This window comes from Taudactylus pleione, unplaced genomic scaffold, assembly GCF_031769625.1.
Source record: "Taudactylus pleione unplaced genomic scaffold, aTauple2 ptg000061l, whole genome shotgun sequence".
Lineage (NCBI taxonomy): Eukaryota > Metazoa > Chordata > Amphibia > Anura > Myobatrachidae > Taudactylus > Taudactylus pleione.
This window is the reverse complement of record NW_028284463.1, coordinates 13,305,355-13,449,533: the sequence shown is the minus strand read 5'-3', so window position 1 is coordinate 13,449,533 and position 144,179 is coordinate 13,305,355. Positions and strand designations below refer to the sequence as shown.

Here is a 144,179-nt window from a genome sequence, read left to right as displayed (position 1 = left end):
GAGAACAAAAGTGACTAACCTCAATGTCATAGAAAGATGTGGTTCGATTGCATAGCAGACAAATCATACTGGGAGATAAAGATTAAACAAGTGAATGAAAAATATTAAGGATCACTCACGTTAAAAAAAAACTAAATATATACAAAAACAAAACAAATGTAATCTACACAATTCAGAGTTATCCAGAGACTTCACTACAGCTCCGTTACAGACAGCCCCAGCCACTCACATACTTAGGGTAGTGTCCTAATGAAATGTTATGCAGGCCAAAAAGCAAAAACTGCAGTCAATTAAGCTGCTGTGACATCACTGGTTTTGCCTCCGTGCATATATACACTAACATTCAGCAAGGCAAAAAAAACTCTGCAGGATAAACTAGATGGGACCCTCCCCTCTAACAGGGCAACATTACTAATGAGGGGCAAAAGATCTGTGCTGGTCATATTTAGTGAAGAATAAACACTTCTGTTATTTCAGGCGTATTACTGATGCCCAATATAAACATTTGCTAGATGAGTTACATCTAGCGACTTTGCATGCCCTTTAGTTATATTGGCATAATGCGGAAAACAAAATGGACAATATACTCACTGCACCATAGGAGCAATGTATCGTTCTAGGTAACAGCTGTGAAACTTCACCAGATTTACCAGCACCAGCAGGAAATCCGGACACAGGCCAACCTCCATCCACTGTAGGACAAACGCCGCTAAAATAATAGGAACACATATTGGCAACTGAACACCAAAAACCAACAGTGCAGATCTCGCATCAGAGCAAGAGAAGAATCTCATCCCTTCTATCACTTGACACCCACATTATACCATTACTTTCATCCATCCCCCTCCTCACATCATGTCACTGCTCCTGCCACATGCAGCCCTGTCCTTGCTGAGACATCACTCCTCTCCTGATATACTCTGTGCTGCTGGGGGACCCTGCTCCTCCCACTATATAACTCCCAGCCTGTGGCTTCCTGCGGCCTCCATTCCCCTCCTCATATCAAGTCACTGCCCCTGTCATCACTGGCACATCACTCCACTCCTGATATACTCTGTGCTGCTGGGGAACCTACCCAACTCCTCCTCAAGGTAAGTGATGTCACGGCCATTATCAGTAAGGGATTTGAAAACCTCCAGTCTCTCCACGAGGTCCTCGTTACTGGGATAATCCTTTATAACGCGGAAAAAATGCGCACGGAGAAAGCCGAGGCGTTCACCCTACAGAAAACACAAAGACATTTCTTTATTAACAAGAATCCATAAAACATTCCTCGAGCTACCCACGCACAGGCGGACCTGGCCACGCCGTTAGTCAACGGAGATCGGATTTGTGCCTAATTTGGCCACACACAGGAATACAAAACGGAGAGATCGGTAGCTCCGGCCAAGTACCAGATCCGCACCCCCCGTCTATACTTTATTATATATGCTAGAAGCACCAGAGCAGAGAGTGACACCCCAGGCAGGAAAGTTGTGACAGGGGCAGGGTGCTACAATGACCACCATTATAGCATACAGCCCATAGATTACACACAGCAGGCCCACTGAATACCACATGGCACTCTGGGTGAGGTATTACCTGCCCTAAGATCAGGTTCTTCAATAGATTCAGCACATTAAGTCTGCCCTCTGCTGGCTGATCGAGCTCTAGAAGGTCGGCGACAGACATCCATACCGCTTCCATCGCATGCTGTATTTATAAAGACCGGAAAACAGCACAAGAAACCAACATGTGAGCAACAGTACCCTTAGCAGGACAATGAGCAGAAATGCGAGATAAAAAGGACCCAAGTGTATGACTAGACATTAATCATGTTTGTACCATCTCTTCTGAAAGTCACCATTGTGTAGTCAGGCTGCAATGTAGTAACATTTCGGGATGGGTGCAGAAAGCCCCAGTAAACTTGCTGGTTAGGTTATGGGGTTTTGCCTCTGGTGTTGAACAGAGCTTCCGCAGCCAATAGGAGTCACTCATCAACTTGTACACCAGTCCTCAATACAAACAGTTTCCAAGGCTATGCAACTCCTATAGAGGCTGGTCAGCTCTACGGAAAGAAAGACTTACAGACGCACAGAAAACAACCAACATCAAATTACACTTACATCCTCAAATTTCTTGGTTTTCGCCAGCTCGCAGATCTGATTCATAGCTTTTATACGCACGCTCAGCGCGCTTTCAGGGCCCAGCTCCTGGTAATAAAACAGAAGCATAATGCATATCAAAGAAAAGGGATTTGCACCTTAAACAAGCATTAATCCTAAAGGTGCCTACACACTTGGCGATGTGCTCACGATCCGACATGGTGTTCGATTTTCCAATGAACTCTCCCCAGCAGCTCCCCGGCAGTCGTGGGCACGATTTGGTTTTAAAAATTGTCCAATGTGACAAACGATCTATCGTGCCTCCCAACTATTCCAGTGCATCGTGACTGAGATTGTCAGATCTGCCCTACAGCACGGCAGATCTGAAGATGCGATGTACGACCTGTGGGGACACGCATCAGCATCGTGAGTTGGCATATATTACACGATTTGTCGTCACGATGCGGGCAAATCGTGTAAAATATCGCTAAGTGTGTAGACACCTTTAATCAATGAGTTTACAAATTCACATACGCCAATTGCTAAGTAAAACCTACCATGGCCTCTGGCAACTATAAAGCTTTCATCTGCTCTCAGAACCCATTTTTTTTTAATCAAGACCTACTATGAATCCCACTGATAAAAAAAAAAAGAAGCTTTAAAAATAATGGCTTCAACAAGCACATCATTAAAGCCAGCCTAGTGCTGGGTACACACTTAACGAGATATCACTCTACGAGCAATATCACAAGTGCATCGGTGGATGTGTACATAAGGTAGGCCTAAACAACGTAGTTCCCACACTAAATGGGTTCGGCACTGCAGCACAGTAGATCCCAATCTGCATGTGTGTACTGGCGACCCACCGACAGCCCGTATATTGGCTGCAGGTACCGGCGTCACTGACATCTCAACTGGGCAGGAAAATTTAAATGCCTGCCTAGCTGTGATGTCTAGCCAGACATATTGAACGACCGATTGGCAAGTGTGTATAGCTTAACAATCGGCCGCTCTGGCGGCAGATCGTTGTGCTGACCGATCAGTTGTCTGAGTGTGTAAACTCTGCTGATAAAAGGAACCTTGACTGAAGAGATCAGGATCTTAGAGGCGGGTGCCTGGCTGGGCCCTCTGACGTGCTCAGAATATCTGCGTACCGAACCCATCTGGGCCTTTAGCTTTTTGAGACTCGTGGAAGCATTACTACCTGAGGAAATCTGTAGATCTGGTGGAAGCTACATGGAACAGAAAGCACATAAATCTGGAGCATAAGAGCACCACCTTGCGGTTCCACTGAGATGCTATTGTATAAACATCTGATTGCCCACCACAAGATGTTGAATGCCCACCAGACTGAGGGACCATCTTCCAAGGGTGAAGAAATGGTCTGCTGAGAATCCAGTGTGATGGACAAACATTTTGCACCACCCAGCGCACGCTCCTTCTCGTCTCAGTCATTACTGGGGAACTCTTGTTGTTGTGGTGATTATGTATACCAAGGTGCTGTCACACTATCTTGATGTTCCTTCCTCACAAAGAGTAGGTATGCCCCCCCCCGACCAGAACGTTGGAAACCACTCTGTGCTTCGCAGCACATTTATTAGAAGTTTTGACTCCATCAGAGGCCAAAGACGCTGCAACCGAGACCGAAGAGACACGGCCTACCAATCTCGCAGGCTGGCGTCTGCCAGGACCGTCCAGTCTCACATGGAGTCCAGGCAACACCTGGCAATTCGCCTTTCAGCCACCACCAGAGTGAGGAGCACACCCCTGGGGACAGTCTGAAGAGCTGACTGGCCAAGCACTGGCGAGACTTGTTCCAATTCTAAATCAATTCAATCTGGAAACCAGCAAATGAAACTGTACACCATCTCCCGCAGGGCATTTATTGAAAAGGTGAACAGAAATCGGTCTGCAAGTAAGATAATCGGTAAACTGGTGTCTAGCAGAAGGCCTAGGACAATCATCCATTGAGAAGGAGTCAAGTAGGATTCCTTAAACTTGAGAATCCAACTGTGCACCTCCCTAGTCCGAGAATCTAAGTATGCATCAGATGTCTATGTACACCTTGAACTTGTCTTGTACCATGGTGATGGTGACAGTCCACAAGGACTATGGCCCGTGTTCAGTTAGAACCGAAAAGCAGAGATCCGCAAAAAAGTATCGCCAATTGCGACTTTTCGCCTGTCGGAAACTTATCTCCGTATTTAATTCCATCCACTTTTCGCATACGCGAAAATTCATTGCAATAGGTGAAAAAGATTCGCCTCTGAATAGCAGGAGAAAAGAGCAAAATTTTTATTTTGTTGTGCAAAGGTGGGGAAACCACTCAGATCCCTTGGGACAGCCCCCCAAAAGGATAACCGTCAAAAAATCCCTTAAAAAAAAAAAATGAGGTAAACCCCAAAACAGTACTTTGAATATGGGGGCAAAAAAGCACAAAGTGGGGGGACAACTTCGCAATCTAGTGAAATAAGGTTCTGGGGGTGCTCTAAGAAGGGGTCAAGTGTTTTTGGGATTGCAGTCTCTTTTAATGAGGGTGTAATTTCACTTTTATTAATACTTCACTTGAGACATTAAAATATGCTAGCACCTATTTTCAGGAACTCCAAATTTGCCAGGACTACTTATGTTCTCCAAAAAATATTGCTTTATGCCATTCTTCACCACTTGTGCAAAGACGCTAATTAGAGGCAATTGTACCAACTTAAGTACCCCAAACAGTTTTAATAGGGCTAATCAGGCACTACCACATTGATCCCCAATGTTTCTGCATCTTTTTGGGGGGGTTCAGGCTGAATTCCCCGATCTGACACCACTTTCCGCCTGTTCTGACTTTGCGTGTCTCCGTTCTCGCATCTTTTGGAATTGAATTGGGCAAATAGTGGGTACGCGCACGATAAGTTTCTGCTGCTATAATACGCGATGTAGGCGAAAGGTCCGGCACACAAAACTTTATCGCAGGTGCGAAACTAATTGAATACCGCCCTATCTTGGAAATGTAAACCCATTACAGAATCTTGGGGGATTCAGGTTCAGAAAGTTTTTTAGTCCAGAACTAGACTCCCCTTTCCAACTAAAGTAAAAACAAATATTTCTGCTACTCTTATGGAAAGCAGGGATGGAAAAGCTTCTCAGGAAAAATATATAATGTATTTTCGCCTTATCTTACGGAGTGCTCTGAGATGGAATCTCAGGAAGTCCAGGAAGAGCAGTAAGTGGGCTGTAAATGGGTCCCGGGAAGAGCAGTAAATGGGCCCTGATGAGAGGAGGGTACTGGGAGTGTGCCCAGCTGTCATGCCGAAGGCTAGTCAGAGGGGCTTGGGAGCTGGCCACCTTGCTGCTTAAGCCTGTGCTGCAGATCTCCACTGGTAGTAGAGGAACACTTGGGTCTGGGGCACGGATGACAGAAAGGATCTTTTTCCATCAGTGGTCTTGAAAACTTAGGTTATCCAGTTGAGGACTGAATCGGACACCCACAGAGAATGCGACTCCATAGCCTTTTTTGGCTCTGCATCAATCACTGGTGCATGACACATAAAAATTGCTCCAGGTCCCATAACAATGGCGGCTTCTGCCAGATACTCTGGGGGCTCACCGATCGGCTCAACCAGCATTAGCAAAACCCATTTTGTTTGGTCAGAATCCAGACCCTCAGGCCAATTGTTTAAACAACCTTTCCACAGCCCTAATGACCCAAGCTGAAGCTAAAATAGGTCCAAGGTAGGCTCTGCCATGGTGGAAACAGTCTTAAGTATGGCCTCATTTTCTTATCCATCCTATTACTAAGCAGAGTTCGGAATTGGAACAGTGGTAGCCTTAGAGAGGCATGGTACTGGAGCATCCACCCTAGGCATGGCTTACCATATTGCAGTCTCCAAGCTGCAGTGAGGATAGAGTTCCTGCAAACCCAACACTGCAGCAAACAGGTCTCCAACGGAGGTGAAGATTGGAAAAAGTAACTTCCGTTCCCATCAAACAGCGAAGTGCCCTGAATCTTCAATTCCACACAGACCCCAAGGGTGAGTTTTATCAAATCTTCGAGAGATAAAGTAGAGAAGTCGCTCATAGCAACCAATCAGTTTCTGTCATTTTTCTAGCACAGCCTGTAAAATAACCAATGCGGATTTCGTTTGCGACTTTATATATCTCTCCACTTTATTTCTCTCCAAGATTTTAATACTCTCCCCCTAATTTCTAGGGTGTGAACTGACAGCAGGCAGTATAGCATCCACCCCCAGCTTCATAGTCTATTCAAAGCCTTCCGCTGCCAAACCTGCCTCGGGGGAGACAAGCAAAATTCTGACTCCTCCCGACTCTTCGGAAGCACCGACAAGCTGCCGCTTCCAAGGTCTAGAAGTGGTGGTGGTAGTCATGAGCCTCTAAGGAAGAAAACAGCTGCAGGAGACCCTACAACACCAGTGCCATGCTCTGAGACAGAGCTGGGTTGTCAGGTGCCATCGAAGTGGAGGCAAAAGGCAGTTGGTGGGAGTCAGCGTAGGGAGCAATTGCGCTTCCCATGGCTCCATGACCGTACACTACCTGCAATGGCTCGGCCAACGGCAACACCATGGCAGCAGATGGGAGCTGGATTACAGAGAATAAAACTATAAAAAGAAGAAGGCTGCTGTCAGCATCCATAAATTAAGTCCAGTTCTGGAAAGGCACATCACAAAACTAAAGTTCCCAGACAGCCAATGGGGTATAGAGGGGGAGGAGCTTCATCTTTTTATCTGCAAATGAAAAACGTGCCCAATCTGACTCTATAACCCCAAAGTACTCCTGTGTCCTGCAATGGATGAAATAAGATAGTCATAGTTTTATATAACTTGGAAATTCAGGGATCAGAATATAGCAGCACAGACTGTTTAATCAACCATCAAAAAAAATATGTCCGGCAGGAAACAGGAGCTAAAATATGCTTGTATGAGTGTTCATCATACAACCTATATTCTCTCTGCCTGCCAAAGAAGCAACCATATAACCCCCCCCACCACCACCCCCTACTCATCCGGGCCATCTGTGTGCATCAGCAGAAAGCAACCAGGGAAATAAACCATGTGATGGTGACTATTTCTAGCAGAGAAGGTAAAATCAGGACATTAGAACCCTATACGTGTGTGAAAATGAAATGGGATAGTTTATCCTTGTGCGTTTAGTTCCCATGCGACAGTCTGATAAGGAGACCAGGTTTATGCCTGTAAAATGCTGTACACCCCCGGCCGCAGACTTACTTTCAATAATTCTGCAGTGATGATGTACTCTGGCTGTCTACACTCCGAAGGTTTCGATTTGCCACGTGCAGGTCCAAACCCCAGGAGCATTTTCACCTTTTCTTTCAGGCCAGAGTCTCGGCCCACTGGCCTGGCCATCGCTGCAGTGATGTGGGGGACGGGGTCTGTGTGGGCACAAAAGCAACCTGGCTGTTAAAGGTGTCATGTTCTACCTCAGTACCAACAACACGTGGAGAGTAAACATGTACCCATGGCACAATCTTCACTGACTAGAACACGATCATCATATTGGCTATAACCCAACAAAGGGTGGAATTCAATGAGCATCGCGGGAATGTAGCTCCCGGAGGTACTCAATTGCTCATGCTGTAAGCCCACGACTAGCAAATTTCTGTTGGCGCTGTCCTGAGGTGCAAGCAAAGACCAGTGCTGACTAATGCCTTGGGGCTAGTCACGCCTTACTGTATGTGTTAAAAGTAGGGGTGAGCGGATTCGGTTCTACTCTGTTCCGTTCGGTTTTAAAAACGGAATCTTATTGGATATCCAAAACTCGTGACAGCCGATACCCAATAAGATTCGGTTTTTAAATCCGAACGGAACCGAGTAGAACCGAATCCGCTCACCCCTAGTTAAAAGCATGGCGCCAACACTTAAACCATGAGAGAGACAGTTTTTCCATGACTAAGCAGCGGGCATTAGTGGCAGTATAAAGTGCACCTCACGAGATAAGTGCCAGGTGCGATGCCATCAATTGAATAGGTCCTGGCACTTAACATGGGATATACAACCCTGTGATGGCAAATGAATTTCCCCCCCAAAGAGTACAGAGCACAAGCTTACCATCTATAGTAAAATAGGTGTCCGATACAGGGAGTAAAATGTCACAAAATGGGGAGGTGGCAGGAATTTAATCGCCATGTGCCGTGCCAGAACATCGCATCTGCCATCAACACAAGTTTTCTCTCACGGCCATAAAGGTGCAGGGGAAAACATGCGACACTACCGTAATTAACGAACTTTATGCAGCAAGCCATCGGGGCACATGCCAAATTTTACTCCACCCATAACGCATAATTGGGTAGTTTTATCAAACCTTATATAATGGAAAAGAATGCACTAGACAAATGATAATGCTGTGGGCAAAACCTCCACTTCTCCCTTTTAGGTTTGAGAAAACCTTCCCCAATGTTCCATCCAGAGAGTAAAATGAAAATTTCTCAGCTGACCTCAATGTTAGGCTGGGGCCCATTGGGTCGTTTAACAAAAACAGAAGCAGTTAGTGATGTGATTCAAAGTGTTTCAACACTGGAGTGCCAAAAATCATGGGGTTACAGTAATGGTAGGTGGAGTCACTGTACTGTGACGTCTTGGAAATACCCAGACTTGCATCAGTTGTAATCAGACTTCTCGTGAGTCTAGGCTGCTCATGGCAACGCTGGGTGAATTATCGAAGTTCGAACGGAGCATGATGCCAGAAGGATAGGACACTCCATTTCCGAAGTTGCGGAAATTCAATATTCCTTGATCGACTGTCGAGTGTGTACCGGGAGTACCTCATGAAAGGCATTACCACCCGTGGACAGCGCACTGGATGACCACAGGTGCTTAATAATTGTGACCAGTGACTTCTGGCCAGAATTGTCCATGATAATAGACAAGCGACACTGGCTAAAATCACATCCACATTCAATGCAGGAGGTGTCAGACGTATATCCAGCAGGTCAGTGAGGCGTTCTTTAGCTTCCATGGGATATGGAAGCAGAAGACCAACCAGTACGCCCCCATTAACACTACAACGCCGGACACAGCGCCTCACCTGTGCTTGTGACATTGCTAATTGGACCCTGGAGGACTGGCAACATGTGCCATGGTCCGATGATTCACGATACCAGTTGTTTCGGGTGTGGCGCAGACCCCATAAGGCCATGGACCCCAGTTGTCAAGGCAGCTTGCGGTGGTTCTATAATGGTGTGGGGTGTGTTCACGTGGTATGGGTTGGGTCTGCTGGTCCGCCTGAACACGTCATGGACCAGTAACCGCTACGTTGCATTGCTTGATGACCATTTGAAGGCCTTCAGGGACTTCATGTTACCCTCATAACGATGGAATATTCCAGCAGGATAATGCACCATGCCATCAGTCCCAAGTTGTCCAGAATTGGTTCGAGTAGAATTCTAGAGAGTTCTGACGAATGGTGTGGCCACCACGTTCCCCCGACATGAACCCAATTGAGTATTTATGGGATGTGGTGTAGAGGTCCATATGCTCCCAAGATCCTGCATCTACTGCTATCAGGGAACTGTGGGAAGCTATCCAGACGGCACCATCTCTCCGGGGGTCTTCTGTCCACTTGTGGTATCTATGCCACGTCAAGTTGCTGCTCTTTGCCAGGCTAGATGGGATCCTACATGATACTAGGCACCTATCCTATGACTTTTGGCACTTCAGTGTATATTACTACAATAACGTGCATATAAATCAGTGTTTGGATATTAATATAAGAACCCTTGATAAGATTACTATGCTAGTTAAACCCTTCGCTCAGAGCTACTCCTCATATCCAGCTGATTGTCACCATCACTGATCGTTGTATATTCATTTATGATTATCCAGAGAACTGAAACCAGCACAATATAGACTAAAATTTAAAAAAAAAAAAAAAACCTCTAGAAAAGCAATGAGCAAACATGTTTTCCTTCATAAAATAGTCTCCCTGTACCTTTCATCTCGCATCAGTTATAACGTGATTGAAGACTGACTTTTTATTTTATTTTTTTCAAATGAATGCGTTTATGACAGAGGTCCCCAAACTCCACCACTACAGCCCAGGTTTTAAGAATATCCATGCAAAACCGGCCACTTAATACCTCAGCTAATTTGATTTAACCATATGGACTTAAGCATGGATTTCCTTAAAACCTGGTCTGTAATGATAGAGCTTGGGAAACTGGTTTATGCAATTATGTATGACTTATGCGTCAACACCGAACAGCCAGCACGCTGTCTGCGGCACAGTTATCTTGGTGACAATCGTCTTGTGAAATCTGTAGAATCCTTTGCTCGGCTATAAACAGCTGTTTTACGCCATATGTTTTACTATATACAGTACAGTGCTGTAGTTGTATAGATCTATACCACTCAAACTGTACTGCATACCTAGTGGGAGAGGCTGCCCCACCCTGCACCATTAGCTAGCACCCCCATACAGCACAAAGCTAATTATTGGTAGTCCCTCCAAAGTCACCCTCTTATTGCCACAGGACTATGCTATGCAAGAGCCGAGGAAGTAACTCCACTAGAGAACTTCGTAGGGTAGGTTATTAAAGTTTGGTCTTAACACAGAAGTTGACGGCAGACAAAAGCCATTTGGCCCATCTAGTCTGCACATTAATTACGGTTAGGAGCTTGGTTAGGGTCAGGGGTTAAAGAAGGTTGATAGGGTATTAAGAGTTAGGGGTTTGTTAGAGTTGGGGGTTAAGGTTGTTTGTGTATCAGTGTTAGGGTATTAAAGTTAGGGATTTGTTGAAGTTAGGGGGTTAAGGTTGTTCGCATATTAGTACTTAAAATATTAATTTCTAGTTTTTGTTTTTTTCTGCGTTTCCCCAGAATATAAAATATACAGGGCATCTGCCCAGACATGTAAAGCAATGCTCAGTGCAGTAAAGATTCTAATTAAAGTATGGGGGCTCAGATAAGGGACCCCACTGAAGTGACCTATTGTGAGCAGTCCAGGAGTACCACCTCCATTAAGAAACTACCCTTATTCTTCCAACAGCATTGCTCTTCTCCAGCCTACTTACATTGATCAAACCTATCATATTAAGAAACAAATAATAGCTTTATAGGGCAAAACCAAGTCAATAAGATAATACATTTCATTTAGTGTCACAAATCATTCCAATATCACAAACCACACTGATCCCAAAGAGCCTGGCACGATATCCACAGTGATTGAATAATTGGAGACACCTTGGTATAAACTATAAAGTCATAAAACATTCCAACAGACAGACAAGTAATTAGCTTCAGGCCAGTTAAAGAGCACAATAAATCCAACATACATACCACCATGCAACCAGTGGGCCTCTCAGAGGCTAATCTGGGGCTTCCTCTAATGCCAGGTCCACACCACTGATGCCAAGGGACCCAGTCACATGACCAGCAGCACTTTCCTGCCCCTTAGATGGGGGATCACAGCAACCAGGAAGCTTGCACTCTAATTCTATGCCATTACTATTTCTGAATGAACCCACAAGAAAGCATTACTATTACAAGGGACCTCTGCACCCAAAGCTTACAATGCATTCTCCCACTAAAATATATATATATTACACACAATTATGGTATTATTAACATGCAATTGATCTTCAAGGTAAAATGCAAGATATACTTATTGCACAGCAGCAGGCTCTAAGAAGCCCCAGGCCACTTCCTAACCATTGCACACAACTATACTGCGCAGAAGGTAAACAGCAGCCATTGACGTGGGGACAGTATTGTGCGATGCACAGTGGCGGACACACATCCAGGGACACGCACACTAACACCAGCCGCCGCCTACAGACACAAGCACGGGCTGTACAGACCTGACGCTGCTATCCCACCCTCCTCCTCTGTCTGTCACCTGCTGCAGCCAGCAGCTCTCTCACTACTTAAGCCCTCGGCTTCAGGGCCTATAGGCACCGCCCCCCGGCACGCCCATCGTCGCGGCTACAAGCGCCAACCCGGAAGCGCGGCGCGCAGGGGCTGCCGGGAGTTGTAGTTCTCCTGGGGGTTTTATTGTCTCTCTGTCCCGACTCCCTGTATGGAAGAGGCTGGAGTGCAGCAATGAGCGCTGGCAGGGTGACCAGGAGCAGGAGACGGGTGCTGGGGGGTGTGATACAGGAGCTGGGCGCAAAGAGGCATTGTGGGAGCCAGAAGAGGCATGCAGGTTAGATTTACAGGGGCATCTTATATTATATGGAAGTATATTACTTCACTTTCTAGGTGCTTTCCATTCAAAATGCAGATATGGATGCCTGGTGTGGAGGCTGCATGCCCTACCAGCCCAAGCATGAGTTGTGTCCTTATCTATAGATACCTAGTACTGTCTAATTGATCATTAATGTGAAGAAGTAAAATCCATAGATAATTAGCATATATTCCTTTGTTATAAACTGCTCCTATTTGTAAACTCTTTACTATGTACAGGTGCTGAGAACCTGCTGGTTATAAATTAATTGTACCCAGTTCCTCCCACTTTTATGTAGTGTGTGTGTGTATATATATATATATATAATATATATATATATATATATATATTGCAGCAACTCGACATGGCGTCAATTCCACAAGGGGACAGTATATCTCTGGAGAGATGTTGATCCATGCCACCTGGATAGCTTCCGACAGCTCTTTCATATTTGTAGGATTCAGGATCTTGGGTGCGAATGGTCCTCACCACCAAATCCCATAAATGCTCGATTCTGTTCATGTCAGGTGAATGTGGTGGCCACACCATTTTTAAGAACCCTCCAGAATGCTCCTCGATACTAATTCTGGACAACTTGGGTCCGATGACGCGGTGCATTATCCTGCTGAAATATTCCATCGTTGTGGGGCTTCATGAAGTCCATGAGGAGCTGCAAATGGTCATCAGGCAATGCAACGTAACGGTTACCCGTCGCTGAGGTGTTCAGGCAGATGCGGACCCAACCCATGCCACGTGAACACACCCCACACCGTTATGGAACCACCACCAGGCTGTATGGTGCCTTATTGACAACTGGGTTCCATGGCATAGGGTCTGCTCCACACCTGAATCCTACCATCAGCCTGAAACAACTGGAACCGTGACTCAACGGACCATGCCACATGTTGCCAGTCCTCTAGCATCCAATTATTGATGTCACAAGCCCAATGAGGTGCTGTGTCCCATGTCGTAGTGTTAACAAAGGCACTGTGGTGGGTCTTCTGCTCCCATGGAAGCAAAAGAACGCTACACTGACCTACTGTATCTGTGTCTGGCACCTCCTGCATTGAATGTGGATGTGATTTGAGCCAGTGTTTGTCTGTTACCACTGACAATTTTGTTGCTTCAGCTGAGTGTGCTAGAAGCACCAGAACACAGAGTGACACCCCAGGCACGATAGAGGAACTGCACTGGTTGTAACAGGTGCAGGGTGCTAGAATGTAGACTAGTTGACCCCAGTGCAGAGTAATGATGTGAGCAGTGTGTTGGGGGGTCAGATGCACATATAGAAAGATTCCTGCACAGGCAGGCAAAGGAGACTATCTTGTGGGGCACTCTTAAATAATATATAATGAAAATTAAATAGATATGCTAAATTAATTAAAACATAAATTTTTAATAATACTCTTTAAAATAATAGTGCACAAGGCACGAAAAAGATCATAAATATAATTCAAAATTAATTCAACAAATAAATATATAATATAAATAAAGTTCAACACAGTCCTGCTTAAGAAGAAAATTATTCTTTCTATGGCAGAAAAAATCTGTCCCATATATGAGGGAAAGAGAAAAATTATATGTATCAGCAAACACAGGCAGACATTAGTCAATATTGCAAAGTGTATTGAATCAGAGATACCAGAGATGATTCAATACACTTTGCAATATTGACTAATGTCTGCCTGTGTTTGCTGATAAATATAATTTTTCTCTTTCCCTCATATATGGGACAGAAGAATTGCTCTATAAATATCTTCGCCCCATTTTTTTCTGCCATAGAAAGAATAATTTTCTTCTTAAGCAGGACTTAGTATTGAACTTTATTTATATTAAATATATATATATTTTTTTTATTGAATTAATTTTGAATTATAATTATTATGATCTTTTTGGTGCCTTGTGCACTATTATTTTAAAGAGTTTTATTACAAATTGATGTTTTAATTAATTTATCATATCTATATAATGAAAATTAAATAGATTATTTAAGAGTGCCCCACAAATAGTCTCCTTGGCCTGCCAGTGCAGGAATCTTTTTCTATATTTGTAAGTTTTGACTATTGGGCACACCACCAACAATGTCTAATTTGCAAAGGGAATATCTATTCCTAACTACAGTTATTATGGTTGTTGGTTTTTTGTTTGTTTTTTTCATATTTATATCCACATATTTATTAATATATTGTTCCCCTGTGCAGAATCTTTTCACACCCTCTCCTTTCCCTGTTTTTTCGGGGGGGGGGGGGGGGGGGGGGTCAGATGCATCTCTGTAGGAAATAAAGGTAATATGTCAAATTTGATTTCAGGTAAACCTAAGAAAACTCCTTCAGGACGGACACGAGTGCAGGTGGAGTACGAGTCCGTTGAAGACCCAGAGAAGAAGCAGAGGTGGGAGCCGAAGAATTGGAGGGCACAGCTGGAGAACATCAGGCAGATGAGGAGTGCCCGGGATGCCCCAGTGGATCAGATGGGGGCTGAGAAGTGTTTTGACCAGAGTGCTCCTCCAGAGGTACAGTTTAGCCCCGCACAAGTATCTCACCAACTTGTCACAAATCATACTTGTCTGCATTCTACAAAGGTCTCAAGAGACTTGCAAATGTGTTCAAAGTAGAATTTTACCTACAATCAAGAATGCTAGTTTTGGGTGGAGTTCAGAGACCACATGAAATACAAAGTTCTATTTCCCTCTGGTCCAGCGTTCACCCATAACTGCTTTCCTTGTGAATACTCCAGCAAACATTTGCCTGATTCCAATGATGTTTGCAACCTTGAAAGTCAGCACCACTGTTGTAGTGTGAAAAAGGCCCACCTCGGTAGTGCACTGCATCATATTGCTAGACCCCCAGCTTTCTGAGGGATCTGCCGATTCCTGGTAACGCTAGACTGATGGAAACGCTGGGCTGACGGAGAGCAGAGCCTTGTATTACCATATCTAAGGGAACTCCTCACAAATTTAGTGAAATTATGCTTTACGTTCTATAAGAAAGGGACCATGTTTTGTTTAAGTACTTGACAATAAATATACCAGCGGTTCTATTCCTGCTTACCAGTGCTTTGTTCCTCAAGGTCCTGAGTGACTCACTGTAACTGGTGCTATGTAGCCATTCTCATCCTCAGGATGAGAGAGGTCGTTGACGTCTGAGCGCTGATCTTTACATAGCTGTTTACCGGACAGAAACCATCTTGCTTTGCAGGTGATGCGCTACCAGGTCTTGCTGTCCTTGATGCTCTCCAGCCAGACAAAGGACCAGGTCACCTCAGCGGCCATGACCAGGTTACGAGAACATGGTCTGACCATCAGCCAGATACTGGAGATGGATGAGGAGACTCTGGGGAAGCTTATTTATCCCGTGGGATTTTGGAAGGTGAGATGGGCAACGATGGATATGTGCTCATTGTTATTTATTTATTTTCATGACGTCGTCTTGTCGTCTCCACAGAGAAGAGGCAGCCATTTTGTGTGCTCCACCAATATTAAGCCTTGAATGCCTCAGTGATGTGACTAGTTCTTTCTTGGCTCTCTGCGTTCTCTTGACAAAGTGACTGACTCTTCCCTGCGCAGGTTATGTTTTTATATGGTGAACCATATTCACAAAACTGAAAAAAAAATATCGATCTTAAAGTTACAAGGGCAATTTCCACTCTGGCATCTAACCTTTTGTAAACTTACTCTGATAGTGTAAATTGGGGACAAGAATCATTTTGTTTTCTTACTGCAGAGCAAAGTTAAGTACATCAAGCAAACAACAAGGATCCTACAGGAGAAGTACAATGGTGACATACCTGATAATGTAGCAGATCTGGTGAAGCTTCCTGGGGTGGGACCCAAAATGGCTCATCTGATTATGGACATCGCTTGGCACAAGGTGTCTGGGATTGGTAGGTCTTAGCAATGTGCCCATGTTGCTACTCTGCACGCTGGCTTTGGTACCCTGCTGGACATGGAGCAATGTGAGCAACGGTCGTGTAACCCGTAACAACCAATCATGTTTGTGTTTTTTATCTAACCCGTCCTAGTAAATTTGCAGAATGTGTTTGGTTGCTATTGGTTACAGTACTGCTTTCCTCATTGTACCATGTTATTGTAACCCCATGTCATTGTGTAGGTGGCATTAAGTGCATATGTTGTCCGCCCCCTCTTCACTATGCCCTGGCTAGCTCAGTGGTGTGGGTGATAAAGTGACTAAGGGGTCCCCGCACATACACGTTTTTTATTAAAAATAAATTCTCGGCGGGCATGGACATAGGTGATGTCATGTGGCGACGGCACAGAAAAAAAGCAATAAGTTGGGCGCCAGACCATCTCTTACAAAATATGTTCTCTTCATTAAATGACTGCTCCAGCGCGTGACTTGGTTGCAAAAATATAAATGATAAAGAAAAAATAACTGCATCTCCTTCTCCCCTCCTGCACAGTACTTGGGTCATAACAGTGAGGAGGAAAATCTATACATTTACTCAGCTCATCTGCATTTATTACATTCCACAAAGTGTTACTCTGAGCTGCCTCTCGCTCTCATTGTGCAGCTCCTGGGGCTCGCCATTCATCACAGCACAGGGACAGCAATGTACTCTCCCATTCATAAGTCTGCAAAATGGCCTTTCCCCCTGGTCTCTCCTCCATGCCACGTCATAACTTACAGGGTCTCACTCAGCCTTCCCAGCTTGCAGCACTTCCCCTAAGATGTTGGGGCTCCTCTACTGCCTCAGCTCTCCTTCAATTACAGCTTCACTCCCTCTTTTCCTGCCTCAGCAGGGAACCCTTTTCCCCACCTGGCTGCTGGTGGCATTTTTATAGGGTCTCCCTCTTTCTGCTAATAGGGGGCTCTTACCCTTTGTCTTATGGGGTGACACATCCTTCTCTTCACTTACTTGCAGCCATGCTGCACAGCGTTCTCTACTCACAACATAATGGGGTTACTCCTCCTGTGCGGCCACCACACGCCAGCTCCCCAAAACCCCAAGAGAACCCAGGATCCCCTCCATTTCCTGACTGTGATGTCCTCCTCTCCTCTGTCCTCACTGATGTATCACACAGCTATATCACTCCACCATTCTCCGCACTGACAGATCACACAGAGCACTGTATCACTCCGCTCCTCACTGACAGATCACACAGAGCACTGTAACACTGCGCTTCTCACTGACAGATCACACAGAGCACTGTATCACTCTGCTTCTCTCCTCACTGACAGATCACACAGAGCACTGTAAAACTGCACTCCTCACTGACAGATCACACAGAGCACTGTAACACTGCACTCCTCACTGACCGATCACACAGAGCACTGTATCACTGCGCTTCTCACTGACAGATCACACAGAGCACTGTATCACTCCGCTTCTCACTGACAGATCACACAGACACTGTATCACTGCGCTCCTTACTGACCGATCACACAGAGCACTGTATCACTGCGCTCCTCACTGACAGATCACACAGAGCACCGTATCACTCCGATTCTCACTGACAGATCACACAGCACCGTATCACTACGCTCCTCACTGACAGATCACACAGCACCGTATCACTACGCTCCTCACTGACAGATCACACAGCACTGTATCACTGCGCTCCTCACTGACTGTATCGCTCTGCCTCTCTCCTCTCTAACACATCACACAGTGTAGCTTGTGTAACTAGGCCTTAATAGCCTGCGCTCTCTCCCCAGGTGTGGACACTCACGTGCACCGTATCTCTAACCGACTGAAGTGGGCGAAAAAGGAAACAAAGACCCCTGAGGACACTCGAGTAGCCCTGGAAGACTGGATGCCCAGGTGAGGCTCTTCTTCTGTTTCTTAAGGGTCAAGTCATTGTGTTCTCTGCAACCAATAAAGTATATCATCTAGAAGTGTGATCTTTTTGCCATAGTGTACATACCAATGAAACCATTTTGTAAGGCGGCAAAGTGCCTCCATCTTGTTTCACCACAGACCGGAGTTGAGTGGGATGATGGATTACAAGCCGCATAATCAGGGATCTAGATAGTAAAATGTAAAGGGGGACAACCTTACCTAATATTTGTAGAAAACGAGTGTCACCCATGTAGACGGGCCCCAGTGAGCACATGCACGCCGTCATGCAGTAATGGCTGGAGAATGGAAACGTAGCGAGGACGCAGTTCGGTAATGGTTCACCGACAGTAATGCAGACAAAGGCAATAAAAGGACCAGTTGCAAACCTGCGTCTTCCAGCTCGTTGCAGACTTTTTTTTATAGAATGCGGCAGTTTTACTCTTTGCCTCTGTTTTTATCCACAGGGATCTTTGGAGCGAGATTAACTGGCTTTTTGTGGGGTTTGGGCAGCAGGTCTGCCTCCCCGTGGCCCCTCAATGCTCTGAGTGCCTAAACAGGGACATCTGTCCTGGAGCAAAGAAGACTCGGTGCACCCCCGCACCCTGAGAAAGGGGAACTGGAGGGGAACAGACTTTTCAGCCATTAAAGACTGAACCTGATCCAATTATGAGTTAGACTACTGTAAAAATTAGGTCACGTTTCTACTAACCTTCGAAAGATGCAATTTCTTTACTTTTAGAATGTATATATTTCTATGCTTTCAATAAATGTCACATTGTTTCGCTTTTTTACATGGTGTGCTTTTGTACGTTTATGGTAGTGATTGGATCTTTTGGCCGAGCTGCTCGGGGGAGGGGGGGGACCAGAACTTGGGAGGGGTGCCCTCCCTGCCAGTCATATCTGGATTCTGACCGCCGGAATCCAGAGTGCCTGCATCCCGTACCCATCCCGTGTGCATGTGTATTTTGGGAACTATTATTGGGTTGTCATGGTCACTATTATTGGGTTGTCATGGTCACTCCCCTTAGGCGATGATGGCAACGCCTCCTGTCAATTGAGAAGAAACACTAGGTGCAGTGTATAATTTATTTTTCTACTTCAGGGTCCATAGGGTATCCACAGGATACCTTGGGTATAGGTGATGACGTCTGGCATCGGGCACCATAGAGTTAAAGTTTTCAGCCTCCCAGGATGCACTAGGGTCCCCCTCCTATACCCCGATCCCGAGCCAAGGCATCTCAGTTTAGTTTGGTGCCCGGCCGGAGTCTGATGCACCTGTTAGAGGGGGGCCATGAAGAGCCCCTGAAGTTTTCCTCAATGCAGCTGTTGCTGCACTTCTGGAAGTACAGCATGGACAGTCAGTCCTGACGTCCATGCTGTCTTCCTTACACCCCCGCCGGTACCAGAACGCCGGTACCGATCCGGGGATGCTGGTAGGCATCTGGGGTCACAGCTAGCGGTGATCCCAGATGTTTAGGACCATGGCCGGATTTAAGATGGACAGCAGGTAAGCAGCGGGGTCCCGCGGTGGGTCCCCGCTGATACATGGTCCAGAGTCCCCAGGCAGGGGGCTCCCTGGGGACTGGCTGCAGCGTGGAGCCAGGTACTAACCTGCGCTTCCACTACCCCCCTGGGACAGCAGGACCGCGGCAGAGCGGTAGCGCTGCGGCGTCCCAGGGGTTAAATGCATGCCAGGGGAGCGCGCCTTCCCTGTCTCACAGCCGGCGCCTCCCCCGCTGCACACAGCCCTCTCTGCACACGCCGACTGGCCCTGTGGCAGCGCTCCTCCCCCAGGCCAGCCTCCTCTATGCTCCTCGGTGGTCATCTTCAGCGTTCACGCATGGTGAACGCTGCTGGAAGTCTGAACGGAGGCATCGTAGTCTGGGTCCCCCCGCATACCTCTCCTCCGCTGTGGTCAGGTCTGTGTATGTAGCGCTGTGTCCTACCAGACTTTGTGTCTGTGTAGTTGATTCATCAGCGCTGTTAGTGCAGGAATTGATTTTCTTTGCATTGTATGTGACTGTGCTAGCGCTGCTGCCTGTACTTTTACTTTCTAACTGTCAGCCTTATTACTGTGCCTGCTCTTTCTGCTAAAGCCCTTGCGGTGCGGTGCTGCAGGGTGGTCTCTCACTATACTAAAAGCATTGGTGAAGAGGGGTCACATACTTTCCACCATCATGTCTGAAAGTTACTTTCCTGTCCGGCTTCAGTGTACTACGTGTAAAGTACCTATAGCGGAGGGAGAGGGTAGCGCGGAGGGTCTATGCCGGCAGTGTTTTTTATTGGCGCAGCCAATTCCGGTCACAGCACCGGTACAGGAGCCGCCCTGGGCTTGTTTCGCTCAGGCTCTTACAACCTTGGTGGGCCAGTTAGCTCTGCAGCCCGCGTTCTCACAGATGGGATTGTCCCAGCAATCAGTGGTGTCGTCACCTATGCAGGGTTTCCCGAGGCAATTGATGGTACCCCGCAGTCTCCCTATTTCCCCTCTCCCGGTCTCTCTGGAGCCGGCGTGGGTTAACTCCCTGACTAGTTCTGTACAGCACTTGTCGGATGTGTTACAAGGTGAGTCTGTGTTGCGGCCACATAAGCGGCCGGTGGCGTCTGTCTGCTCCTTATGAGGATGACGAAGTGACGTCTGATGATGGGGAGATTCTGGATCTTTCCGACCAGGAACCTCTCCGTACTAAGGAGGCGGACGCTAGGTCCAAGGTATATATTCCTGGACTTATTCGGGCAGTCCGCACAGCTTTGGTGATTGAGGACGAAGTTCCTCCGGCGTCTAAATCCAAATATGCCTTTTCTACTTCAGGGTCCATAGGGGGTCCACAGGGTTGACCTTGGGGTATAGGTTGGGAACCAAATCCGGGCACCACGCAGTTAAAGCTTTTAGCTCCCAGGATGCACTTGGGTCCACTCTCCCTATAACCCCGCCCCCCAGCCAGAGGCACCTCAGTTTAAGTTGGTGCCCGGCCGGAGTCGGGTCACCGTTACTGCAGGGGGGCTGCTTAGCAGCCTCTAAGCTTAAAAGAGTTTTGTTTTATTATTTTTTTACTACTCTTCAGAGCGGCAGCATCAGACTGTCCAATGGACGTCTGAGCTGCCGCTCCTGCACCCCGCCGGCGCTGCGACGCCAGTACAGATCTGGGGATCGCAGCGGGACCCCAGAGTCTGTACTAGCCGGGCTCTGGAGGAATCCCTGGGCTGCTGCCGGATCGACGGGGACAGGTAAGTCGCGTGGTCACCGCTTGCGGTGACCCGCGTGTACATGCAGCCTTATGCCTCCGGTCTCTGGGGACAGACCGGAGGCGCTAGCGGTGGCGGCGGGCTCCCCCTCCATGGAGGCATACCCCGCGTGTCCACAGCCCACCAGGGATTATAGCGGCAGCGGGAGCCGGCATCCCGGGGGGTTAATTGCTAGCCAGGGGAGGAAGCCTTCCCTGTCTAGCGGCTCCTCCCCTCAGCTCAGCGCGCCTTTCAATAATACAGTCTGGCGTCGCTGAGCTGCTTCCTCCGCGGGCCACGCTTCTTCTGAGGTCTCCAGCGGCCATTTTCTCTCTGTGGTGCTGCAGAACTCTTAGGATGTCAGTGAGCCCAGTCCCCCTGCGTACCTGGCCATTTTGGGTGAGTGTACACAGCGCTATAGCCTTCCCAGACACTGAATCTGGGCAGTTGAATGTAGCGACATTGTGCAGTATATTATATGTCATGCTTATGTATGTATATATATTTTTCTGCATTGTATGTGACTTATGCTAGTGCTGACTGTCTGCTTTTTCTCTCACCTGTCAGTGTATATCTATCCCTTTTCTTTATCTGCCCTAATACAGGTGTACCTGGGGTGGTTCTGAGACCTCACATATATATATTTGTTAATATCTGTGAGGTTTGTCACATACTGTTGCGTGCTGCACGTTGCCATATTTTAGATGGAACTGTGAGTTGCGTACGCTGATAATGGGTTCCTGCAGCTAATCTTAGCGTCAGTCAGGACCGGTATGGCGCTGCTTAATATTTCCGTCAAGATAGTCAGATATATCTGACCAGGAGATTGCACACGATACTGCACCCATTATTGCTATCCTGCAAGTCATAGCCTGCAGGAATTAGTGCGGAGGATTTTAACTCAGAAAGGTTTACGTATGCGGCACCATCTGGTGCCGGGCCCCTTGCACGACCCCCTTAAAGGGCGTTGTTTCTCAGGATCCTCTCCTTTGAGGATCGCCGGGCGGGCCCCATTGTCGTCACTCGCTTGGAGTTACTTCACCATACTGCCCTTTTGAACTCGGGGTATCTCGCAATTTCTTGCAATTTACCCCTGTGTCACAGACTATCGCTCCCTGCCGGGGTTTTTCACAGTACATGAATTACCTCCGATACCACATCGGTCTGTCATTCCCCTTGCAGGGATTACCACAACGGCCACCCTGGTGGATGTCGTTTTATACGAAATACTAATTGGCGTGATATACGCCCTGTGGTTACTGACCAGTGGCTCTGCCGTGAACTGGATGGTATATTCGGCTCTTTCCCTCTCACATGGGGGGGAGCCGATCTCAAGTATTATTATCCCTGCTTTGGGGCTGGTAGCCAGGCTCATTCTGGATATAGAGAATGTCGATCCTGCACCTGTATCATACATCTCCCGTTTTCTGCCCAGCGGGTGGATCTCATAGCGGGAGTCTGGCTGTCCCCAGATACGAGGAGTCACAAAGGCCTCCTGTTTCCCATTCCCTGAGGGTCCTCACAAGTAATGGAAATCCCCTTCTGGGATGGATTTGTATGTTAATCATCGGGTTACAGGCATTAATACGCCTCCCATCCCGGCCTGGACGGATTTTACGGATCCGTAGGTGGTAACTTTGCCTGAAATCAATGTACTCGTTTTCAGGGCCTGTTGCCCGTCCTACCATGGCCATCGCATGGTGATGCTTTTGTGACGTTTTTCCCCTCCAACACGTCTGAGGTTCAAATATCTTTTTGCCGCTCACAAAATATGCAGTGGTCATATGTGGGATTACCTCATGGGATGCCGGTCTTCTAACTTTCAGGGTTTCGGCGGCATCTGTATCCGCCGCAGTACCCTATGGCTGCGTTATGGGAAAGCAGAGGTGCACACTCCTTCCAGGGGGAAGTTCTTGTTTGGTCCCGACCTTGACAAGATCGTTGCATCATTGGCAGTATCACTAATGGGGAGATACCGTCTTTAGCTACTCCCACTACATTCGGACTAACTCTGTTAAGTCTTTTTGTCCTCAGGGTCAGCCTAAAGGCCTGTTTTTTCCTAGGCTGTCGGCCTCCACGGGGGCCACCATATCCAGTACCGAGCAGTCCTGGACTTCCGGACGACCCTGTTTCTACACCTGAGGATATACCCTCAGCCTGACGGGACAGGTCTACATCTGGGGAATTTCCAGAGTGAGGTACTGATTCTCAACGGCCTCTCATTGCTCATGCAGCCTCCTCACAGGCATTGGTACACGGGCCCTTCTTCAGAACTGATCAGGGCCTTACAATCCCAGAAAGCTATACAGTCTTTGTGGTAAGCAGAGCTATTTCGGCCAACCTCACTATCTCAGTGAGGGACTGGTTGTTCTACTTTCTTTTTGGGGCGGTGACCGACTGGTCCTCCTTTGCCTATACTCTGTCTCAAATCCCTGAATCAGATTCCAACGGTGCCTTGACTCAGGTGGAATCGTCCATGCTCCATCATCCGATGTTTGGAACCTGGGGATTTTATGGTATATCCGAGTATTCAGGATACGTACCTACGGGTACATACAGAGCCCTCTCATCAGCATGGGTTCAGGTTTGCTGTGCCACAGCAACACTTGTAAGTTTCGGGCTCTGCCTTTTGGGGCTGTCCTCAACTCCACCGGGGTTTACCAGCTTTATGGATTTTCTGACAGTTCACCTGGTCAGTGTATCCGAATGCTCCTTTCTCTGGACGGTCTCCTACTTTTAGCAGGATCACCAAGGTACTTTACCGCCAGGTCAGGATAACCGGGGCTTCTTCTCGTCACAGAAAAGTCCTCCCTGCATCCCTCACAGGGTTTTCTTCATCTGGGAGCACTGCTGGATTCTCAGAATCTGAGAATTTTTCTGGCGTAAGACAAGATCTCCACTCTTCAACTTCGAGGGTGCGGATATCTACGCAGTCGACATATGTCATTACTCTTTGTGATGCGCGGTCTACCAGAGTGTCTACCTTTTGGTAGGGTGGAATGTGCTCAGTTCCATTCCAGGCCTTGCCATAATTGACTCCCCTCCAGATGGATCGAGTTTTTTCCATCGGATCACTGTTCGAACGATGATACTTTCTACGGAGGCGAGTTGGTCTCTGTCCGGGTGGCTATGGCCATCTCGTCCAGGGTGTTCTTTGCTAAAGACAGTGTCTGGTCCGCATTCATTTCGGGGCAGTTGGACGTCTGTCGCTTCTGCCCTGCCACTTACCTTGTTGATACTTTAAGCTGTCTTGGACTTTCACTCTGGCCTAACCCATTTGTCACGGTTAACCTGAATAGGTTCAGTCCGACAGTGTCACAACAGTGGCTTCCATCTAGGCAACACTGGTAGTTGGGTGGCAATGTTAGGAATGTCACCCATTCTGACATAGTCCAAGGGTCTTCTCCTGGCCAACTCTGCGGTGTTTATTCCCGGAGCTCTCCATTGGGAAGCGGGCTTCCTCAGCCGTCACGGCGTGCATCCCGGGGACTAGTCTCTTCTCCAAGAGAGGTTTCAACTCCTGGTGAGCAGAGGGGGCCTCCCTGAGGGGATTGATCCCCATGGCCTTCTGACTCGATCACACATTACCGGTGTTACAGTCCAGCTCTAGGAGTACTGAAGCTACCTTCAGTGACTCTTTGTCAGTGAAGTGGTCCTTCCACTTTGTGTACCTGTGTCCTCCGGTCTCCCTTCTTCCTCGAGGTCTTCGGAAGTTTAATTCGAGACGGAGGGGCTTTCCTTCTGGGGGCTCCAGGTCGTCCCAGACATCACTGGTACTAAGATTTTCGGAGTCTCCTCCTCGATGCTCCGTTCCTACTGCTTCACTATCTGGACCTGTTGTCTCAGGGTCCTTGTTTTTCCCTGGATCTGGATCGCTTGTCTTTAACTGCGCCCCTACTGTGGTCCTCGGGCTTCCCTGGCTCTGTCTTCATTGAGATGTTTAGAGCAGATAGGCCAGACTTTGCTGGGATCTGCCACGGACTGTGGCATACATAATTCTTATGGTATCGTACCTGTCGATACGATCCTCCGGTGTCCAGGATTTCCAGATATTCTGGCATTCCTTCCAGCTGGCTTGGGTTTCACCCTTGGCCTGGCCTTCCTGACAGTGCGGATCTCTACACTGTCGGTATGGTTAAGATATGGAATTGCTCCGCTCTGGTATCCAGTTCATCCTTTGGAGTGTTTTCTGGATTATGTCTCCACTTATCCTCCCTAGGGACTCCTGGGGAGTTAGTAGTGGTTCTTTGTTCCCTCCGGGGACAGTCCATGGAACCGCTGGTTGTGATAGCCATTACATGGTCTATTGTTTAAGCTCTCTCTCTCTCTCTCTCTCAGGGTGTTTAAATCAACCAGGAGAGTGTCTGAATGGGGAGCGTTCTCATGTGGCTCCCTCTTCTGGAGGGCATCATGTCAGGGTGTGAGTTGCTCTCGCCCTGTGTTTCTTCTTAAAGTGGTTTTTAGGTTCCATATTATTCTGGAACTTATGGTATGGCCATTCAGTTCCCAGTCCTCTCGGCTGTTGTGGCCTCATGGACTGTGGTCCGGCCTCTTTGGCTTTATGTGATCCGTTCAAGTTCCTTATGGTAAGCGGACTCCTTATTGGTGGTCTGCGGTTTCTGGTTTTAACAGGAAACGATGGCCGGCCTATAATGAAATGTTGACTGGATGGCCTCGTATGTCTTCCTCAGGGGCCTACCCATGGGTGGGCATTTCTGTCGTTGAGGCTTGTTTTTTTCTCGGGCCGTGTAACCCTCGTGGGCGGCTCGTCGTGGCGCCTCGGCTGTTTTGCCTTACTAGGTGTCCACGTGGTCTTCTGTCCATACCTTTTTAAGGTTCTAGGCATTGGTTTCCTTTGCCTCTCAGGATGCTTCCTTTTTGGCGACGGATTCTCCTCTCAGCACAGGAGCGTCCCCACCCTTGGTTGAACTGCTTTGGGACATCCCCAAGGTCAACCCTGTGGACCCCCTATGGACCCTGAAGTAGAAAACAAGAGATATGGTAAGAACTTACCTTTGTTATCTCTGTTTCTACGAAGTCCATAGGGTCCACAGGGCGCCCGCCCTGACGCACCTGGCTTCATATGGGCTGTGTTACTGGTCACCGGCTTCCCGTCTCCTTTTCTGTGAGTATGGTTCTAGAGTGTTCCAGTTTTCTCTCTCTTTTTCTCTCCTCCTCCGGCCTTTGGCTACTTACAATCTGAGGTGCCTCTGGCTGGGGGGCGGGGTTATAGGGAGAGTGGACCCAAGTGCATCCTGGGAGCTAAAAGCTTTAACTGCGTGGTGCCCGGATTTGGTTCCCAACCTATACCCCAAGGTCAACCCTGTGGACCCTATGGACTTCGTAGAAACAGAGATAACAAAGGTAAGTTCTTACCATATCTCTTGTTTTTTAAGGATGTTAAGGGTGACGCCACAGTCTCCTCTTTCGGGTCAGTTGGTGGACCATTTAGAGGAGGCGTGGAAACAGCCTGGCAAACGATACCAGCCGCAGAGGCGTTTGGCGGTGGCTTATCCGTTCGCGGATAATTATTTTTCTAAGTGGGAATCCCCTCCACAGGTGGATTCTCATGTGACACGCCTCGTCCGGAGTGCCACTTTACCCATGCCATCCATGTCCTCCCTTAAGGATGCTACGGACCGCAAGGTGGAGATCTGCCTAAAGTCCGTTTATTCCCTTGCGGGGGGGGCAGCGCGGCCAGCTATGGCCATTTGCTGGGTTGCCAGAGCTATGGCGCGCTGGGCGGATACGTTGGAGGCGTCCTTTAACTCCGACTGTTCGGCTGAACAGACGGAGTTGATCGGCAATCTTCGGGATTCGGCCACTTATATCAACGAAGCGGCCTTGGATATTAGTAACCTGGCGTCTCGAATTTCTTCGGCAGCTGTTGTAGCTGCTTGTCGCACATTGTGGTTGCGATCTTGGAAGGCGGACGCTGATTCCAAAAAGGGTTTGGAAGCGTTGCCTTTTAACGGAGAAGTTCTCTTTGGTCCGGACCTGGACAAAATTGTAGCCACGCTGGCGGCAGCCAAATCGGCAAGTCTCCCATCTGCTGCAGTTCCTTCCGGTTCAGGTACGTCGTCCTTTCGGCCTTATAGGGCCCAGGTAGGCCTAAAGCACAGTCCTTTCCCCGACAGGCTGGCCCCAAAAAATCGGCCAAGCCCCGAATGCAGGCCTGGAGTACCAGACGTCCGGCCCCTAAGCCAGATGACAAGCCTGTGGCCTGACGGTCCGGGCCTCCCTTTGGGGGATCCCAAGGTGGGAGGCCGCCTGCTGCAGTTCGCCCGGTGTCGGCCGGTCACCACGACAGACACTTGGGTTCTCGAGGTGATCTCACACTGGTATGCCCTCTCCTTCCGGCACAGACCCCCGTCTCGATTCTTCACCACGGGTCTGCCATCAGATCGGAACAAAGCCGCGGAGCTGCGGAAGGTCTTGCACACTATGCTCCAGGCTGGAGTTATAGTGCCTGTTCCATTCTCCCAGAAGGGCCAGGGTTTCTATTACAATCTCTTTTTGGTGCAGACACCCAATGGGTCGTTTCGTCCGATACTCAACCTCAAAGCTCTCAACAAGTCTTTGCGGGTGCCGAAGTTTCGGATGGAGACCCTACGGTCCATCATTCTGGCACTGGTGTCATTGGACATACAGGACGCTTACCTGCATGTCCCTATTCTTTCGCGCCATCAGCAGTTCCTCAGGTTTGCAATCCGCAGCAACCACTTTTGGCCTGGCGACAGCACCACGTGTTTTCACCAAGGTGATGGCAGTCAAGGCGGCTTCCCTGCGGCTGCAGGGAGTCCGCATGTTGCCGTACTTGGACGACCTTCTCTTAGTGGCAGGATCTCCGGAGCTCCTTCTACGCCACTTGGACCTGACCATTGCGGTACTGCAACGGCACGGCTGGTTAATAAACTGGCAGAAGTCCACCCTGATCCCGTCTCAGCGGATTCTGCACCTCGGAGCCTTATTGGACTCCGGACAGCAAAGGATCTTTGTGACGGGGGAAAAGATCTCTGCCTTGCAGTTGCGGGTGCGCAGTTGTCTGCAGAGCCACCGGGTGTCTCTACACTCGGCGATGAGGTTACTGGGTTCCATGGTGTCGGTTTTCGACATGGTGGAATATGCCCAGTTTCACTCCAGACCTCTGCAGCACCTGATCCTGTCCAAATGGAATGGACTGCCTTAGAGTCTAAAGTCCCAGACGATGGTGCTCACTCCGGAGGTTCGCTAGTCTCTTGCCTGGTGGTTGCAGACGACCCATCTCAACAAGGGTCGCCCGTTCTGGGTGGCGAATTGGGTCCTGTTAACAACGGACGCCAGTCTTCGGGGCTGGGGAGCAGTCTCGGGTCCACACTTGTTCCAGGACAGGTGGACTCCGGCAGAAACAGAGCTTCCAATAAACATCTTGGAGCTCCGAGCAGTTTGCAATGCTCTCCAGCAGGCGCACCGGGTTCTCCAAGGTCACCCAGTGCAGGTCCAGTCAGACAACGCTACCACCGTGGCCTACATAAATCGGCAAGGAGGAACCCGAAGTCGGGCGGCTCTCGTAGAGTCTTCATCCCGGGAGTGTTAAACTGGGAGGCGGACTTTCTCAGTCGCTAGGACGTTCATCCGGGGGAATGGTCTCTGCACCCGGACGTGTTTCAACTACTGGTGGACAGGTGGGGTCTTCCAGAGATCGACCTCATGGCGTCCCGGCACAACAACAAGTTGCCGGTGTACGGGTCTCACACAAGAGACGAAAAGGCGTCTCTGGTGGATGCTCTGTCCGTCCGGTGGACGTTCCGGTTCGCTTATCTGTTTCCTCCGGTTTCCCTTCCGCGAGTGATCCGGAAATTCAAACAGGAAGGAGGGATGCTCCTGTTGATAGCTCCCGCATGGCCCAGACGGCACTGGTTCTCAGACCTGCAGGGTCTGTCCTTGGACAGTCCTCTGCGGTTACCGCTACAACCGGACCTTCTGTCACAGGGTCCTTGTCTTCACCCGGACCTGACTCGGCTGTCTTTGACGGCGTGGCTGTTGAGACGGCCATGTTGAGATCCAGGGGGTTTTCTACTCTGTAGTGCGAACCATGTTAAGAGCTCGGAAACTGTCTTCCGCGAGAATACGAGAATATACCATCACGTGTGGCATACGTTCTTCCAGTGGTGTCGACCGAGAGGTTATGCACCGCGGGAGTTTCGTCTGTCTAGAGTGCTAGCCTTCCTACAAGCGGGACTAGACCATGGGCTTCGCCTTGCTTCTTTGAAGGTGCAGGTTTCTGCCCTGACGGTCTGGTTTCATCGTAGGATTTCTACAATCCCTGATGTGCGCACCTTTATGCAAGGATTTCTGCGAATTCAGCCGCCTTTTGTTCCACTTGTGGCGCCTTGGGACTTGGCTGTGGTCCTGAGGGCTCTCCAGGGACCGCCGTTTGAACCACTGGGCTCAGTGGATCTTAAATGGCTAACAGCTAAGACTGTTTTCCTTCTGGCCATAGCTTCAGCCAGACGTGTTTCTGATTTAGGGGCTCTCTCTTGTAGACCCCCCTTTCTTGATTTTTCATGGGAACAGGGCAGTGCTACGCACTCATCCTGGATTTCTTCCCAAAGTTGTTTCCCAGTTCATGTTAACGAGGAAATAGTTGTACCGGCTTTTAACTCACCTGTACTTTAAGTGGGTGAGGCCACTTTGGATGTTGTGCGGGCCTCAAGGACTTATGTTGACCGCACTTCTTCGTTTAGTAAGTCGGACGCCTTGTTTGTCCTCTATGGCTTCCGTAAAAAGGGTTGGCCTGCTTCAAAGCAAACTTTGGCAGCCTGGATCCGTATGGCGATTTCAGAAGCTTATCTTCATGAAGGCCTGCCGGTTCCTCCTTCTGTGAAGGCTCATTCCACTAGGTCTGTGGGTCCTTCGTGGGCAGCTCGATGTGGTGCCTCTGCAGTCCAGATCTGCAAGGCGGCCACGTGGTCCTCTGTCCATACCTTTGTGTGGTATTACGCGTTTGACACCTTTGCCTCTCAGGATGCTTCCTTCGGGCGGCGGATTCTCCTTTCAGCACAGGAGCGTCCCCACCCTTAAAGGATACTGCTTTGGGACATCCCCAAGGTATCCTGTGGATACCCTATGGAGTATGGGGAAGAAGAAGAAAACTCTCTTGTTGGGGGCACTCGAATGTAAAGGTTATAATAAGAATAATATATAAAAAATAACTTTTATTAGATATATTTTAAAATACCAAAAACAAGTCTGAGCCTGTTACTTATTGGCATTACTGTTGGAATAACAGCTATAAATTATCACAAGCAGAACACGAACATACATAGAACATAAGACAACATATAATACAATACTTATCACAATTGTGTGAAGCTAAGTGAAATATTACAAATAGGTCTATAATTCTCTGTCTCATACAATATTGAGACCTATATAAAACATATACTAGTTCAATGACCTCATAATGTCGTCATAGCACAATGGCTAATCAGAATTACGGCAGAAGCATACAAGGAAATCTTCTAGAAAAGAATGTGATAATAACCATACAATATTCAATATAGGTTACGTGAGATATCACAGCACAATAACACTGAACAGTAATCAGAGAAATACAATGATAAGGGGGTCAGATTAAATAATAGCTGACCCTGCAAATATCAAAATGAATATAAGTAAATCACAGGTTGTAATGAGAGGCAGATCAGACGTAGGTCGCCTGTGATGCCACCCAGGTACTTGTAGACAGTAAGGTTATAGGAAAAAGTAAAGCTACTCCTTTATGTGGAGTTTACAAAATAGCAGCTGCTGCATGCCATTGTATAACCATTGAATGGCATGTGAGCGTACTATAAAGGTACTCCCAGGGTAGGGAATAAGTACAATGAGTATCTGCTGTTGGACTGCGTTAAAAAGAAGGTCCTGGTGTAAACATTGCAGGAACCTCTAATAGACGGACCCCAATGAGAGTACTCATAGAGACAATAGTTATCGTAATGAAATAACACAGCATAGGTTTGCGATCTGTGCTGCTGCCAGTCATATACCAAAGGTAGTGGTGAGTGGTGGGAAACCCAGATCGCATATGCAGTGATAGGAAGAAAGAGTATGAGTGTAGCTGCACTATGGCTAGTACAGGACAAGTGGAGCTCTGTTGCCCTAAAGGTATTGCTGGGTCACAAACTTGTCTCTGTTAAATAAAGCCACTCAGTGCGCTAAAGAAAGTGTAGTATGAAAAGTACCTGAGCGCTCACCTCCAGGGAGCCGGTGTGTAGTATAGAAAATCTGCCACTAGAAGAGCCTGTCAGTATGCTGCCATGACGAATCCCGCCTGTACACAGCCGGATTCGCGGGTCTGAGACGCGCGTTTCACTGTCGCTTCCTCAGTCAGATGCACTGAGGACCCTGAAGTAGAAAATATGAGATATGGTAAGAACTTACCCTTGTTATCTCTATTTCTACGAAGTCCATAGGGTTCCACAGGACTCCCGCCCTGTCGCACCTGTGCTGCAGATGGGCTTTGCTCTGGTCACCGGTTTTTCCGTCTCCCTCTGGTGAGAATGTGATTCTTGTGTGTGTCCAGATCTTTTTTCTCTCCTCCAGCCTATGGCTTGGTACGAAACTGAGATGCCTTGGCTCGGGGGCGGGGTATAGGAGGGGGACCCTAGTGCATCCTGGGAGGCTGAAAACTTAACTCTATGGTGCCCGATGCCTGACGTCATCACCTATACCCAAGGTATCCTGTGGAACCCTATGGACTTCGTAGAAATAGAGATAACAAGGGTAAGTTCTTACCATATCTCATATTATCGATTTATCCCAATTACGACAGTGGTGGCCATTTTCTTGCAGTATAGACATAGCTGCTAAATACTGTACATTTAAGTCTGCGGTTTTAAAACTTGTAAAAGAGATACAATATATATATTTTGATATTACATTTGCTATGGGGCCTAAAAGCATCTGGTGAACGGTTGATGCTGAATTAGGTTTAATAACAAAACTATATATCTAAAATGTATGGGAACATCTTCTTTAGAAGTGTAGCTGACTGTACTGTAAGATGTCTTTCATTCATCACTCAGTGACAATATGCTATTTCTCCAACACCGTGCTACAAACTCTTCCTGTAAGACCCCTCTTTCTCTGTAATACCCCACTCTCTCTTCCTGTAAGACCCCTCATTCTCTGCAATACCCCACTCTCTCTTCCTGTAATACCCCACTCTCTCTTCCTGTAAGACCCCTCTTTCTCTGTAATACCCCACTCTCTCTTCCTGTAAGACCCCTCGTTCTCTGCAATACCCCACTCTCTCTTCCTGTAAGACCCCTCTTTCTCTGTAATACCCCATTCTCTCTTCCTGTAAGACCCCTCTTTCTCTGCAATACCCCACTCTCTCTTCCTGTAATACCCCACTCTCTCTTCCTGTAAGACCCCTCTTTCTCTGTAATACCCCACTCTCTCTTCCTGTAAGACCCCTCTCTCTGTAATACCCCACTCTCTTCCTGTAAAACCCCTCTCTCTTAAAACTCCCCTCTCTCTCTGTAATACTCCACACTCTCTTTCTATAAGATCTCTCTCTTTGCAAACCCCACTCTTTTCCTGTAATACCCATCTCTCTAATACCCTACTCTCGCTTCCTGTAAGATTCCTTTCTACTTCAGGGTCCACAGGGTCGACCTGGGGTATAGCTGGATCTGGATCCACGGGCACCACGCAGTTAAAGCTTTTGCTGCTCCCAGGATGCTTTTGGGTCCATCCTCCTCTATACCCCGCCCCCGAGCCACAGGCACCTCAGTTTTAGTTGGCGCCCGGCCGGAGTCGGGTCACCCTGGCGTGGTGAGGCTGTATATGCAGCCCCTAAGCTTATTTTTATTTTTTAAAAAGAAGATTTTATTTATTTATTTTTACTTGTTCAGAGCGGCAGCATCAGAATGTCCATCTGGACGTCCTCGCTGCCGCTCCAACAACCCCACTGGCGCTGCGACACCAGTACTGATCTGGGGATCGCAGCGGTACCCCGGAGTCAGTACTAGCAGGGCTCCGGGACCTCCCACAGACTGCTGCCGGATTCCACGGGGTCAGGTAAGCCACGGGCAGCACAATGCGTTGCCCGCGAGGAAAAGGCAGTCTCTCACCGCTGGTCTCTGGGGACGGACCGGCGGCACTAGTAGCGGCGGCGGGCTCCCCCTCTTCAGGAATACCCCGCGTGACCGCTGGACCACCAGGGAGTAATGGCTGGAAGGGAACTAGCGTCCCTCGGGTTAATCACTAGCCAGTGGAGGCAGCTTTCCCTGGTTTAGCGGCTCCTTCCCTCAGCTCAACGCGCCTTTTCTCATGCGTGCTGGCGTCACTGAGCTGCTCCTCCTGCGCCCACTCCTCTTAGCTCTCTGGCGGCCATCTTCTCTGGCAAGCGCAGATCTCCCAGGCGGTGCATGGTCCGGTCCCCCTGCATACTTCTCCCCTGCAAAAGGACGGTGTTCGCAGCACTATAGCCCTCCCAGACACTGAATCTGGGAGGTTGATTGTAGCGAAAGGAGATTGAGCTCTCCGTGGCTCCTGTGTTGTTTTCCTGCAGACGCTGTTCTGCAGGAGTTGATAGGGAGGATTTATCACAGGATGGTCTGTGCGGGCGGTGCCAGCTGGTGCCTGGCCCCTCTAAACCCCCTACGTCGCAGGATCCTCCTTGGGCGATGTTTTCGCAGGTGCTGGCGTCGGTCGCAGACCGTTTAGCGGTCCCAACTGCAGTCCCCACTAGGGCGTTGCCCCAGCCTACCATTCCCCAGGTATTCCGCAGTTATTGCAGTCCCGGGTTTCAGACTGTGGGTCCTGATACGGGGTTGCCTGTGTATGTGCACTCTTCCCCAGTGATGCAGCAGTCCATGGTGCCCTTTCAGGGGTATCCTCAGGCGGTTCCTCCACCCTGGGTGGATGTACTCTCCAGCTCTGTTCAGAGTCTGGCGGCCTCGTCTTCGGCTTTTCAGTCGATGTTACAAAGTGACATGCCCCCGAAGGCGTCCAAGCACCCCGTTACGGCTTCACTGGCTGCGCAGTTAACGGACACGGACGTGTCTTCAGATGACGGAGAATACATGAGGACACTGACTCGGATGCCATGGCCCAGGAGGTGGAGACTAAGGACCTCATTCAGAGTCGGTCGTTGCGGCCGCACGGTCGTACGCCACCGATGTTTGCTAAACTGCGCGTGCGTAAAATTCGCAATGCCCGTGCGCAAACTAGCTATTACGATCAGAAATTGCTCTCTCCTTCAACTTGGCCAGGTCGTTAGTTTGAGTGACAGGATGAGGCGTTTGTGGGTGGTAACAGGGGAAGGTGCTCGTGAACGGGGGAGTGGAGATCCGAACGCAGGCGTGCCTGGCTATGCAAACGGAGTTTTATGGGAGTGCATAATTAACTAAGTAGTGTCATGGCACATGTGACATGGGAGGTTTTTACACTGACTTGATCGTAGTGCTTAAGAGAGGGTATGGTCAACCTTAAGGTCTACGAGCAGCTCCGATGGTCTCGATTAATCCTTATATGCCCGGAGAAGACGTGTAATGGGAACAAGAAGGGGGCGTATTTTTAGTCTTACTGCCGCATCCTCCCCTCGCTTGTCCAGCTAACGATCCCATCTTAACGGCGTAATTTGCGAGCGCTTCATTTGCATATCCGTCCCCTTTTACCTTACGACCGTGCGGCCGCAACGACCGACTCTGAATGAGGTCCTAAGTCCTCCATTAACGTGCCGGCATTGGTTAGGGCGGTGCGGGCCATCCTTCACATAGAGGGTGATGCCCCGGCTCCTAGATCGAAGTATCCTAATTTTAAAATTAGTTGAACTGCTTTGGGACATCCCCAAGGTCAACCCTGTGGACCCTGAAGTAGAAAACAAGAGATATGAACTTACCTTTGTTATCTCTGTTTCTACAAAGTCCATAGGGTCCACAGGGCACCCGCCCTGACGCACCTGGCTTCATATGGGCTGTGTGGCTGGTCACCGGTTTTCCGTCTCCCATTTCTGTGAGTATGGTTTCTTGTGTGTTCCAGTCTTCCTTCTCTCTGTTTAGTCTCCTCCTCCGGCCTTGGCTGCTTACCATCTGAGGTGCCTGTGGCTCGGGGGCGGGGTATAGAGGAGGACGGACCCAAGTGCATCCTTGGAGCAGTGAAAGCTTTAACTGCGTGGTGCCCGTGGATCCAGATCCAGCTATACCCCAAGGTCAACCCTGTGGACCTTATGGACTTTGTAGAAACAGAGATAACAAAGGTAAGTTCTTACCATATCGCTTGTTGTCTCTCTGTAATCCTGACCTCAAGATTAAGGCGGCCCATACACGGTAAGATTTTTTAGACGATGTGCACAATTTCGATCAATCGCAACGATCAATTGTGCACATCGTGTGTGGTTTGGCATGCTGTACGACAGCAATGCGCGTCCCCGCTGTCGTAGATCGTCATCGTAGATCTTATGCAAAAAACCATAAGATCTGCGATCCGTCATGCTGTTAAATAGGTATCCGAAGCATCTTGTAAGATGCATCGTTTACCATTCACAGCAGCATGCGATGCATCGGGCTGACTTTGAAAACTTTCTGAGGTGTTGTACGTTTTCAAATCGCCCCGTGTATGGCCCGCATAAGGTCTATCTCAGTAAGACTCCACTTTCTCTTCTTGTAAGATCCCTCTCTCTGTAATACTCCTCTTCCTATAAAACCCCTCTCTCTCTCTGTAATACTCCACTCTCTTATTAGAAGATCCCTCTCTCTCTCTTTGCAAACCCTACTTTTCCTTTAAGACCAATCTTTTCTCTGTAATATCCTCCTTCTCTCTCAAATAGCTCACTCACCCATCTCTCTCTCTCTGTAATACCCTACTCTCTCTTCCTCTAAGACCCCTCTCTCTCTAATATCATACTCTCTTCCTGTAAGACCCCTCTCTCTGTAATACTCCTTTCTTCCTATAAAACCTCTCTCTAAGCCCCCTTTCTCTCTCTAATATCCTACTCTCTCTTCCCCTAAGACCCCTCTCTCTCTGTAATACAATACTCTCTTCCTGTAAGACCACTCGCTCTGTAATACTTCTCTCTTCCTGTAAACCCCCCTCTCTCTGTAATACTCCTCTCTCTTCCTATAAGATCCCTCTCTTTACAAATGCTACTCTCTTCCAGTAAGACCCCCTCCCTCTGTTTTTCTGTACTAAATACCCCTTGCTCTCTGTAGAAAAGTCCCCTCTCACTCTCCAATAAATGCCTCTCTTCCAGTAATACCCTTCTCTTTAGTAAAGACCCTGTAGTACCCCCCCTCTAAAGTAAAGACCCATCATTCAGTAGTACTCACCTCTCCCATAAACTATCTGTATTAAAGACCTCTCTGTAATTAAGACCAATCTCTCTTTCTCTGATGTAAAAACCCCTCTCCCAGATATTAAAACCTTTCTTCTTGTAGTACCCTCTAATTCTCTGTAGTAAAGACTTCCTGTTGTATTCCTCTCTCTCTCTGTAGTAAAGACACTCTTCCTGTAGTACCACTCTCTCTCTCTGCAGTAAAGACACTCTCTTCCTGTAGTACCCCGCTCTCTGCAGTAAAGACACTCTCTTCCTGTAGTACTCCTCTCTCTGTAGTAAAGACACACTCTTCCTGTAGTACCCCGCTCTCTGCAGTAAAGACACTCTCTTCCTGTAGTACTCCTCTCTCTCTGCAGTAAAGACACACTCTTCCTGTAGTACTCCTCTCTGTAGTAGACACTCTTTCTGTAGTACTCCTCTCTCTCTGCAGTAAAGACACACTCTTCCTGTAGTACTCCTCTCTCTCTGTAGTAAAGACACTCTTCCTGTAGTACTCCTCTCTGTAGTAGACACTCTTTCTGTAGTACTCCTCTCTCTCTGCAGTAAAGACACTCTCTTCCTGCAGTACTACGCTCTCTCTGTAGTAAAGACACTCTTCCAGTAGTACTCCTCTCTCTCTGCAGTAAAGACACACTTTTCCTGTAGTACTCCTCTCTGTAGTAGACACTCTTTCTGTAGTACTCCTCTCTCTCTGCAGTAAAGACACACTCTTCCTGTAGTACCCCGCTCTCTGCAGTAAAGACACTCTCTTCCTGTAGTACTCCTCTCTCTCTGTAGTAAAGACACACTCTTCCTGTAGTACTCCTCTCTCTGTAGTAAAGACACACTCTTCCTGTAGTACCCCGCTCTCTGCAGTAAAGACACTCTCTTCCTGTAGTACTCCTCTCTCTCTGCAGTAAAGACACACTCTTCCTGTAGTACTCCTCTCTGTAGTAGACACTCTTTCTGTAGTACTCCTCTCTCTCTGCAGTAAAGACACACTCTTCCTGTAGTACCCCGCTCTCTGCAGTAAAGACACTCTCTTCCTGTAGTACTCCTCTCTCTCTGTAGTAAAGACACTCTCTTCCTGTAGTACTCCTCTCTCTGTAGTAAAGACACACTCTTCCTGTAGTACCCCGCTCTCTGCAGTAAAGACACTCTCTTCCTGTAGTACTCCTCTCTCTCTGCAGTAAAGACACTCTCTTCCTGTAGTACTCCTCTCTCTCTGTAGTAAAGACACTCTTCCTGTAGTACTCCTCTCTGTAGTAGACACTCTTTCTGTAGTACTCCTCTCTCTCTGCAGTAAAGACACACTCTTCCTGTAGTACTCCTCTCTCTCTGTAGTAAAGACACTCTTCCTGTAGTACTCCTCTCTGTAGTAGACACTCTTTCTGTAGTACTCCTCTCTCTCTGCAGTAAAGACACTCTCTTCCTGCAGTACTACGCTCTCTCTGTAGTAAAGACACTCTTCCAGTAGTACTCCTCTCTCTCTGCAGTAAAGACACACTTTTCCTGTAGTACTCCTCTCTGTAGTAGACACTCTTTCTGTAGTACTCCTCTCTCTCTGCAGTAAAGACACACTCTTCCTGTAGTACCCCGCTCTCTGCAGTAAAGACACTCTCTTCCTGTAGTACTCCTCTCTCTCTGTAGTAAAGACACACTCTTCCTGTAGTACTCCTCTCTGTAGTAGACACTCTTTCTGTAGTACTCCTCTCTCTCTGCAGTAAAGACACTCTCTTCCTGTAGTACCCCGCTCTCTCTGCAGTAAAGACACTCTCTTCCTATAGTACTCCTCTCTCTCTGCAGTAAAGACACACTCTTCCTGTAGTACTCCTCTCTCTCTGTAGTAAAGACACACTCTTCCTGTAGTACTCCTCTCTGTAGTAGACACTCTTTCTGTAGTACTCCTCTCTCTCTGCAGTAAAGACACTCTCTTCCTGTAGTACCCCGCTCTCTCTGCAGTAAAGACACTCTCTTCCTATAGTACTCCTCTCTCTCTGCAGTAAAGACACACTCTTCCTGTAGTACTCCTCTCTCTCTGTAGTAAAGACACACTCTTCCTGTAGTACTCCTCTCTGTAGTAGACACTCTTCCTGTAGTACTCCTCTCTGTAGTAGACACTCTTTCTGTAGTACTCCTGTCTCTCTGCAGTAAAGACACTCTCTTCCTGTAGTACTCCGCTCTCTCTGCAGTAAAGACACACTCTTCCTGTAGTACTCCTCTCTCTCTGCAGTAAAGACACACTCTTCCTGTAGTACTCCTCTCTCTCTGCAGTAAAGACACACTCTTCCTGTAGTACTCCTCTCTCTCTGCAGTAAAGACACACTCTTCCTGTAGTATCCCTCTCTCTCTGTAGTAATGACACTCTTCCTGTAGTACTCCTCTCTCTCTGCAGTAAAGACACACTTTTCCTGTAGTACTCCTCTCTGTAGTAGACACTCTTTCTGTAGTACTCCTGTCTCTCTGCAGTAAAGACACTCTCTTCCTGTAGTACTCCTCTCTCTCTGCAGTAAAGACACACTCTTCCTGTAGTACTCCTCTCTGTAGTAGACACTCTTTCTGTAGTACTCCTGTCTCTCTGCAGTAAAGACACTCTCTTCCTGTAGTACTCCTCTCTCTCTGCAGTAGAGACACACTCTTCCTGTAGTATCCCTCTCTCTCTGTAGTAAAGACACTCTTCCTGTAGTATCCCTCTCTCTCTGTAGTAATGACACTCTTCCTGTAGTACTCCTCTCTCTCTGCAGTAGACACTCTTCCTGTAGTACTCCTCTCTCTCTGCAGTAAAGACACACTTTTCCTGTAGTACTCCTTTCTGTAGTACTCCTGTCTCTCTGCAGTAAAGACACTCTCTTCCTGTAGTACTCCGCTCTCTCTGCAGTAAAGACACACTTCCTGTATTACTCCTCTCTCTCTGCAGTAAAGACTTTTCCTGTAGTACTCCTCTCTCTCTGCAGTAAATACACTCTTCCTGTAGTACCCCTCTCTCTGTAGTAAATACACTCTTCTTGTAGTATCCCTCTCTCTCTGCGGTAAAGACACTCTTTTCCTGTAGTAACCCTCTCTCTCTCTGCAGTAAATACACTCTTCCTGTAGTACCCCTCTCTCTGTAGTAAATACACTCTTCTTGTAGTATCCCTCTCTCTCTGCAGTAAAGACACTCTTCCTGTATTACTCCTCTCTCTCTGCAGTAAAGACTTTTCCTGTAGTACCCCTCTCTCTGTAGTAAATACATTTTCTTCCTGTAGTACCCTTCTCTTTGCAGTAAAGACACTCTCTTCCTGTAGTATCTCTCTCTCTCTGCAGTAAAGACACTCTTCCTGTAGTACCCCTCTCTCTCTCTACAGTAAAGACACTCTCTTCCTGTAGTACCCCTCTCTCTCTACAGTAAAGACACTCTCTTCCTGTAGTACCCCTCTCTCTCTACAGTAAAGACACTCTCTTCCTGTAGTACCCCTCTCTCTCTACAGTAAAGACACTCTCTTCCTGTAGTATCCCTCTCTCTACAGTAAAGACACTCTCTTCCTGTAGTACCCCTCTCTCTCTACAGTAAAGACACTCTCTTCCTGTAGTACCCCTCTCTCTCTACAGTAAAGACACTCTCTTCCTGTAGTACCCCTCTCTCTCTACAGTAAAAACACTCTCTTCCTGTAGTACCCCTCTCTCTCTACAGTAAAGACACTCTCTTCCTGTAGTACAGTGCCTTTCACTGTTGTATAGACCCTCCCCACTGTAGTAAAGACCTCTCGCAGTGAGGTAAAGATCCATCTCTATAATAAAGACTCTCTCTCTCCCTCCCCCCCTTCTCTCTATAAAATAGACACATCACCTCCTCCCTATTATAAAGGTCTCTGTAATTATACTGTATAATTGCAGAAGTGCACAAATGAATGACCAACACATACTTGGGAAAGCCTTTATTATGCACATAGTAGTTTACATGTATACCTTTTGTGTGTTATAGATTAATGTTATCAGATATGTGCCTTATATACCTACAGGTTTAAAAGTACAAAAATATGATTCCAAACAGAGCTACATATAGGCAGCTTAATGGCCATGTGCAGTCACAGGTCTGTGTTCTGCCCTCTCATCCAAGTGTCCATCATTCCCCTGACCTCTAATCCTACCACCAGAGGGCAGTGTTCAGGGTGTATGCCGTCAGCGGCTCCCTCAATGTCTTGTTATACTTATGGAACAGCGCAGCAGAGCATAGAGTGTTGTCTTCAGTGAGGTCATGTCAGGCATAGTCCAGCCCCAGTGGTCAGTTTTTATTACTTTTGAAAGAATTCTCTGCTCATATTTTTTATTATTTTATTTATTTTTTTTATAAAAAAAAAAATCTGTTCATTTGTTAAAAATAAAATCATGAACTATACCTAGCTTTCTGTAAGCCTGCTCCGGCAGCAACTTCCTTCATGTGTCAATTCATTTGCCTAATATTCCATTGCCTCAACTTAGTCCACATGCTACATATTCAACACATTTACATTGAAAGGCCCAGGGCTTACCAAAGTCCTGCAATTTAATTTTGAGGACCCAATGTTACATCAGAGGGATTAAGGGTATAGCCCGCCTCCGGCTCTCCAGTTCTCGATGAACCATAAGTTCCAGCAGGCCCTGCAAGTCTTCCAATGCAATAGCTGGAGGCTTCCTACCTCTGGTGTAAGCCAATAGAATGGCTGAGCCTGGTCAGCTGACCTATTCAGAGTAACACTTCACCTTCCAAAATCTTTTGTTACCATAGAAACTTCATTTCTTTATTACCTTTGCAGTACAGGAATACACTTTCAGGTCAACGTGTACATTCATGTTATTGTGGGCTTTTACCTGAAAGCAGGGTTAAATGATTATGCAAAAAGGGTCTTGATGTAAAGGGTACAGATTACTGGAGCCCAGATACAAATGCTGCATTGCTTTATAGCAATTAGGCTACATGCATGCTTCACAGCTATATCTGCAGACCTGCAATGCAGTCATGTAATAGGAGTAATTCACAGGCGACTAGACCAAGGGTTCTCAACTCCAGTCCTCAAGTACCACCAACAGGTCGTGGTTTGTGGATTTCTTTAATCATGCACAGGTGAGTAAATCTATTTTGCTGGGACAGTAAGTATCCCACCGGCTTTCACAGACAAACATCCTCAAAAAAGGACCTGATGGGAAAACTTGAGGGTTGAGAACCACTGGTCTAGACCAGTGGTTTCCAACTCTAGACCTCAGGGATCCCTAACAGTGCACAACTATCAGTATCCTAACCCTGTCAGGATGCCAGCATCGGGATTCTGACCGTCGGCATCTTGTACCCAACCCGTTTACCAGATATCCTAGTTGGTGCACAGATGTATTCATTACTGGCTGACACATTTTAAAAGATCCACAAGTGGTTCTAATCAGAGGCGTCATAAGGGGGGTGCGGACCGCATTCAGGTGTCACCCTTCCAAGGGGTGACACCAAAATGCCAATCCTCCCCAGTGACATTATCATGCAGGACCTGGATCCTGTCACTAGGAAGGAGCCAGCATTGCAGATACAGTATCTGGGGGCAGCCTAGCATCTCCAGCGAAGCCACACCCCCAGATTGAAGAAGACCGGCCTCCCCATGAAGCCATGCCCCCCTTCACAGGCCATGCTTCTTTTTTGGACGCGCGTACTCCCCCTTTTTTGGGAGGCTATTTACCGCACCGAGTGTCACTGACCCCGATGCTGTCACTGGTTCTAATTATTTCACTTGTAATATTGAGGAGATCTGTAAAACATACATTTAGGGCTCCCTGAGGACTGGAGTTGGGAAACGCTGGTCTAGACAGACACGGCTAATCTGGTAGTCCTGGTTCAGGGTTATTAAAACGTTTACAATTAGATGGATATATATATATATATATATATATAATTTTTCAGTGGTCAGGCAACGGATTGGTAGCTCCGGAATTATCATCAGAAAACGTCAAGCATATGTTTTCTTCCAACTCCCTGGTTCCTGTTGTGTAGCAGTCGCCCCTTGTGACCATCAGAGTAGGGATAGACAACATTCTGGACTTGCATGATCGGCCCTTATGGATCATGTGCAAGAACTGCTGAATAATCCAGCAAGTTAGAGAAATCGCAGATACTGGATAAACAAATTTTCATGATGACCAGCAGGGGGCACCATTGGTTACAGAAATGTACAGTCTAACTGTCTTGGTTTTTTGTTTAGCTTGTTTTCTCGAAGATTATTGCAAGAGAGATATTTAATTTGGCGAGCAACTACCTAATCCCAATGATTAAAAAAATAGCATTCTTGTGCCAGGCTCTGTTCTGTGTTTCTTTTTTTTTTTTTAAAGGGAAACTTTCCAGCTCACATTGGAGATCATGTCACCATGGGCCTTTGTTAATTATTTTTGAAAGTAATCGATATTAACATAAATTGGTGTTAATCTAGACTATATTAATCAGGGAGAATGCAAACGTCCATGTATTGTAGCTGCGTCCTCTGCAGATATGTCTCCCCGCTATTGGCGTACAACCCTGCCGCTGACACCTTCGCCTAATCACCTACTGCCCCAGACCCAGCAGTGAAAGTACGGTTTGAGGTTCTCTATATTTGCATTATTCCGCTTTCTGAGTATCTGCTTCTGTTTCCCAGCACCTAAAGGGTTCATGTGAGCTCCCTGTATCCAGCTGTGCCCCCCCCCCCCCCCAATAGTGATCGACTCTAATGTGGGGTCTCGGAAAGGCAAAGGAGGCTGAACTGAACACAGGGGCATTTATACCTGGGCTCCGGGCCGATTGTTAAATGACTTTAGTCTGAATTTATTTTTCTCCTTTAACTCAAACCATCTGTACCTCAGCCGGGTAGCGTGAGCCAGCGGTTTTGGGCTGCAGTGAGGAATGTGCGATCCCCCGGGACAGTCTGACGTTGGATACTTTGCCTATTCCACAGGAGGCCCGAACTCTTCCGTCCTCCCTTCACTGTAAATGCGCAGGATGACTAGAGAGAAGGCACCAGGGGAGACTTTCAGTAAACACAGCAACTTTAAACTGCTGTCAACAGCAACTGGATTCTAAGACTGATCGCCCTGAATTCTGGCTTAAGTATTACTCTCCCTTTCCACTGCAAGGTGAATGTACAGCAGTGCAAGTGTTAACCAAACCAGCGCTGAACATATCCTCCTGCAGGATATTAAACACAACTGTCAGGAGGAGATTGTGCAATCACTTCATCAAGTTGAGGTTTAAGATCCCCTGGAATGCTTAGCTAGTTAGCGATCTACATGTACTTAGCTCGTCAGGTTACACAGTAAGATCCCCAAAATTGAGGGCTACCACATATAAGAGGGCACTCTGTCTTCTGAGGTTGCAGAAAGGCCGTATTAGTTTATGGTAATTGCCTCCCGAGTGCTTGGCTAGCAGGTCACAGGCTGCGGAAAGCGTACTTCCTAATCCTTGGTGGAACCCGCAGGACAGGATGAGGAAGTGGCCTTATAAACAGAATAGGAGGAGTACAATACTGGTGGGAGACCCCGCTGTTATTGCAATGATGAATTGCAATGGTATTCTGATCTTAAATCCCTCCGTACATTGCTCTTTCTGTTGCAGAAGCCAACGTTTTCTATACAAATGGCGGCATCTTGTCTCCAAGAACACTCCAGTCTTACGTTAGCCTCTTCTCCCAAGGATCGGGCACACCCACGAGTCGACCCATCCTGACAATAATGCCCACAATCTGCTGCCGGTGGACTATTTCCAAATGATCCGGGGCATTAGCAAAAATAAAATAAAATAGTTTCTCGTTTTAGCAAAGTCCGGATCGGTCCTAGTTAAGCCCTCCGGTAGTACATGGCCGGTGGTCCTGGCACTGAAGAGACAAAGTCAACTTTAAATGCCACGACTGAAATGGTTAAACGAATAATTTGGTGACATTCTCTCATTAGTTGGTTTTAATCTTCCCCACCCCCCCCCCCCCCTTCTCCAGCGTTCCAGGTAATGCGCAGCGTTTAGTTGGTGGGAGACGGGTTTAAGTCCTGTTACCGCTCTCGCCCCAACGGTTTGTGTCCTGGGAGGCAAGATCAGAAGTTGCTGAAAATTTCGTGTTTCTTGCTCCAATCCATCTGCGGAGCGCGCTTATTGGCTCGCTTAGCACGCGCTTTCTCCTTTGCCTCGGCCGCTGTGGGGCTGAGGCGCAGACCGCTCTCTTCGAATGGATCCGACCGGCTCAGGTCACCTCCCTGTTTGCAAAGATGGAGGAGAAAAAGCATTAAAGAAAGCCAACAGGTTACTTAAAAAAAAAAAACTGCCTTCAGCATGAACCTGCATTAAGACAATTATCTGTTCTACAAGTTCTGATTTTACAGATCGGGGGCTGACATGGCGAAATCTCTCTAAGTGGGAGGTTCCACTGCTGTAGCTTAGACAGGCCCCAGCTTGGACATCCTCTTCGCATCTATGGTAGCTAAGCAGTGGCGTAACTAGGGCAGGGCGGTGAGGGGTTCGTACCCTGTGCGCCGTTGGACCGGCGGCGCGGGGGGGCGGTACCGGCCCGCCCTAGTTAGCCAGTGTAGCGCTGACCGCAGTGAGTGCGGTCAGCGCTACACATTTACACAGGACCGGCGCTAGGCTTCCAGCGCCGGTCCTGTGCTGCACGCCTGAGCCCGTTCCCTCCCCCTGAGCGCATGCCCAATAGCGCCAGGAGGCGGGCTCAGGCTGTGCATAACACACGCATCGCCGCCAGCACTGGCGGCGATGCGTGTGTTAAACAGCAGCCAATGAGAGTCAGATAGACTCTCATTGACTGCTGCAGCACCCACTGCAAGAGCTGGACTTCCGTCCGGCTCCTGCAGTGGGTAATGGGACTGACGTCATGACGTCTGTCCCATAATGCTGACCGCGCCCGCCCGGGCGGGAGCGGCATCGCGACCAGGAGCAGAGATTCAGGTAAGTATATTTTTATAGATAGATATATTTTTTTTTTTATTAACCTATCTGCACAACGGGGGAGGGGGGTGGCTACTACTGGGGGGACCTCTACTGGGGGAGGGGTGGCTACTACTGGGGGGACCTCTACTGGGGGAGGGGTAGCTACTACTGGGGGGACCTCTACTGGAGGAGGGGTGGCTACTACTGGGGGCACCATTGGGAGGACCTACTCTACTGGGGACTACTACTTGGGGCATTATAAAAGGGACCTACTAGAGGCACTGCACTCGGGGGACCACTACTGGGGGCAATAATAGGAAGGGCCACTACAGGGGGCACTGGATAGGGGGGATCACTACAGGGTGCCTGCATAAGGGGACCACTACTGGGAAAACTGCATGGGGGGGGGGGGACTACTGCTGGGTCACTATATCAAGGGCACTGCATAGGGGGGGGGACTACTACTGGGGGCACCATATAAAGGGCACTGCATAAGGGGATACTGCTACTGGGCGCACTGCATTGTGGGGACTGCTACTGGGGGCACTGCATAAGGGGGAACACTACGTGGGGCACTGCATTTGGGGGGCCACTACTGGGGGTACTGAGTAAGGGGAACTAATTGGGGGCTGTATAAGGGGGACCACTACTGGGGATACTGTATAAGGGGCACTACTATGGGCCTGCATAAGAGGGACCACAACTGCATACTGGGGGTACTGTATAAGGGGTACTACTGGGGTTAAGGTGCATATGGATAGGAATGTTCAGCGTGAAAATAAAGGGGTGTGTCATGTTGACACGCCCCATTTTTAAGTGACCACGCCCATTTTTTTTCGGTGCGCACACATATCGTTATGTTAGGAGGGGGGGGGGGCTCCGTTTTCAAATTTGCCCTGGGCTCCAAATACCCTAGTTACGCCACTGTAGCGAAGCCATTCTGTGCATCAATCTCCTTTTAAAAAGCATGTTTGAGTTGATTACAGTGGTCCTGATGCAGAGATGGGCGGAGTGACGATATTTATGCAGTTGAGCGATGTTTTGCTCATGCTCGAAAAGTCTAGAGAACCTTTCATTTGCATGCAAGAACCAATGTGTGTGCTGCCCTACGGCATGGAAACCACTTCAGAAGGGGTTTGCTGTCCCTGGGTGTTTCAGGGTGGAGACTGGGAGCTGGCCTAACGTGATCGCAAAAAGGGGCCGTTTCATGGGCGTGTTACGGGTGTGTCTGGTAACCCTGCTGTGTTCCCAATCGCAAATCCAATGCCTCAGAGGCCATGTTTAGTTACCGCAAATGTCGATGGTGGCGCGTTTACAATCTCCATCGCAAATGCAGATGAAACGTCTCACCGCTCGTGCGCTCCATCGTACCATCCAGCAGCAAAGTGAAGGCTGAGATTAGCATTTGAATATTCCCGCGACCGCTATAGAGAGAGCATCTGCGGCCGCAATAACAACCATCTCTGAAACAGGCCCATGAACGGAGAAAGGAATATTGTTTACAACCACTTTCCAGCTGGCTAGTGAAACCCAATGTCCGTTTTCCAGACTTGCCATCTATATCCTGCCCAGTCACTGACACTACATGGTGTGATCATTATGTCCTAGGCCGGACTTAGGGACTGTTACCTGTGAGTCTTTATCAGGACTTTGCAGATCGCTGTGCGACGAAGACGTGGATGAGCCTCCATTGATCTGCAAAACACAGAGGTGCATTGTGAGTGTGCTACAGGTCGCTGGGCTGGAACAGTGACCAGCCAGGACCTTGTACATACATTATTCACTCTCCTGTCAGAGCAATACCAGACATGGGGCCTGATTCAGAGCCGGACGCAATTAGCGCTCGCTCGTCCTGAAAATAGGGGTGGCTATTCAAATGAACCGTTCGCTGTTTGCAGTGTGTTCACGTCTCTAGGTCTGAATGAGCAAACAAAACTTGCGGTCGTTTTTTGGGAAACTACGCCCCCTGGCCGCTCGCATCCTACGTCATGTCCGCTATTTATTAGATTAATCGAGTACATCGAACAGGGTATGAGCGCTATTCTTGTGGTTGGTTTTTGCTACCACAATTTTGCGAGCAGTTCTGGCTTAAAAAAAACCCAGTGACGTGGTCAATGACGCTGCTGTTTTAAATATGCACACCCATAAAACGCCCGTTTTGACCTTTAAGCACGCCTGCGATCTGATCTCCACTCCCCGTTTTCAAGCACCTTCCCCTGTTACCACCCACATACGCCTCCTCCTGTCACTGAAATTATCAGGCATTCGCTATTTTGCGAGCACATGAATTTCGGCCGCACTGACTGGTTCGCGCATGCGTATAACGATCCGTACGCATGCGCAGTTGGGCAAACCGCTCGGAGCGAACGAGCTGCCGCTTACGAGTGGCTCTGAATCAGGCCCATGAACAACCCGTCTGGATGGGGAGCTCAGAGCATTTTTAATGATAGAGGTTTAAAGCCTTGTCGCAGATCAGCCTCCAAAGGGCAAGGGGGCTAGTTAGAAGTTGCACTTGTATTTGCAGATTGCTATAAAGCACGACAGGGCTTCTAATGCTGCTGCAATTAGTGCACCCACAAGTACGTTGTGGGAGGGATAACATCCTGCAACTATATCTACTAGAAGGTGCTAGATAAATGATAAGTAGAATCTGATTGGTTGCTAAGGACGATATCTCTGCTTCTAAAAACCTGCACTTCAGTAAATATACTCCCAATTCTTCTTTAAGCCTCCTCCTAATTGTCATATTATCGCCATCCCTTCTCTATCGGTAATGCTCGAGGAGCTGCCAAGATGTGGACGGACATGACCAACACAATAGAAGGTGACATATCACCTAATCCAGTGGTTCTCCACTCCAATCCTCAAGTACCCCCAACAGGTCATGTTTTCTGGATTTCTTTATTCATGCACAGGTGAGAATGTATTATTATGGGTCAGTATTTATCCCGCCTGCTTCCAGACAGAAATCCTGAGACTTTTGATCAATGTTTTATTTGCTCCGCCCAAAGATAATATGATTGGTTTATAGTAACAGACATGTAATGACCATATTATACTGAATGACTGACCCATGTCCCGAAATTGGGGCTATCCCTGCTTTAGTACAAGTGGGTAAAGCAAACTGACTGAGGTAACTGGACTGTGAGGGGGTCGTGAGGTTTTAGAAAACACTGGAATAAATTGTTATCTAAAATCAAGAGAGATTTTGTATAGATCAGTTAACACACAGGTTCTCAAACTTGGTCCTCAGGACCCCAAACAGTGCATGTTTTCCAGGTCTCCTTGCAGAATCACAAGTTATATAATTAGCTCCACCTGTGGATCTTTTAAAATGTGTCAGTGAGTGATGACTACACCTGTGCACCTGCAAAACATGAACTGTGTGGGGTCCTGAGGACCGAGTTTGAGAACCACTGATGCCCCTTTTACACCAGAGCAAAAACCTGGGTTTTTGCTTGGTCTACCCGGGTCGCAGCTCAGTGTAAAAGGGTCCCTGAGAAATAACCCGGGTCAAGTGACCCAGCAATCCAACCCAGGTAGCTACCAGGGTCGGACCTGGGTAATGGTTCAGTGTAAACGGCGCAACCCGGGTTATCCTACCTGGATCATGCCTAAAATTAGCTGATTGGTGGTTGTGGAGCAGTCACCTCCCACTCTGTATTACCTCACAAGTTTAGCAGGGCAGACCTGAGAATAACCCAGATCGATGGTGCTGTGTAAACAGTGTCTGACCTTGGTTGGAACCATGGCCCTCATTCAGAGCCGCTCGCTAGCGGCAGTACGCTCGTTCCGAGCGATGTTCGCACATCTGCGCATGCGTACGGTTTTTAGTACGCATGCGCGAACCAGTCAGTGCGGCCGAAAATCGTTTGTACGCTATATAGCGAGTGCCTGCTTTTTTGAGTGACAGAATGAGGCGTATGTGGGTGGTAACAGGGGAAGGTGCTTGAAAACGGGGGAGTGGAATTCGAACGCAGGCGTGCTTAAAGGTCAAAACGGGCGTTTTAAGGGAGTGCATAATTAATACAGCAGCGTCATTGACCACGTCACTGGGTTTTTTTTAACTCAGAACTGCTCGCAAAATAGCGGTTGAAAACACCAACCACAAGAATAGCGAGCAGTTCATACGCTGTACGATGTACTCGATTAATCTAATAAATAGCGGACGTGACGTATGGTGCGAGCGGCCAGGGGGTGTGTTTATCAAATAAACGAGCGTATGTTTTGCTCGCTCGTTCAGACTTAGAGGTGTGAACAGACTGCAATTTGCGAACGGATCATTTGAATAGCCACCCCTTGTTTTTGAACGAACGACCGCAAATAGCGAACGGCTCTGAATCAGGCCCCATGTCTGAAAACCCAGGTCGGACCTGGGTTTTTGGTGGAAAAGAGGTATGAGTTAGCATATGACCTTATGCCGTATAACTGCAGGCACTATAAGCGATGGACTTGGCATTTAGCCATTTCTGTTGTGATGTTTTACTGATCAGGCCTGTTATGTGCAGTTTACTTTGTCAAGAATGCATTTTCTGTATCAGTCTCTTACATCTGAGGTACTGTCATACTGATTTTTAGCTGTTATCTGTTTTAAGTGTGCACAGTGTATATACCTGTGTGTTACTGACCCATGAAATAACTAACATTAGTGAAGCAGAGACGTTTATAACTATAGATTGTAAGCTTACGAGCAGGGCCTTCCTACCTATATATCTGTCTGTTATTACCCAGTTTTGTTCTATTAATGCTTACAATTGTAAAGCGCAACGCAATATGCTGCGCTATATAAGAAACTGTTAATAAATAATAAAAATAAATACCTAAAGCTGCATACACACACAACGATTTTGTTACCAACGATTTTATGAATGATTTTATGAACGATTATCTGTCAGATTTTTTAAAGTGTAATGAACGATTTTTTTGAACTACAAATGATTTTTGCATATTCCCTTAATGAAAATCGTTGAGTTGACAAGTCTGACTGAACTACATACGTGAACACGCATGAATGATAATCGTTCGACTCAGAAAGTGAACGGTTTTTTCAAACGATTATCGTTAAACGATATCATTTAACGATAATCGTTCAAAAAAATCATTGTGTGTGTATGCAGCTTTACTCTTATTCAAATGCACTGACAGAGTTGTATCATAGCTAGACTTACCTAACTATACCTTTAAATCGGGACACATGAATTACACAGGTTCTGCAGCTGGCTGACTTCAAGCCTGGATTTCCCCTGGTTTTAATGAGCCACAGAACCTGTGTAATTCATGGGTGTCCCCGTTTAAAGGGAAAGTATGGTAAGCCTAATCATAGCTTAGTTAATGGCTAAAACTAAGAAGTAGAACTGGAAGTGGTAACTGTGAAGCTCAGTAGGCAGAGTATACACCCATCAGCCATAATATATATTTTTTCTGTGAGGAGACTTGGAAAACATGCACCGTTTGGGGTCCTGAGGACCGAGTTTGAGAACCTGTGACCTAGCGGATCACTGGGTAGGACTCAGGGCCTGATTCAGAGCCGTTCAGAAAAAGGGGCCGGATATTTAAATTGAGCGCTTTGCGGTCTGTTGACGCCTCTATGTCTGAACGAGCGAACGAAACATGCGCTCGCTATTTTTTTTAAAACGCCCCCTGGCCGCTCGCATCCTACGTCATCCGCTATTTATTTGATTAATCGAGTACATCGAAAGGCGTATGAACTGCTCGCAGTGCTTGTGGTTGGATTTTCCTACCGCAATCATGCGAACAGTTCAGGCTAAGAAACAACCAAGTGACGTGGTCGATGACGCTGCTTTGTTAATTATGCACACCCTTAAAACGCCCATTTTGACCGTTTGGCATGCCTGCGTTCGGATCTTCACTCCCCGTTTTCAAGCACCTTCCCCTGTTACCACCCACAAACGCCTCACTCTGTCACTCAAATTAGCAGGCACTCGCAATTTTGCGAGCACACAATTTCCGACCGCAATGACTGTTTCGCGCATACGTATTACAACCCATACGCATGCGCAGTTGTGCGAACATCGCTTGGAGCGAACGAGCAGCTCTGAATCAGGCCCTCATTTCGGTGCAAAATGTGCAATGATCATCAGCGGCCAATCGGTTCCATTTTGGCTTTGCGTTTGTAATAACGTTTTTAGCAGTGATGTCATTCATGCTAGTTACTGGTAATGAGCTATATTTGCTCTCTTCTGCCTACTGCACTGTATCTATATTGCCTGTTGTTATGCATACTGACCCGTGTTTTAGTCATTCCATTGGTCAGCGACTGGGAGACTGAACCTAAAACAAAAAGATTGTAGTGTTAGAATGGAGACCGGCCATACAGATCTCATGAGGGGCTTTCATTATACTCATACAGGAATCTCACTGTTGGTCAAAATCAGGCGAAAGACTTCATATAAAAGTTATGAACCAAACAACGCTTTATTCAATCGGGCGCAATGCTGCTTTGTGGCAGGCAGAGGTCACTGCTGTAACTGGTGACTGGTTTGCACGGGTGTGATATGTATTACCGCCGGCCGCATTCCCAACAGCGGCTGCCCGACAACGTAGGAAATCCCGATCGTCCTAAAGGTGAGTATTTACTAACCTAACCTAACCCCCTAACCCTCCTTAGGGGTGCCTAACTCTAACCTCCCCTCCCTGTGCCTAACCCTAACCCCCCTCTAAGTGCCTAACCCTAACCTCCCCCCGGGGGTGCCTAACCCTCCCGCCCCCTAGCCTAACCCTAACCTCCCGGGAGGGTGCCTAACCTTAAGTCCCCCCCCGGGAGCCCTAAACCTAAAACCCTCCCCCCCGGATGTCCGCTGCGGTTCCCGGCATCCGCTCGATCGGGAAGCCGGGTGCTGGTCTCCCGTCATCGGGCAAATTACAGGCGTCTAAATTTAGACGCCTGTCATTTGTCCCTAGTCGGGATAAAGCAGTCTGGGAGCCGGCGGTCGGCATTTAGACCGTCGGGTTCCAGACTACATCCCGTTTGCACTTCAGTCTATAAATTATAATAACAAGGGGAGTGTAGGTTAAAATAAATCCGAGGATAGAATTAATGGAGACGTTTTTAGGTTGGAGTCGACTACAATTTGCCATTAAACGTGTCTAATTGCTAACGCCATTTTAGCATAATAGAGGTGATATCACAGCCAATGGGGAGATACCTTCTTTTACGTGCACCTCACCAGGGGTGACCTCCAGCTTCTTGAAGTATTCATCTGTTTCTGGGTCAACTACCAGTAACGAGGTCTCATTCTCCTTGGATTTTATGATGGCCACCACCTCAGAATGCTTCATGTTTTCAACATTCTGCTTATTGACCTGAAAAGAGAAAGATGGCGGTTATACAAGGAGCAGGGCACAAATTAATGTGAGGAAGCAAGAGAAGGAACAGAACTCTGGAAATGACACAGAGGAAAAACTTTGTAGATGCCATCCAGTGGAGTCAAAGATCTGTATGTCAGTCGGGGGAGATACAGCCCTGAACAAGGAGACACAAGTCTGTAAATTGCTGCCTAGGAAACACAACAAAAGGACGCCCAAGGGACACGCCTCTGTAATTTGTTCGCCAGGGTACACAAGCCTGTAAGTGGACGCCGATGGAACACAAGCCTGTAAATGGTCGCCCAGGGGACACAAGCCTGTAAGTAGATGCCCAGGGGACATAAGCCTGTAGGTAGATGCCCAGGGGACACAACTCTATAAAAGGATGCAGAGGGGACACAACTTTGTAAGTGGCCGCCCAGGGGACACAACTCTGTAAAAGGACGCCCAGGGGACACAACTTTGTAAGTGGCCGCCCAGGGGACACAACTTTGTAAGTGGCCGCCCAGGGGACACAACTCTGTAAGTGGACGCCCAGGGGACACAACTCTGTAAGTGGACGCCCAGGGGACACAACTCTGTAAGTGGACGCCCAGGGGACACAACTCTGTAAGTGGACGCCCAGGGGACACAACTCTAAATGGTCGCTTCATAGAAAATGTCTGTAAGTGGTTACTCAGCATTTGCCTCTCTGAATGCACTGCCTGGGGAACACAACTCTGTAAAAGGACGCAGAGAGGACACAACTCTGTAAGTGGACGCCCAGGGGACACAACTCTGTAAGTGGACGCCCAGGGGACACAACTCTGTAAAAGGACGCAGAGGGGACACAACTCTGTAAGTGGCCGCCCAGGGGACAGAACTCTAAGTGGACACCCAGGGGACACAAGAATGTCAGTGGACGCCCAGGGGACACAACTCTAAATGGTCGCTCCATAGAAAATGCCTAAGTGGTTACTCAGCATTTGCCTCACTGAATGCACTGCCTGGGGAACACAACTCTGCTAACAGCTCCCTTGGGGCCTTTCATTTCATTCTTTTTTGTACATTTTTTTTTATACTGCCAAACTGGATAATACACTGCAAACTGTCCGCCCCTTACACAGGCCTTGTGCATGTTAAGCAGGGAAGCGCACAGGGACATAACACAATATGCCGGTGTGTGTTGCACGTTCTCGCAATGACTAAAGTTCACGACATGACCTGCCAGCCTATCGGTCCTCACATTTAATGCGCTTTGCTTTATTTGAGGCAGCAGCAGGGGGACCAATATGTAAATAAGTAGCAACAATTCCTGAGCACCCAACCTGCGCAGTGGGACTAATACGCTGGTCCGTGGTGGGACACCAGGCAACAAGTGGCATAAGTCTATTGTGGAGATTATATGTGGGGACAGGAGGGTATTCCCCTAGCTGGAGGGCACATTACGCCATATGAATGGACAGTCTTCCTGGTCATTGGAAATGACATGGCTGCTGATTCCTGTGTATTACAGTAGTACACTATAAAACACAGGACTGTACATTCTACTGTATAAAAAGTAAACATGCAGAAACTTTCTGTCTAGACCACACAAAACAATGCATTGTGGGATTAGCAGTTTATGTGTGTATTGCAGGGTAACTGTTGGCATTGCAAGGGTTACAGAGACTATTTTTTTTTTACATTTTAATTTAAATGGTCTCTTTTCTCCGCTCCCTGAACTCCGCCCTCAGCTGTGGCAATGAAAACAAACACCAGGACCTCTTTCCCCCGTTCCCTAGCAACCGCTTCCTACTTTCTCCTTGCAGAAGTAATGACTTTGTTTGCTATGGGACACACAGCTCTCCTACCCCCAGTCTCTCTTCCCCCCTTACCCCTCATTGTTATCCCTCTGTTCTGTAGCCCACCCACCCCCTCTCTGGATCTCACTCAGGCACTTTTCTCTATTCCCCACCTTCGGATGCTTCCCAAGAATATAATATATATATAGATAGATAGAGATAGGCTTGCCATATCATCCCTTCAATCCAGGACACATGTGAATTACACTATTATATTTTTTCAAGTGCAGGTTTTTAGAATTGGGGGTGATGCCCATAGCAACCAATCAAATTCTAGCTATTATCTTCTAAAAAGTGCTAGATAAATGACAAGTAGCATTTGATTGGTTGCTATGGGCAACACCTCCACTTCTATATACCTGCACTTCATTAAATATACCCCTTGAAGTCTCAACAGGGAAGGGGGTGGGTGCGGGCAAGGGGGCGGCTCACCCCCTAAAAAAAACATTTGAGAGGCATGGTGGCCGCGGATGGTCAGGGGCTGTGCTTTATAGCAACAGACTGCACGGCCCCTGCACCGCACGGAGGAGGAGGTGTAATGTGCGGGCTTAACCACTTAACTGCCGATTTTGCCAGGCCCACAGGAGAGTGCGGGGAGTCAGAGGAGATCACTTCTGCACATGTGTAGAACGGATTTCCACTTCAAAAACATGTCTATAAAGTGGCTAAGTTAAAACACCTCCTCGTCCGTGCGGTGCAGGGGCTGTGCAGCCTATTGCTACGAAGCACAGCCCCTGACCGTCCGCGTCCAGGTAAGAGGAAGAGACGGGTCTGTGGGGGAGTGGGCTGACGCTGGGACAATTTTATGTTGCCCCGCCCAACATAAAATCGTTCCGAAGCCCGTGTCTGTATGTATATATATTACTCATTGTCAAAGTCCCCTGATATCACACCACTGGCGTAACTACCGTAGGTGCAGGGGGTGCGGCTGCTATGGTGCCCGGACTGCCTCCGGGGCCCAGCTCTCCCCCTGCACCTACGGTGCCAGGCCAGCAGTGGTCATGTCTTCCTTCAGCGTGGGCAGGCACATCTGCCCTCCCGGTGGGCTCCGCCTCCGGCTCTCCTCATTGACAAATACTAGGGGGACCAGGGACCTAGGGGGCCCGTGAAAATTTTGCTGTGGGGCCGCCCTAGGTCTAGTTACCCTCCTGTATCACAGGTAGAGCATGTACACATGTACAGTGCAACCTGTTCCACTGCAAATCTGACACCAATGACTCATCTTGGAGTTTCCATAAGCAGTACTCAGATCTGGCCATGTGTTTCTTTAAAACTTCAGGGAGTAGATTTGCTAAAACTAAAGACAGGTGGTGGTATTACCCATACCAACCAATCAGATATTAGCTATCATTTCTCTTTTGCAGTCTAGAAAATGATAGACAAAATCTGATAGGCAACAGTACCACTTGTCTGTTTTTAGTAGCTTTAGTAAATCTACCCAAAGGATAAAAAAAAAAAAAAAAATTCAAATGTATTTGGGATTCTACAAGTGGGGACATGGCTGTAATATCTAGGGCGGAATGTTTTGTCCTGTGCAGGATTCAGCTGCAGGGAGCCATTCAGAGCCTGACATGCAAAGATACATATAGGAAAATAGCTGGAGCTCTGACAGGCCATGGAAAGGATCACACATATGTATTTATCAGTGTCACAGTGTACCTTTGGCACATCCTGTTCTGCAATGTTCATCAGTGAACGATGCAAGTAATGCACAGTCCACTTGTAACAGCAGAAAATTGAAGTTCGGTTCCTGCAAAGGGTTAAATTAACCCTATTTTCTTAAATTAACCCTATTTTTCTATAGTGGTTAAACACTATATTTCCTCTTCATTCCATAAGCTGTGTAGTAATATATTCCATATCCATCCACTTTTTCCTCATACAATCAAGCAGGATGTAGCATCTAGTGGGGGCAAATAGGAAAAACAATTCTGCTGGCTTATTTAACTGAAAAAACAGCTGGATCAGGTGACTTCAGGGAGATTGAGGATATTTTTAACCCCAACACCGCCCAGCAGTAGGGTTACCAGGGCTGCCAAGAAAATTCATATAATTATGAATTACATCACATGCTTGCTGCATATTAATGTTTACAGGCCTTGTTTGTGCATATACATATAATTATATATATATATATATATATATTTGGACAGGGTCAGCATAATTCCACATGAGGTGAATGTGGAATATCCAGATCTCCCAGGTTTGGCAGAGCAAAGGCATTAGGAATGTGTAATGTCCAGATCAGGTGTTGCCTCAATCAGATTACAGACACCTGTGTGAGGCTGGTTTAAGGACTGCAGAGACACTGGGGAAACTGAGCCTGATGGTGAGATAGTTGCCCAGCTTATAGGCCCATGGGTGACTAGTGTTCGGGTTCCTGGACCTTCTAGTCCACTGAAGAAAATATTGCTGTTTGGAAGACTGTATAATATCTTTCCTGTGAAACTGCCATATCCTGTGTACCTGCCCGTGGTGAGCAATAAAACTACTGATGGATTTTACCCGGTCTATGCGATTCTTGTCACAAAATATATATATCTATATATATATATATATATCTATATATATATATAACCTCTGATCTGTCCAGCATTGGGTTATAATCCCCTATAGCGTAAGCGAATATATGTATTTTACTATTGTTGTTATTTATATATATATTAGCGCCACCAATTAATTAGTCAGTCGAAGCCCCCATTGAAGCTTACAATCTAAATTCCCTAACACAAAAGTACACACAGACGCCCACTTGGGTAGGCAACATGCAGTTAGAGCATGTCCTAACAGCAGGCCATTCTGGGATATGTAGTTCGACAGTAGCTGGACTACCCCTGTACTAGGGTACTATGGATCAACAGCCAATTGTTCTAATCGTTTTTGGAGCGTGCAGGAATACTGGAGCACCAGGTGGTAACTCACAAAAACATGGAGAACATACAAACTCCCCAAGGATACGGCCTTGGCTAGGAATTAAACTGATAACCCCTGCACTGTGAGGCAGCATGGCTTACCACTGTGTCCTCATGTTGTCCCATAATTCTATGTCGTGAAAGAGGCACAAATGGCCGCATTCTACAAAGATCAGGAAATGTATACAGGCTCCTCTCTCCAAGTACTTGTTTATTATAATCAATGGGTTGCTTCTGTGCACACCTCCCCTGGGAATCCTCTCCCTCTCCTACAATGCAGTATAAAATATGCATGCGAGACTCTAGTACAGAATGTCTGTGTGGTGCTGGGTAGGGATCAGGTTCCCAAATCCCCCAGCTGGTTTGTCACTGGTAGAGAAAAAAGCAGAAAGAAAGAAACGGGACCCCCCGCCCCCAGCTGGCACAGCACCCCCTACCACTCGCATGGCTGCGCTGCCCCCATTAATTATACAGTATGGCCCACGAATTGCAGTGCAGGTCTTGCCAGGTGCACAAAGGGAGGAGATGACAGATCTGCCGGGCAGAGGGCAACGAAGGTTCAGCAGACTCAGGCAACGTGGATACAGATCAAATGACCTATGGCACATATGTATCGGGATAACCACCTGTCCAAATTAGCACCTGTACTTGCCCACGTCAACACGGCGCGTGGTGCCAATTTCACTCTCTAATAACAGCTTTATGCGCACAGAGTTATTAGTAAAAACACACTGAAATGCCCGGTGACGTCTATTGTGTTATTCAATTACCCCATTGTGCAAGGTTGCAGAATATGGGACTGATTAATTTATTAAGTGCCAAAGAATTGTACAGCCCATCACACTGGTGTCATAATGTGACAATGAAACACATAGCGGCTACAGACGTCTGTGACAGGCAGGCTTGTGGCAGATTCAAATCTTAAAGCGATAGGTTAATATTTTAGGTTTTGGTTGCGTTAATTTTTATTTTTTTTAAATGGAAGGAAATTGTGTGTATATATATATATATAAATTATATTCTATCAATCGTAATGGTGCATACACGCGGTCATATTTTCCTTCAGGTTTGAACAATAACGACATTAAAAATCGTTCATATCTGAAAGAAAATCTGACATGTGTCTCTGCAACGATGAACGATGCGCGTTCCCGATGGTCAGATAACGATATCTGACATCTGATGTTTTTGCAGTCAGATTTGGACGATTCCATTCATTTTAATACAGTCTAAAATCGTTCAATCGTTCATCTGACATATCTGACTGTGTGTATGCTCCATTAAGGTGCGTACACACGGTATGATTTGCTCCATGAAGGAAAATCGTCCCGTGTGTCCCTGGCTGGGGTGTGCTCAGTGTTGTTAACAACACTGAGCACAAACACGGAACAAAATCAATAACTATGTCGTTCAGTGCCGGGCTTCCTCCCTCATCCCCGAACATGTTCAACCTGACTATATCGTCAGGCTGGACAGGAGGTTCGGGCGATGAACGGTAACTACCAACTACAAATGGGAGCGCGCATTGGTAGTTGCCGTTCATCGTTTTGGCCCTGAAACTGAATGATTTTTTGAACGATAACGACATCTTTATCGTTCAGTTGTCCAAAAAAACGTTCCGTGTGTACGCACCTTTACACTATCAATTTGCATCACTGACTATATAAATATACTGTATGTCTTGGTATGTGGAACATTGGGGATCGGATGTATCAATCACAAAAATGCAGTAATACCTCAGAAAACTGATGATTTCAGAGCTTTACTGCAATCCATATGGTTCCCTATATGCATTAACATAGTCCACAGGAGATATCCGCTGGCACAGCAGTCCCCGCAGAATTCTAAGGGGCTGCGATGTGCCGTTACGCTGCAAGCACCTTTAGGGAGCTTCTGCACCATAGGCAATGGCATCTATAGGTGGCGGTGCCTATAGAAGCCTATAGGCACCTTTCAGCACAAAGATACTTCTGATCCCTCTCCACTCCCCCCTCCGACAACTGAGCGTGTGCCAACTGACAGGCGCATGTGCTATAGGATTCCCGGGTCATAAGCCTGGAAGTCAGATCTTCGCCGGGACAGCTCTACATAGGAAGAGCTGTCCTGGCAGGTACGTGCTCCTGCATACCGGCGTTATAGGGGATGTATCGCGTAGTCTCTGCTGGAATTTTCTACATCAGTTTGCAATTCCTATTTTTTATTTATATATGGGTGTACCAGCTGCCACCTTTCCTGACTCCGGGCCTCATTCATAAACTCACGTTAGTGGCACCAACGCTGCGTGCATGGCTGTGATAAAATATGCAAAAGCCGCAGGGGGATGCAGTTAGGATCCCGACAAGCGGGATGCCATCTGCCGGAGCCCCGGCATCAGAAACCCGATCGCCGAGACCACAACGGCGACAAAATCCAGACACGACCGGGGATGCCGACATCGGGATCCTGGCAGATTGCATCCTGATCATAAGGACCCCAGGGAAAGTAAGTATCAGCCGCAGGGGGGGGGGGGAGACTTAAGTTTAGGCGCCCCGGGGAGAGTTAGCGTTAGGCTGCGGGAGGGGGGAGGTTAGGGTTAGGCTCCGGGCAGGGAGGGGTTAGGTTTAGGCACCACCGGTGTTTTAGGGTTAGGCAGCTCTCTTCACTTTCTGGCCAAAATTTCATAGATTTACGTAAATCTATGAATCAGGCCCTCTATATACTGTAAATAAGCAATAGTGATAATAATAATAAATTAGGCTGCTTATATATATATATATATATACATATATATGTATGTATCATATATACATATATATTGAAACCTATAGCTTTATCTATCAATCTAATACAGATAGGGCGTCTTTATGAGAAATGCTTTATACAGGGTGCACATTTGCCCCTGTAAAACCATATTGCAAGTGGTGTTTGATTTTGCATACAGGGAAAATACCGTCTGCTTTTGCATGTAGCGCGTGAAGAACGGGCGTCTTTACTGTTACACTGCAATTTATAGCTAAACTAGGACACATTAGACCATATTGTATGTAAATATGTACAAGTGTATATTATATATATAATTATGACTAACCTACCAATTATTGATTTGCATATTTAATAACCATCCCAGCTCAGAAATCTATTGCTTCCGTGTAACCAAGTTAAGTCCTATATACGGTAAAAGGACATAAAGTAGAACAGATGCACAGATTACACGACGGGTTTGCACGTCAGATAAAACACCCACTCAGAGATGTCGGCAACACAACGCAAGAGATTCAGTCTCCTTACCTCCACCAGGCGGTCCTGCGGTCTCAGACCTGCTTTGGCTGCCGGGGAACCTGGATCCACTGAGCGGATGAATTGGCCAGGCCGGGATTTCTCACTGTGAAGGTTGAACCCGTAACCATTAGGTCCTTTCTTTAAGTAACACAGACGGGGACACCTGTCCTTGACCTGCCCATTTATATCCTGTAAGACATAGAGTGAGATGGTTTGAGGTTTATTAGGCAGTCTGCGTCATTTCCCCACAAAGGCAGCGGAAGCTAGCATACATGTGTTTTTATATGAACGAGCCGCCAGTGAGACTGAAGAATACATTAGTACATAAGAACTAAAGATAACGGACATATAAGTGAAGACATTTCTGTAAGTCATCGAGATTTCCTTTTTGGGACAATTGGCAGGGTATTGAAAGACACGGCAATAAGCCACAGATGGACACACAGGGGTCTCTGTACTAAGCATTGGGCAGAGATAAAGTACCAACCAATCAGCTCCTAACTCGTTTTTTTTTGTTCCCATATAAATCCATGGCATTAATTCCAGAACGGTATGAGCGGTGTATATCCTTCACTTACATTAATAATAATGGCTGATAAAGATATGTTTAGTTAGTCCACTGCCATGTATTAATTAAGTGGGGGTTGTTCCACATCTCCCCCACCCATTAGGATCTCCCTCCTTTGCATTAAAGCAGCCTCCCACAATTATGTGTTTGTCAGGGGGGAGGGGAGAACTAAAGGACGGAGTCTGATCTAGTGTAAAGGGACAATAACACCTGGTTGGGGCATGGCAGGACTGAGTCAGATTTAGGCATGGCAGGGAGGGGGGGGTACTCTAGGACTGAGTCAGATTTAGGTCCGTATTAAAGTAGCTGCGATAATTTCGCCACCGACGGCGGAATCTTGTCTCCGCCGTCATCGCGTGTTTTGGCCGCGGAAACTTATTGGGCGTGCCCTCGCTATTCGCCTTATTCAATTGCAAAGGACGTGAAAACGGCAAGCCGCGATGTCGGGACAGGCGGAAAGTGCTGTCAGAAATGGGGAAATCAGCCTGAAACCCCCCCAAAAAGGTGCAATAACATTGCGGATCAATGTAGATATCCCCGAATAGGAGTATTAAAGCTGTTTGGGGTACTTAAGTTGTTTCAGTAGCTTCTAATTAGCGCCTTTGCACAAGTGGTGAAGAATGGCATAAAGCAGTATTTTGTTGGTTAAAATAAGTAGTCCTGTCAAATTTGGGGTACTTCGAAATGGGGGCTAGCATATTTGAAAGTATCTAAAGTGAAAAACCCACCTGTTACATGCACCTGCAATTAAAAAAACACCTTACCCATCCTTGCAGACCCCCCCAAAGTCTATTTCGCTACTTTTTATATTTGTACCCCAACTTTGTACTTTTTCACCCCCATTTTCTAAGTCTTTTTTTGGGGTGTTTCTCATTTTTTTTAAAAGGGATTTTTGATGCAGTTATCCTTTGGGGGGTTGTCCCAAAAGTGCTGAGTGGTTACCTCACCTTTGCACCCCAAATCATCAATTCAGCACTTTTTCTCCGCCTACTTTCAAAGGCGAATCTTTTCCGCCCATTACATTGCATTGATTTTCCGCGTACGCGAAAAATCTTTGCAATTGAATATGGAGTAAAGTTTCCGCCTGGCGAAATGACATCATCCGCGATACTTTTCCGCGGATTCTGACTTTTCGTGTCTAATTGAATACGGGCCTTAGTGTGAAGGGAATATGACATCTGACTGGAGCATGGCATATGCCATATCATATCCTCTCTCTTTCGGTCCCATTAGCTTTGAAACTCACATCCACTGGAGCACCATTAATCTGGTCAGGTGGTGACGGTGTACTCGGTGAGATGCAATCATATACCATACGGATTTCCCATCCCAGTCAACGTCCCATAGATCCCCATCAGACCTTTGGAATTTTTGGACCCATGCACGTTGCAGATTACAAACAATTAGGTTAGAGGGTTCGATCAAGAACCACAGCACAAGGCCTCTGTGGTGATCCGACTTGGTACCTCAACAGTACCAATGAGGACAAAATGGCTTCCAGTCTAAAATAACCCAGTTACATATCTGTCTGTATTCCGCTTATGCCGTTTATGTTTCGTTTTAGGTCTACAACGGTTTACTATGTCAAGGTTCAATTTAATTATAGCAGAGACCAACCCAGGTCAAATATCTTTACAGCTGGAGAATAGCTGGTATGAAATGGCAAAGAGCAAACTGGTTTGTCAGAGTACACAATATCATCAGCAAATACAGAGTAGATCCACAGATCTTAATATATCACGTACTTTAAGATAATGATGATTGGGGCACTTTACCACCGAGCCGATCGCCTGCGATACTCTCCCAGTGGACTTTGGACATTGCAACACCTATCAGGTCTTGTTCACTTCATTTATTTAATTGATAAATTCAATTTAAAAAATGTAAAAAAATAAATACATTTGTAAATTCAAAAATATCAGCTGGCAGAGGCTAGGGAATGGGGGGTATAATTACTAAAGTGCAGGTTTTTAGAAGTGGAGATGTTGCCCATAGCAACCAATCAGATTCTACTTATCATTTATCTAGCACCTTCTAGAAGATAATAGCTAGAATCTGATTGGTTGCTATGGGCAACATCTCACTTCTAAAAACCCGCACATTATAGTAAATATACATCTAAAGGCCCCCATACACGGTGCGATTTCTATAAGATCCGATCTCGCATACGATTTCCCTTGAAAAAATCTTCCCTTCACATTCTGTACGATTTGTGTAAAGAAAAGGAACGATTGTACAAACGACCATACGATTAGATGTATCTTAAACGATAGCAAATAACCACACAATGCATCCGTCCCTCCAATGGAGTAGGGGAGTAGCCACGGACATCGTACATCGGCAAAAGTGCGACCGATGTGTGTCACATCGTACACGATCGGTCTAAATCTTTCTGCAAAACCATTTGATCTACGATGACGATACGCAAGCCAGGAACGCGCATCGGCATCGTAATCGTGTATGAAAACACCACTTTTTATACGATTGGTGTTTACGATCCATCGAAAACGGCCATATCGTGTAAAAAATCGTGCCGTGTATGGGGGCCTATAGATTGGAAAAAAGTGCATTTGAATTGTAAAATTGAGCAAGACAAATCTTTTAAAATATAGGAATCTCCCTGAAAATAAGGATTTAATTGACAAAGTAAAAATTAGATAATTGTTCCGTTACATGACATGTAAAAATGACAAATAAGGTACTTTATTATTAATTAAAAAATAATTATATACCGCTAGTTGATACTGTTGCACTTTACAATTACACACTAAGGCCCTGATTCAGAGACGGACGTTTTTTTATTGTTTTTTTTGTGCGGCCTCCTAGCCGCTCGCATAGCTGTGGGTGACCACCCACAGGTATAGCAAGCGGCCAGAATGATGGTCAAGACCATCGCGACCATCGGGCTTGCGATGAGACCCTTGTGGTAGGGTCTCGTGCCCGCAAGCCCCAGAGAGATTTCGGCTCTAACAGAGCCGAGACACTCCCACTGACATCACTGGTGATGTCAGTGGGGCCGCCCACAAACGGCAGGCCTTCCTTCGATAACGCCTCTGTTTGGCCAGCCACTCCCCCTGCCTGCCTACCAAACGGGGCGAGCTGTCAATCACCATCGACAGCTCGCCCCGTTTGGTGCGAGACCAGGAGCAACGGAGCATCAGTTGCTAGCCGTGTCTCGCGCATGCGCACGATGGAGCCGGCTCCATCGTGCGCATGCCCAGTGGGCAAACATCGACCCGGTTGCAAGCGCTAAGCGCTTGCGACTGGGTCTGAATCAGGCCCTAAGTACTAAATATATGGTTATTTAAATACAGGCTGCCACCTCTGTATCCAGTCCACAAAAGTACATTGTAATATTAAAGCTGTAAAAGATTTTCGTTCATTTTTTCAAGGGAAAAATGAACAAAAATCGTTTACTACAATAGTTCATTTACTAAATGTAATGAATGATTTTTTTGAACTACAAACGATATTTGCATATTAACTTAATGAAAATGGTTGAGGTGGCCAGTCTAACTGAACTACAAACTACAAACGTGAACATGCATGAACGATAATTGTTCATAGTTTTCACTCAGAAAGTGAATAATTTTTTCAACGATTGAACGATATCGTAACGATAATCGTTCAAAAAATCGTTGTGTGTATGCACCTTTAAAAGTACAGTATATTGGGCCTGATTCAGAGCCGCTCGTTAGCGGCTGCTCGTTCGCTCCGAGCGATGTTTGCACAACTGCGCATGCGTACGGATTGTAATACGCATGCGCGAACCAGTCTGTGCGGCGGAAAATTGTTTGTTCGCTAGATAGCGAGTGCCTGCTATTTTGAGTGACAGAATGAGGCGTATGTGGGTGGTAACAGGGGAAGGTGCTTGAAAACGGGGAGTGGAGATCCGATCGCAGGCGTGCTTAAAGGTCAAAACGGGCGTTTTATGGGTGTGCATAATTAAAACAGCAGCGTCATTGACCACGTCACTGGGTTATTTTATAGCCAGAACTTCTCGCAAGATTGTGGTAGCAAAAACCAACCACAAGAATAGCGAGCAGTTCATACGCTGGTCGATGTACTCGATTAATCTAATAAATAGCGGACATGACGTAGGATGCGAGCGGCCAGGGGGCGTATTTTTCAAAATTACAACCGCAAGTTTTGCTCGCTCGTTCAGACTTAGAGGCGTGAACAGACCGCAATTAGCGAACGGTTCATTTGAATAGCCACCCCTTGTTTTAGAACGAACGACCGCAAATAGCGAGCGGCTCTGAATGAGGGCCATTGTGTATTATAATGTGTGTTCATGCTCGGAAGGTGTCTGTTTTAGTTTGGGTTTTTTTAATACATAAGGAGTAACAAATATTTGAACATAGATTTCTTGAAAACAAAATATACAAAATAATGCTAAAATAAAAGCAGCTTAATTAATAACTTGATGCATTTGATGCAAACGCACGGTTACCACTGGCAACCAATCAGATGTTAGTTTACATTTCCTAAACTGTGCCAGGGTAATAACAACGGTTATAGCCTGATTTGTTGCTATGCGGTCATAAGTGCACATTGCACCCTGCAATAAAATAACTCAGAAACAAGGTGTATTCAAACATAACAACCTCACTCTATGGTGTGACCGGGGCTGTAACTGGCCAGGGTTCTGTCAGCCAATCAAACACGGATTTGCATGTCAAATGATCATCTTTGCATCTTGGATTCTAGTTTGAGCTGTGCAAGAATTCTGGCCTCCAAATGACAGGTTCCTGCATCACTCTCACCATTTCCATGCCTCGCTAAGTCACAGGCACGCCCTCTTTCACTTTCTCTTTCCTCTCAGAATACAGGCATCCCATGCTACAGAAAACGCATGTCACGAAGATGCTCTATATTCAGAATAATTCCCGTTAACTAAAGGCCCCCATACATCAGCAATTGATTGCAGCAATCGTGCAATTTGCAATCGATTGTGTATAAAAATCTTTCCCTTTTTCAATCGATTGTGGCATCTCTGCAATCGATTGAAAAAGGGGAAAGATTTTTATACACAAGCGATTGCAAATTGCACGATTGCTGCAATCAATCTCTGATGTATGGGGGCCTGTACTCTAATAGTAGCGGACATACTTAAAGCACACATGCCAACGCTGCGCTGCTCTGCACGTCACAGAATAATAATGGTCTGCTTCTGCTTTTCCCATTTTTGTCCCTCCAACTGCAATAACTGACAGGAACTGTCAATCATCAGTCAACCAATTCAGGGACGAATGCGAACAATTAAATAATCTTTGCACAACACTGCGTGGTATACAATCGGGAAGCCGGCTGCCCTTAATACCGACGGCTGGCTTCCCGACTGTCATATCCCGGCGAGGGTGAAATGCCGGGCGTCTAGATGTAGACGCCTGACATTTCCCCGACGCCGGGAGACCGGCGCCCAGCATCACGATCAAAGGGATTTCGGGCGCCGCGAGCGTACAGCCGCGAGGGGGGGAGGGTTAGGGCACCCGGGGGGGACTTAGGGTTAGGCACCCCCCGGGAGGGTTAGGCACCCCTGGGGGGGACTTAGGTTTAGGCAGCGGGGAAGTGGGGGGGTTAGGGTTAGGCACTTGGGGGGGAAGGTTAGGGTTAGGCACCCCTAAGGAGGGTTAGGCTTAAGGGGTTAGGTTAGTCAATACTTACCTATCGACGATCGGGATTTCCAGCGCTGTCGGTCTTCCGCTGCCGGGAACTCTGCTTTGGTCAGGCAAGCGCTGCCGGGAATCGAACCATGCGGCCGGCGGTATTTAATATCGATTCCCACTGTGTAATATCATGGCACTATAAAAAATAATTACTAATGAATAACACCAATATGCAATATGTGACTGAAATGTAATTATGGTGAGATTCAAGTACTGAATAGATAGTTTTTGAATTACTTTAATAATTAATTACTTTTAAATACATTACATGCTTCATATATTGGTAATAATTTGTAATAATAATAAAAAAAGATCACGATACAATTTATGAGTATGGTCCATATTCAATTGCCGGCAAAAAGCAGTTTTCGCCTTGTTTTTTTCCGTCGATGACGTCATTTTCGCCGCTTTTCAGTTATCCCCATATTCAATTGTTCTGACTTTTCACCGGTGCGAATAGTCAATGCATCGGGACCTGCGAAAAAGTGTCACCTATGAATAGGTGGCGAGACAAAAGTGCAGAATTGGGGTTTTGGGGTACAAACTTCCAAAAACCACCCTGCACCCCTTGGACAGTCCCACAAAGGTATTCGGTGCCAAAATAATTTTTAAAAGTACCACTGGACACCCCAAAAAACTACTTTCGTTTTGGGGTTGAAAACAACAAAACTTGGGGGACAAACTTCTAAACTAGCGAAACAGACTCAGGGGGGTCCCCAAGTATGCCCCAGGTGTTTTTTAGTTTGCAGGTGGATTTTTCACGTTTTTAAAAAGTTCACATTACCCACCTTAAAATATGCTTGCACCCATTTTCAGGTACCCTAAATTTGATGGGACTAGTTATTTTTCCCAAAAAAACTTGCTACATCCTATTCTTCACCACTTATTCAAAGTCACAAAATAATAGCTATTGAGACCATTTAAAGACCCCAAATACCTTTAGCAGGGCTATTTGGGGACACCCATAGTGAACCCCCATGTCAGAGCATCTTTTGGGGAGTGTCAGCCTGATTTCCCCAAAAATTACAGCACTTTTCGCTCTTTTCATTTTCCCCCGGGTCCCATTTTCTACGATTTGGAATTGAATACACGGGGACGAGCGTGATACTTTTCCCCTCAGAAAACCTGCGATGACGGCGAAAAGTCCGACAATGGACTTTTCACTACTAATTGAATAAGGGCCTAAGGGGGCCATTCAGACCCGCTCGCGAGCGGCAGGACGCTCGCAAGCGGGTCGATGTTCCCCACTGCGCATGCGCATGACGGAGGGAGCTCCGTCGTGCGCATGCGCGAGACCCGGCAAGCGACAGGCTCACCATCGCTCCGGGTCTCGCACTAAAGGGGGCGTGCTGTCGATGTTGATTAACAGCACGCCCCCTTTGGTCGGCGTGCCGGGGGCGTGCCTGCCAGACGGAGGCGTTCCCATGGGAACGCCTACCGTCTCAAGCCGGCCCCACTGACATCACTAGTGATGTCAGTGGGAGTGATTTTGGCTCTGATACCGCAGGGTCTCCGTCGCAAGCCCAATGGTCGCGATGGTCAAGACCATCGCGACCATCATCATGGACGCTCGCTATAGCTGTGGGTGATAACCCACAGCTATGCGAGCGTCCATGAGGACGCTCCAAAAAAAGGTAGGAGGGCCCTGATTCAGAGCGAGCGCTCTGGTCAGAGCGTTCAGCTCTGAATCAGGCCCTAAGGCAGGGAACACATCAAAACGAACGTAGCTGACCCGGCGCCCAATCTACCGATATATATCGTTCCCCCACTCCACTCACCTGCATGATGTCATCACCCGGGTCGTTCCATCTTGATGTGCAGCACGTCAGATGGAGCGACCCTGATGTCGCCGCGTCGGAGCACGCAATTGGGCATACTTTATTAGACAATATGGACGATATGTCATTCCAAACCACAAAATCGCCCGACATATCGTCTAATGTGTACCCAGCCTAACGGTATAACGTGTACTTGATATTGTAGACCAGGTAAGGCGAGGCATTTTGGGGAACGTCAGTAGCTGTGTTCAGCCAACATGCTCCTCTTCTCATATTTGCAAAATCAGAGGAAATTGCATGTTTAAAGCTACTGACGTCAGTCTAGTCACACAGGTTTAAGCCGTTACGCCCGTCAGTCAGCACCTTGTGACAGGAGATACCCGCTCTCTACACAGATCCCAGGGTAGTGGTATTAATAGAGCCTTCAGGTGACTTACCAGGAATCTCCAGGATATGGGGGGTCTATGTACTAAGCCTTGGAGAGAGATAAAGTACCAACCAATCAGTTCCTAACTCACTTTCCAGGCTGTGTTTGAAAAATGAGTTAGGAGCTGATTGGTTGGTACTTTATCTCCATCCATGGCTTAGTAAATAGACCCCATAATTACACAAATGCAATACTGATGAAAACAAGTGCCTCAAACCCAGCTTTACAAAGTAACTCCTCCAATAAGTCAGGCTTCCCCTTTCCACCCACAGCACTGGGGATGTCCTGGTTTATCTTATCTCCCGGTAAGTCAAAGCACCAGGAATGTGCAAAGTACAAGAGACAGCATTGTTTTATACGCAAACAATGAGGCATGGATTAAACCTGGAAATGATAGTGACAGGGTGGCCGGCTGATAGCGCTGCATCATGTTATTACATGGTATCACTCGCTGGGACTGATAAGGCACAAACTCCATTGGTAACTGACAGAGAACTGTTGTTAGGAGATTAAACAACTCCATAAACCCAACAAATGATTAAAACAAGCAGATAGTCACTAATCGTTTTATCACACTAGAGATAACAGTTGGCTACTGTGGATAAAGATGCCTGTTTGGCTACTGGGCCCTATTTCCACATACCTGCCCCGAATCGTTTACACCTCCATATACCTGCCTGCATCATAACACCTCCACATATCTGCCCCACATAATTTACATCTCCACATACCTGTCCTACACCTCCACATACCTGCCCCACATCATTTACACCTCCACATACCTGCCCCACAATATTTACACCTCCACATGCCTGTCCTACATCATTTACACCTCTACATACCTGTCCCACATCATTTACACCTCCACATACCTGCCCCACATCATTTACACCTCCACATACCTGCCCCACATCATTTACACCTCCACATACCTGTCCTACACCTCCACATACCTGTCCTACATCATTTACACCTCCACATACCTGTCCCACATCATTTACACCTCCACATACCTGTCCTACACCTCCACATACCTGTCCTACATCATTTACACCTCCACATACCTGTCCCACATCATTTACACCTCTACATACCTGCCCCACATCATTTACACCTCCCCATACCTGTCCCACATAATTTACATCTCTGCATACCTGTCCCATATCATTTACACCTCCACGTACCTGTCCCACACCATTTACACCTCTACGTACCTGTCCCACATCATTTACACCTCCACATACCTGCCCCACATTATCTACACCTCCACATACCTGTCCCACATTATCTACACCTCCACATACCTGTCCCACATTATCTACACATTCACATACCTGTCCCGAATCATTTACACCTCCCTGTACCTGTCCCACATAATTTACACCTCCACATACCTGTCCCACATCATTTACACCTCCACATACCTGTCCCACTTCATTCACACCTCTACATACCTGTCCCACATCATTTACACCTCCCCATACCTGTCCCACATCATTTCCACCTCCACATACCTGTCCCACATCATTTACACCTTCCCATACCTGTGCCACATCATTTACACCTCCACATACCTGTCCCCCATCATTTACACCTCTACATACCTGTCCCACATCATTTATACCTCCACATACCTGTCCCACATCATTTACACCTCTACATACTTGTCCCATATTAATTATACCTCCACGTACCTGTCCACACATCATTTACACCTCCACATACCTGTCCCACATCATTTACACCTCTACGTACCTGTCCCACACCATTTACACCTCTACATACCTGTCCCACATCATTTACACCTCTACATACCTGTCCCACATCATTTACACCTCTACGTACCTGTCCCACATCATTTACACCTCTACGTACCTGTCCCACACCATTTACACCTCTGCGTACCTGTCCCACATCATTTACACCTCTACATACCTGTCCCACATCATTTAACCCATTATTGAGCTTTTCAGAGAAATTCTCATGAAAACTGACAAGTCTTTATTAGCCAAATTATGTGATTTAAACCCCTCTAAGTGTGCGATTATTTATTAGGAGGGGTAGGAGTATCATTAGGTATTGATCAATGTGTTCAATCACAGCCTAATCAATCTAAATACATATTCTTTGGTCCAGCAGGCTGGCAAATCAGGTAACAGCCACTGACACACACACCAGGTCATCCGCTGACTCTTATATTAGTAGGGTTAAACTTGCCACCAACTTCCACTACAATCCTATTGGCTATCCGCACCCATGTCAGTCCTAGTGACAATTTTACCACTTTCAGCATTACTGGTCATATATGGTGCGTGCTTTCCAAATGATCACCTTGGATGGTCACAATCCCAATCTGAGAAGAGGTCTATTCAAGATGGACCTCTGGTCCATGCCAAGCGATTATGCCTGTCCTTTTTCATGACATTTAGCCACGGGATGGCGCTGTTCTACTGCTGCCTATGAATCATGTTCAAGAGCGAAACCTCTAGAGAGAAATCTATATTGCAGCTCTCATTCCTACTAATACATGAACAAATGGTGGACCATGCACATACTGTAAGTTCCGTGTGCTCAGTAACGTGAAATGATGTTTTAGTAAAAATTACTTTTTAAAAAGAAATAAACTGGTTAAATAAACATGAAAATCGGATGGAATGGTTTCCTAGTGAGGTGTTCGGATACTGTATAGATTAACACAGAAGTAATGCAGAATGCTGGAAGCTCAATGGACGTTTTCTGGAATGCAGAACCCATCAGGGGGGAACATTCCCAGTACCGCACTCCCACAGAATATCTAAACAGACCCTTGGCACACACTCTGCCCATGATCTGCGCCTGCTGCCTTTCTGTGCTTTCTGCTCTGGGGGTGTGAGAACGTGCAGAATGGACCTCGCGCATAGAGAATCGGCAAAACTACTGAGACCGTACACTTCTCTGTACACGTTTGTGGTTATCACGATATACACGGATGAGAAGCGCACACATGAGAAATATGCAACACATTATGCCGATATGGTAAAGAAGATGCAGGCCCTGTCACTCCAAAGTGAGGACACGCCCACTCAGAGCCCATCAAAGAGAACGGGAATGCTGTTACACTGTACTGTACAGGTGCAGCATGCAGGGTGGAATTGTCATGTTGTGAAAGGGAAAGTGTGTTCTACATGAACCTAAACATTGCACTGGCTTGGCATTTCCTCACTTTAGATCTGACAGTGTTTCTGACAAGAGCTGATGCAGAAAAGCAACAAATCCTTCATTCGCCTCCTCACTAACACATCACTCATCTCCTGATATACTCTGTGCTGCTGGGGGACCCTGCTCCTCTCACTGTATTACTCTCAGTCTGTGGCTTCCTGCTGCCTCCAGTCCCCTTCTCACATCATGTCAGTGCCCCTGTCACATGCAGCCCTGTCTTTATTGACACATCAGTCATCTCCTGATACACTCTGTGCTGCTGGGGACCCTGCTCCTCCCACTATATAACTCTCAGCCTGTGGCTTCCTGCTACCTCTGTTCTCCTCCTCACTTCATGTCACTGCCCCTGTCACATGCAGCCCTGTCCTCCCTAACACATCACTCATATCCTGATATACTTTGTGCTGCTAGGGACCCTGCTCCTCCCACTATATAACTCTCAGTATGTGGCTTTCTGCTGCCACTGTTCTCCTCCTCACTTCATGTCACTGCCCCTGTCACATGCAGCCCTGTCCTCCCTAACACATCACTCATCTCCTGATATGCTCTGTGCTGCTGAGGACCCTGCTCCTCCCACCATATAACTCTCAGCCTGTGGCTTCCTGCTGCCTCCATTCCCCTTCTCACATCAGGTCACTGCCCCTGTCACATGCGGCCCTATCCTCACTAAGGGGTCTATTTACTAAGCTGTGTTAGGAGATAAAGTGAACAGTGATACGGTACCAGCCAATCAGCTCCTAACTGCCATGTCACAGGCTGTGTTTAAAAAATGGCAGTTAGGAGCTGATTGGCTGGTACCTTATCACCGTTCACTTTATCTCCTAACAAAGCTTAGTAAATAGACCCCCTAAGAACGATGTGTTCCCGGCCGACATATCCATTTGTCGCACTGTGCATATACAATGCACAATGCAGTGTTACGATGTACAATGAAATGCTCCATTTAGGTAGATGTATTATAACTTCTAAAATGATAAAGTGGAGGTGTTGCCTTTAGCAACCAGAGTATAGCTTTCTTTATCTAAAATGATAGCTAGAATTTGATTGGATGTCACCTTTCCTTTTCAGACACATTAGTAAATCTCCCCCAGTGTGCTTCTGCAGAGAACACCCGGGTTTATACCAGATGGGCTTCTGAGAACTTGGTTGCTTTTCAGACGGCATTCCCAGCAGCTGCAGGGTAAATCATTACGCTACAGGTGTAGATTAGGAAAGAGTAATTGATCACACCATCCCAGGAGACCCTGTGCAGCCCTTCCCTCAAACACACAGCGCCCCTTCTCCGCCAGAGCTATTTCCTATGTGTACAAAGGCTTCTATTCATCCTCTCAACCTTGTGATTTGGACAAATGTATAATAATCTTCCAGTTAACCCCACATGTGACACCCTGTGCTCTGGCTGTCACAGCGTTGTAGCCTATGCCTCCTTTTATTGAAGTGCAAGCTCTGCAGTCTAAGGGGAGAAATCATTTACGAGTGCAGGCAGAACGGTAGGGCGAAGGCACCCAGCGTCCAATATCTTCACCCATTTTGAGCAATGATTGCCTACAGTATGAAAGGTAACGCGTGCAGTCGGTCGGAACGTCGCTCAGAATTGGATTGCCCCCTAAATCTGTCCTGCCAGTCGTAACCTGATAGCAATGACCTATACTAACCAATCAGCAAGAAGCAACAATCCGAAAAACTAGAGGTGTCAGGTCCATAGTGCAAGTACATAATGGGGACTGCAGTCTGGAGATTTTGATATGAGTTTTCTTTGAGAGCTCCTGCATTTTGCTTTTAATATATATATATAGCCCCAAAACTTAATATCATGCGCAGAAGTTCTGCCTAATTTAAGTAATAAAAGGCTTGATACATATGCCCTGAAGGGGGCTATTCAATTAGCTGCACATCGCTAAGGGATGCAAGGAAAAACCTGTTGGTGGACACAAGGGGTTGGCCAAACGGTCGAAATGCCAGCCCCTCGCGGCCTTGGCGCAGAATTGAAATCTCCCCTTAGAAATACAAGTCTGATTGCACTTTTGCTATGTAATATAGGGCACATCTGTAGGAACCACAGACCGCCAGCATGGAGAGCTGTGCAGCAGGTGTGCCCTTTAAACATGACTTGTGGTGGGAAAACGTACCTGTGCGTAACCGATGTGTTGTAACTGAGCCAAAATATACACAGCAGCCTTGTGCTTCATGTAAATCATTCGCTAAGAGGTTGGGATCAGTTGTGAAAACAGAACAGACTCTGTGTGACAGCCATTAGCTGCCCTAGAGTGGCTCGCAGCCCCTCTGAATAGCCCAATATAATGTCATCCACTTGAGGAAGACAAAAGACACGACAGGGTCCATTCACTGTGGTAGAAACAGCGTGTTCCTCTCCAGGCCCATCTGCCTCACACTATCCAGGCTGTTGTTCACAGATTGATCAATCCAGGTTAATGTTATACGTTTCGCCGAGCCGTCCCTGACTCCATCCTTCACATTAATCACAGACAAATCGTCCCCCAGAGGCAGCCGTAACGTCAGCATGTGCAAATGAGTCAAAAATCAATGTTTAAAAGACGTTAAACAGTTTAATCAGCGAAGTCTGCGGGAATGATGGGTCTCGGAGGGGGAGGCATTATTGTCAAAAGAAAAAAACCACAGAGACTTTCAATGTTTACATTAGAGGTCTGTGGCCCTGTCAGGGAAATAGATTTAAAAATAACACTGAATAGTGATTTTTTTTTTCCCCCCTACCATTCAGTCACAATTAGGATTATTCAATAAGAAGGTGCAATATGCTCTAACTCATATCAACCAATCAGATGTCTGTATTTTGATTTATTTTGCTTTTCAAGAGATGGCAGCCATTTTGAAGCCGGTAATGCTGCCCACAGGTCTAAAGCCTGGCACCGGTTCCTTCCTATTTGTCCAAATAGAGAGAGCCTTAATTCTTTTATCATTTTGATGTATTACATACAGAGGGGTACAGTCGGAATCCCATCGCTCGGGATGCCGGCACTCAGAATCCCGGCGTGCGAATCCCGATAGCATTTGGAATCCCAGCTCCAGAATTCCGGCGGTAAGTATTAGGGTTAGGCACTAAGGGGAGGGTTATGGTTAGGCTGTAGGGTGAGGGGGCAGGTTTATGGTTAGGTGGCGGGATCGGAGGGTTGGGGTTAGGCTGCGGGAAAGGTGGGTTAGGGTACTTACCTACATGCGTTGGGTTTCTGACCAGCGGCAACCCGTACCCAACCCCATACAGATGTGTCCTCATACACTGCTGCTAAACAGCCTTCTCAGTGCCCCAGGTCCCAAGCGCGGCAGCTCGCTCCGAGCATCTTTTTAGCACGATTGTTTAATTTGTGCAACTCAGACGCACAATCGGATGCAACAAAATCGCGAGACAGCACTGTTCAATCGATGATTAATCGGATATGCAACACTTGAATGTCTGTGGGCGAATCAGTCTGAACCTGCACACGAAGTGCTAAGCTGCAGCAGCCGCGGGTTTTTTTTCCCTCCAAGATCCGTTGGGCTACACCTGTGCCTTGGTACTTATTTACAGCTAACTCCTGTGCGATTAACCTGGCAGTCTGGCGTCTGTGCTTCCGCCTACGTTATAGGAAATAAGAAATGTAAGTTTGCTCTATGTGCTGATGACTTCTTACTGACCCTAACCAGCCGTCTCCCCTCGTTACTGAACGTGTTTGTCCTATCGCGTGATAGTTTTTCCCAAAATATAACATCACAATATGAATATATCCGATAATAAGTAACTATCATTTGGACATCTTGAGGTTTCCGTAGCAGTATATTGATATTCCCACTCCCACTGATAAGTTATTTAAGCTTAATTTTGAGTTTAAGTGCAACCTAATCACGGTCCTTATAGAGACATTATTACACCGACTCCAAAATGACCACAGGCGAATTTCCCAGCGTCTGACAAATGAGTTAGATAAGTGATGGGTATCAGGATACACTTCTAAGGGCCCCGACTGTCCTTAATAATAAGTTAAAACAATACATTTCATCAAATAAAGTGGATACTACACAGTAATGACACACCGGCAGGTATTTCACTGTAATGGTGGGTATATCTGCAGATGATGGTCGTTCATACACACTGAACGGCCATCATGTCTGGCCGCGGGTACCGGCGGCCTGGTTGGGGGCGTGTCCCGCCCCCCTCCCCGTGGCTGCCGCTGTGTGTGTACGGGCAGGCTGCAGGCATATCTGTCCATCAGTTGTGCAGCGCAGCCAATGCGATATGTCTGTGAACGATGACGTTCACAGACATATCGCGGGCAGCAGACTTATTGGCAGATCAACCGATCGGCCAATATATCTGTCAGTGTGTACCCAGCTTAAGACACCCAAGTGCTACAAGCCATAAACTAAGTAATCCAACAGTTCCATGTGATGGAGAGCACGGGTTAGAACGAACCGATGAGGCCTAAAACAGGAAAGAGCTAGGGATCACAGTGGAGGGCTCGCATGCTCTAAAAGCAAAATTGTGGCAAGGCATGCTGGGAAGTGTAGTTCCACAGCAGCTGTAGTGCCACACGTTGCCTACTCTTTCCCTAGAGTCAGCTGGAGACATTTGTACAGACAAGTGTGGGCTCTCCTGTCCCTGTGAACTCTGGTGCAGATACACTGCAGGGTTACAAATTAAGAAAGCCCCCCCCCCGGCGAAACGCGTGTATCTGAAGTTCCCATAGTGCACATGTGTGTCTCCGCCAGCTTCTGGATCCTACCAGTATGACTGTGGCTACATCCTTTTGTTGTAGGCTGCACTGTATCTACGCCATGATTCACAGTGACAGGACAGCCCACACAGGTTAGTCCTGTCTTTTTCTATTATTGATGCCTGGAATATCAGACAGGATTGCTCACCTGCTGTTCACTGTGCCACACAAATACACAGCAGGAAGCAGTACCCCCTTCTGACTCCTCCAGTCCTCACTCTCTTCTTCCCCTTTACCCTCCAGGAGGTGGCATCCAGGTCAGCACAGCAAGGGCGGGGACAGTGCGGCATAGTTGGGCAGTGCAGGGTGTGTGATCTTGTCCTGCACAATGGCGACATTACGGGAGGCGTGGCTGTGATGATGCAATTCAGCGCAAACTGCATCATCGGCCAGCCGGAGCACCTACTTTACTCGGGAAGCAGGCAGCGACGGGTAGACGCAGGGCGGCCGAGAGTACCACCTCAGATTTGGGAGCCTCCCAGCTCTTCCAGAAGAGAACGATCTGTAATTGGTCAATAAATTGATTCTGAGCAACTTCCATCCTGTGTATCCTTACTGGTAGACTGCAACCATGGCTGGTGGCTACCATCCCTTGTTTTTGTGGGGTTAGGAACCAACGGACGGATAAAACCATCCCCATGACAGCAATGGGAGAGAGCTGATCCTCTCTCCTTCACTGCATCGGACCTCTCCTAGGTGGGTATTTAAGCACTACTGTTGTTATTTCTATAACCAGCACGAAGTTGGCGCGTTGACCTTTGCTCCCATTCCTTCCCTTCCTTGTGTGTTTCCTATACCCAACACTCCCCTGGATTATGAAAGTAAAATAGCTGTAAATAAAAACCTGTTCTCTCGGCTCTGCAAGGACTTTACGAGAGAAAATGTTTTCTTAAAAGTGTCCTTTCATTTAAAGCACTGCATAAGTGTGTATTCCATCTCCGACACTCAATACACAGCTCAATCCACTACAACCTACTGACATCATGGAGGATCCCAGGGAATGAATAGGCTGACTGATGATTCTGCCCAAAGAACTATGGGGAAAATGCATCAAGCCTCCTAAAGACTGGAGAAGTGGGCAGGTGGAGAAGTTGGCCATAGCAACCAATACGCTTTGAGGTGGCATTTATCTGTCAGGACCGGGCACTTGGGATACCTCTATTGAGGTAGAGAACCGGGGGGTTAGGATAAGAATGAATAAATGACGGGAGGGACAGTAACTAGGTCGCCTAGTTGCAGCCAAACCCAGGTTGGACTAGACCTGCCCAGAGGCGCGGAGTCTAACTCACTTGGTGGTTTTCTCCAGTGACCCCTCCAATTGGGATTTGGTTTTCGCCGCACCAAGTGAGCAAGTCGCTGCCCTCTGGACAGGTACCTGGGAATGGCAGGAGACCAAAACAAATACTAAAACTGCAAGGACGGGAAACACTAGGGATACTGAAAATGAAGAACACTAAAAGATTACTGAAAAGGAATGGCACTTGAAACGCTAGGAGGTGAAAATCCAGAGACAGACTAGTCCTGACATCCGGGTAGTGAGTGCACAGAGGTTGGCTTGAGACGCACTGAAGGTGCGGGCACGGTCTTGTACTGAGATCCGGGTAGCGAGCACACAGAGGTTGGCTTGAGACGCATTGGAGGTGCGGACACGGACTTGCACAGAGACACTGGTAACGAATACACAGCTGAAAGAGTTAACACAGACAGTTTAGCTTGGAGACTGAACAGCACATTAGAATTTCAGCATGAAGGGAGAAACTTGGAAATCTTGCAAGCAGCTACACAGGTGAGAACAGGTAACAGAGAAAGTTCAGCTAGGGATCTGAACAGCACACAGGAGAGAGTATAGCTGGAAGTCACTGGAGCACTGGAGACAAGAAGTACTGAAGGTCTTGAAAGAACAGCAGTGTTATGTCATACAGCGAAGTTGAACAGCAGTTTCCTGTTCACCTGGAGTCCTGTTTATACCCCCAGGTAGCTGTCCATTGGATGAGTAAGTCAGCTCAGAACTGACCCAGCTACCACTGGATAAGGATCTATCAGGTGATTCAGCCAAGATGGCTGCGCCCATGACCATCGCCGCAGGAACTCCGATATGGAGTCACCTACCGCTGCACCTGACGTCTCACTGCTCTCGCTAATGAGGGGAAGCAGGCGCTGCGGCAAGTAACAGCTGATCCCAGGCAGAATCCTGACATTATCAAGTACAATCTATAAAATGACAGGTAGAAGCTGATTGGCTGCTATAGAGAACTTCTCCAGCTGCTTGATACATTTCTCCCAATCCCTTCTATGTGTAGGGTGCACCTTAAGCAAGAACTCTACCACTTTGTAAAGTTATTAAACCCTGGGATGCCGTTATTCTTCTTAAATATTGACAGAGCATGCTGGCTTCTAATAGTTAAAGAGGACGGGGTATATTTTAGATAAACATTGTGCAAAGTGCCTTGTGCTTAGGAGCCCTATAGAACATACAGATTACTCCTACTGCTCCTTTGTCCCGTTGAGCGCCAGTGCCCAGAAGATGACATTTGTGGAATCTCTCCTCCTAATGTCTCCAATAAGTGTGTGTGTGTCCTGACACTTGTATAAAGCGTACCTCCCTCCCCCGTTTCACTGTGACAGGCTTAATTTTCTCCCGTTCCCCTTGTTATGCAAAAGATATTGCTATCCAGCTGGCAGCCCGAGTACAGACGCTAATCCGGAGATAATGTTGCAAAAGATTAGTGAAAGCTAAATCTTAGGTTCTTGAGCAACCTTCCGACAAAAACCTGTTTATTTCAGTGAGCTGAGAGACCCATGAAAAGCTGTCAAACAACGTCCTTTCATGGCCACAATGTTCCAGTGCAGTCTATGGTGCTTTGGGGCCTAAAAATAAAGTATCACCCGGTTCAGTAAAACAGATTTTAATATGAGTGGTTGTTGTGGTCGATATGAGAGCGAATTAGTACATATATGAGGTTACAGGCCAACCCTAGTGCGCAGGCTCCTCATGATCCAGCACGAGTGCCAAACATTCAGATATGTACAATCTTCTCCTCTAGAATGTGGCCAAATTGGTCAGACCAAGCTCTTTGACCAGCTCCACAGACAGGAAGGATTGGTGCGCTTACAATTTTCTTCCCCCCTCTATCACAAACCTACCATAAACATATTTTGTACTAATAATCTGAAAATTGTGTCAGCGAATTTGTGTTAAAACCGCGCTCATATAGAACACTATCTTTATTTTCGGTATAATGACCTCTTCCAACATAAGCACCTTCTGTAGTTCCAGCTGTTCGTAGTGCAGAAATGTATATGTATATATTTTCCAATGAACACTGACGGCTTGTCCACCCATAATCGACAGGAAAACGTTCACCAACGCCATTTTGTTTATAACACAAGAGACATGGGGCCTGATTCATTACCGATCGCAACTGCGATTCCGCACGTGATTGGCCGATTGTTGTGTATTGCGAATGTGTATGCATTGCAGTGTGCATGAGCAAACTAGATATCGTGATCGGGACTGCGCAGACCCCTCGCAGATTGATTGTCAGGAAGCACCGTTTGTGGGTGATGACGGGGGGGGGGGGAAACACAGGCATGTCAGTACGTTTGCAGGGGCGTGCATAAATTAGCCACTGCAATGCCATACGCAGCCTGAGGCCTCATCGCGTGAGTGGTTGTTAGCGTGAGGCTGCGATGGTACTCGATTGTACCGATGGTTTTTGCTATTCTGCTAAGTATTATGCAATACTTTACATTGTATGCAATGTAAAGTGGCGTCCTTATGTAGTGCTGTGTTTGCATACTATCGCAGTTGGACTACGTGCGTGTACGCAATATTGCCTACCGTAGTGAATCAGGCTCATAGAGATTGCCACGTGCTGAGATCTGAAGCATGGGCAATAACATATGTAGTACACCACTGGCTCTTAGTTTTCTTTTTTTTAATGCATTTATTAACCTGGAAAAACTGCGGATATGTGATGTGAATGAGCCCTGGATTGCATCTATGTCCCCTGACACTGCACACACCCAGAGGCGCACTCTTCCTCAGATTGTTCAACACACAGGATGAGGAGGATATAGAAGGAAACAATATAGACATTTTCAGGGGCTACGCACTGGAGAAATGTCACCAAAAATAGCAAAAGTTACTGCCGATCGTTTCATTTTTTTATATTTTAAGTTTAAAACAATGCAACATTGATCACGCAGTTTGCAATCGCCTCTGCGCTTTCAGATCCTTCAAATATAACTGTAAGGGGTCAATCCTATTCCAGACGAAGGGTGCGAGTTGCCGTTGCAACGATGTTAAAACGGCGGCAACGGAGCGGCATCTCGCACCCCTTAAGCAAATCCGGGCTGCCGTAAAGTGCGGCCACTGCCGCGATGATTCGCACCCGCCTGATCTTCATGGGTAATAGGATTGACCCCTTAGGATAGGATAGGTAATTAAACCCCATAAACTTGGCTTTCATTTACAGCTTTCTCCTAGTGACTGATATTTGTGCCTGGTGAGAGCAATTAATCCTCCCGTCCTTGGAAAAATCACCTGTCCCAGGCAGTAACCTTGTCAGCTAGCTCAGCATATGCAGTCACATTCTTTACCTTTATTACATGCTTAAGATTAAGTTGCCCATCTGAGCAGTACGAATACCTGCGTTATTAACTCTTTCCTCGCCCCAAAGCACAGCAAAGAGCCTGGCAGCATGCATTTCACCACAACTGCGATATTACCCATGTACATAAATTATGCTCCAGAGACGCAGATTAAAAATCAAACCAGAATGCTATGATGGGACTTGTAGTTCCTCAACAGCTGGAGAGCAGCCACGGACTACCTATGACTGGCTGCAGCAATACATAGCAATACATAGCCTATTGATTAAACATGGGCATTAGCAGACAAAGGGGTCTATTTACTAAGCAGTGTTAGGAGACAGAGTTAAAAGTGATAAGTTGCCAGCCAATCAGCTCCCAGCTGTCATCTCACAGGCTGTGTTTGAAAAATGACGGTTGGGAGCTGATTGGCTGGCACCTTATCACTTTTCACTCTGTCTCCTAACACTGCTTAGTAACTAGACCCCAAAGTGCTGCTAGTCGCCTGCTAGGCGCGCTCGTGAGTTTGCCGGTGGTGTGTGAAATCACTATTACGGCAATAGTATGGCGAGTAAGTATTATAAGGCAACACGGCATTTCCGAGCATTGATGACTTGCGGTATTGCTTGCAACAACCAATCACGTAACGGCTATCAGACTTTAACAATTTAAACAATAAAACCCACCAGCATGACCTCTTCCACCCTGTACAATATACTTTGCACTTCACTTGAACTGCCCACTTCAATGGCTGTGAGCACCACAGAGAAGGACATACCACTCAGCTTGCGGAGAGTACATACACACATGCTGACAGGGGAACAGCGGGACAGTCCTCTCAAATCAGGACTGTACCACTGAAACTGGGCCAGTTGTATGATATAAGTAACTTAACAATTTTTCCGCCCCCCCAAAAATAATAAACAATGGGAATGTGATCATTGATAAATGGGCCCCCCCAAGGCTAGATACATCTCCCCCTTTAGCTCTGACATGTGCATGTTTATAGCTAGCCAAACGTTCCCTACCTTTTATGAGAAACAGCTCATAAAGAAAAGAAAACATGCAGCGATTGTGAGCTGCAGAATGAATCTGTACAGGTTGATAGATGGGGGGGGGGGGGGGGGGGTGTTCTTTACATTTCTCAGATGGGTCAAAAATTCAGCAGATTCCCCTGCGTTGCCAGGCACCAGGCTATCACAATAACAGACCTGTTCTCCCGCCTGAGTGTACCATGCACTTCACAGCACAAAGCGGCCAGGTGAAAACTGGATGTCTATCATTAGAGAAATTGCAACTCGCCACAACGTTTCCCAAAAACACAGCTTATCTGATTGGGGCATAAATACCCGGGGGGCTGCATTCAGGCAGATCGTGCATGAAAACGGGACGCTTACTGATCTGTACACTGTAATCACCTCTTACAGCGCTACAGGATTCGGGGTGGCGCCGGGCAGCTTTCCACCGAGAATGTGGTACGTTTCTGGGTGTACCGAGGCCAGGGCCTGTGTCTTCTGACGCAGATTTCCTAGTCACTGCAGAGGAGTTCTGGCGGCCATTCGGATACTAGTATTTTGTTGCGAAGGATTGGAGAGAAATAAAGTACCGACCAATCAGCTCCTGTCACTTTACAGGCTGTGGGCCTGATTCATTACGGATCGCTATTGCGATCGCAGCCCCGTAATCGCACGCAGGTCTGCTGCGAAAATATGCTAATGAATGCTATCGCACTGCCAGCATATAGACACCCACTGCCGCCCACTACCACTATCTCACATCCGTAATACTGTGCAAACCTTCACAAACATCGGTAACATCGAGTACCTCACGCAGAATTACAGCAGCCCTGACCTTACTTAGAAATTGCTAACCTCGCTGCACAAAGTGAGTACACAAGCTGCGTATGCCATCGCAATGTCTAATTTATGCACGGCCATGCAACGGCGTTCAAACGGACAGGCACGTCTGCGTTTCTCCGGCCACCCCTTACCCTCCCCCCTACACCACCCCAAAACGCTCACTGTCTGTCACTCTGCGTGGTCTGTGCGACCTCAGTGGTGCGCAGTACGCAACAATCGGCCAACAGCGGGCGCTGTTGCAGTTGCGATCCTTAGTGATTCAGGCCCCGTGTTTGAAAAATGACAGTTAGGAGCTGATTGGTTGGTACTTTGGGGTCTCTCTATCCACTTTATCACTCTAAAATACATCTACCCCTGAGACAGTTGGATATTTCTGCAATTGGCCAGACTTTGATAACTGACTGCGCAAAATTCTCCTCATTGAGGGGTCAAGTTATTATTTGTTGCATTAAAAATGTAAAGCGACTTTGTAGGTAGAGGTGAGGGGTCCAATTTAAAGACCCCCTATGCCGATTAGCCCCACTTTACCTCATCATTCTACGTTCCTCTCATCATAGGATCCTTGTACATCATATTTTTCCCCCCAATCTGTCTTGCTATCTTGTTCTTAATCCGGTCACGAATATTCAAAGCGTTATTGTAGTCTGTACTGCTCCATCTTAACAACTCTCGATATTAGAACGACATCTAGACTAAAAATAGAAGGTACTGTGACAAAGGCCATCTGTCTACTGCCGGAAAATGGGACTTCACATCCCGAAATGCGTCCGAGAGGACACTTTCCATCCTCTAACTTACTGATCCATGACACAACAATACGGAAATCTCTATCACATGACCTGCCCCAAAAATGTTCTGCTGGAAATAGCGACACAACCAGCTTCTACGTGGTTCATTTCTGGAGAATCAAACAGGACATCTGTGGCCCATGCAACACTTGTGGTAAACATCGACCTTTCCACAAGGGAGGCTTTCACTCCTAGCATATAAAGAATGAAAATGGCCTGAATGGAAAAAACTCCTCGCATGCAAAGTCAATATGGGGGATATCTTTAAAATATTGCTTTTATTTATTGTTGAAATTAAGTCATTATAATTAAAAGGAGCAAAATGGCAGACTCCAGGGGAGGACCATTCGCACCTCCTACGTGGTCAGTCCTTCAGCAGAGGAAGCAGCCTTCAAATCCAAGCACTCGGACACCTCTTGTGTGGAGAGCACTGATTGGACAGATCAGCAAGATGGATGAACTCTGGGCCTGGTTCAGACCCGCTCGCGAGCGCAGGACGCTCGCAAGCCGGTCGATGGTACCCTACTGCGCATGCGCACGACGGAGGGAGCTCCGTCGTGCGCATGCGCGAGACCCGGCTAGCGACGGGGTAGCCGTCGCTCCGGGTCTGGCACCAAAGGGGGCGTGCTGTCGATGTTGATTGACAGCACGCCCCCTTTGGTGGGCGTGCGGGGGGCGTGGCTGCCAGACGGAGGCGTTCCCATGGGAACGCCTACCGTCTGAAGCCGGCCCCACTGACATCAGTAATGATGTCAGTGGGAGTGATTTTGGCTCTGATAGAGCCAAAATCACTCCAGGGCTTGTGGCAGCGAGATCCTACCGCAGGGTCTCCGTCGCAAGTCCGATGGTCGCGATGGTCTTGACCATCGCGACCATCATCATGGACGCTCACATAAGCTGTGGGTGGTCACCCACAGCTATGCGAGCGTCCAAGAGGCCGCTCCATTTTCATGTAGGAGGGCCCTGATTCAGAGCGAGCGTTCGCTCTGGTCAGAGCGTCCGGCTCTGAATCAGGCCCTCTGTTTGTACTAGTCTGTACGCTTATTACATATTGTGTTAGTTGCAAACCCCTGTTCGGCGTTACAGAACCCTTGTAGTACCTTATCAATGAGAGAATAATAATAAAATAAATGTCGCATAGAGGGGGAAAAAAGTATTTTAAGCCTACTATAACAGTGGTAAAAATTGAATACTTCATGATCCACAAGATATTGGAAAAAGTAACTATGAACAGCAACCAAATAGTTCATAATATCATATAGCTTGAACACGGGATGCAGTCAGGAAGCCGACGGTCGAAATGCCGACTGCCGGCTTCCCAACTGTCTAATGGGGTCTAATGACAGGCGTCGAAATCCCGGCACCTGTAATTTTACCTACGCCGGGAGCCCGACGCCCGGCATACCGAACGAAGGTAAGCCGGGCAGCGGGCGCGGACAGCCGCGGGGGGCCGGGGAGGGTTAGGTTAGGGGGGGGACTTAGGCACCTACCCGGGAGGGTTAGGCACTTACACGGGGGGTTAGGGTTAGGCACCACTAAGGGATCTTCAGTTGCCGGTCTTCCGGCTTCTGGATTTGAACCGCCGGACACATTTCATACCGATCCCTTCAATCCAAATTACCAGTCCATTTAGATATATTACCAACTTAGTAACATAACCACCTATAGCCCCGTGCCTAAATAATAGGACCATGGCATACAGTCCCTTACAGTCATACACAGTCCTATGCAAGTATATATAGCTTCTACCACCATTTAAGAATCATACACTGCTGCTGCCCATATATTATTTATCTCTGCTAAGGGAACTGGTTATGTGAGGAGCCCCTATTCAGCGATCATGTGACACCATGAGGTCTATGTAGTAATTATACGATAATCACTGGCGTAACTACCGTAGACGCAGGGGGTGTGGCTGCTTTGGGGCCCGGGCCATCCCCCTGCACCAGGCAAGCCGTGGTTGCGTCCTCCTTCAGCAGTGTGCTGCGCAGGGCAGGCACATCTGCCATCCCGGTCGGCTCCGCCTCTCCTCACTGGCTGATACTGGTAGGAGGCGTGGCCATGGTCCGGAGATGTCCCAGCAGGCGCAGCACGGCCACGCCTGCTCCCAGCATCAGTCAGTGAGGAGAGACGCAGTCGACCAGGAGGACAACCGAGGAGCAGAGGTGAGTGGAGGAGGGGGAGGTGGGTGGAGCCGCGTTGGCACGTAGAGGGGCCCGTGAAAATTTAGCTATGAGGCCCTCCTAGGTCCCTGACGATAATTATAGTTATCATATTAACCAATCATATTAACCAATATGGCACTTAATGTTAATTATGGGACAGGTGGCATGGGGGCACACGTCCCTAATTTTTCATGCGACTAGGGAGTGGTAGTATCGAATAGCAAAATATTTATATCTTCACACGAATTTAGCAAAAAGCTCTTGTCAGGACACGGGCTCAGACAAAAGTCCAGCCCGGCAGTGGCGTCGCTGGGGTTGGCGTAACCCAGTGCGCCACTGTAAACTTCCTGCTCTCAAGGCCACGCCCCCTGTGATGATTTGGGGACGTAATTGCCTGTCACGCCCCCGTTCTCGTCACGCTGGGGGACTTGAGAGTAGCTCTGCTATTTTGGTGTCACCCCCTCAGATAGTGTCAACCTGTGCGGCCCGCACCTCCCAGTGGCACCATTGCAACCCAGCAAAGGCTTCTGCTATCATTTTCTTCTGGAATCAGACCCGGCCAGCCTATTGTCTCAGTGGGGCACTGCAGGAAGGGACCCTCTCCGTCAAAAAATGCAGAAGAGTAGCCCATAGCCTACTATGGGCTAACGCCATCTGGAGATGGCGTCAGCTACTGGAGGCCAAGATCCGAAAATTGCCATTTGTGTGCCTTGTAGTGATATTCTGATAAATATGCCCCTTGGTCTGTAACAATCTCCTTCTTGTTGCTGGAAGAATAACGCAGGAGAGGGAGATAGGTGAAGGGGCCACAGCAGGTGTAGTGTGCACAGTAGCTACTAGTCATGGTGCACTTACCCCACAATACTCAGCAGGTATGACCCTACACGTGGCGGGACTGTGCGAGAGATAGCGAATCTGCGTCCGCTGAATGAGTCACACATGAAAGAATCATGTCCCAGTGCGATGAGCCTGGACAGATCAGACCTCACATTTATACAGCTATGGTTATAATTTACTGTGTGGGCCGACGAGGCAGATCCGATGGACTGTGGGCCTGATTCAGACCCGGACGCTATTTGCGGCTGCTCGCTGGCTAAAAGGGGCCGGCTATTTAAATCATGTGCTCGCACTGCGTCGCGTAAAGCCGCCCACTAAGTAATAGCGAGCGGCCGCACTATGCGCTTGCACCTGTATAAAGACGCCCCTTTGCCACTCACAACACACATCATCTCCGGCATTTGTAGGAGTAATCGGGAACATCGAGAGACATCGGAGCTGCTCGCAGCGCTTGTGGTTGCCTTTTCCCACCACAACATTGCGAGCAGTTCAGGATAAAATACATCCCAGTCACGTGTGTAATGTCGCTAATTTGCTAATTATGCACACCCATTAAACGCCGTTCTGACGGTCGGGCACGCCTGTGTTCGCACATCCACACCCCCGTTTACAAGCACCTTCCCCTGTTACCACCCACAAACGACATTATCTGTCACTCAAAATAGCGGCCGGGCTACGGGCGAGCACTTTCCCATCGCAATGACTGGTCCGCGCACGGGCATTGCGACTCATATGCATGCGCAGATTACGTAAAATCGCTCAATGCGAGTGCGCGCAGCATAGCGTCCAGGTCTGAATCAGGCCATGTGTTCAGGTCACATCACAGTATTTCCGTTTTTATGCTTTTTTTTTTTCCTTTTACGGTTGTTTTTCTAACAGTCGAATGCATGGCAAATCATGCTAAGGTGACCCAACCCTTTCTTATCAGACTTCAGCACCAGGGAGAAGAATGTAAGGCAGGCAGCTGATAGCGGGGCTTAGCTGCACCAGGCTATGGCCGATGTAACAGCTTTCAAGACACTAGTTCCAGGCAAAAATGCAACACAGCATACATAGCACCCAAATCTGATATTAACTCTCTCATTCCCTACAAGTTCCACTAATGAAAGCTAATATCTTTTTTTTTTTAAACGGACCCTTATAGTAAATTATATTGTTAGAAGATCTTTATGGTGCTACAAAAGCAGTTTCGCAGTCATGGGCTTTCACAGAATCTTTGTACTTGCTTTTATAAGGGTTGCGTACGGGATCCCGGCGGTCAGAACGCCAAAAGCAGCATCCCGTCAGCCATAATCCCAACACAAGTGTCCTAACCTGCCCCCTAACCCACCTCTACCGCAGCCTAGCCCTATCCTTCCCCTTCCGCAGCCTAGCCTTAACCCCGCCCCCCCTCCTGCAGCCTAACCCTCCCCCTAGTACCCAACCACAGTCCTCAAGGCACACTAACAGTCCAGGTTTTAAGGACAGCCATACTTGAGCACATGTGTCTTAATTAGTACCTCAGTTATTTTGACTTCGCTCAAGCATGAATATCACTAAAACCTGGACTGTTCATGTGCCTTGAGGACCGAGGTTGGGAAACACTGCCCTAGTGCCTAAACCTAACTCTCGCCATAACCCTAGTACTTACCATCGGGATGCCGGCAGCGGGATTCTGGAGCATCAGCATCCCATCCGCTCGGATGCCAACTACATCCCCTTTATACAACCTCTCTTGGAAAGAGCTATTTTGCACTATGAGCCTTTATGCAGAAGTGTTCTGACATTGCGTGCATGAAATGCGTATGTTCACCTGCATGTAGAGCTGTACGCATCTCTGCGGGGACGGACCGCCTCAAGTTGTGTGCTGAGTTCCATACTCATTATTATCAGAGCATTTGCACTATCCCTATTCTGCATAGCCCACACAGTTACGCCCTTTCAGTAGCGAGTGGGGTTGCGAATGACACGCGTGTGACTCCGAGTTGTCCTGGCACATATACGCTCTGTTCCGAGCAAGGTGGGTGCGCAAAAAATGGACGGTCGTAACATTCAACTGTGCAGCAGCCCCTAAGACTTTAAAGAAAATTGGGTATATGCTCTGTTCTGTAACCAGTTCAGCCGCTGGGTGCCAAGAAAAGCCTGGAAAACACAAACACTGCCCGTGCAGAAACGTTCCAGCACATAAAAGGAAGAACCAGCTTTTACGTGGTCAAGAGATGTCACCCCGTTGGTCACTTAACAAGCAAAATAGACGTTTTAGGCTTTTGAAAAACAGACCTGACACAGCTAAAAGAGTTTTCGATATAATTTGTCGACAGTTGAAGTGTCAACATTCATATCGTCACGATGTCAACAAGTTTAGTGTGTCGACACTGATAAAATGTCAACATGCTACCAATGTCAACAATCAGCAGTGCAGCAATGGGGCTGTTCTAGTGGTTGCGGAGGTAAGTACCCTAAACTTAACCCCTAACTCTAACCTTAACTCGGTGGCTGCGGCTGAAGTTCTGGCGGTTGCGGCGAAAGTACCGGTGGTTGTGGCTAATGTCGCAAAACCGTGTCTCTGTCCCTAGCGCTAATACTTATCCTAAAATCGGCAATTCGCCAAATTGTAAACATGCTGGCATTTTGCAGATGACGACATTGTGACCGCCGACATGCTGTCCACAACCCGATGAAAACAGCAACATTATTTTCCTTTCAAATCAAGACAGACAGCGATTCCACCACCGATATTAGGCGATCGTCCGTCTATCAGAGAGTGGCTGGCTCCGAAAGATAATAGGATGTGACAATAGTCCTATCAAAAATAGGTTAGATCATTATAGGTCAAGTTTGTGAATACTATTCCCCGTGTGTGCAGTCCCCTTTCAAACGAACTAACAAGTCCCAATGTAACGAGCCTCAAGTATTGGACGCCTAATTTGGCCACCAGCCCGGGCTGCAGGCTTGCCCCACAAGTTGCCAGCTTATGGTAGCAGAGTACGGGGTCTATTTACTAAGCAGTGTTAGGAGACCGAGTGAAAAGTGATAAGAAAGTGATAAGGTGCCAGCCAATCCGCTCCCAACTGTCATCTCACAGGCTGTGTTTGAAAAATGACAGTTGGGAGCTGATTGGCTGGCACCTTATCACTTTTCACTCTGTCTCCTAATACTGCTTAGTAAATAGACCCCTAAGGCTCGCTCTGAGTAGCAGGATTGCCATGGGTAGCTTTAAGAACACTGTTTGGGCCCAATCAAATAGGACGTGGAGGCGAGGACACAATCTGTTGCTATACATTTTACAGCATCAATCGCTGAGAACTACAATTAAATGATCCTATCATTTTTCACAACAGGTTGAAGGGGGGGGAGAAGAGAGCAGATTAAAAAGCAAATGCAGAAACCGACTGCTAATATTTACCCTGGGCAGCTAGCATGTCCAGCAGGCAAAACACACTAATGCTCCAGCCAGATGGCTGATAAAACAGTGATGTTTCCATGCAGTTATCAGTGTTTACACAAAGCTGGGAGATGTGGGGGGAAAAAATGAGTCAAATAATTCAGGTCTCGCTCCCTGTCCGGATTCCTGACCCTCCGAAGCCTCTGCACGCACATTCATCCACGGCATGCACTCTTGTACATAGACTGTGGTGGTACCTTCACTCATTGCCATGGCGCCCAGGGACTACAGAAATATGGCAGGGCCTGAGGACAGTTCTGAAGAGAGGCGACAGCCTTTTTACCTCTGGCCTAGATAATGGGGAACATAACATCCTGTTCTTATTGTGCACATGTCTGATAATGATACAACAAAGTCAGGGCTTGTATTCGGGAACGTTGACCTGCGCTGTGCTCGCTCGCTGGACAGACTGACAATGAAGTTGCTCTGAGTGATTGGTGAGCGCAGGCCAAGCATTCTGTGAGTGCAGGCCAAGCATTCTTCATAGTGATTAGTAAATCACTATTTCTAGATATGTTTGGACCTCGTTTATCGTCAGGTAAACACCAGCACAGACCAATGAGCCACAGAGGGGGTGACTTTCCCAACGTCCTGCCGATCAGGGATTCTGTCCTGGTTTCAAGACAGTTGGTAGATGACGGAAGATATTGGAGTTTAGTGACTGTGGTTTTGACAAAGACCAGAAGCCTAACAGCATACGCTTTATCCGGCTGTATGTACTCAAGAAACATGCCCTACTTACTGTGTATGAAGCATTATATTATTTAAATGTGCCCATCCCCTGCGCAAAGTGGAGGGAGCCATGTTGTAGTATGAACCAATCAATTTGCGAATAACCAGTGACATCACTCTGGAGCATGCGGGAATACACTGTGGGCCTGATTCAGGGGGGAACCCAATTAGCTGCGGCTCACCCGTGCCCGGTACACTATTGAGGGGGACTTTTCCTTGCAGCAACAGTCAGGGAGAAAAGGCACCTGCAAAGGGTTAAAGCGCGGGGAAAACACACTGCTTCTGCAGTTTACGCGGAATCTGTGGATTAACACGTGTTAACCCCTGGTTTACCAAAAGGGAAAAAAATTGAATTTCATTGAATAGCAATTTTACGAGCGGCGTTTGGAACACTTCTCCTGGTGCTTGGAGATAACATCATCTCCAAGCGCCGAGAAACCTGGAAGTCCCCATGCTGTCAACGGGACCAGGGTTACCCGTTTACACTGCAGGGGTGCCTGTTTTAAACCCTGCAAGTTATCTGGGTTGGATTGCCGGGTCACTCGACCCGGGAATAGAACCCTGGCCTCTTTTACACCTAGCAGGGTTAACCCTGCAATAACCCGGGTTGTAGCTGTGGTGTAAAAGGGGTATTAGTCTATGTGCAACTACCCAGTTACTTCCCAGTTCCACCCACTCAGCCACAAGTGGAGATACAGCTGAGATGTATTCTACCTGCTGCTCAACGTTACGTAGGCTACAGAACTTGCGCAGTGCAGAAAAAAAAATATCGCAAGATCCATCAGCAAAACTTGCGCACAACCCTGAATCAGCCCCAGTGGCTGTGGTATAGAGGATCGGCAGTAAGAAGGTCGATAGTCCATAGCTCAACACCAGTTGGTTGGAATGCAATAGGACAACACGGACAAAAGGTCGACATGTAGAAAAGGTAGACAGTGAAAAAGGTCAACAGAGTTAAAAGGACGGCATGTTCAACTGGTCGACACACACAAAATTTTTTACACATTATTCTGTTTTTAACCCTAATCCTAACCCTCCCCCTAGTGCATAACCCTACCCCTAGAGCCTAAACCTAACCGTAGCCCAATCCTAACCCTCCCCCTAGTGCCTAACCTTCCCCCTAGTACCTAAACCTAACCATAGCCCAACCCTAAGCCTCCCCCTAGTGCCTAACCTTAACCATCCCTTCCTGTAGCCTAACCCTAACCCTCCCCCTTGTGCTTAACCCTCCCCCTGTACCTAACCCTAGTGAATAACCCTACCCCTAGAGCCTAAACCTAATCGTAGCCCAATCCTAACCCTCCCCCTAGTGCCTAACCTTCCCCCTAGTACCTAAACCTAACCATAGCCCAACCCTAAGCCTCCCCCTAGTGCCTAACCTTAACCATCCCTTCCTGTAGCCTAACCCTAACCCTCCCCCTTGTGCTTAACCCTCCCCCTGTACCTAACCATAACCCTAGTGAATAACCCTACCCCTAGAGCCTAAACCTAACCGTAGCCCAATCCTAACCCTCCCATAGTGCCTAACCCTCCCCCTAGTGCCTAAACCTAACCGTAGCCCAACCCTAACCCTATTGCCTAACCCTAACCATCCCTCCCTGTAGCCTAAGCCTCACCCTAACACCTAACCTTAAAATGTTGAAAAAACAATTAAAAACATGTCAACCATTTTTGTATTGACCATTTGCGTCAACTATTTTAACCTGTCGACCTTTTAACCGCGTCGACCTTGTAACCCTACCAACTTGTCAACCTTTTTAACCCTGTAGACCTTTTGTCCCTATCGATCTATTGCATGTCGACCATCTGGTGTTGACCTATTGACTGTCGACCTTCCATCCGGATCCCAGCCTCAGTATGTTATTCCTTATAATAAAAAAATGCTGTTATAACCAAGCAGTGTAGTGACAATAATATAACTGATGATATTACTACAAAATAATTTTTATCATGGTTAAGTAGATTATCAAATTTAATTACATTCATGTATTATATTTGGATAAAAAGTACAGTGGCATTTTGCCTAAATGCAATACTGGCCTGTCTTACTTACGGCTATTTAGCTACTGTTGTCCAATATTATTAACTTATTTCTGGAAATCAGCTTTGAAAATATTTTTTCAGCTTTTCATTAATAGTCCACTTATTTTAATCATTTTACTGTTATGTTCAAATGGATTATAAATTTGTTAAAACATAAGTAATATAAAACAATCAGAAATAGACTATTAATTGGCAGCAAGGTGTTTGTAAAGAGCAGGATATTGGGATGCCACGTTGAGAACCTTTGGTCTAGGCTATTTACAGAAATGAAAGCAGGGATCTCATGAAAAATCTGAGGAGCTATTTTTTTTTATAACATAAATCAATGAGAAAAAGACTTCTTTCTATAGGCTGTTATTAATTATTTATAATTCTGCAGAGTTCCCATGGTGTCCGTAGCAACCACAGTCACATGACACATGATGTAGGGAGCAGAGAGGCTTTGGAATGCCCCTCTGTGCTATATCTATACTGTGCACTCTAAAATCCTTCCCCCTACTCTTCCCCATCTGCCTTCACATGAAATGCTGAGAGCTGTGAGAATGTGTCTGTGTGGCTGGCAGTCATGCTGGTCTCCCCTCCAGAGAGATTTTTTAAAGGAGATAATGATTTGCTGGACAGTTATTTAAAAATGACTAGCAGATGCTGCTTTAAACTTTTTCACCAGTTATACTTTGAATTCTCACATCGGGGGGGACATGTCAAATAAAAACCCTCTCGGCGAGTAGCCCTTTGACAGTAAGCAATTACTGAGCGCTAGAACTGGCATGACTCAGTTGCTTGCATATGCATTCCATTACAAATACTCTGCGAATGACATGGAAAATAAACACATGTAGTACTCACAATATGCGCTGATCCATGTGAGTAGCCACGGGAAAATGTGATGTGTTTACGTGGATTTATTCACATACATGTGGAAGCACTTGAGGATCGGATGGGGATTGTTTCCACCTGGGGAAATGAGCAGGATATAGGGCCTCATTCAGAGGCGGTCGGAGGATGCAAGCGGTCGCTCAGAAACTGGGCGGCCGCTTGCATCCTGACCGCCCGCCTCTGTTTCGGTCGTTAGGCTGTGGGTTTACACCCACAGCTCTAACGACTGCTAGGGTGATGGTCGCGATGGTCTCTCCGGGGCTTACGACGAGACCCTAGGGTAGGGTCTCAGTTGTCGTAAGCCCCGGAGAGCTTCTGGCTCTGTCAGAGCCGGAAGCTCTCCACTGACATCACTAGTGATGTCAGTGGGGCCTCCCCCAAACGGTAGGCGTTCCCATGGGAACGCCTCAGCTTGGGCTGCCACCCCCCCCCGGCCCACCTTCCAAACGGGGCGAGCTGTCAAGCAACATCGACAGCTCGCCCCCTTTGGAAAGAGACCTGCTACGACCGGCGCTGTCGGTCGTAGCGGGTCTCACTCATGCGCACGAAGGAGCCGGCTCCCTCGTGCGCATGCGCACTTGACAAACATTGAGGCGGTCGTAGACCGTACGGCCGCCCCTGAATGAAGGCCATAAGCCAGTAGTCTGACATAGGTTATGCTGGCAATAAGGCTCTAAGGATAGATATTGTGCCCCCAGACTAGCCAAATGCCCAGTTCTGTGCACTTTATTCTTCTATTGCAGTAGATATAGGGGTCTATTCACTAAAATTGGAGAGCGATAAAGTGGTAGAGAAATAAAGTACCAACCAATCAGCTCCTAACTGTCATTTTTTTAAACACAGCTTGTATAGTGAGTTAGGAGCTGATTGGTTGGTACTTTATCTCTCTCCACTTTATCTCTCTTCAAGACTAATGGTGCATACACACGATCAGATTTTTTCTTCAGATATGGACGATAACGATTTAAAAAATCGTTCAATCGTTCATATCTGAAGGAAAATCTGACATATCTGTCAGATCTGTCAGATGAACGATTTGAACGATGCGCGTTCCCGATGGTCAGATAACGATATCTGACATCTGATGTGTTTGCAGTCAGACTTGGATGATTCCATTCATTTTAATGCAGTCAAAAATCGTTCAAATCTTTGGTAAAATCGTTCAACCATTCATTTGACAGATCTGACCATGTGTATGCTCCATTAGGGCCTGAATTCAGCAAGGAACGCACAGATGCGGACGCACACAATCGGCCACTGCGAGAATATGCTAATGAATGCATACGCATGGCAATCGCAGCAGAATAAGAAGACGCCCAGCACTACATAATACCACCGACTTCCCTTTACTTGCGTCCTCTATACCTGACAAGACAGCGGAAACATCGGTAACATCGAGAACCATCGGACCCATACGCTCAATAGTGGCTGACCTGACCCTCCCGCAGACATAGCAAGACTTCTTGTGTGCAACTAGACCTCAGGCTGCGTCCGGGCTTAATTATGCACGCCCCTGAAAACGAGATCCAAACGCACACAGGCACGCCTGCGTTTGCCCGACCACTCCCCCGTCACCACCCACAAACGGCAATTCCTGTCAATCACTTGTCCCTGAGGCTGCGGACTCCCTGCCTATGCATACTCCATCGCACTGACCGGTTCGTGCACACGCACTGCGATGCATGCGCAGAGCAAAACCATCAACCGATTGTGCGCGCCTGCATCCGTACGTTCCTTGCTGAATCAGGCCTTTAGTACATAGACTCCATAGGGACTGATTCAGTGGTGGACGCTGCGTGCTCTTGTGTCTGTTGCCGGTAAAATCCTCCAGTGGTCCCGATGATGACAGCACCTTAGCACGTACACAGTGTAACACGTCTGTCAGAACGTTTAGCACGTACACTGTGTAACACGTCTGTCAGAACGTTTAGCACGTACACTGTGTAACACGTCTGTCAGAACGTTTAGCACGTACACTGTGTAACACGTCTGTCAGAACGTTTAGCACGTACACTGTGTAACACGTCTGTCAGAACGTTTAGCACGTACACTGTGTAACACGTCTGTCAGAACGTTTAGCACGTACACTGTGTAACACGTCTGTCAGAACGTTTAGCACGTACACTGTGTAACACGTCTGTCAGAACGTTTAGCACGTACACTGTGTAACACGTCTGTCAGAACCTTTAGCACGTACACTGTGTAACACGTCTGTCAGAACCTTTAGCACGTACACTGTGTAACACGTCTGTCAGAACGTTTAGCACGTACACTGTGTAACACGTCTGTCAGAACGTTTTTCTGATTTTTTCAGGCATGCACAGTTGCAAATAATCACTCAACTTGCGAGTATCGGCATTAAGTGCGCCTCTGATTCAGATCCATAAAGCGATAGATTTGCAGCTGACGCATTTCGTGCAGTTTCCGCCTAAGCCAAGACCATTATACCCACCACTAACCAACAAATTATATCCTGAAAACCTGCTGCTGTATTTCATAACAACCAATCAAATATAAACATTGATCAGCCCCCTCCCCACATTAGACAACATGTCCACTCTAAACCGCACTCTTTGTTCCCCACATTATACAAATCCGTCGCCGCTTTACCAGACACTTTTAACAAAAGAATGCGTCTTGGAAAATTATATGTGATTTACCTCACCCTAACCCCTGACCTCTTCTCTAATGTTGCTCTATGTTTACACGCAGAGGAAATATCAGGTAACCTGCAGACGCCTACATGGAAGTGTTCAAACTCCCAGGTATCGGGCAACTGCTGATACCACAAACCTGGCGCATCAGACATAGGACATCAGCTGACTGACGGTGGCTGATAACGTGGAAAATGCACCTATAAATATGCGTTTGTTGAATGTACACACAAAATATACTCACAAACATGTATTACAATATGATGTCACCCTAGAGGGACTCTTAGGGGTAAATTTACTAAAGTGAAAGTTTTTATGAGTGAGTTTTAGAAGAGATGTTGCCCATAGCAACCAATCAGATTCTACTTAACATTTAACTAGCAACTTCTAGAAGATAATAGCTAGAATCTGATTGGTTGCTATGGGCAACATCTCTTCTATTATTATTATTATCATTTATTTATATGGCGTCACAAGTGTTCCGCAGCGCCTTACAAAGTACATAAACAAATAGATTGACTTACAGTACAGTACAATACAATCCAATACAGGACACGGATAATATACATTGCTACATTCGCGACCATAACACCCAGATAAGCAACAATGCAGAGCAACCAAGTGTTAGGTGCCCTGGTAGAGAGTAAGAAGTAGATGAAGGTAGAGTAAAGAGAAGCACAAGAGGGTAGAGGGCCCTGCTCATAGGAGCTTACGTTCTAAAACTCACTTCTAAAAACTCTCACTTTAGTAAATTTACCCCTTAACATTGTTATTTAAAATAAAAAAAATGACATTTGCAGTTTTCTAATTTAAACATTAATGGTGATTTCCATTGTTTTTCCGTTCACACTAACATCCGATCCTTCGCCTAAAGCGATATTTATTTGTTTTGGGCACCCATTACTTTTTGTGTATGTCGCGCCCAAATGCACCGAGTTTAAACAATAAAGCGGCTAAACCCTTGTAAACTATTGGGCGTACTGCAGGAAATGCAGTCTGGACGCTCAAAAGCCGGACTTTTCACAGATTTCTGCTCGCCACCTCAGGAGGGCGCGAGCAGAAATAATAAGCGGCCGCAGCAGCCGTGCCCAATCAACACGACAATTGAAAAGCTCCGTTTGACGCCTAAAAAAAACAAATAAATTCTCCCCTAAGAGATTACTGTATAAAAATATGATTTGTTCTAGAAGTGTATAAGAATCTGCGCTCGTGTGAATACAGTAACTTACAGTGGGCGGCCTGTTCTGTTATTGGTAACTAGCACAGATAGGAAAGAACATATTTTAGCTTAGTGTCCATTTAAATGAGATTAGGAGATCAAAGTAACAGGCGAGCGCCAAATCCTGGGACAGTGTACTGTTTACCTAGCTAATGCATTCAATTAAGTGCAAACTAAATCGTATGTTCAAGAGCCAAAGCCGAATGCATCGGACACAGCAAACATCTTAAAAGCTGCCATTTAAACCTCATAACTCTTACATACTGAGACTAACGGGACCAGAACATCAGGACACCACGCTAGTTGTGGACATATGTGTACCGTGAGGAATTTGGTAAAAATACACTGGTGATATATGACAGCTATTTTATGTGAACAGTACCTGTAGTTGCATATATAAAAAAAATAAGCTGCGATTTTATTTTTCACTGGCATAAAACGCCATTGGCTTCAAGGATCTATATATAGATAGGAGCGTACAGTTGTTTCACAAAGTACACTGAAGTGCCAAAAGCAACGGGATAGCAGTATGTAAAGGTAATGAATGGTAGGTCGCGTCACCGTACTGTGATGTTTTGGAAATGCCCAGACCTGCATTAGTTGTAATCTGACATCACGTGAGTCAGTTTGAACGCTGGCCAGGCTGCTCATGGCAAGGTGATGTGGATTATCAAGTTCGAACGTGGCATGGTAGTGGGTGCCCGACGGAAGGGAAATTCCATTTCTGAAGTTGTGCGGACATTCAACATTCCTCGATCTACAGTGTCATGTGTGTACTGGGAATACCTCATGGGAGGCATTACCACCCACCGGGGACAACACAGTGGCCGACCATGGGTGCTTAATGATCGTGACCAGCGGTGTCTGGCCAGAATTGTCAGTGGTAACAGACGAGCGACACTGGCTCAAATCACATTAACATTCAATGCAGGAGGTACCAGGCGCATATCCAGCAAGTCAGTGCAGCGTTCTTTAGCTTCCATGGGATATTGGAGAAGACGACCCACCAGAGAGGCCCTATTAACACTACAACACCGAACACAGTGCCTCACCTGGGCTCGTGACATCACTAATAGACCCTGGAGGACTGGCAACACGTGGCATGGTCCGATGAGTCAAGGTTCCAGTTGTTCCAGGCTAATGGTAGGGTTCGGGTGTGGCACAGACCCCATGAGGCCATGGACATCAGCTGTCAACAAGGCTGACAGCATAATGGTTGCATAATGGTGTGAGGTGTTCACGTGACATGGTTGGGTCCGCCTGAACATGTCATTGACTGGTAACCGCTACGTTGCATTGCTTGATGACCCTTTGCAGCCCTTCATGGACTTCATGTATCCCCACAACAATGAAATATTCCAGCAGGATAATGCACCGCGTCCTTGGTCCCAAGTTGTCCAGAATCGGTTTGAGGAGCATTCTGGAAAGTTCCAACAAAAGGTGTGGCCACCACGTTCCCCCGACATGAACCCAATCAAACATTTATGGGATGTGGTGGGGAGGTCCATTCGCACCCAAGATCCTGTACCTACAAATATCAGGGAGCTGTGGGAAGCTATTCAGATGGCATGGGTCAACATCTCTCCAGAGGTCTTCCGTCCACTTGTGGAATCAATGTCACGTCGAGACCAATTCTGGAGAGTTCCCTGCAAACTGACAGAGGAAGTATTTTCTAGTCACCCCAACCCAGTCTTATCTAAAAGCAGCATAGCTTTTACTATCATATGCAACAGCCTTACAAAACATTAAATCTATCTTATCGAATACCTTTAAGGGGTCTATTTACTAAGCAGTGTTAGGAGACAGAGTGAAAAGAGATAAGGTGTCAGCCAATCAGCTCCTAACTGTCATCTCACAGGCTGTGTTTGAAAAATGACAGTTGGGATCTGATTGGCTGACACCTTATCACTTTTCACTCTGTCTCCTAACACTGCTTAGTAAATAGACCCCCTAAGTCTCCATTGGAACATTACGTTAGCACACGCTCCTAATGTTGCAAACCACCAATGAAATATCTTACATACAAGTTTTGTTTTTTATCCCGTTTCATTTTAATACGGTTTTGTTCCCAAATGTAAAGCGCAACTGAATATGCTGGTGCTATATAAATAAATGTTAAAAATAATAGAAATAGTTTCAGTTTATAGTATAATTAACAAGGTGAAGGAAAGCAATATCAGAATACCAGAATTTACAGGAGCGAATACAAATATTTGCTTTGCAGTACTTTACATAGTGGTAATGCTTTGTATATACATAGTAACATAAATCAGAAGCAGGCACGCAACAGAATACACACGATTTTACATGACGACTAATGTATGTATAATGTATTTAAAATCATCCTGGGTCAAAATCCTAATCCCACAATAAATGGAAAAACCATTGTTGGGTATTTTGGTAGCAATCTAAAAATAAGCACAGTGAAAGGAAATTTTACTCCTGGGGTGTGGGTTCTTCCTTAGCAGGAGGGACATCCTGTTACTCCACCAACAGAAAATAAATTGGTCTCATCCATTGTCTCTACAAAGAAGCACAGCCACAAAAAGAGATTTTCCGGTCGCAAAAAATGCACAATGAGCAAGAACAAAATGGTGGCAATGAGTGCTAAATATACACGGAACCGCACCACCCTATAATAATAGTAATGACGCTGGCATCCAATCAGCATTCTTATAGCCGCAGCATTCAAAGCTATAAAGTCAGCCCATCACCTGAAGTAACTGGAGGAAGCCATTTTGTAGGTAGGAAAAATGATCATGAGAATTCACTAGGAATTCTACTGAATATTCCAAGCCTGGCACCTTAGTCACGTCACCAGTTCCTAATAAATTGAAAGTCTGAATTCTCATGAATATTGGTTCAGCCCACAAAATGACTGCTTCCACTCCACCGATCTAGTGGGCCTGATTCAGACCCGTTCGCTAGGATGTGTTCGCACGCAGCCGTCAGCGGCCAAAGTAGGCAAATCCTGCGATCGCTAGCTAGCAAGACATTAGCACGCCAACTATATCTTGCCATGCGATCGCGGTATGTATTTAGATGCCCACCAGGCTGACACAAGACACCCACTTTCCCTTAGTAACACACGTCATCTCCAGGAAGTGTATGAAACAATCGGTAACATCGAGTAACATCGGACCCATATGCAGCACTTGTGGCTGACCACACCCTACCGCAAGCACTGCGAGTGCTGCAGTGTGTAATTCAGCCATGTGACGTGTACGCTGACGCTGCGTCTTAATTATGCACGCCCCTGAAATATTGTTAAGACGCACAGACACGCCTCCGTTCGCACCACCACACCCCCGTTTCCATCGACTACCCCCTGTCACCACCCTCAAACGTCTGTCCTGTCACTCATTCTAGCGAGGCGTCTATGTACAGGGTGCGAACGCTTCACCATCGCATGGACTAGTTCGCGCACACGCACTGCGTCTTGTACCCTCCTAGCGAACGGGTCAGAATCAGGCCCTAAATTCTTACCCTTTTGAAAAATGTATCACACATTTTCGACGCCCACCTGTCATACTTTTTTTTTTTTGCTACGTCATGGTAAATCTTACATAATATGTTTCCGCGCTCACAGCCTTGCCTTGAAGGGCAAACAGTGCAAGTCAGCTGTGTAACGCACATGTAAAAATCCTGTCACATAAGTGATTGCATGAGGTGAAAGGTCCAGATTAAGCTTGCACCCACCCTCCACAATCCTGCACTAACAAAGGCCTCTCTGTGAGCTTGCCTGCCAATTCAAAGTAGCACAGTCTTAGGAGATAAAGCCGGATTGTACATTCTGTTTTGTTTTTGTTTTTTTTACAATGAAATGCACAGTTTCTAGCTTAGCTTTCCGGGGAATTTACATTAATCTATAATATATGAAAGTCAAAGTTAAATTCCTTGTAAAAAAAATAAAATAATATGGTGTTATGTAAATCTGTTATAACTGAGTAATAGAAAATAAAAGTTAAGGAATTTTGCAACCATCTAAAATGATTAAGTTAAGTAGCAGATTATCACAGTGACAAAAGGGAACACAGAAACACAGAAACACAAGGGGAGATGTACTAAGCTTTGGGAGAGAGATAAAGTACCAATCAATCTGCTCCTTACTGTCATTATTCAAACACAGCCTATAAAGTGACAGTTAGGAGCTGATTGGTTGGTACTTTATCTCTCTCCAATTCTTAGTACATCTACCCCACAGTTCCCACAATAAGTTGTTTTTTTTTTACAGGAACCAGATTCGTTCCTGTATCTCTGCAGCAATAGATCACTTGTAACAGGCCTGTAATGTTAGCGAATATGCCAGCTAGAAATAAACCACCATTATCAGTAATCGAATAATGCAAGGCTAAGAGGGGAGCTGGAATGAAGGAAAAAAAATTCCGCCCTCAGCTGGAGGGCAGTGCTGGTGATGTCATAATGACATCACTGGTGCGTTTTGTAGCTCATTGCCCACTAATTGTCTAGTTTCTCAGTAATTGTATTCACCACTGTCACAGCTGGCCATAATAACCTTGATAGAAAGGTTAACAGCAGTGCATTAAATGGGTTCAGTATGCTATGTTGACACTCACAATGTCAACATGGTGAGAATGCCGACATGCTCTGGATTTTCATTTGATGCAGGACTACAAGTCACAGCATGCCAGTAGCTCTCATTGTTTTAACTCAAAGGGACTTGGGGCTGGTATAGGCACAGGAGGCGGTATTTTTAAACAGGTTCGAGGACCGGGGCGGAGCTACAGAAAACAATTATATATATATATACACACACACTGACAGATACTGTACATTAGCCGATCAATTGATTGGCCAATATATCTGGTGCCCGTTGGCCATTGTGTACCAGCGATATGTCTGAGAACGACGTAGTGCACAGTCGATGGCAGCGATATCTGCAGAGATATCTGTCTATCAGCAAGTGTGTACGGACAATCAGCCGATCACCTGTACACATGCAGCTGCAGCCGCGGGGAGCCCCGGCCAGCGGGACCCGCAGCTGCCTGGAAGATGATGGTCGTTCAATGTATATAAACGACCATCATCTACAGATATATCTGCAGATCACTCCATCTGCAGATATATCTTTGCAGTGTGTACCCACCTTAAGCCTTGGATGGAGATAAAGGCCCAATCAACCAGCTCCTAACTGACATTTTTTCAAACACAGCCTGTGACATGGCAGTTAGGAGCTGGTTGGCTGGTACTTTATCTCCATCCAAGCCTTAGTAAATAGACCCCTGAGTTCCTGCTTGTTCCTGATGAAAAATAGCACTGGGTACAGGACTGATTACAGTGCTACTTGTTATATATATATATATATATATATATATATATATATATATATCCATACATATATACAGTCAGGTGCATAAATATTGGGACATTGACAGAATTTTCATATTTTGGCCTCTATTCACCACCACAATGGCTTTGAAATGAAACAAACAAGATGTGATTTAACTGCAGACTTTCAGATTTATTTTGAGGGTAATTACATCCAAATCAGGTGAACGGTGTAGGAATTACAACGGTTTCTATATGTGCCTTCCACTGTTTAAGGGGCCAAAAGTAATGGGACAAACTAAACAATCCTAAATCTAACTTTCACTTTTTAATACTTTGTTGCAAATCCTTTGCAGGCAATTACAGCCTGAAGTCTGGAACGCATAGACATCACCAGACGCTGGGTTTCATCCCTGGTGATGCTCTGCCAGGCCTCTACTGCAAATGTCTTCAGTTCCTGCTTGTTCTTGGGGCATTTTCCCTTCAGTTTTGTCTTCATCAAGTGAAATGCATGCTCAATCGGATTCAGGTCAGGGGATTGACTTGGCCATTGCATAACATTCCACTTTTCAGCCTTAAAAAACTCTTTGGTTGCTTTTGCAGTATGCTTCGGGTCATTGTCCATCTGCAATGTGAAGCGCTGTCCAATGAGTACTGAAGCATTTGACTGAATATGAGCATATAATATTGCCCGAAACACTTCAGAATTCATTCTGCTGCTTTTGTCAGCAGTCACATCATCAATAAATACAAGGGAACCAGTTCCATTGGCAGCCATACATGCCCACGCCATGACACTGCCACCACCACCATGCTTCACTGATGAGGAGGTATGTTTTTGATCATGAGCAGTTCCTTTCCTTCTCTTCTCTTCCCATCACTCTAGTACAAGTTGATCTTTGTCTCATCTGTCAATAGGGTGTTGTTCCAGAACTGTAAAGGCTTTTTTAGATGTTGTTTGGCAAACTCTAATCTGGTCTTCCTGTTTTTGTGGCTCACCAATGGTTTGCATCTTGTGGTGAACCCTCTATAGTCACTCTTGTGAAGTCTTCTCTTGATTGTTGACTTTGAAACATATACATCTACCTCCTGCAGAGTGTTCTTGATTTGGCCAACTGTTGTGAAGGGGTTTTTCTTCACCAGGGAAATAATTCTTTTGTCATCCACCACAGTTGTTTTCCGTGGTCTTCCGGGTCTTTTGGTGTTGCTGAGCTCTCCGGTGCGTTCTTTCTTTTTAAGAATGTTCCAAACAGTTGATTTGGCCACACCTAATGGTTTTGCAATCTCTCTGATGGGTTTGTTTTCATTTTTCAACCTAATGATGGCTTGCTTCACTGATAGTGACAGCTCTTTGGATCTCATATTGAGAGTTGACAGCAACTGATTCCAAATGCAAATGTCACACCTAGAATCAACTCCAGACCTTTTACCTTCTTAATTGATAATGAAATAACAAGGGAATAGCCCACACCTGTCCATGAAATAGCTTTTGAGTTGATAGTCCCATTACTTTTGGCCCTTAAAAAGTGGGAGGCACATATAGAAACCGTTGTAATTCCTACACCGTTCACCTGATTTGGATGTAATTACCCTCAAATGTAATCTGAAAGTCTGCAGGTAAAGCACATCTTGTTTGTTTTATTTCAAAGCCATTGTGGTGGTGAATAGAGGCCAATAATCTGAAAATTCTGTCAATGTCCCAATATTTATGGACCTGACTGTATATATATATATACACATATATATATATATATATATATGAAAAAAAACATAAATTAAGTAGAAAAATATGAGCTAACTGTACAAGTCTTTCACACCACCAGCCAATCAGAACCTGTACGCTAAACACTGCCGCAGGGGCATTTAAGGACCTTCATTTACACTGTACACAAATTTACTGTACACAAGGAGCAGTGCATTGTGCCATGGGTATATAGCACCAGAATACAATGCCTCAATAGAGCTTTATGCTACATTGTGGGAAAAACACAAACGTGTACGATAGACAAGATCAACGTAATGAGCTTAGCTTGTGCAACAACAGATGAATTTCCAGCCTTTGCTTTGTGTCAAACAAGATAACTCCTGATAGCAAAGATGGCCCAATGTGAATAAAGAAGATTATTTATTACTGTGTTACCAACAAACCGCAGATTCCTAAGCAAGGAAAAATTTTATAAATATCTGACGTCGCAGTGTCCTGTTTTGTTAATCTGTTTGGCCCAAAAAATGCTTTTATGAGCGATTTTATGAACGATTTTCTGTCAGATTTTTTTTAGAGTGTAATGAACGATTTTTTTGAACTACAAACGATTTTTGCATATTCCCTTAATGAAAATCATTGAGTTGACAAGTCTGACTGAACTACAAACGTGAACGCGTATGAAGGAATTGTTCATCGTTTGATTCAGAAAGTGAACGACTTTTTCAAACGATTATCGTTAAACAATATCGTTTAATGATAATCGTTCAAAAAATCGGTGTGTGTGTATGCAGCTTTAGACATAATGCAATGCAACTAAGGCGCACCAGGAGACTGTGCTGATTAATTTGATATGCGACACTGATATACAGTATCTGCGTGCGACTGAGTCTGAAACTGTATATGAGGTGATACGATATAGCGGGCGCAACTTTTTTTCCACGCCAAGTTCCATTGTGCTTTCTATACAGACTCAGTCACACACAGATATATACAAGTGTTGCTTATAAAATGAATCAGTGCCGTCTCCTGGTGAGTTTTAGTCGCATCACAACTAAGACGCATTTTCTGTAAAAAAAAAAAGACGCTCGGCGCTAGCAGAGGCGCACGGGATCTGGCGGCTCAATTGCTCCAGGCGTCTCGCGTCTCATGGATTATTGAGGCTAGATGTAGGAGGACACATCTGTCACTGTAAAGTGCATAGCAATATACAGGCGCCTATATAAATGTTAATAAATAAAGAGCTATCAGGAATACATGTCAGCAAAATGTTCAGATTACAGTATATACAGTAACAGTTACTGTAACAGTTACTGTATTTGGAATGAAGTTTTGGTCAAGGGGGAGGTATTTTCCTTTGCACTTCAGACTTCCTGTAGTTAATATTACTGAAAATAAATAGACTGTACTATAACAGAAGAATATAGCGTTCTGCGCATACATCGCAGTGCGCTCACGTGAACTTGCCATTGCGATCAGGACTGGTTGACAGGAAGTGCCTTTGTGGGTGGTAACGGGGGGGAGTGGTTGGGGAAACGCAGGCGTGCCAGGGCGTTTAAACGCAGTAGCAGCGGCGTGCATAAATTAGCCACTGCAATGCCCTACGCTGCCTGAGGCCTGATAGCGTGCGTGGACGTTATCAATTTCTGAGTAAGGTCAGGGCTTGTGCGAGGGTGCGTGAGGCTTGCTAAACATTATGGATGTGTGTAAGGTAAAGTGGGCGTCCTTATGTAGTGCAGCGGCGGCATAGCGATCGCAATGGATTAGCATACTATCGCAGTTAACCTGCATGTATAATCTCTATTGCATTCGCAATTGCGTTCCTTGCTGAATCAGGCCCAAGGTTAGGTAGTGATAAATAACGGACATTGCTATGAAGTCGCGCCATACATCCCGCCATGCTTATTCACAAAATAGGCATTTTTTTTGCATCACTAAGGCAACAAAATATCTATCTCATATTTATCTATCTGTCTCATGTTTATCTGTCTATCTATCTAATATCCATCTATCTATCTAATATCTATCTATCTATCTATCATATCTATTTATCTATCTATCTCATATTTATCTGTCTATCTCATATCTATCTATCTATCTATCTATCTATCTATCTATCTATCTATCTATCTATCTATCTATCCATCTCATATTAATCTATCTATCTCATATCTATCTATGATCTAAACTTCATGTGTTGTATTATTGCACATGTTAATGCGCTAAGCTAGATTGCCAAGTTTTGGGACCTGTGTCAGTCGCACGAGGTAAACTGCTTCCATATGGATGGAAAGGAAAAGTGTCCTAATAAACAGCAGTAGTTTACTCTAATTCCCCAATTTCCCTTCACAGCCAGCAAACAGGAAACGGTGTTCTTCAAAATGGATCCCCTCCCAGCTCTCTGCCCTTCCACACGCTCCCTGACGCCCTCTGACACGCAGCTGTAATAAGACGAGTTATAGCAAAGTAAGGGAACGTATAATTTCCAGAATACATGGGTTCCTTACATCCTGGGGGAATTCTATAAATCCCATGTAGGAAGAACAGCACAGAAAGCAAAAGTCCCTTAAAAAAAGGAAATAAAATGGTAAACAATGCATAAAAGTGCTGTAACCCACAGCAACCAATCAGACGCCTGCTTTCTAACTTCCAGCAGGCAACTCAAATCTAATGACGGATTCTATTGTGTCACAATGACTTCTTAGATTCCATGCTACTAAATAAGCACCTTCATTATAAGTAGGCACCCTATATCCTGCTTCAGCAGGCGAGCTATAGGTTGCCTGATTTATGCTGCGCTCCTTAGGTAACCCATGACTACAGCTGTTTTGGAACTACAAGCCTCAAAAATGCCTGCTCTCCCGGTGGACAAACTACAACATAAAAAAAATGAAGAACGGCAAGATACTCTACAAGAGGAGAAAATGATTTTGAGGGGAGCTGAATTAAACCTTCTCAAGAAAGGAAATGGAGGTGTTGCCCTTAGCAACCAATCTAGGTATAATTTATCCAATGCAGTCTATAAAATGGGAGCTACAATCTGATTGGTTGTTATCGACAGCGCCTACTTATGTAATACTTAAAAAGTTTGATACATCTCCCCCCATTGTCTTATCAACTTAACTTTCAGTCATTACTGAGCTACTTGCACATATCTATACCCAGCTCAGCCCATTGTACAGGAACCAAACTCATTCATCTATAAACTTGTACCACCAACAACATACCCGTGTGCTATTTAGGTCGTACAAATGTGGAGGCTTCTACTTCATGTAAGACACAGAAAATGCCTGTACCCCTAGAGAAAACGTTTGTACAGAAAATTAAATGGAATAATCATATTTCTGCATTGAAAGTTCAAGGACATTGCTGTTTTTGAATGTGCACCTGTTACCTATGCGCAAAGTAAAGCTGGGAACACACTGCGTACAGCCGACGAGTGGCATATCGCTAAGTGCATCTGTCCGCGTGTACAGCCGATATGTCTGCGAACAACGTGGTTCACAGACACATGGCGGAGGCCCTGCAGCACAGCCGATGTCGGTATATCTTGCAGATATATCGGTACATTGGTGAGTGTGTACACTGGCCACTGGAAACGTAGACACTGACATCACAACTTGTTGGGCACATTGAAATGCCCGCCCAGTTTTGTTGTCTGGCCAGACATCCAGGAGCCGATTGGTAGATGTGTGTATAGGTCACCAAGTCAGTGGCTCAGTCGGCGGGACTGTTGATCGCCAGCTGCTAGCTCAGGTGTGTAACCCGTTTAAGGGAGTCGATCTGTGGGCTGTACACGTATTAAGGCAGACTATCAATTCACCATACTTGCCTACTTTTAAAAAGCCCCCTCCACAGCTCTCCACGACCAAGGCGCAATTGGATGTGGAGCGATCACTTAATTGCGGCTCCAACCCACCCCCCCCCCCGTGTTTAAAGCCACGATTCAAGGGCGTGGGCTCACAACGAACTGTCCAGTTAATTCGGGAAGTGTGCAGAACCCCCAAAATTGGGTACTCGTCTGGACATTATAGGAGAGTAGACAAGCTGGCAATTCACTACCCCAATGAGTACTTCTATTTAGTTCTCCTGGTCTTGTGTGAGGCCATTCTGCACAGGGAATGACATTGCTATGGTGTATCTCATCCCAAGTGTTAGGACAATGTCCATCTCTAAAACTATAATTAGTTTATGACTTTAAGCAGTTTATAACTTTCAGTAGTTTATAACATCTGCCATAAAGTAATACTGTGTTTTAAATTGCATTCTTTCTTTGGGCTTGCCCTTCCATGGCCCCTGCTTCAGAGAAAGACAAAAAATGCCCTCCTGTCTTTTGTTACATGCTAATCTATTGTAAAAAAAAGTAAATCAAAAAGAACTGTATTCCCACTTTGTGGCTATAACTATCAAACAATTCTCAGGTCACACCAGAATAGGTTTCCGACCTTACTGGAGCATCTAATCCTTTGCTATAAATATATCATCATCCTATACTGTAGGTTTAAAAAAAATATATAACAGGCGTTATAACCCCTCCACGCAGAGCCTAGCTTTGGTGGGAACACAAAGAACGTCCCAATGAAAAAAATCCAGATTGCAACGCATACAATGAATAGGGCTTGATAAGATCGGTGGTCTGGAGCACAGCCAGCTTTGTGCTGATCTGGGTGATAGCCAATAAGGATGTTTTTTCACCACAGTCGATTATCAGGCCATAGACAGGGCGCACCACCCAATCCTGGGCGGAACAGAGGCCGCTTCTCCTTGATCAAATCTGTCTCCGAAGACAAAAAGAACACAATGAAAATTTGACTGGCTCTGAGCTTTATAAAGCAGTTCCCAGGTCGTGCATAACATTCATATAAAAATTTCCGAACTATTACAGGACAGTGTTAATTAAGCCAGTCAGGGCCATGACAGTCAGTGGCTTAGCCAAAGTGAGCGACTTCTTCGAACATGAGGGGCTAAAGTGCAATGATTCAATACTGTACAAGGGTGATCAACATGTCTATTTTTCAGGTCAACACAAACCACAGCAAACATCTGTGTTGTTTAATCAGTCACCGAAAACCTTGAGAATTCGGCCAGCACGAGTCACATGTACTGGGAAAGGGATGTTCTCAGGTATAGGACTGAGAGAAAAAGCAGAGAAGGAAAAGTTTCACATTTTAAGATAAATTGGAATTATAACCTTCAAATCTTCCCCCCCCCCCCCCCGTCAATGTCAATTTGTGCTGTTGAGCGACCCTGCTCCTTCCATTATATAACTCTCAGTCTGTGGCTTCCTGCTACCTCCATTCCCCTCCTCACATCATGTCACTGCCCCTGTCACATGCAGGCTTGTCCTCACTGACACATCACTCATCCCCTGATATACTCTGTGCTGCTGGGGACACTGCTCCTCCCACTATATAACTCTCAGTCTGTGGCTTCCTGCTACCTCCATTCCCCTCCTCACAACATCTCACTGCCCCTGTCACATGCAGCCCTTTCTTCCTGTCCCATCACTCATCTCCTGATATACTCTGTGCTGCTGAGGGACCCTGCTCCTTCCACTATACAGTATAACTCCCAGGCTGTGGCTTCCTGCTGCCTCCATTCCCCTCCTCACATCATGTCACTGCCCCAGTCACATGCTGCCCTGTCCTCAATGACATAATCAGACACATGGACAGGTCACTGTCTCTATTAGAAATAAAACAAAATTTCCTCTGTGTACAAAGTGAGCCCCAGGGTCTGTACGTCTTGTCTTTAAAAGCACCATTTTTCTATGGAGACTGGACCGATATAGTGATACATGCTGCTGTTTGCCGAGCGTATTCCTCAGAGATAGGACAAGTGACAGGAGAGAGAGAGAGGAGAGAGAGAGCGAGACAGAGAGAGCGCTCTTTTCTGTAGGTGCCGGACTGTAGATAGACAGTAATTAGTTAGACAATGTCTAGATCGACCCCAGTTGTTAGAAAGTCAATAGATCGACAGGTACAAAAGGTCGACAGGTACAAAAGGTCGACACACTAAAGGTCGACATGTAAGAAGGTCGACAGGTACAAATGGTCGACGGGGTCAAAAGGTCGACATGAAAATGGTCGCCACAAAAATGATCAAAATTTTTTTTTTTTTCTTTTTTTTAGGTTTAGGGTTAGGCACTTAAGATGAGCCAGTGTCCAACGTCATTCCCTACCATCCAACGTCATTCCCTACCATCCAAGTGGGCATGGAGGGGGAATAAATCCATGTGGCGAGCGAGTGAGCCACTGTGCCCGCAGCGTGGCGAGCGAAGCGAGCCCGCAAGGGGCCGAATGGTATTCACGCCAAAAAAGTAAAAAAAATGCGTCGACCATTTCCGTGTCAACCTTTTCCATGTCGACCTTTTGACCCTGTCGACCATTTGTACCTGTTGACCTTCTTACACGTCGACCTTTAGTGTGTCGACCTTTTATACCTGTCGATCTATTGACTGTCTAACAACTGGGGTCGATCTAGACATTGTCTAACTAATTTTTGTCTATCTCTTATACCACACCTGTTGACACCAGCAACATCCAGCTACATCACACACTAGGTCTGTGGTATAGAATCTCCGCATGACACAAGTGAGGAAAAGCGAAGGCATTGGTGGTGACAGGAATCAGGTGCGGTTCATTTGTACAGATACCTAATGGATACGGGATGGGTAGGATACCGACACCTGTCGGTAGGTGTCCTAACCCTTCCCCTCTCCCTATCCTAACCCCCCCTCCACGGTGCCTGAACCTAACCTCCCCCCCCCGCACCCTAAACCTCCCCCCTAGTGCCTAACTCTAACCTTCCCCACTACTTACCCCCGGCATGCTGTTGCCGAGATTTAGACAGGTGGCGTGATACCTGCGCCAGTATTCTAAGTGCCAGCATTCCCTGTGCCAGGAAACTGAACATATCCCAAAGGATAGTAGCACGCCAACGCTCAATCGCAGGGTGTCGGTGAGCCAACATCATTACTGAACCATCAGAAGTCCAATCACGTCTATCGTCAGAAAAGCCAAATCGTGAATGGACTGTAATCTGGCGAGCAGGGCCCTCTTACCTTGCCGTCTGGTATTACCCAGTCTTCTTGTATTACTGTGTTGTTGCCAATTGTTAAGCAGAAGGGAATAAGTTGGCACTATATATTGTATGAGTAAATGCTAATAAATAATGTACAATAGTGTTCCCGCTAGGCTGTTTCAACAGGGCGGCGCACCCTGCCCGATTGAAGTAGCTGAAATGCGCCCTGCCTTTATGGCGGCGCCCTGCTGAAACAGCCGTCCCCACCCGATTTGGGGTGTCCAGTGCACAAGGCATCGATTCACACTGCGAGGAGAGCTTGGGGGCAGCTCAGCATCTCCCTGAGTGCTGGGCACATCCCCTACAGTGACGAAAATGGGGCGCCTTTCAAGGACATGCCCCCCTTTCCTAGTGACCACACCCCTTTTCGAGTGCGCATTCCATTGGAGCATGCAGAGGAGTGCACTTCTACGATAGCCACCCTGCCCACACTAGAATGAACACTAGTACAGTATATTTATTTTTCTTTCAATAACAAATTATGGGGGCTATTTACTAAGCAGTGTTAGGAGACAGAGTGAAAAGTGATAAGAAAGTGATAAGGTGCCAGCCAATCAGCTCCCACCTGTCATTTTTCAAACACAGCCTGTGAGATGGCAGTTGGGAGCTGATTGGCTGGCACCTTAACACTTTTCACTCTGTCTCCTATCACGGCTTAATAAATAGACCCCTTTGTCATGAAATCATGTCACCCCTGTAAACATTCTTAAATAAATATTAAGAAAACTGGTGAACGACTAAACAAGAGAAGGAGGCGGGTCAAATTTTGTAGCACACTAGAGAAAGGGGCTCGTGAAAGATCTCTAGACTGTAAACTCCCACAAGCAGGTCCCTCTCTACCATCTGTCTCATGTCTGTACTCTGGGCCTGATTCAGAGACGGACGCTCTGAACGAGCGCTCGCTCTGAATCAGGGCGGGTTTTTTTTGTTCGGGCTCCTGGCCGCTCGCATAGCTGTGGGTGACTACCCACAGCTATTGCGAGCGGCCAGGTTGAAGGTCGCGATGGTCAAGACCATCGCGACCATCAGGCTTGCGACGAGACCCTTGTGGTAGGGTCTCGTGGCCGCAAGCCCCAGAGAGCCTCTGGCTCTAATAGAGCCGCAAGCTCTCCCACTGACATCACTGGTGATGGCAGTGGGGCCGCCCCCAAACGGCAGGCATTCCTTCGGGAACGCCTCCGTTTGGCCAGCCACCCCCCCTGCCCGCCTACCAAACGGGGCAAGCTGTCAATCACCATCGACAGCTCGCCCCCTTTGGTGCGAGACCCAGAGCGACAGAGCACCCATCGCTAGCCGGGTCTCACGCATGCACACGACGGAGCTGGCTCCGTCGTGCGCATGCCCAGTGGGCGAACATCGACCCGGTTGCGAGCGCTCAGCGCTTGCGACCGGGTCTGAATCAAGCCCTCTGTACCTTCTCCTTCGCCCTCACCTGTCAATATTATTTTTTTTGTTTTGTTGTATTGACTGTAGAGTTTTGCGTCGCCTTATAAATAGATGGACACGAGATAAACTATAGTTCAAAAACCAATCGGATGCTATAGCTACAAGTAGCGAGGTGCCGGCATCAGGAAGTGCGTGCACACTGGTCAATGCCGGCAGCGCCGAAGCGACAGCGGGGACCAGGCTGCATTCAGTGTCGCTGACGACGCACGGCAGCGCACATCGTCAGCGACATAGTGTGTACACACTAGACGAGGGCGTGAGTGCAAAAAAAATGGGGTGTGGTTTAGCTGTCACAAGGCCACACCCATTTTTGTACACACGCATTTGGTATGACATTTGCAGGAGCATGACCTTGTGTCAAACCCCCGTTTTTAGTCACTGCCGGGTCACAACACAACAACAAAAGAGCCGCGGGTTGGCCCCCCGCTGCATTAGACAATGTGCCCGATGTCTGATCCGGCCGGATCGGACAAAATATTGCCTAATGTGTACCAGGCATAAGAGAAAGTGCCACAGTGGTCGGATGACCCCGGGTCACAACAGGAAACGGCGGGTGGATTACAGGTCCCCAGTTGGCAGAAGATCATTGCATTTATATATCCTAAGCAACTGACTGACAGACCCTGCAACAAGAGTATCAGCCTTCCTATTAGCAAAAGCTACTGATTACACTTGGGGGGGAGAAGGAGGGGGGAGATAATCCATGATCCTTCCACAATTTCCTATTGTGACCAAACATAATCTGTACCCTTTACCTCAATTTCATGTTAGTTATAATCCCAATTTAACAAGCCGCACTGATGCCCATTTGAAGAGTTTTCTTTTGCCGAAACTTCAAACAGTTAAAAGAAAAAAGAAAGAAAAACACATTAGTTCAGGTTATAATTGCAATTAAGCGAGGAACAAGATCCGGTGGTTGCCGTGTTCCAGGATAATTAGTTAGATTTGTAGAAGGAACGCATTACAATTTAGCTTTGGACAACAGAGCCAGCCTTGGCAAGCAGAGGCGGAACCTTACAAGCACAGTAATTAAGAGAAGACGGGAATTCTGTAGAGGGAGGGTGGAGAGATAATAATGACGTCTATTGTGTGTAGTCTTTTGCCAAGATTGATCAATTTGTACAGTCAGAGATAATAATGTGACGTGAGCACACTCTGAAACACCTCTGAAAACAATCCACAACTAATATCTTATTTTGAACGTTGAGACTCGCGTAAACCCGATACATCGCAGCCAGATTTTTCCAGGGACCGTATTTTGCCGGGATTACATTTCACTCCCAATGATGAGTTTATAGAATCTGAAGATGATTTATGGTGTATGGATGATGTGAACATTGGGCCTGATTCAGCAAGGAACGCAGTTGCCTATACGCATGCAATCTGCCGATTGTTGCGCTCTGTGCATGAATCGCAGTGCGCGTACTAGCCACTGCGATCGGGACTGGGGGGGGGTGTGCCAACGCAGGCGTGCCAGTGTGTTTGAACGCCGTTGCAGGGGCGTGCATAAATTATCCACTGCAATACCTTGTGCAGTCTGAGGCCTCATATCGTGCGCTGAAGTAAGCAATTCCTAAGGTCTGACCTGCCTTAACTGTGCGTATGGGTCCGATGTTACTCAATTGTACCGATGCTTTCGCAGTCTTGCTAACCATTGCGGATGTGCGTGTAGGTGAAGTGGGCATCCTAGTGTAGTGGTGCGGCAGCATTGCGATCGCTATGGATTAGCATACTGTCGCAGTTGAACTGTGGGCCTAATTCAGAGCACTCGCAAGCGGGTCGATGTTGGCGGGTCCGTCATGCGCATGCGCGAGACCCGGATAGCGACGGGCAAGCCGTCGCTCCGAGTCTCGCTACAAAGGGGGCGTGCTGTCGATGGTGAGTGACAGCACGCCCCCTTTGGTGGGCGTGCCGGGGGCATCCGGGGCCGCCCCACTGACATCACAAGTGATGTCACTCTGCTCTGATAGAGCCGAAAGCACTCCAGGGCTTGCGGCACGAGACCCTACCACAAGGGTCTCGTCACAAGCCCGATGGTCGCGATGGTCTTGACCATCGCGACCATCTTTTTGGCAGCTCGCTATAGCTGTGGGTGGTCACCCACAGCTATGCGAGCGGCCAGGGGGCCGCTCTAAAAAACAAGAAGGCCGGCCCTGATTCGGAGCAAGCACTCTGTCAGAGCGTCCGGCTCTGAATCAGGGCCTGTGTGCGTACACTATATTGCGTTCCGTAGGGAATCAGGCCCATTATCCTGTTCTCGGCATTATCTTATTTTGTTTTTGCATTACTGTGCCTTGTATTATTGCCACCCTCTCATTATTCCGCATTATGTAACACTTCGGGCTGCTAATTAACGAGGGGAAACTGTGGAAACGGAGGCGTAGTGCAGGGTGAATTTGTTCTAAAAAGAGCAGCACCAGAGGAACAGACCTGACAACAGGAAAATGACACCTGCATAGTGTGAGGCGAGGGAGAAGGTACAGAGCTGTTTTATTTACGCGGTCTGAATGACAGTAGAGCCGAGCAGCAAAGTGTACAGGTTTATATCAACACCAGCGACAGTGGGGTATATTTACTAAAGTGCGGGTTTTTAGAAGTTGCCCATAGCAACCAATCAGATTCTACTTAACAATTATCTAGCACCTTCTAGAAGATAATAGCTAGAATCTGATTGGTTGCTATGGGTAACATCTCCTCTTCTAAAAACCCACATTAGTAAATATACCCCAATGTAGTTATTTACTAACAGTTATTTTTATAGCGCATAGATATTCCCCAGCACTATACAGAGAATATTTGGTCAATTACATAAATCCCTGCCCCAGTGGAGCTTACAATCTATATTCCCAAACACAGTTATCCTACTAGTATATTTTTGGATTGTGGGAGGAAACCAGAGTACCAGGAGGATACCCATGTAAGCACGGGGAGGAGAATAGATAAGCTCCGCACCGTTAAGGCACTGGTGGGATTCGAACCCAAGACCATACATGCCTACCCTCCCGGTTTTCGCGGGAGGCTCCCGATTTTTCGGGTAACCCCCCGCACCCCCGGAAGGGTAGGCATTTCTCCCGCATTCTGCCCACTTCCTAGTGAAGTGGGCAGAATTAGGAGAATACCCGCGGCAATCGCGGGTCTCTGTGAAGGGGGCGGGGCTTAAGCTGTGATTCTGCATGAATCACAGCATTTGGCCCCGCCCCCTATGTAAATTGTGCCCAATCGCGGCAATTTTACCGCGAGGGGGCGGGGCTTAATGACGCAGATAATCAAGCCCCGCCCCCGTCGGCCCCTTGCTGCTTCTCTTACCCGGGCTTCTCCTGGGAAGAGAATATTAAAGGTAGGCAACCCTGCCCAAGACCTCAGAGCTGTAAGGCAGTAATGTTAACCACTATGCAGGTAACCTGTTCCTCTACGGCTGTGGTGGGACAACAAGTTCCATCAGGTCCTGTCTTTAACCAGCTGCAGCTCTCTTAGAGGCCCATTTAACATTCTATATTTGTGGCTACAGTATGTCCCCAAAAACACAGATTTTCTGGGGTTAACCGCAAATATGGAGTATGCCCCGGATGTATTAAGGAGGGACCACAGCAGGTATCTGAGATACCTGCTGCGATCCCTCTTACCACAGGCAGCCGCAGCCGATGCTGCCAGATTTACCAATATCCAGAATGCAATGCTTTCCCGATATTGGCCCCCGTTGCTAACGGCATCTGCAGATGGCGTTATCCGTTGTAGCTTATGGCTTACACACCAGATAATTAGCCGGCAGAGGGTTTTTGCGATCCAACCTGAATTGGGCCCTAAAGGGGCATACACACTAGACGATAAAACTGAACGATATGAACAATAACGATATTCGTTCAACAATATATTGTTCACATCGTCTAGTGTTTATGGTCCGAACGACCAAAGATGTGCGCCCCCGCGGGTTGTTAATGATATCCCCAGTCAGCTGTACATGCTGCCCAATCTGGTGATATCGTGAGCGACGCCATGCTGCTGAATGCAGCATGGCCCCGCTCCCCACCCCTGCCGTCGTCCGTCGCTGGTCGGCATCGGCAAGTGTGAATACACTTGCCGATGCCGGCACCCCCGCTGGGCCCGCTGCTGACGATATCCCCGCATACACACGTCGTCTAGTGTGTATGCGGCTTAAGCCTTGAAGAGTGATAAAGTACCAACCAATCAGCTCCTAACGGTCATGTTACAGGCTGGGTTTGAAAAATGACAGTTAGCAGCTGATTGGTTGGCACATTATCTCTCTCCAAGGCTTAGTACATTGACCCCTTTGTCACAGGATGCACAGAAAAGCCATTTACAAACATACACATACATTCTTATTCTGTACTAGTCCACTACATACATGATACGTCTATTAGATAAATAATACGGGTAGCTTTAAAACTGGGGTTCTTGTAAATCAGATATTAAAAACAAATAAATGATAAACAGCTGCATAGTAGCAGTTATAGCGCAAAATGGTTCATGCAAAGGAGAGATTTCACACAAGAGCAATGTGAGTTATTCATACAGCCGTCTGCACACATTCCCTATAGGAAGTTACCTGGAACACTTCAGCGGTATATGGCAGGAACGCGTGGTCCTAAGAGATTCTAAACTCAGCCTTGTTATAAATACTCTTTCCTAACTCAATTACACCACCGGTCCCCAGGCTCCACCAAGCTCCTTCGTACCCGCCACTTCCACTGTAGGGAGCTAATTGAATCATTACTTTAATGTCTTCATCATCGGCCCGGACCATGTAAGGTAATAACGCGGCCTGTACTGCAGGCACGACCCTCACAAAGTGATCTCTGGGGCAATATGAAGAGCTGGGCAAGCTGCCTGGCACACACAGGCCTATGACCTGGCGTCATTGTGACTCTTACGGCCTAATTCTGAGGTGGACGCTACTGCATCCCCTCTTGCGTCTGTTGCCGAAGTCGTCCCATCACTTTGCCGCCTGTCCCGATCGCAACAGCAACTTTGCGCGTTCGCTCTGTGTAACGTATGCGCCGTAGGGGCTTTCAGGACTTTTCGAGCATGCGCAGTTGCAAACAATCGCTTGACTGGGTGAAAATCGCCATTGCGTTCGATTTGCGTACGTGTGGATGCTGCGACCGATGGTGGAGTCTAAAGAAGCACCAAACGGAATTTCAGCGCCTACGGATTCTGACAGCGGCCGTCTCAGTCCCCGCACATTACTTTTGCATGGCTGCACACCATGCAAGGGCTTTGTATCGGCATTTGCCTAAAGTCGCAGACGGTATACAGACGCGTTTGCATCAAAATCAGGCCCTTAGGGCAGGATGTAGTAAACATCATATCCGGGATGCGGTACATTCCGCCACTTTTCGGGTACACACCGTTGTTAATAACGCCAGTATGTACCTAGAATTGCGATTCTGATCGATAAGAGCTATCCTTTGCGACAGAGGGTCTTCCTTCAGGGTTTATGACCCAGAAGTCCCTCTACGCATGCGTACTATGACTCATGCGCCACCAGTGGTGCTAAGAAATGCGGAAAGGCTTCTATTGGGTAACGCCCAACCAGATCCAAGCTCCGGAATGTGTCGCAGTCTGGAGCTTGGGACGAACAGAAATGCCGCCAGAACTCCGAAAACTGCATTTTTTTTGGAGTTTTGCTCGTATTTGTGCCCTTAGTACATCCTGCCATTAATAGAAATACATTCTACTCCATCTGCGTGGCTAAATAGGACACCTGGAATGCTGTTCTATGGATTACGACACTGATCTGATGGTAAGGACTACGCAGGAAAACAAACGTGCTGTGTTCTTCTCACATTTGTGTTCCAGAATAATGTGTCCCAGGTCACTCGAGTTCCTGCAGTAAGATGAATCCCCCCAGCTCCCCTCAGCCTGAACTCGCAGCTCTCTGCTCTGCTTCATGTCACTGTTACATTTTCATGGCCTAGTGTTTGCAAAAGACCTCTGTACAAAATCCCTAACACGCCTGTAGCGTGAGCGTGCGAATCAGGATGTGGGGGCTGGGGAGCGGAAACAGACCCCAACAGAAGAGCTCTAGGCCCCTGGGATATTCTAAACACAAGGAGAGGAGTGGTGCAGCCTGCAGTTTGCACAACATGCTACAGCCTAAATTGCTTGCTGTATAGCCACACATGACAACCAATGTGTATCGCAGACTGATTGCTGATTGGCTACATTTGAAGTCTTGGATTGAAGTACAAGGGGTATATTTACTTATGTGTGGGTTTTTAGAAGTGGAGTTATTGCCCATAGCAACCAATTAGATTCTAGGTGAAGGTGCTAGATAAATAAGTAGAATCTGATTGGTTGCTATGGGCAACACCTCCACCTCTAAAAACTCGCACTTCAGTAAATATACTCCCAATTGTTTGGCTTTGCATTCTAGGCCTGAAGCTGAAGGTGTTTTTCCACTGCAATGGTCCAAAACTAAGCGTATGCAACTATGGGCAACGTAGTCGAGCATACCTTAGTTGCATCTCCACTTGCGACCGTGGAGGCGTAACTGGGCTGTAACCGGGCATTCTCAAGGAGGCTAAGTCTAATGAGGGCGTGTTTTCAGATGGATCTTTGCACGCACTGCTAATAGTGACAGCTTTGAAACAAAGGACCTCATTCAGAGCTGCACGCAAAAAGCGAGCGCTCGCTCTGACTGTCCTCCTGGCCGCTTGCTAAGCTGTGGGTGACCACCACCCACAGCTTTTGCGAGCAGAAAGGTGAGGGTCGCGATAGTCGCGACCATCGGGCTTGTGACAAGCCCCTTGTGGTAGGGTCTCGTCTGCCGTAAGTCCCAGTGAGCTTCCGGCTCTAATAGAGCAGGAAGCTCACTACTGACATCACAAGTGATGTCAGTAGGGCCGCCCACAAACGGCAGGCGTTCCTTTAGGAACGCCTCCATTTTTCCAGCCACCCCCCCTCCCCGCCTACAAAACGGGGCGAGCTGTCGATCAACATCAACAGCCACCAACATCAACAGCGGCGCGTGCGCAGTGCCACACCATCGACCCGCTTGCGAGCGGGTCTGAATGAGGGCCAAAGTGTACATAGAGTAACACGGTCCAGCCTCAGAGATGGTTACAACTCAGGACTACACGACCAAATCTGGGTATTTCATTTTGTGCGCGCAATGCGGGACCAATTACAGCCAACTTCCATTCAACTGTCTTCTATATCCAATCTGCCCCCTAGTAAACCACAAATACAAGAACATACATACAGTAACATAAAAGGTGGAGAGAAAACTGTAACTGCATAAAACATAAACAGCTAAAAGCATAAACATAAAACATATACAATGTGTCAGGTTCCCCACCAGCCACCTTAGGGAGATCCCCATCCCACTGTTTTATACCTGTTTGCCGTTTTCTGTGCTGTGGTTATTTTGAAGCTGATCCTCGAGGCTAGTGTCCTCCTTCGGTTTCCAGGCCTCGCCGTTGTTGTTCCCCACAGACGGGGAGGGAGGGACACTCGAGTTAGGCTGAGACTCAGTAGGAGAGCTGGTTTGGGAAAGGCGCCGATGCTCGTCTGCCTTTCTGTCTACGACGAGCAACCGCGTGTCATTTTCTATGGCTTTAATGCGCTGAACCACCTGGGCAAACAAGAGAAGGAGGCGTCGTTAGTGTCATACCACAGTGCAGTGGTTTTATGATCAGTTCTTACTGGAGTCCTATGCAACAGTCTGCAGGACAGCCCCAATATCACAATGCTGTGACCTTGACCCACCCCTCTCTCCAAGTATCAGAATGGTGGGAGAACCTCATTACACCAATACCTACTTGTAAGGTGGCTCCTGTCCCAAATATACCTAACCTGCCCCGTCTTCTTTCTACATGGCAGCATGGCACTGCCTGTGCGATATAAGTTTATATCTCCCAACTCGCCCCCTCTGCTCTGCGCAATATCCGCATCTCTCGCCCACTCATATTACCTCCTTCCATTCCCAGTGACAGAACATACTGTGTATTCTGGGTGCACCCACTCTGTGTAATGCCCTCCCACGCACAATAAGACTTTCCTCTAGTCCAGAGGTTCCCAAACCCCGCCATTCTAGACCTCGTTTTAAGGATATCCATGTTCGAGCACAGGTTCCTTAATTAGTACCTCAGTCAATTTGATTTAACCATCTGGACTCAAGCATGGATATCCCCAAAACCTGGACTGTAATGGCGGAGTTTGGGAACCTCTGCTCTAGTCCACAGCTTCTCAAACTTGGTTCTTAGGACCCCAAACAGTACATATTTTCCAGGTCTCCTCACAGAATCACAAACTGAATAATTAGTTCCACCAGAGGATCTTTTAAAATAGGTCAGTGAGTAATGAATACACCTGTGCACCAGCTGGGTGACCTGCAAATTGTGACTTGTGTGGGGTCCTGAGGACCAAGCTTGAGAACCACTGCTCTAGTCGCCAAACCTTTAAGCGTTCCCTGAAATCTCACCTCTTCAGGCAGCTTATCAAATTCCTGAACCACACACAGTAGCTATGCTAATCAAATTAGCTCCCCTCTACACAGTTCACAGAAAAATTACATGTGTTCTTTTTCACACAACACACTGACGCCAGACTAACACTGCTGTGTGACTGGATCAATACACAAATTGTTGCACTAATCCTCACATATCAAGGTCCTGTTATGCTACTGATTATAAACTTTCTGGCAGGACCCTCTTACTTCTCTGTCTGTCATACCCAGTTATGTTTTATTACTGTGTTTGTTCCTAATTGTAAACTGCGTGCACTATAAAGTATAAATAGGTATGAAGTCATTATGACGACATTCACAATGTCGACATGGACATAATTTGGTTTAGGGTTAGGGCCGTGGTTCTCAAACTCGGTCCTCAGGACCCCACATAGTTCACATTTTCCAGGTCACCCAGCAGGTGCACAGGTTTAGTCATTACTCACTGACACATTTTAAAAGATCTACAGGTGGAGATAATTATTTCACTTGTGATTCTGTGAGGAGACCTGGAAAACATGCACTGTTTGGGGTCCTGAGGGCCGTGTTTGAGAACCTGTGGGTTAGGCCATACTTGCCGACCTTTTTGCTGCTTCCTCCAGGAAAAGGCAGCCAGGACGGCACTGTGGGGGGCGGGGCTCGGCAGAGGTGGGCAGGTCTGGGAACGGCGGGAGGCGGGACTCGGCCGAGGAGGGCAGGTCTGGAGACGTTAACGTTTCTACCGACATTCTGAATGTTGACATTTTGTCAAACAGCCATAAATGTTAACAAATGTGTCATCGGCCTGATTCAGAAAGGATCGCAGTTGCTAATACGCACACAATCGGGCGATTAATTTGCACTGCGCATGCGTAAGCATCGCAGTGCTTGAACTAGACGCCGTGAATGTGACAGAGGCTATGCAGACCCATAGCAAAGTGAAAGACAGGAAGTTTCGTTTGTGGATGGTGACGGGGAGGTGGTCAGGCGAACGCAGGCGTGCCAGTGCGTCTGAACACCGTAGCATGGGCGTGCACAAATTATCCACTACGTAGCCATACGCAGTGTGAGGACTCATAGCGTGCGTGGCTGTTAGAAATTTCTGAGTAAGGTCAGGGCTTGTGCAAGTGTGCTTATGGATCCGATGGTACTCGATTGTACCGATGGTTTTAGTGTTAGCGATGTGAGTATGGGGAAGTGGGCGTCCTTATGTCAGGCTGCAATAGCAATGTGAATACAAACATTTACATAGCAACGCTGATATTAGCAACTGCGTTGCGTGCGTATAAGCAGAATTGCGATCCGTCGTGAATCAGTCCCATAGTCCATTGTCCTTTCTGATCTTAATTAGAAAGTATCAGGATTTAAAAGTGGGGTTTCTGGAGTACCCACCTTACTTCCAACAATCTCTACATGTCTCTCCCAAGTGTCGGCGCATGCAGACGTATCGATGCTTTGCGATGTTACAACAACCCTTGGCATTAATCGTTCAATGCCATGAAAACCTGGCAGGTGCGGGGGGGGGGGGGGGTCATGTTACGCAAAAGCAGCTTTTATTCTAAAAATAAAAAAAAGGTTTAAGAAACGTACGAGTGAACCAATTATTTTTACTATGTATATAGGATAGAGCGCATTTGGCGTAACCATCGTCTTGGTGCTCTCTTAGCGTACGACTCTGTTTACACAAGTTTCATGTGAATAAGAGAACCCCCTCTGGAGGATCCTTAATGTTTAATACACCCATGTTTATTTATGGAAAAAGCTTCTCTTAGGGACAATGATCATTGTTCTACATTGCTGGGCAGGCCGCCCATGTTACAGGTTCCCACTGGTCAAGCTCCTTAATAATAGAACGAGAATTAAGGTGGACAAAAATAAATAAATCTCTGCTCTTTTCCAGAAACGGCTGAAACTTCACGTTACGGTCACTAGTCACAGCTAATTATCACCGCCCCAGCATTACCAGAGGGTGCTCATCCTGACACCGACCAACACAGCTGACGTCATCTTAATTTACTTTATCCGTGTCACAAGTGTTTTTGCTTCACACACCTTATTGCTCACGGCATAGCTATGTCCCAATTGCTTTCACTGGCTGATTATATCTATACAATGAGGATTAGACATACGAGAATGTCAGGTAGGTTGTGCCAGCCAGGAAACTTCTCAGCGATGCCAGTGTTTCACCTACTGTGAAACTGGGTATCATAATCCTATAAACCTCAGCCAGTAACTATTAATGGGACGGTACCCGTGGCATGGTGAGCACAGAAGTCAGCAGATGTTAGAACAGTGCCTCAATTTTAAGAAATGTATACAATTTAGTAAAAAGTATATTGATATATAAAGCCGGGTTTGAGAAAGTCAGTAAAATAAAATAAAAAAAACACTGAGGGGTCTATTTACTAAGCAGTGTTAGGAGACAGAATGAAAAGTGATAAGGTGCCAGCCAATCAGCTCCTAACTGTCATCTCACAGGCTGTGTTTGAAAAATGACAGTTGGGAGCTGATTGGCTGGTACCTTATAACTTTTCACTCTATCTCCTAACACTGCTTAGTAACTAGACCCCTATATGTCTGACGTGTGTGACGCTATAATTTTATTTTTCTCATATCGTGTACCACTGAACAGGAACCATCCATTCGAAGGGCCTGATTCAGAGATGTACGCAATGACGATATTTACGCAGTTACGTGATTATCGGTAAACTGCGCATGCATCAATTGTGACTGACAGGCAGGGAGCTTTTGGGGGAGGTAACGGGAGTGATGAAGAGGTTCACAGCCTGCATCTGCCATCCCGTCTGCAATAAAAATGTCTTCGGGGTCTCAGTTCCCACGACAATTCTGCGCAACCATAGGGTTATTCAGAACCGCCATAATCGAATGATCTGCAAGCGATGCTGCATCTTTGTACATAGATGTTTGGATTTGCAAAGCCACAAGTGGGCGTCTCAATACAAATCCTGGCAGCTGCGACATTTAGCATATTTTTCGTACAGCGACGACGGCGGCGGCATTAGCGTACATCTCTGAGTTGTAATCAGCACAACCACTACAGGCCACAGGGATGAACGCTATAAGCGGGATTGACTGGAACACAAATAAAGCAATCGGTAACATAACTGGAGCACTGTATAAATAGACAGACACAATCAGTTTAAAGGCAGGACAGGTGAGGGAAGGAGCGGACTGACGAAAGCCAAGGACAGTAAGGATGCGTTTGCGCATTTGCAGACAGACGCAGTACGACACAGAGACGTGACTGGTGGATTTTTTTTGTGCTCGTGGGTTTTTCCTATAGCAATTTTTGTTTTCCCTACATGAGAAGCTGAGTTGTATATAAGGAATCGTCGTAATTTACCGCCGGATCCATGCCCAGCGGTTGGAATCCCGACAGCAGCATCCTCGGCAGAGGAGGAAATCCCGATCGTCCAAGGTAAATATTGTCTCACCTAATTCTACTCCCTAACCCTCCCTTAGGGGTGCCTAACCCTAACCTTCCACCCAAGTCCCTAACTCTAATCTCCCCTCTAAGTGTCTAAACCTAACCCCCCTTCCCCGCCGCCTAAACCTAAGTCCCCTCCGGGGGTGCCTATCCCTAACCTTCCCCCCCAGTGCCTAACCCTAATCCCCTCTCTAAGTGCCTAACCCTAAGTCCCCCCCCGGGGGTGCGTAACGCTGACCCCCCCTTCCCCTAGCCTAAACCTAACCTTCCTGGGGGGGTGCCTAACACTAAGTCCCCCCCAGGAACCGTAAACCTAACCCCCCCCCCCCCTCTCACGGCTATCCGCGCTCGGCGTCCCTTCGATCAGGAGTCGGTAAAATGACAGGCGTCTAGAGTTAGACGCCTGTCATTTAACCCTCGCCGGGATTGACCAGGCCCATATGTTACCAATGTCCACCTGAGCCCACCTTGCATTAGTTGCAACATTGCGAAAGGCTGCAATCGCAGTGTTCCCAGTGAAGGTATTTTTGGCGAGCAATTCCAGGGAACTCAGCAACTGCCCCAAAGAATTCATAAGACAACATTAGAAAAACAATATTTGTGTTTATGCGTCTAATGCTGGCAATTATCGGGACGATCCGCCCAATATCGGCCGATCGCCACGATAATTGTAGCATGGGGGGGGCGACCGAGGGTTAAATATTGCTCGGTCGGGCATGCTGGATTGTCCAGCATGCCCGTCCGATGCGATATTTCCCGGGAAACTGTCGGCCGCATCGGGCAGTGTATGCCCAGCGCAGCCGACAGACAGACACTTCCTGTGTTCTTTCCTACGGAAGGAACAGGGAAATGTCTCCTCCCCCGGGGGCGGAGCGCGGATGTCGGGCTATACACTGTGAGATTTCTCTCACAGTGTATGCCGCGGACATCTGCGGCTGGCAGCCGGCCAGATAAAATGTCTGTCGGTCTGACAGACATTTTATCTGGCAGTGTATGCCCAGCATTAGTCTCTAAACGTTGCACAGTGCATGCACAAGCGATTGAGACACAAAGTCCCAGAATGTATTGGGCGGTGACTGGGGGGGTGGCTACTTAGACATACGGAGATGCACCGCCTTATGGGCGTGTTATTGGAGCGTCACAGGCGAGACGCATAACTATTTGCGACCTTAAGATGCTAACCCTGACGAAGAACCTGCGTCTGGCATGGGGCAGGTCAAAGTTTCGATGGCGCGACCGATAGGGGCTGCTAAAGATTTCCAGTCCTTGCACATTCAGACATGAATACAGCTAAAGACGCTTAAGTATTCTCCTGGGTAATAGAACCGCCAGCTCCTTCTTGGACCTCAATCAGACCCGCTCGCAAGCGGGTTGATGGTGGGGCTCGCTACAAACGGGGCGGCTGTCGATGTGGATAGACAGCTCGCCCCGTTTTGTTGGCGGGGTGGCTGGTCAAACGGATGCGTTCCTGAAGGAACGCCTGACGTTTGAGGGCGGCCCTACTGACATCACTCGTGCTGTCAGTAGTGAGCTTCCTGCTCTATTAGAGCCGGAAGCTCACTGGGGCTTGCGGCAGACGAGACCCTACCACAAGGGTCTCGTCGCAAGCCCGATGGTTGCGATAATGACGACCATCACCTGCCCGCTCGCAAAAGCCGTGGATGGTCACCCACAGCTTAGCGAGCGGCCAGGAGGCCGGGTTAGAAAAAAAAAGCGCCCGCCCTGACTCAGAGAGAGCGCTCGCCTCTGAACGAGGTCGCCTCTGAACGAGTGTATATAGATAAAGAACAAAACGCTTAACTAGTCTATCACTGACACAGACAGGTATCCATGTTATTATCATTAAGGCTGTAATTTTAGCCTTACAGGGAAGAATGTGATCTGGGCACCCAGTAAAATCACCAAATTCATCACAATTAAACCTTTCTCTGTTTCTCAGAGGCTTATCTGGTGGAGCGCCAGGACAACCGGGGCAGCTCAATCCTATTACTATGTAGGGATCTGACTCCCAATTTTCAAAGCTCCAAGGTTGCCTGATGTATAAACAGCACCTTGTTCCAGACCAGAGTACAGTGACCTCTCCGCTTTGCACTGGGGAGGGGGGGTGGGGGGGAGCGGAATCAGGCTGCCAAAAATAACAGGAGATTTAAAAACAAGTTAAGAAAATAAAATTATTTCTAGGGCCCAGGACGTGCAGCGACAGGGACAAAAAGCCGAACACAATGTTACACAGAGCTCGGCGATACTGGAAGAGAGCAAACACAATGCCGCACTGATCTCGGCAACAATGACAGAACCAGACACAATTTGACACGGCCTCCTTAACCCTTTCACTGATATTGTTTACAAAACACGCAGCGGGCATGACATCTGCGAGATGATGCCGTTTATAGTACTTTGACACGATGTATTAGAACGGACTTATTATTTAAATTAAGAGGCTATTAAAGTATAAAGTTGATTATTTTAAAGCGCAATGGGGCTCATTTCAAGTCGTGCCCTTGAACGTTCGTAAGCAAGAATAGGCGTAATTGCGTGTACATGTTCAGATGGCGGTTTGGTAGAATGACGGTACAGCCAGGGCGTTCCTTGCATGCATGGAGCAGAAACAGCGGACATTGGGTTTCACCCTACACTACGTTGGAGACTAGCACTAGTGGCTAGAGTTATAGAAGACAAAACACTATGCATAATTAATGTACATTTTCCCTTTAACATTAAGGGCTTTATTCGAAGTCAGACGCAGCAACAAACATGCTCAAAAAATAGCAATATTTCCGCAAACTGCGTATGCGCAGAAGCAAAATTGACAATGTTGTCAGAAACGTCAGCGAGCCTTTTCCCCGGGAGACATTTTATTTATGCAAAGTTTAGAGCGTGATCACAAATGGCCAGACACTAACTCAGAGACGGCAGTGAAGTTTCCTGGGACTGTTATGCGTGCACGCCTAAGCTCACAGCCCGGCATGCTTATGCTAATAGCAGTGCATAGTTTATGCAGAATATTCACTGCAGCCAAACAAACTCCTTGATTGTGTGTAGGTGCCGTGTAACCAGATGCAGCCAAAACGGACAAGGAAGGGAAACATAAGAAGTACACAAGAACGAGGACCCCACAACGCCATATGATTAGCGTTTGGGCCTCTGAGGTTGCATACAATTGAAATATTCCATCTGTCAGCCAGCACATGATGTTGGGCAATGCAGACACTGTGTCAGTGGTTTATTGGAGCGTAAGAGGCGCCATAGTGGAACACGTGTTCTTTATTACTGTCCTACACCACCTGCAAAGATAAGATCACTAGTAACCATCTGGTTTACAAACAGGACTCTCTCTCTACACCAACATCAATGTGGATAGACTATCCTGCCAGTAAAAGCCAACCTTTATCTGGCTCCAAGCTACAGCACAGAACTGGTTAATAAAATGGTGCAAAGATATTACAGGAGTTAGGACCTCATTCAGAGGTCGATAGATGCAAGCGGTCGCTCTGAATGAGGACGGCCACTTGCATCTTGTAGTGCCGCCTCTTAGTCGATCGCTAAGCTGTGGATTACCACCCACAGCTCTAGCGACCGACCAGGGTGATGGTCATCGCGACCATCGGGGCTTGTGACGAGACCCTAAGGTTGGGTCTGGGCACTCGTAAGCCCCAGGGAGCTTCCTGCTCTGATCGAGCAGGTAGCTCCCCACTGACATCACTGCTGATGTCAGTGGGGCCACCCCCAAACAGCAAGCGTTCCTTCGGTAACGTCTCCATTTGGCCGGCCACGCCCCCTGCCCGCCTCCCAAACGGGGCGAGCTGTCACTCACCATCGACAGCTCGCCCCCTTTGGTGCGAGACCCCTAGCGACGGAGCGCCCGTCACTAGCCGGGTCTCACGCATGCGCATGTCGGAGCCGGCTCCGACGTGCGCATGCCCAGTGGGGGTACATCGACCCGGTTGCGAGCGCTGAATGATCCCCTTAATGTAGACAGCATGGTGCAATTCAGACTAATTAATGATAATGGGATAGATTTATTAAAACCCTTAAAAGGGAAAAGTAGAAGTGTTGCCCAGCAACCAATCAGATTCTAGCTATCATTTAACTAATGCAGTCTAGAGAGTAATAGCTAGGAGCTGATTGGTGGATGTGTTGCTATGGGAAACACATCCACTGTTTAATTTCAGAAGTCTTACAAAACCTATCCCAGTATTTACTGCTTGGAGAAAGTTATTAAAATATTCTTAATATTGGCCACATTTATATTGTCCTTAAATATCCTTTAAATAAAAGACTGTAGAATCCAGTTGCCACTAACACAATTGTTCTATACAAGGTAGCCTATGGCAAGGTCTGTTTAAGCTCTGCATCTGACTCTCCTCCCACCCCAGTGATGGGACCTTCACCATACTGGCGATTAGGGAAAACTATTGTAGACTATATCTTGAGATGGGACATCTTTAAGATATATTTAAAAGTTTAAACACTATACTAAAGTGGATTCCCAAAATGCCCCTTTCCCAGAAAGCTTACAATACTCCAGTTGAACAGTGGACAGGGTCAACCTCAGGCGTGGGCAACAGCCCCAGACGTTGACCCGGATGTCTTAATTGCCAAGGTTATGGCAGCTATTTAACCACGTGCCACCATGTATCATAAGGGATTCCGGACACTTTGGATTCTCGACGGGGGAGCTGACCAAGTATGACCTCTGGGTCTATGTAGCCTGTGACACAATTACGTAACCTATGCCGGAATAGCAAATACAGTCTGTAGCCACGGTCTCTTGTAGGAAAGTACAGGCTTTACTCGTTCCCTTACCTGAAAGGGGAATTGTGTGTGACAGACCAGTAGGAGACAGGTGCTAGATATCTAAGTGTCGGCACTGATCAGGAAGATTGCTGATAGACAGGTCTCCTAGGTACCACATGGTACTGGCTACAAACCCGCACACATACGGTACTGCAGCACTCTCAGCCATAGATAACATGGAAGCCTCATCTGGTGACTGACGTTAGCACCGCGGTAGACGAGAACTGTTCCCTGGGTAGCCCTTTAGGAGGGTAATCTGTGACTTAGAAATTGCTGGCTCCTAAGGGGTATATTTACTAAAGTGCAGGTTTTTAGAAGTGGAGTTGTTGCCCATAGCAACCAATCAGATTCTAGCTATTATCTTCTAGAAGGTGCTAGATACATGATAAGTAGAATCTGATTGGTTGCTATGGGCAACAACTCCACTTAGAAAAATTTGCACTTCAGTAAATATACCCCTAAGGCCCATATTCAATTTGAGGCGAAAAGTCCGTATCCGCGATACTTTTTTGCCGATGCCGTAACTTTCGCCTGTTTTGACTTTACTCCGTATTCAATTTGAAAGATTTTCCACCTAGACGGAAAGCCAATGCAATGTAATAGGCGAAAACGTTTCGCCTATGAATAGCAGGCGGAAGAAAAGTGCAGAATTGGATTTTTGCTGTGCAACGTTGCGGGAACCACCCTGCAGCCGTCAGACAGTCCCCCAAAGGTAAACTGTGTAAAAAAAAAAAACACACACTTAAGGACACCCCAAAAAATGACTTTGAAAAAGGGGGCAAAAAAAAATGTTGGGGTGCAAAGTTAAAAACTAGCGAACTTGACTCTGGGGGGGTCCCCAAGTATGCCCCAAGTGTTTTTTTCATTGCAGGTGCTTGCGGAAGGTGGGTTTTTCACAATTTTTTCAACTTTACTTTAGCAACTTTTAAATATGCTGACCCCCATTTTCAAGTACCCCAAATTTGCTGGGATAAGTTATTTTCTGGAGAAAATACTCCTGAATACTATTCTGCACCACTTATACAAACACGCTATTTAGCAGCTATTAAGCCCGTTTAAAAAGACCAAATACCTTCAGCAAGAAAAATCGGGGGGTACCATAGGGAAGCTATTGGGGGGTGTCAGGCTGATTTCCCCAGATCTGACAGTGCTTTCCTGTTCAAGATTTGCCGGGTCCCGTTTTCGCCTACTTTCAAATTGAACACGGCGATACGCGGGCACGCACGCGATACTTTTCCGCCTACAAAACAGGCGAAAAGTCCAGGGAGGCGAAAAAGTATTGTGGGTCCGCTCAAATTGAATACGGCTCAAAGTCTTGGCCCTGGCTACCAGCAGAAATTTGTTCAGCCCTGGTACAATCTGTCCCACTAAAATAATCTTCTCCAGACCCATAATCAGGTAGAGGGCTCAAGTGGTTAATGAGTGTTTCAGGTACGTCCTGTGGGAAACACTGTCTGATGGTCTACTGCAAAAGCCAGTAACATAATTAAATCGTGCAGAGTTTTACTATTTCTAATCAACTGCAGCTCTGGGGAGATAAGAGCTTGGACGGAAACCTAAATTGCTAGCACCGTTTCTGCTCTGGAAATGCACCCTGCAAAAACGAGCCAGCAATCCAATGGGAAATTCGGCAGATGTGGTGTGTGAAAGTGGAAAGATGGAAACCAGCACAGATGTCTGCTAGCACAGCTATACAAGATGTTTTCCAGCGTCTATAGCGATTCTCAGGAGACCAGTGTCATCTCGGGACCAGACTGCTGCGCTAAGCCCTGTAAATAATGCGGTACCTGGAAGGAGACAAATCCAGGGGGTGGAGACACAAATAACCCGAGGGTTGTACGGTGGACACGGATATGGAAGGAAATGACAACCCACATTACGTGTGAAAAAAGCAATAGATAAATCATTACATGGAAGCAATGGTGGTAGGATCTGCACACGCTGCAACAATAAAAATATAGGGGTCTATTTACTAAGCAGTGTTAGGAGACAGAGTGAAAAGTGATAAGGTGCCAGCCAATCAGCTCCCAACTTTCATTTTTCAAACACAGCCTGTGAGATGACAGTTGGTAGCTGATTGGCTGGAACCTTATCACTTTTCACTCTGTCTCCTAACACTGCTTAGTAAATAGACCCCATAATGTTGTATACAGGAGGTTCCCATGGTGCCCATAGACCTCGCAGCACACCATTTCAGATAATCCCATGTCCAATAGTAAAATGCACTTTGTACACTGTTTATCCTGATAGAAAATCTGGAAAACATGGACGGTTGGTTGTATATGAATGCAGGTTCTATCAGGGGTGTAAATTTTCATGGGGGGGAGGGGGGCAAAAGGCCAGTGGCTACTATAGGGCCCGGAGCCCCTTTTTCTCGCGTTTGGTATCTCATTTTACGACAGTTATAACAGTAATTGTAGATATACAAAGATCCCAATCCTATGTTCATTTTCGTCAGTGTTTCTGGGGTTGGTCAACCTCATTTTCATTGTTTATTCTGCTGTAAAAATGTATTTATACATTATCAAATAAATATTATTCATTTTTAACTACCAATTAGTACAATAGCTGTTAGAAAGATAGATACATTCAATTGCTCATCTTAAAAATTAGCATTTTTCATAAGTCATTAACCTTTTTATTATTCAGATTTCATTGACAGCCTAATCTCATTTAATTGGGAGTATTTTTAAATCTATAGTCACCGCCTCACTGGTTATGGTATGTGCTATAAATTTACATTGCTATATCTCATGTTTGTTACTGGACACACCACACAATATTCAGGGTCAAAGTGAATAACTGTTCATCAATCAATACAGGTTATTTATTAAATGTTTATGAACGGAACACGACAACAGTTGGCGAGTTCAAATAAAGCTATTACTGCTTTATTCTCATCTTCGTTTCATTCATCCTCATTGCTTTTGTGTAGAAGTTCAAGGGGGGGGAGCATAGCCTTTGCCCGACCAACAGTAATTATCGGGGAGGGCAACTGCCCCACCCCAGTTCCTACACCACTGGGTTCTATTGAAATACGCTGCTAAACTGCAAATGTTGTGTCTGATTCTGTGTAGCAACACAAAATGTCTGAATTTCGACAGTCCAAAGGTTGACATGGTTATTTGGTCGACCATCATTCTGTAGACATGTATTTAGGTCGGCCGAGCTAAATGGTCGACACCTTCAAAATTCTGTCACATTTTTCAATGAATGGTTAGGTATCGGGGTAGGAGTTAGGTTTAGGGTTACGGCTAGGTTTAGGATAAGGGTTAGGCTAAAATAACAACAACAACAACAACAACAAAAAAGTGTCTGCATTTTAATGTTGACATGTTAACTGTCGACCTTATCAATGTGTCGACCATTTAACCGTGTCAGCCTAAATATAAGTCTACATAAAGATGGTCGACCTTATGACCATGTGGAGCTTTTTAATGTCGACATTCAGAACCAGTCGACCTTCTGAAAGTCGACCTTTTCAGTGTCGATCTTTTATTTCAGCACCCGGACAGACTCAGCATTTGTGTAGAACTACAATGGAGTTGGCGGGCTATACCTCACTAGATATGAACCATTAAAAAATGTTTTACTCGCGCACTGCCTTCTCATACCGCTTTTATACATAAATTACAGGTCTGACCCGGTATTTAGCCGGCGCCGACCCAGGAAATTCCCGAGTCGTCGCCGTTCACATCTGCAGTGACCTGGCTCTTCCAATATGGAAGTGGACGCTCCAGGTCATCGTGACCCGGATTGCGCCCTTTACACTGCAGGTGTACATGGGTTATTCCTGTGTTAAACCCTGCAAGTTACCTGGGCTGGATTGGCGGGTCACTTCACCCAGGAATCCAACCCTGTCCCCTTTTACACCAAGGAGCTACCCGGGTTACCCCTGCAATAACCTGAGTTTTAGCTCTGGTGTAAAAGGGGTATCATTGTGCACAGACGCGTTTCTAAGTGCATGCGTTATTTCTGGTATTTGCAAATAGATCAATCTGCGTCTGGAGTTGCGTTTTGCGGATACTCTGGAAAATGCACGAGCTGGAGACAGAAAACATGACGCAATACAGCCAGACCTACTTCCACTTAATACCACCCCCTTCGTTCAATTACACTTTTAAGTTTCTCACTTAAATACTCCTCAGTTTAGCCTGATTTAGGGGTTAGGCAACATCCAATAGCACATCGGCTGTTGTGGAACTACACATCCCAGCATGCCCTGTCACATTTTCAGCATACCTAATAGCAAAACTGTGCCAGGGCATAATAGGATGTGTTCCACAACAGCTGGAGGGACTCTTGTTGCCTACCCCGGGTTTAGATTAATTGTGTCACTCTGTGTCTTTGAGTTTGTACTTTGCAAGGCTCTAAGCCAGGGGTCTTCAACTTTGGCCCTCCAGCTGCTGTGGAACTACACATCCCAGCATGCACTGCAACCTTTTTGATATAACAGCATGCTAAAACTATGGCAGTGCATGCTGGGATGTGTAGTTCCACAGCAGCTGGGGGGCCAAGGTTGAAGACCCCTGCTCTAAGCAAACCTAGCAATGTGCTTCCCTGCAAAACTGTAATTTGGAAGGTAAAAAATCCCATGACAAGTGTAGAAACATGGATGGGTTTTCAGCATCCGAGACCTTCCAGAAAATTCTATCCATTTGCTGAGTGGAAATAGATGTGTGCCAATCCCTTAAAGAGGAACATTTCCCTCAAAGTGCCTTTTCCAGCCAGCCTGCCAAACGATTCAATCTGCAACATTTAATCTCATTTTCTCACTGAAGTGAACACTTGGTTGTCTAATCAGTAATTAGCAACAAATGTCCCAATCTGCTAAACTCCTCTCATCAAACATGGCGAGGTTTTCCCAGCCGGAAAACGCCATCTTGTTCCGTAAACCATGCATTAGGTACATTAACGCAAATGTCCCAAATATCCATTGCACTGTACTTTCAGAAATGACCTTATTGATTACTTACTGATTAAATTGCAATTTATCAAGCCTCGATTTTGTTAATGATTCCCTGCCCATACAATTTACATGTCCTTGGCTACATACGTCAAATATAAGTGTAGATCACATGACTTGCCAATGTCCCTGTGTAATATACACAGCTGGGTCAATAATTCTAGGATCAATAACTGTTTTAGATTTCTCTGTATATTCAAATACTGAATCATTTCAATCTCCATACTGTCTAATTTACAGCCTAAGCTGTCAGCCGTGAAAGGGTATTAACATGAGAAAGTGTAAATAAAATACATGTTGTAATAATTACGCTGACATACAAGCCTGTGCTTCAAGCAATGTTGGTTAAAGGATTTTATTGATATGAAGTTACAGCAAGGGGCGGGTATATTTACTAAAGTCTGGGTTTATAGAAGTTGAGTTGTTGCCCATAGCAACCAATCAGATTTATTATCATTTATCTAGCATCTTCTAGAAGATAATAGCTAGAATCTGATTCGTTGCTATGGGCAACACCTCCACTTCTATAAACCCGCACTTTAGTAAACATACCCCCAAAACTCTTAGCAGGCCACGGTTTCAATGGAAATTGCCAGACGCAGTGTGTGCAAGAGTGCTGGAACCCAGATCCAATATTTGCTTTCATTTGCTAATCTGTGCTACAAAAACAGCATAAACTGAGTGGTCGCTATCGGTTACAGCACATGTGCACCAAGTTATTGCATAAGCCTCTGTAACCTAAAATCTATACTCCCGGATTATGTTGACTGCTTCTTTTTTGACGTGTGCCCACTTTTATTATAAAATGATTGCACGTTCACTGGATACGTTTTCTAAAAGACCAAGCGTAAGGAAATCCATTGTATGTGTCAGGACTGTTTTCTGGGTATGCAGTCGGGAAGCCGGCGGACCTAATCCCGACAGCCGGCTTCCCGACTGCTTTATCCTGGCGAGGGTTAAATGACAGACGTCTAAATCTAGATGCCTGTCATTTTACCTACGCCGGGCGGGAGAATGGCGCCCGGCATCCCAATCGAAGTTAATGTAACCCTAGAAATCCCATTACTATTGAGCTTATCCCTTCCTGGTGATGTTGCTTTAGTGAGCATATATTTATTACTGATTAGGTAATTAGCTGATGCTGGTTCAGTTATCTGGCAATGTAAGGTGGTTAGGACAGGGGTATGTAGATGTACCAGCCGGTGATTATTACATAACAGTACAGGACCATAGCAAGGAGTGAGCCATCCTAGGGGGCAGCACGGTCACTAACCTGATGGCAATCCCTCCACACTGATTTACATTGCAGGGTGCCTGGAGAGGGTCCCTGTTTTCACTTGAATAATAGTATATTTCCCTTGTTAGGATTCGGGCTCCGATAAGAGCTGCCTGTGCCGGTAGAGAGCTGGAAGCAGGGTGACAGCTAACGTTTACACTATCATCCTGCTTCCGGGTTTGGCGTAAAATCTGCGCTACAGTAATAACTTCAGATAGCGTTAGCGTCCGAAATGCTTTGTAAATCTGACAGTTTAGCAGACCCAAGAGAAACCTATTGGAGATATCTGTTGTGGTCTGTACTTCTTAATCCTGGGGATCGTTACTATTTGGGGTACCCCCCGCAAATATTCTTTAATAATTATGTGATTTTACCTGGAGGGGAGCACGTGAAGTGTCTCTGGCTCATCTTCTCCCCATTGTCGGGTATAGATAATGCTACCATGGGGATGTGGTCATATGACCTGCGGAATCCCGACAGCGGAATGCCGGCTAGGGATTTATGATAGGCGCCGAAATACCAACGCCGGAACGCAGAGGACGCCATCCCCAACAAAGGGAAGTCCGGGGCACCCTTAGCGTTAGTTGTGGGGGGGGGGTGAGGTTAGGATTAGGAAATCTAGCGGGGATAGGGATAGATTTGGGGGGGAGATTATGGTTAGGCACCCCTAGGGGAGAGGGTTAGGGTTAGGCACCCCCAGGGAGAGGTTAGGGTTAGGCACCCCCACGGGAGTGTTAGGTTTAGAGAGCGGGAAGGGGGGGTTAGTGTTAGGCACCCCAGGGGGTAGGTTAGGGTTAGGCACCCCCACGGGAGTGTTAGGTTTAGAGAGTGGTAAGGGGGGGTTAGTGTTAAGCACTACTAACCTACTCCCTGTTACCCCAGGGAGTAGGTTAGGGTTAGGCACCACTAAGGGACGGTTAGGGGGAGACAGGGGAGGTTAGGGTACTTACCTGCCCCTGTCGGGATCTTGATTCTGTCGGGCATCCGCTGTCAGGATTTGAACTGGCGGCTAAACCGTAAATACCATTCCGCCACCATGATATCCATAGAAGTCTAAGAGAGGGCGGCGTAAAGGGCTCTCCATTTTGGCAGGAGATTTGGCTTATCTCTGCTTCATAAATAGGCTACTTGGCTGCGCAGGTTTTTATTCTGCATGTTACCACAGCCAGAGATCCTCAGGACGTTTGCTGTCTAGGGGGGACATGAGGACCAGATTTGGATAACACTAGTAGAGAGCAAGGAGGGCTCAGTTACATTGGGATGAGCGTATACAGTCATAGAGATCAGAATACAAGGACAAATACCTCTGCTCAGTATATAAACAACATAACTACTGGAGTTAGTATATAGTATTTATATTAATATGTTCACACCTCCAGCAGAGAGAGTATAAGGGCATTACATAATATACGTATTTCAATATAGGTGACTCAGTACTGGACAGATCAGTACAGCTTCAGCTGTCAGTGTATAAGAGCAGTAATAGTAGTACTATATATTATTATAGGTGGCCCAGTACGGGATAAGTCAATATATACAGTATATATAGTATTGATATCAATGTACACAGCTCCAGCAGTGAGTGTACAGTATAAGGGTAGTACATAGTACTATGTATATTACTATAGGTGGCTCACTACAGAACAGGTCAGTATATAAAGTGGGTGTACATAATTATATTATTACTGGTGTACAGAGATATATCAGTGTACACAGTACTAGCAGTGAGTGTATCAGGCAGTACATATATATCACTATAATAGGTGGCTGAGTACAGGACAGGTCACTATATATAGTATATAGATCAGTGTACACAGCGCTAGCAGTGAGTGTATAAGGCAGTACATATAGTACTATATATCACTATTATAGGTGGCTGAGTACAGGACAGGTCACTATATATAGTATATAGATCAGTGTACACAGCGCTAGCAGTGAGTGTATAAGGCAGTACATATAGTACTATATATCACTATAATAGGTGGCTGAGTACAGGACAGGTCACTATATATAGTATATAGATCAGTGTACACAGCGCTAGCAGTGAGTGTATAAGGCAGTACATATAGTACTATATATCACTATAATAGGTGGCTGAGTACAGGACAGGTCACTATATATAGTATATAGATCAGTGTACACAGCGCTAGCAGTGTGTGTATAAGGCAGTACATATAGTACTATATATCACTATTATAGGTGGCTGAGTACAGGACAGGTCACTATATATAGTATATAGATCAGTGTACACAGCGCTAGCAGTGAGTGTATAAGGCAGTACATATAGTACTATATATCACTATTATAGGTGGCTGAGTACAGGACAGGTCACTATATATAGTATATAGATCAGTGTACACAGCGCTAGCAGTGAGTGTATAAGGCAGTACATATAGTACTATATATCACTATAATAGGTGGCTGAGTACAGGACAGGTCACTATATATAGTATATAGATCAGTGTACACAGCGCTAGCAGTGAGTGTATAAGGCAGTACATATAGTACTATATATCACTATAATAGGTGGCTGAGTACAGGACAGGTCACTATATATAGTATATAGATCAGTGTACACAGCGCTAGCAGTGAGTGTATCAGGCAGTACATATAGTACTATATATCACTATAATAGGTGGCTGAGTACAGGACAGGTCACTATATATAGTATATAGATCAGTGTACACAGCGCTAGCAGTGAGTGTATAAGGCAGTACATATAGTACTATATATCACTATTATAGGTGGCTGAGTACAGGACAGGTCACTATATATAGTATATAGATCAGTGTACACAGCGCTAGCAGTGAGTGTATAAGGCAGTACATATAGTACTATATATCACACTATAATAGGTGGCTGAGTACAGGACAGGTCACTATATAGTATATAGATCAGTGTACACAGCGCTAGCAGTGAGTGTATAAGGCAGTACATATAGTACTATATATCACTATAATAGGTGGCTGAGTACAGGACAGGTCAGTCTATATAGTATATAGATCAGTGTACACAGCGCTAGCAGTGAGTGTATCAGGCAGTACATATATATCACTATAATAGGTGGCTGAGTACAGGACAGGTCAGTCTATATAGTATATAGATCAGTGTACAAAGCGCTAGCAGTGAGTGTATCAGGCAGTACATATAGTACTATATATCACTATTATAGGTGGCTGAGTACAGGACAGGTCACTATATAGTATATAGATCAGTGTACACAGCGCTAGCAGTGAGTGTATCAGGCAGTACATATAGTACTATATATCACACTATAATAGGTGGCTGAGTACAGGACAGGTCACTATATAGTATATAGATCAGTGTACACAGCGCTAGCAGTGAGTGTATAAGGCAGTACATATAGTACTATATATCACTATAATAGGTGGCTGAGTACAGGACAGGTCACTATATATAGTATATAGATCAGTGTACACAGCGCTAGCAGTGAGTGTATATGTCACTATAGGTGGCTGAGCACAGGACAGTATATACAGTATACATAGATCAGTGTGTATAAGGCCAGTACATGGTACTATACAGGTAGGTCAGAATATATATATTAGTCAGTATACAGTATATACTGTACAATATCAGTGTACACAGTGCTAGCAGTTACTGTATATGTCACTATAGGTGGCTGAGCACAGGACAGTATATACAGTATACATAGATCAGTGTGTATAAGGCCAGTACATGGTACTATACAGGTAGGTCAGAATATATACATCAGTCAGTATACAGTATATACTGTACAATATCAGAGTACACAGTGCTAGCAGCGAGTGTATAAGGGCACACTATATATAATATTACACAGGTACACAGCTCAGTTACCTGGTGGTGAGTCTCTTTTTCCACGTTCTCCCCGTTGACTTCCAGCACCCGGTCTCCAGCCTTTAGCCCGGCGATCTCAGCCGGGGAGCCGGGCTCCACTTTGCGGATGTACTGGCCGATCTTGTTCTTCTCTCCGTGCAGGTGGAAGCCGTATCCCTGCTCCCCTTTCTGTATGTGACACAGCCGGGGCTGCAGCCGCTCCTGGGCCATGGTACAGCGGGTGAGGGGCACAGGCAGAGGGGGGCTCGGGTCACTGGCAGGGCTCAGTGCAGCACAGGGGGCATGGTGACCCGGGCAGGGTGAGGGCTGTGCTGCGGGGTTAGGTACAGCAGCTGCCCTCCTGTGTGGATGGATGATGCAGCTCTGGCCGGCAGGGATATTCCTGAGTCCTGACTTCTGCACAGAGGAGCTGACTCGCTGGCTCCGGCTCCCCTGCCCTGTCTCCGGCACAGCTCCTCCCTCCGGCACTCTCTCACTCTGGCTCTGGCTTGTGTTTCACTAGCAAACAAGAAAAAGCCACAGAGATGCTGCTCTGGCACCTCCCTCTGATACAACCTGGAATCTTCCAGACTGGGGGGTCTGGGGGCTGCACAGATGTGGGGGGCACAGCAGGCAGATATAAGGCACACAGATGGGGCACAGTAGGCAGATATAGGGCACACAGATGTGGGGACACTGCACAGATGGGGTAAAGCAGGCAGATGTAGCGTACAAATGTGAGGGCACAGCAGACAGACATAGGGCACATATGTGGGGCACAGCAGGCATGGACACTGTACAGATGTGAGGGCACAGCAGGCAGATATAAGGCACACAGATGTGGGGGACACAGCAGGCAGATATAAGGCACACAGATGTGGGGCACAGCATACAGATATAGGGCACACAGATGTGGGGCACAGCATACAGATATAGGGCACACAGATGGGGCACAGCAGGCAGATATAAGGCACACAGATGTGGGAGAACAGCAGGCAGATATAGGGCACACAGATGTGGGGGCACAGCAGGCAGATATAAGGCACACAGATGGGGCACAGCAGGCAGATATAAGGCACACAGATGTTGGGGCACAGCAGACAGATATAGGGCACACAGATGTGGGGGGCACAGCAGACAGATATAAGGCACACAGATGTGGGGGCACAGCAGGCAGATATAAGGCACACAGATGTGGGGGCACAGCAGACAGATATAGGGCACACAGATGTGGGGGCACAGCAGGCAGATATAAGACACACAGATGGGGCACAGCAGGCAGATTTAAGGCACACAGATTTGGGGTCACAGCAGGCAGATATAAGGCACACAGATGTGGGGGCACAGCAGACAGATATAGGGCACACAGATGTGGGGGCACAGCAGGCAGATATAAGGCACACAGATGGGGCACAGCAGGCAGATATAAGGCATCAGATGTGGGGCACAGCAGGCAGATATAAGGCACACAGATGTGGGGGCACTGCACAGATGGGGTAAAGCAGGCAGATGTAGCGTACAGATGTGAGGGCACAGCAGACAGACATAGGGCACAGATGTGGGGCACAGCAGGCATGGACACTGTACAGATGTGAGGGCACAGCAGGCAGACATAGGGCACAGCAGGCTTGGACACTTTACAGATGTGAGGGCACAGCAGGCAGACAGGGCACAGATGTGGGGCACAGGAGGCAGACATAGGGCGCAGATGTGAGAGCACAGCAGGCAGGGGCCACAGGGTATAGATGTGGGGGGCACAACATGCAGGGACACTGTACAGATATGGGGGTATAACAGGCAGAGGGCACATATGTGGGGACACAGCAGACAGGGACACTTCACAGATGTGGGGGCACAGCAGGCAGACATAGGGTGCAGATATGGGGGGCATAGCAGGCAGGGACACTGCACAGATGTGGGGCACAGCAGATAGGAATAGTGCACAGATGAGGGGGCACAGCAGACAGGGACACTATATAGATGTTGGGGGACAGCAGGTAGGGATACTGCACACATGTGGGGCACAGCAGGTAGGGATACTGCACACATGTGGGGCACAGCAGGTAGGGATACTGCACACATGTGGGGCACAGCAGGTAGGGATACTGCACACATGTGGGACACAGCAGGTAGGGACACTGCACAGATGTGAGGGGGCACAGCAGGCTGGAATAGTGCATAGATGAGGGGGCTCAGCAGGCAGGAATAATTTACATATGTGGGAGCACAGCAGATAGGACCAGTGCACAGATGTTGGGGTACAGCAAGCAAATCACTGCACAGATATGGGACACAGCAGGCTTGAACCCTGCACAGATGTGGGGGCACTTCAGGCAGGAACAGTGCGCAAATGTGGGGGCACAGTAGTGAGGCATATGGCACAGTAGGCAGGAATACTGTACAGATGTGGGGACACAGCAGGCAGATATAGGACACAGATGTGGGGGCACAGCAGACATGAACATTGCAAAGTTGTGGGGGCACGTCAGGCAGCGACAGTGCACAGATGTGGGGGCAAAGCGAGCAGATATAGGGCACACGTGTGGGCACAGCAGGCAGGTACACTGCACAGATGTAGCGTACATCAGGCAGAGACAGTGCACAGATGTGGGGACACAGCAGGCATAAACACTGTACAGATGTGGGGCACAGCAAACATTAACACTTCGCAGATGTGGGGGCATATCCGTCAGGGACAGTGCACAGATGTGGGGGCACAACAGACGGACACCGCACAAATGTTGGGGTACATCAGGCAGGGACAGTGCACAGATGTGGGGGCACAGAACAGTGCACAGATGTGAGGGCACAGAATTCAGGATTAGTGTTCATACAGTTATACCCCTTTTACACCTAAATTCCGGGTCTGACCCGGAGTTGGAACAAAGTTCCTATCCGGATCAGACCCGGAATTTTGCCGGCGCTGACTCGGGATATTCCCGAGTCAGCGCCGCTCACACCGCAGTCGGGTCTGCATAGACCCGGCTATTGCGGAGTGAAAGTGGACGCTTGTAGATGACGTCATCTCCAAGCGCCACTGAAGCCGGGCCAATCGGCCGGCTAGCAGCGCACTCCAGGTCTTCGTGACCCGGAGTGCGCTGTTCCCATAGCAGGGTTTCACGGGCTACGCCCGTGTTAAACCCTGCTAGTTACCTGGGTTGGATTGCCGGGTCACTCGACCCGGCGATCCAACCCTCTCCCCTTTTACACCGGGGAGCTGCCCGGGTTAACCCTTCAAAAACCCGGGTTTTAGCTCCGGTGTAAAAGGGGTATTAGGTGCATAAATATTGGGACATTGACAGAATTTTCATATTTTGGCCTCTATTCACCACCACAATGGCTTTGAAATGAAACAAACAAGATGTGCTTTAACTGCAGACTTTCAGATTTAATTTGAGGGTAATTACATCCAAATCAGATGAACGGTGTAGGAATTACAACAGTTTCTTTCTGTGCATCCCACTTTTTAACGGGCCAAAAGTAATGGGACTATCAACTCAAAAGCTATTTCATGGACAGGTGTGGGCTATTCCCTCATTATTTC

At 46.8% G+C, this 144,179-nt stretch overlaps 3 protein-coding genes across 8 annotated transcripts in view; 1 reads left to right on the top strand and 2 right to left on the bottom strand.

Moving 5' to 3' along the window:
• Positions 1–12,009, bottom strand: part of TSC2 (TSC complex subunit 2) — a 90,296-nt gene extending 78,287 nt beyond the window's left edge. For 5 of the 6 annotated variants that reach the window (XM_088464763.1, XM_088464764.1, XM_088464765.1 and 2 more), the window contains exons 1-7: positions 11,902–12,009; positions 7,316–7,479; positions 2,106–2,192; positions 1,582–1,692; positions 1,076–1,220; positions 592–709; positions 20–68 (exon numbers count right to left, since the gene is read on the bottom strand). In XM_088464763.1, the coding sequence (XP_088320889.1) occupies positions 20–68; positions 592–709; positions 1,076–1,220; positions 1,582–1,692; positions 2,106–2,192; positions 7,316–7,453 (648 nt within the window). In that variant the 5' untranslated portion in view covers positions 7,454–7,479; positions 11,902–12,009. Of the gene's footprint in view, positions 1–19; positions 69–591; positions 710–1,075; positions 1,221–1,581; positions 1,693–2,105; positions 2,193–7,315; positions 7,480–11,705; positions 11,812–11,901 lie in introns of those variants that run through there. The other variant, XM_088464768.1, reaches the window with a different exon arrangement.
• Positions 11,990–18,852, top strand: NTHL1 (nth like DNA glycosylase 1). Its single transcript, XM_088464769.1, has 6 exons — positions 11,990–12,245; positions 14,576–14,778; positions 15,464–15,634; positions 15,989–16,148; positions 17,942–18,047; positions 18,530–18,852. The coding sequence occupies exons 1-6, from the start codon at positions 12,143–12,145 to the stop codon at positions 18,669–18,671; spliced, it is 885 nt and encodes a 294-aa protein (XP_088320895.1). The 5' UTR covers positions 11,990–12,142; the 3' UTR covers positions 18,672–18,852.
• Positions 18,853–40,490: 21,638 nt separating this feature from the next.
• On the bottom strand, positions 40,491–141,132 carry NHERF2 (NHERF family PDZ scaffold protein 2). Its single transcript, XM_088464761.1, has 7 exons — positions 140,657–141,132; positions 121,241–121,477; positions 60,816–60,995; positions 52,654–52,810; positions 51,735–51,778; positions 47,117–47,182; positions 40,491–44,799 (listed from the first exon to the last, which is right to left on the bottom strand). Exons 1-7 carry the CDS (start codon positions 140,864–140,866, stop codon positions 44,641–44,643), a joined length of 1,053 nt encoding a protein of 350 aa, XP_088320887.1. The 5' UTR covers positions 140,867–141,132; the 3' UTR covers positions 40,491–44,640.
• Between the last annotated feature and the right edge of the window lie 3,047 nt (positions 141,133–144,179).

What these genes read in the sequence shown, in the direction of transcription:
- NTHL1 (XM_088464769.1), top strand. Translation starts at nt 12,143, where the DNA reads ATGAGCGCTGGCAGGGTGACCAGGAGCAGGAGACGGGTGCTGGGGGGT. An exon ending in ACCAGAGTGCTCCTCCAGAG is followed by an intron (nt 14,779 to 15,463) that starts GTACAGTTTAGC and finishes CTTGCTTTGCAG; the next exon opens with GTGATGCGCTACCAGGTCTT. An exon ending in GCACAAGGTGTCTGGGATTG is followed by an intron (nt 16,149 to 17,941) that starts GTAGGTCTTAGC and finishes CTCTCTCCCCAG; the next exon opens with GTGTGGACACTCACGTGCAC.
- NHERF2 (XM_088464761.1), bottom strand. Translation starts at nt 140,866, where the DNA reads ATGGCCCAGGAGCGGCTGCAGCCCCGGCTGTGTCACATACAGAAAGGG. An exon ending in AAAAAGAGACTCACCACCAG is followed by an intron (nt 121,478 to 140,656) that starts GTAACTGAGCTG and finishes TTGTTTGCCCAG; the next exon opens with GTGGTTCAGCGCATTAAAGC. An exon ending in GTCCTGATAAAGACTCACAG is followed by an intron (nt 44,800 to 47,116) that starts GTAACAGTCCCT and finishes CTTTGCAAACAG; the next exon opens with GGAGGTGACCTGAGCCGGTC.